Source organism: Poromitra crassiceps (genome assembly GCF_964638095.1).
Source record: "Poromitra crassiceps genome assembly, chromosome: 1".
In the NCBI taxonomy this organism is placed as follows: domain Eukaryota; kingdom Metazoa; phylum Chordata; class Actinopteri; order Beryciformes; family Melamphaidae; genus Poromitra; species Poromitra crassiceps.
The window spans coordinates 32,719,560-32,863,738 of NC_139623.1; the positions used below are offsets into that span (position 1 = coordinate 32,719,560).

The 144,179-nt window shown below is 44.1% G+C and overlaps 4 protein-coding genes across 6 annotated transcripts in view; 3 read left to right on the forward strand and 1 right to left on the reverse strand.

Annotated features, from left to right (window-relative positions):
- The window catches only part of dpagt1 (dolichyl-phosphate (UDP-N-acetylglucosamine) N-acetylglucosaminephosphotransferase 1 (GlcNAc-1-P transferase)), a 6,692-nt gene extending 1,539 nt beyond the window's left edge, over positions 1-5,153 (reverse strand). The window contains exons 1-9 of the mRNA XM_083636525.1: positions 4,732-5,153; positions 4,448-4,568; positions 4,147-4,360; positions 2,889-3,035; positions 2,136-2,220; positions 1,829-2,017; positions 1,618-1,705; positions 533-688; positions 1-439 (exon numbers count right to left, since the gene is read on the reverse strand). The exon at positions 1-439 is cut by the window's left edge and continues 1,539 nt beyond it. Of these exons, the coding sequence (XP_083492651.1) occupies positions 374-439; positions 533-688; positions 1,618-1,705; positions 1,829-2,017; positions 2,136-2,220; positions 2,889-3,035; positions 4,147-4,360; positions 4,448-4,568; positions 4,732-4,898 (1,233 nt within the window). The 5' untranslated portion in view covers positions 4,899-5,153 and the 3' untranslated portion in view covers positions 1-373. The remainder of the gene's footprint in view (positions 440-532; positions 689-1,617; positions 1,706-1,828; positions 2,018-2,135; positions 2,221-2,888; positions 3,036-4,146; positions 4,361-4,447; positions 4,569-4,731) is intronic.
- Positions 5,154-8,088: 2,935 nt separating this feature from the next.
- c2cd2l (c2cd2 like) lies at positions 8,089-87,028 on the forward strand (the record flags this gene model as incomplete). Its single annotated transcript, XM_083642205.1, has 14 exons — positions 8,089-8,433; positions 53,690-53,785; positions 54,768-54,887; positions 61,576-61,686; positions 76,572-76,685; positions 77,219-77,318; positions 77,823-77,955; positions 78,554-78,618; positions 78,917-79,038; positions 82,581-82,752; positions 82,881-82,973; positions 84,510-84,643; positions 85,238-85,451; positions 86,778-87,028. 14 exons carry the CDS (start codon positions 8,089-8,091, stop codon positions 87,026-87,028), a joined length of 2,070 nt encoding a protein of 689 aa, XP_083498331.1.
- A 5,031-nt stretch (positions 87,029-92,059) lies between these two features.
- h2ax (H2A.X variant histone) lies at positions 92,060-92,733 on the forward strand. The gene has a single exon (XM_083636367.1). It carries the CDS (start codon positions 92,132-92,134, stop codon positions 92,558-92,560), a length of 429 nt encoding a protein of 142 aa, XP_083492493.1. The 5' UTR covers positions 92,060-92,131; the 3' UTR covers positions 92,561-92,733.
- Positions 92,734-140,818: 48,085 nt separating this feature from the next.
- The window catches only part of p2rx1 (purinergic receptor P2X, ligand-gated ion channel, 1), a 28,079-nt gene continuing 24,718 nt past the window's right edge, over positions 140,819-144,179 (forward strand). For all 3 annotated transcript variants that reach the window (XM_083647635.1, XM_083647637.1, XM_083647636.1), the window contains exon 1: positions 140,819-141,081. In XM_083647635.1, coding sequence (XP_083503761.1) covers positions 140,891-141,081 — 191 coding nt within the window. In that variant the 5' untranslated portion in view covers positions 140,819-140,890. The remainder of the gene's footprint in view (positions 141,082-144,179) is intronic.

Here is a 144,179-nt window from a genome sequence, read left to right on the forward strand (position 1 = left end):
GTATCAATAAACTTTTTTTTGCAGATGATAGAAGAGAGTCTCCTCGTTCTTTGTGCGTGCTCGGTGTTTACATAGTAATATCACACAATATTCTGTGGGCCTCGAGAAATCACTGAAAACGCTCTGAAACTCTGGCACTGGGAGCTTCCGTTCTCCAAAAGTGGCTGGCACTCAATGAGTTAAAGGTACAATTGTTGTGCCAAAGTGAAACATCGCTTTAAACTTTCCACTGCAGGTTATGTCTGAGGCAGAAAAGTAACGGTGAGGTAATGGTATCTATATCAAAAGGCATATGAACCGTAAACCGGGAAAATAACTCCATAACAACATCTTCATATTCTCCGTCTTCTCTCCGCTGTCCTGCCGATCTTGTCTAGACGTCGTAGAACAGACGCACCAGATGATAGCGGATTCCAAAAGCCACTGCACTGCCCATTACCTGACCGACACAGAGACAAACAAGCATCCGAACATTCATATATGACCCACTGACCAGTGATGTTTATATACTGGATATGTGCTGTTGTTATACCTGTATGATAAGCATGATGATGGTGAGATTCCTCTCATGGATGGGCCCTAGTAATTTCAGCACCAGATTAATTAAGGTCATGTTGTTGCACTCGATAAACTCATCGTCTCCCTCCTGGCCCCTTTGCACCTCTAGCAGCTTCAGTAGCTCCGCCACCTGTTGAGGATGATCAAAGGCGTTATTGTTATCAACCAATCAGCACAGCTTTGTTCATTCAAGGGTTGCAGCCAGCCATCGGCCTGCCTCAGCTGTGTGTGTGTTTACCCTCTGACCAATCCACGTTACATGCACTTGGGTTAGAAACTCATCGGATCTGTGGTGCAAAGTCAAACTACTGCAGTACTGTTGTAAGGTTTTACTGGCTATTTTGCATGCTATGGCAGCGTTCACACAGGACGTGTGTGAATGCTTTGGAAATCATATCGAGAGCGCTTCCATTGTGCACAAAACACAGTGCACGGAGCGTTTTTTGTGTGTGTGCTTTGTTTTGTCTTCCTCTGCAGTCATGTGCAGTACAGTTCTGGACACAGCTGTCACACGGACGGTAGCCAGCTGGTTCCGTCTGTTTGATGTTGTTGACTGTGAACATGAAAGCCAGATTATTGCCAATTCTGGCAGCAGCTGAGGTTGAAGATCCCTCTGGGAGGAGTGAAGATACGAGCAGCGCGCTCCTCCAAATATTCAACTTTTTTCAGCTTAAAACGCCCAGAGTGCTCCGCCAAAAACAAAAGATGCGCTTAAACGCCAGGTGCGTTCCTTGAAAGAGGAGCGTGCTTAGCGTGTTCTTACATAGAGAATGAATTGCAGAAAGGCGCTGGCAGCTGAAATAAGCGCGTTGGGTGTGAACTCCGCCTATGTGTGTCTGGCTGTTTTGCATGCTATGTGTGTCTGGCTGTTCTTATCCACTTGTTGAAATATGCTTTTATGTATTTTATAGACTAGAGCAGGGGTGGCCAAACTACTGCCCGTGGGCCAACTGCGGCCCGCTGCCTGTTTTTAAGTGGCCCGCCATTCAAAAGAAATGTACAAAAATAAATAAATAATACAAATCTTGATGTCAAGCAAGGCAACTGCAACTGCTTTACCTTCAGAATGAGGTGTCCTAATTTAGAAAGGTCCTTCCTTTTGAATTTAGAATAGCTCATTTGCAGTTTGCCTGAATCCGGATTCAGTCTTCAGTCACCAGTCATATTGAGAGACAGAAAAGAAATCGACAATGAGAAAAGGCATATTCAGTCAAATTGAAGTAATGACGGTATGAGAGAGGAAGTTAAGAGTCCGTCTGCAGCCTGTTACCTGGGCAGCCGGTGTCTGGGACAGGGGATGACATGGAAGAGCTGAGGCAGGGAGTAGATGAAGTTGACCACCTGAGGAATGAAGAAGAGCAGCATTGTTTTGCTGAAGTGGCCCAGGATGCCGACTACTGCAAAGGTCATCCCAGCAAAGTAGCAGAAAGTGTCTCCCACAAACACAGATGAGGGGTACCTGTGTCAAAATAGGGTGTATGTTGACCAGATATAATAGCAGAAATGCAAACAAATTATATATATCCCTCTTTCAATTGCGGAGAATATTTTTTGTGAAAATGTCTTCTGTAACTTACCAATTGTGGTAAAGAAGTCCTAACGTGGTGAAGAAGAAGGGTATCATGAAGTAGAGGGAGAAGACGTGGTCATCATGGTAGTCTCCTGGTAAATAAGATAATAACCGAAACACAAGCCAAATGTCAAACAAATACCTGCTCATAATATTGCATTTATTTATTAGTTATAGTTTTATTATTGCATATTGCTTTTGAGTTTCAAAACAGAGATACTCTAAAAAAGAATTGTTCGTCTTAACAAATTCATTTGTCTCATATCCAATCTTAAATCTCTTTCTCTATTTTTTTAAAAAGAAGTAACAAATTCTGCCGAAGATAATCCCCTCCTCGTTTCGAAAGCGGTTTCATGAATTTTCCAGAAACAAGAGTAAACATATTGAAACAAAGCAGAATGAGGCAAATCTCTCCACTAACAGTAGTATAAACAAAATGAGACTTCATCCAAGACAAATCTTTAAACAACTTGATTTGCATTCGAAACAAGTGAAACTAGATGACACTCGGGAGAGCGTAGACCTGTGCCAATACAGTAATTGCTATTATTGCTTGTTAATAGGTTATGGCCCATGCTACACCATTCCACAAAGTTTCAAGAAAATCGGCTAGTTAGTAGTTTTTCTGCCATCTGGCTCACAAATGGCACCGAAAACATAACCTCCTTGGCGGAGCTAAATATGTCAAGCGACTGGCAGATTCTAGCTAAATGGATACTTTGATCTGTAGCTGCTGATCAGAAAGGAGTGGAGCACACACCACTTAGCTCCAGCAGGTTGAAGAGGATGATGGAGCCTGAGATGAACAGGGCTTGACCTGACTCGATGCCATTGATGCCTGCTAGGATGTTGATGGCATTAGTGCAGAATACTGCCAGCATCCCCATGTAGACGTAGTAGAGAATACCTGCAGAAGAACATTTACACAATACTAAGGTTAGGGCTGCATGATATGCGGTAAAGGTAAAGTAAAGGTAAAGTAAAGGGGGGGGGGGGTCATATTGTGATTAACTGAGATATTGCGATATGATTTTAGTGGGAATAGTATTTTTTTTATTTAATTTTCACTGAAAAATATCTTACTACAGTACTATAATTGGAGCGCTGTCTGTCTGGAGTTGCAAGGCACATTGTTGCTCCGATCACCTCCAACATTTACCAAAACACGTTTAAGGGGTCTCGAATGAATCTGGTACAAAAAAAGGAAAAGGAAAAAGGGGAGAGAGAAAACCCACAGGGCATATACTACAGCGATTTTTTTAAACGTTTTTAGGCCTTCACACTCACAGAGCCATTGTGACATCATTAGCAGAGCTGTTTGAGAACCTCAAAGCGGCAGTGAAGCATTTAGGATTAGTGGGACTGACTTGTGAAGAAGTGAGGGAGAACTTCACCAATGAGTCAAGCCAGGAAGACCAATGTCAAAGTTAATTCCCTGCTTCCCACTGATGATGTCACTATTGACATGACTGTCAATTGCGATATTTTACGTTTTTAGGCCTTCACACTCATAGAGCCATTGTGACATCATCAGCATCCCTTCCCTGCTTCGCACTGATGATGCCATACCGATGTTGTACAGAGGAATCACAGGGGAGCACGGGGAGAACATGCAAACTCCACACAGAAAGGCCCTTTTGATGAGATAGCCCACCTGGGCAGTAGGCACTGAAGACATGGGGGGTTGACACAACCTCAGCGCCCACAGCGTCCCAGGCGGGAATCGAACCCAGGACCTTCTAGCTGTGAGGTGACAGCACTACCACTGCACCACCGTGCCCCCGAGCTGCTTAGGAACCTACAAGCAGATCCTGACCATACTCTCAAGAATGGCACCTGGATGGTGGTGGTGCATAATCTGCATGCATATGATGGACAAGGTGGTTGAATATGAGTTTCTGTAAGGACTTGTCGTTTATTGTGATTTTGATTGTGATTCGACCGTGCAGCCCCAACTCAGATAATAGATGTGATAAACACTGTGTCCCCACTCCCAGAATGTCCACTGCACAACTCACCCAAATCCAAGTGCAGCCCCAGCAGGGCTCTGAAGGGCTTCGGCACCACGATGACCGTGTTGCCGAAGTTGGTGAAGTAGACCATGAGCAGAGGCAGAGAGGCTATGGTGGGGAGCAGCAGCTTGTGTCTCCAGCGCAAGTTCAGCACGTCATCAGCAAAGCCCAGGAAGATCATGCAGCAGATGGCCAACAGGGCGGTGATCAGCTGCACAAACTGGGCAAAAAACAACACCGAGAGAGCAAAGTTGGGCTGAAAGCAAGGAGAATCGGCAGCACCACCAGTAGAGAGCGTTCGACCCACCTCATCATGTGGGAAGCCTGTGCACTGATCTCCTACGAAGCAGCTAAGGAAAGGCACTGGGATGAAGAGGAAGAGGATGATGAGGAACATTGTCCCACTGATGACTCCCTGGGACTCTGGACTACAGACCAGGAAGTAAACAAAAGACATCATTAGGGCAGGACCACAGTGTTTGGTTAACCTAGCATTGTCTTATATTGATTGTTCGTCCATCTCCTGTCAAACTTGACATCTCTGCCCACTTTCTTATCCCAATTGGAATTAATCAGACATGAGGGACTCACATTTCCTTTTTGGATATTTTGTTCAGGTCCATTCCGTACAGTCTGGCAGCGAGGAAATGGTCTTTGAAGGCAGGGATGAGTTTCATTGTAGCCAGGCAGCCGAGTGCAGACATGAAGCCGTTGATCACAAGCGGTAGCACGGGAACCGGTGATATGCTCGCAGGCATTCTGGTGGTTTAATTTCTGACAGGTCAAATCACGTCTTTAAAGTAACGTTACCCCTCCAGACGATCGATACACTAGCTTTAGCTAGTTCTGTGTGCTCTCTAGGGTAAAAACATGTCACCCATCATTTCAAAACAAAAGACATACAGAATAGTGTCACGGTTCCGCTGTAAGAGAAATATACGTCCATAACACCCAGCGATAATCCATACCAGCTATCATTAACTCGTCATTATTGCCATTAGATTATAGCTGTCACCCCACGTCTACCTTAGATTTACTGTCAATCGTCGTTTCAGTGGAAGATGACACTTCCTGCCATGCCTTTCAAACTAAAATCCTACATGACAAAAACGTATAGCAATTTTGCAATTGTCTAGTAGCCTAATACAAAATGTCAATGTGAAAATAAAGGGTGTATATCGGTATACCGTGATATACACCGATGACGTCATATATCCGAAAATAGTTCCGAAAGGTGCAACGCAACTGGTAGTGGTAAAACGATTTCAACATTATCCCAGCCTGCCCCTGGGCTATGTCAGAGACGGTCAATATTAAAGGTCTCTGGCTATGTCCCAAATGATTTAGTCTCTTAGCAGGGATCGCGGAACCGCCCGGGCCACCCGGGCCGCGGCCCGGGTACTTTTCATTTCCCCCAAAAAAAAAAAAAATTTTTTTTTTTTTTTTTTAGATTTTTTTTTTTTTTTTTTTTTTTTTACAATTAAACCTCATTTACTTATTACACTCGACTGGTTGTTTTTCAGATGTGATGTGAATCTAAAGTGAACTAAACAAGTCAGATCCACTATAAATGTTTTTCAGTAGATGCTGTGATGTAGCCACAAGAAAGGTGCAATATTAATGTTTTTCAGGAGATGGCGATGTTGCTAGCTATAGGTTCTAAACAAGAAATGTGGTTCAAATGTTTACAGTAGTTTTCCTTTCTTGCTGCACTACAATGTTACAATGCTGTGAGACAGGCCCGGCGTTGGAGGGGGGCCTGACCGGGCCGGGCCCCCCCATTCCCTAAACTGGCCCCCCCATTCAATTTTTTTTTTTTGTGTGTGTGCTAAAAACGTTTTTCCGTTTTTCTGTTTTAAAGTTTAAAACGGAATCTGGCTGTCATTAGGCATTGATTAACTGAATGCTATTGCTAACTGTTACTTTGAACCTCCATTTGCAATGATTCTGGCTGGATATTAATTAACTATTGTAAATTTGTCACAATGAATGCAATTTGTGCACAATGTGTAAATACATTTAATATTAATTGTTTAGGCCTATTTGTAAAGTCACAACACATTAGAGATGTGTGTAGTTCCTCATAGATTTAGCCTCTTCCTTTTGCTCTCAAATGCACCAGTTTGACGAATTTTACTTTAAAATGTACAAAATCTTCTTCCGGGGGAGAATCCCCCCGGACCCCCCTTGGCCCCCCCAAGCTAGGGGCAGGCCCCCTCTGTAATTTGGTTCTGGTGTGAGACGGAGCTAAACACAAAAGATGCAATATTAATAGTTTTTCATGAGATACTCAGTATTTAATATTAATACTAATACTAATAATAGAAAAGGAGAAGATACTGAATAATGACATCACAACAGTATAATCCTAATGTTAATTTAAAATTAAATATTCTTCTAAATATGGATAAAAGTCCAAAAAACATAACATTTTCTTCGGCGCTGCCGAGATTCCATTCCTTACAGCACCCCCTACTTAATAATAGTTCCAGCGCGGCTGCAAAAATATGGTGGCGCATTGTGTCAAGTGTACTGGCTCGGGGAACGGTCCGGCCCCCGGTCCCTTAGGTTTCTGACAATGTGGCCCCCTGAACAATTTAGTTGAATAGCCCTGCTGTAAAACCCAGTCGCCCTCATATTCTGGTTTATTTCAAGAAAAACATTTTGGCTAGTTGAAATTAATTGGCTCGTAACTTTAAAATCTAGCAGCCATATTGGCTGGTGATAAAAAAAAAGTTGAATCTCAAACCCTGCAGTGAGAGCAGGTGGTGACATAGGAGTGAGTGAGAAAAGGAGCAAATATATGATTGTTAAGACTGAATACTGACATCACAACCGTCTAATCCTAATGTTAATTTAAAATGAGATATTCCTATATGAATCTGGCTTCAAACAACCAAAATCTTTATATGATGATAATAATAATAATCAATGATGGTGGTTCACAGACGTGTGTGTGTGTGGGGGGGGGGGGGGGCACGCCCCCCCGACGGGGGGACACGCCCCCCCGACACGCCCCCCGGCCCCCCCAAGTTCAGATGCGTTCCGCTATCCCTGCTCTTAGAACAGACGAGTTGGCTTCCGCAATTTTCAAATGCTTATAGCTGCATTCGCCGGATGTAGATGAGACAGCTGTTTTAAGAGACTACAAAACAAAATAACTTTTATTTTGAAGGCCAACTGTCTTGCTTTTTTTCATCCAGTCGCGTCCTTCCCCTCCGTTTCTATGGACGACCAGCCAAGATAATACCATGTGCGCCATCTGTAGGCCACTGCTGCTGTTCTTTGTCAGAGCAAAGGTACCGTAGAGAGGGATAGGGATAGGTTACGATCAGCGGAGATTTCCAACCTACTGCTGATAATGCATGGAGCGATTGCAGGCTATTTGTCGAATCGATAATGACAGGTGCGCGCAGAGGAATCGATCGGAACATCGCTGATGGCTCTGGGAGATGGAAGAAACACATATGTTTAGTTTGTTGTTGACAGCGCTGCATATCGCCATGAAGCCAGCTTCATGTTACCCATTTATCGCCTTCGATGCTTTCTTCAACATCGCTTGCTGCTCGGACCATTCAAGTTAAAGCGGTAGGTCTGATTGATTAGCAACGTCATGTTTAGTCTGCCAAGTGCCAACCTCCACCTGATCGTCCTCTTCAATAATGCATGATTCATTTTCCAGTTGTAACTTAATTTCTCGGCGCACTGGATTCTACTTCAAGGCAGCACACATGCGCGTGACCTAAAATAGCCTGGGTAAACTAGAGTATAAAGGCAGTCACATGATCCACCATGCCAGTGTTTCTCTGGGTATTCTGGGATATATTCTTCAGTTATAGCCTGCAAGTATGCCATGCACCAAGGTTGTGTTTTCTGCTGCCACTCACAGGCGTACAGGGGCTGAGCTGCTGTGAGATCTCTCCGCCTGGCTGTGATGTGGACACCGTGATGGAGCTGCAGGACTTGGGCTGGCTGTGTCTGGTGGGGCTGTTCCTGGCTTCCCTGCTCATCGTGCTGGCATGGCTGCTCCAGTACTCGCTGAGCGCGCTGCGTCTCTGGCGAGCCAAGACCCAAACGGCCCGGCGCCCCCCCCTGGCCCGGTACCACCAGTATACCCAGGTAGGAGGCGTGTGGGGCTTCCTGCTCAAGCTCCGCTCCTGCCGTGACGGCGGGCCGGTCTCCGAGGCGGGGGTCAAAGGCCTGTTGACCTCTCTCTTCTCCTTCAAGTCCTTCAGGGAACACTGGCAGAGAGCTTGGGTCCGTGCTCTGAATGAGCAAGCTTGCAGGCACGGGGTAAGTTAACTTGACTTCTTTAAGCCGTCTACATGCTAAAAGCACTACATGAGAATGCAGTGATGGAGGTAGCGGCAATGAGAGAGAGAGCTGAATACACAGACATTAGATTAGATAGATACCCACTGTACTCGGATGTTGCCAGACAGTTTAGGTGAGTACACCTCAGGTTACCTTACTATGAAGAAACATAAATAATTTACTGCAGGCTGATAGTCGGTTTGGCCTGTGGCGCCCATGTGCGCTGGAAGCGTGTGTGTGTGTGTGTAGGCAGGTAGGGTGCTGAGTGGAGGTGTGGGAGTTGGAGTGTCACTAATCGGGAAGAGGATGTTGCAGGGCCTTGCGTAACGGCTCTGAATCAATCATGCACATAAGAGCAGAGAGGTAAGACAAATCAGCCCAGCCACAGTGTGAACACCCACACCATGCTCCAGCCTGTGGGGGGAAAAGCATGTGGTTCAGCTGCATCGGGAAATGGCTGTCAGTGTCATTGCTGAAGACAGAATGATTGCATCAAGTGTCTTGCAACGTATGTCCTTCACTTGTGTCAGCAGACTTGTACAGCAGAGTTAATCACAAAATTTGGTATCTTGTTTAGCCTGTGCCAGAATGTTTCACCCATAAACCATCTTTGCTTTCAGTGTGTATCTTCTCTTCCATGACAGTATTCCCGACTGTTGGTAATAATCAGAGTTGAAAGCAAGTAGAAAGCTTTGCAGGGTTTTCCTCTGTTTAAATGCTACTTTTGATCTGTGTGTGTATCAAAGTCAGGCACACCGTCAGATGTTTCCTATGATCACTGGATGAGGGATGGATCCTCTAACCCCCCCTGTGTGTGTGTGTGTGTGTGTGTGTGTGTGTGTGTGTGTGTGTGTGTGTGTGTGTGTGTGTGTGTGTGTGTGTGTGTGTGTGTGTGTGTGTGTGTGTGTGTGTGTGTGTGTGTGTGTGTGTGTGTGTGTGTGTGTGTAACCGAGTTGAATCAGCACGGATTCCTCGTGAGTCCCGAGTGGTAGCGAGTGGATTGGTTAAACTCACTCCCAGGTATAAAGGCATGTTAACCAGCTCCGCCAAGGGAGCTAGCTCTCTTGATGTTGCGGTTAACATGTTGGACTCCCAAGCCGAGGGTCGGCAGTTCGAATCCACCCCTGGACAAGCCCTTAACATGGGTTGCTGCAAGTACCACCTACACAATGCCGTGTGCGTGCGTGCGTGCGACGTGTGAGTTGCTGCGTTCCTGTTGCAGTTGGAACTAGGAATTTCCCAGTTAAATGACATCACACCTGTGTTGACTGCAGTCGAAAACCCAGTCAGGGTTAGCTCTATCCACACTAGTCATTGTTAGCAATACTGGTTGATAGGGGTGTCACGATACACTCAGTTCACGATAAGATACGTATCACGATACTGGGTTCACGATAACGATACGATACGATACGATTTTAACAATATTTTTTTAAACTTGAATAATGACAATATATGACTGGAAAAGTAGTATTTTATTTGAAATGCACAAATACAAAACATGCTGTTGTGGGAAATTGATATTACAATAACAACTAGAAAAAACATGAGATTGGAGATAAGGCTTATCTTGAAATAGAATGAGTTACACCGTCACTTAGATTTACTTTGAACTAAAAGGTTTCTCAGCAGTATAAATTCTCATTATGCATCTTCAGTTTTTCTTCAAACTCAAACAACAAGACTTTTCTTAGTCTATTTTTTATGCATCTTCAGTTTTTCCTGTCAAGTAAACAGTTTTGCCAGAAACTCAATTGAATGGTTTCTCTCCTGTATAACTTCTCATGTGTCTCTTAAAAAAAAAAAAAAAAAAAAAAAAAAAAAAATTGCGATATGAGATTTCATCTCAACGATACATATCGTGACGTTTTACTATCGCGAAATTTCGTGGGACGATATATTGTGACACCCCTGCTGGTTGATAACAGCGCATTACCTGTCCACAGATAGAAGTTATACAGTATTGTGTCTACAACTGATTTAACGAGACACAAATAAGACAGAAGTACTAATAAACGCTATATTACTACAGTTTTCACTATTGTTGATGCAGGATCTTGGATTTTGAGGTCGGGGTTGGTGAGCTTCCCCCGAGTTTCAGAGTAAGAAATCTGAGTTCAGGTGATGTCACAGGGTTGTTCCCTGTGAACTGGGAAATTCCCAGTTCACAGTGCAAATGGAACACTGCGTGTATATCTATGTTGAGTTGGCAGAGAGTTTAAAGGGGTCGGGTCAGATCAAAAGCAGATAAACAGGCAGCGCTTGGTTCTGATTTAAAACCTCACCTGAGGAGTTCAAGTGACAACACTCCACTGGAGATTAGATATTCATTCATTGATGCCGCATCCCAGATGCTGCAAGTAGGTTTAGAAAAGTATGTGCTTGGTGCGTAGGCAAACAATGAATGGTGCGTTTCTGTTCAACAACCTGCTCTTTGCACTGAGGCCCAAATACATTGACCTAACCAGAACACTACTAGACTAGAAGAGACACTGAAGCTGCGGGCTCGCTTTCTGTTTCTTTATCATTTGTTTTCTGACAAGATGGCATGCGAGTGCATTCTTTAGCAGCCGACTTGGAAGAAGCGGATGTCAGACTTTTCCCACCTGCGCAGATCAACAAGATGATCTGTCCAACAAATTCAAGTCAAATTTGTTTGTAACTTTTTGAGATATCTTGCTGCTAGCAAATAGACAGACAGGGACGAAATAGGGATGGGCATTTTGAATAAATTTCCATCATCGAATTTCGGAAAAATTAATAGGGCTGGGTTCAAAAAATCGATTCTCCGATTTTTAATCGATTTTCATTTTAATCCTCGATTATCGATTCATATGTCCAGAGATCGATTTTTTTTTTAACACATTGACTGCCAGCCGTTTTTTTCTTGCTGTAGATAGCTTCTGCCAGGTTTTTTTTTGAGGATTCTAGGCTCATTTTACAAGAGCCGAGGTTTCTCTTCTGTTACGACTTCGTGAACACCAATCATCTAAAAAGAACTAATAGAATGTGTGCTTTCTCTGTCTAAAAGAGTTAGTTTGTAGAGTTAGTAGTTATGTAAGCATTAGCAGTTGAATACAGCATGGTTTCAGCATCAGAAAAAATATTTAGAGATAAACGGCTTTTTGTGAAATTCGATAGAACAGTCACTTTAACCATTCATTTTTGGCATCAGTAAGACCTAAACAATAGTTTTGAACAGTAATTTCCTCCATAACAGCAGTAAACTTCCCTCTGCTCAACTCCTCCCTCCTGTGGGCGTTCTTTTTGGCTGCAGCGCCATGTCACAAGCACTTTTCTACCTTTGCAAATGCACTTTCTCATACTCTCGACCTCTCAAATAAATTTCTGAATAGAAATTAAATTACTCTAAATTATAGCGAAAAAGAAACAAAAAAGAATGGGTTGAAAATCCCATTCTAAAAGCCTTTTAGAATGGGATTTGTTTCCAATTTGGTGTCGGACTAGGGGGCAGTCCCCGCTTGTCACCAGTTTGCTTTGCTGCTGCTGTGCGGGTGTGAGCCTGTCTGTGCGGCCGCTCTTTGAGGAAGTCTGGTTAGACTCGCTCGCTTCTTGGAGTTTTGGTTGAGGGCTTTGATGAAGCTTTTGCGATTCTGGTCATATTTATGCTGCGTGTTTCAAAGTGTGTCCCACCCGCAATCCACTATGCAAATCTGCAATCCCGCACCGCCAGCAATCAGCGCGAAATGAAAGCGCCTTCGCCAATCCACCTTCATGAGAATGGCTTCAGTCACACTGCTTTTTGCTTGCCTTCCTCTAGTCAGGAAAGCACTGTCACCACTTAGTGGGTCGGTGGAATGGGTTGTACACGTTGTACACGTCCAATACCTATATAAGAGATGTAAAAGGGTTCGATGCACATCCCACCGTCAAAAAAAAAAAATCGATTTTTTTTGACGAGTCAACTCGTCGCTGGCAGTGAACAGCTGGATTGTGTTTGACGACTACACTCGTCGCTGGCAATCAAGGTGTTAATTACCGTAAAAAAAAAAAAAAAAAAAAATTTTTTTTTTACTAAACAGGCTAAAATATTGTGCTGTGTGTGGTAGTTGAAACATAGTTTCAAGTTGACGTTTAATTATGTTTGTAGTTGAAACAAAAACATAAATACTGTAGGCTACATGAATGGAAATGTTTGATCATTATTAATATCTACTTTTAGAAATTATATAGGCTGAAATCAAATCACTGTGCATAATTGTGAAAGTGTCTTTATTGACAGATGAAAAGGCTGTTATTTACCCTTTGTCACCACGTGGTGAGTAAATATATGTGTAACTAAAACCATTAAAATTGACAACAGGTCTGCAACTTTTTTCCCCATGTATCTACTTGGCTGGTTGGAAACCCCTGTGTTACATAACTGGACAGCCATGTAATTCAGGGTACAGCTCAAAAACCACGTTTTGGTATCACTAACCAAATCCAATATTGAAAATTGATCGAATCGGAATCGAATCGAATCGAATCGAATCGAATCGAAATTAATCGATTCGCAACCTTGGGAATCGGAATCGAATCGATTCTTGAAATTTGAACCAATACCCAGCTCTAAAAATTAATGATCAATTATTGATTATCGATGATAATAATAATTATACAATTATTATTATAAAAAAAAAATACTAAATTCCTATAGCAGAAAATACCATAGACACCAAAGAACGGTGCTGCGGCTCTACACTACAGGATTGGGGATTCAAAAACAGGTACATAGACGTCTGTTCAGAATGATGTGCGTTTACTGAAGGGGTTAAATCCCCGATCCTGTCTGCCTGGTCTGGTCTAGCAGCTAAATGCTAACTCTGCTGAATGGGGAGAACGGGGGATTTCCCCCATGCTGACCCATTGACCACGCGTCTATGACGAGACACCGCCTGAATGTATGCTTATTTAACTTAGAGCCTCATAAAACAAATAACAGTGACTCACATATTAAGGCAGTGGTGACTAGTGTAGTGTCCACAATAAAGTTAAGTTAACTCCAGCGTCCAGCCTACTGATTCTTGTTTAGGAAGATGAGCACTTAAGGCAGGGTGAGACACGAACGCACGTTAACTAACATTAACCAGCCTTGGATGTATGCTTGCAGTGAGCAAAGTCGTCTTTTAACTCTAAATAATCCAAAACAAAACTCCGCTTTGCTGTCTTCATTTCCGCTTCAGCTTAATTTCCGCTGGCTGCTGAGTGCTGATCTGTCTCCTAAAACTAGTTAGGGTTAGGATTCTGCCCTCACCTGGTTGCGACCATGTAGTGAAATCCATTCTTTCAACGCATCTATTTGATAAAAATAAAATAAGAATAGATAAAGATTCCACACGATCGATGTGATTCCTTAACGATCAATTGTCGATTTTCGATTATTGATGCCATCCCTAGACAAAAACATAACCTTGGTCCAACTCATTTGGTGGAGGTAAATAAAAAACACGTTCTTTACGACCTTCATCAGAGGACAATGGAGTCATATATCCTAAGACAACAAAGTCCAAACTCCAAACAGATGATAGCTAATAGTTGACAGTAATCTGAGGGGGACAAACCAGGATAAGAAGAGCTTTCAGAGCTTTGCAGAGTGTGGGTTTTAAAAAACTTAAATATTGCTAGTCTCCTCAATAAAACAAAACAAAAATTAAAAACTTGTAAAGCTGGAAGCCGTTTGACTGCTCATAGCAAAGACACTCTGTTGGAGATGGTGGTTATTGAACTCTAAACAGCTTTGTGGAAGTAGTAAGTACTAAATGCATGAGGGATGTTAGGAAAGGTGGCTATTCATATTTTGTGCGTTGATCTATCATATCTATCACCCTCGCCCTAGACACCTGTGGAAAAGACTCTCTGGTCGAGGCCGTCACCATAGCGACCCGCTGTGTTTTCGCTCACCATCCGGGAAGAGACGGCTCCCACTATCAGACTATCAGGCTTACAGCACACACAAGGACAATTTCTGGACACTCCTGACCACACATTTTACGCACTCTCAAACATACACGCACACATGCACACCCCCCACCCCATCCTCCCCGTCCAATACCGCCGCCTTGTACCTCCCTACAGCTCTTGCATCCCTTCCCACCACGCCCACCCCCCCCCCCCCCCTCCTTTCCTCGGAAACATCCTATTGGAGCTGCTATTAGCCTGCATAGCCTCTAGTGGTCTGTGGACGAGCTACTCCCTCCACTACCCGCTGCAACCCCCGTCCCCCGCAAACCCACTCCCCCCCCCCCCTCGTTTTTCTTGTTCTTTGTGTCTGTTAACTCCTTACATTTAACAACAAATGTTTATGTATTGTATACTATTCAAGTGTGCCTTTATTCCTATTCAATCTAGTAATAATGTTAAAAATCTTAATTTGAGTATAGAAGGTGATACCCATTCGTGTGTTGTGTTTTGTCCCTTTTATGTTGTTTGTTTAGAGGACCGCAATGGAAACAAGCCTATGCTTTATGCTACGGCTTTATTGTGTTTTTATCCTCGGTGATTGTCTGTATTCCCTGTCTCTGTGTTGACATTCACCAAATAAAGTCAATCAATCAATCAATCAATCAATAACTCTGTTGCCCTTGGACTTATGAAACCCTTTCAAAACCCAATTAGGTAAATTAAAAACTACAAGGGGTCAGTATAAAGACAAGGCTCTATTTGTTTGTTCCTGAAAAGTTGACATTTTTGAGATACAAGGATTTCTTCACCCAACAGTGACAGTAACAGGAAACTGTGATTTTGCAATCGCAATAATAATGCAAAATTGAACCAATCTGCAATATTTGCAATATTCCTGTGATTTCTCAGCAAAAACGCAAAACAGGTTCCTCCACTTGCAATTTTTGCCAGTTCCCGCAATTTTACAGCTCGCTGCGAAATCAAGCATTTTGATCACAACAATCTTAAAAAGACAGAAACAAGCTGTTTATCCATGTAGTGTTTAATTTGTGAACCGGCAGTGTGAGCCACGGCTTGTCGAGCAGCTCCATCACTACAGGATATCTGCGGGTCACTCTGTATCATTAAGTCAGAACATTACACTCACATCTTTTTTAATGTATCCTGTATTTACCCAGGTGTGTCCCATTGAGATCCAAATGTCTTTTTCAAGGGAGCCCTGGGGTAGTTACTTAAACGTCACGATCGTGGTTCATCCAGTAGACCAGTAGAAACACCTACAGTTCATAATGCAAGAGTCACGTCAAAAGTCACATGCTTGATCCCTGCAACCGACCCATTTTACCCTCAGCCAAATGCCTGGCTAAATGTAATGTAAATCAAAACATTGTTACATATTACATAACACCATTATATATAGCATTCGTGTGATACCATAACTTTTAATAACTAATTAATGTGTACTGTCCACACTAGGGATGTTCATTTTGAAAAATTTCCATAATCGAAAATCGGGGAAAATTAACGATCAATTATCGATTATCGATCATATTAATAATAATATTTTTTTAATATATATATATATATTTATTTTTTTTACAAAATGAATGCCTATGGCAGAAAATATGAAAGACAACGTGTTCTCCTCAATTAACTCTTTATTTCAATGTGTCTCCTCTCCAACACTCGCATGCCGGTGTGAATTCCCCATGTTGAAAACTAGAGACTACGGTATATGAAGCTCCACCTCACGTTAGTCGGCTGTGCAATGGAGTGGGGCGAGGAGGAATGAATTCCACCCAAACCTAGATCGCAAAAAATAAAATATTATTTTTATTTTTTTAATAATAACAAAATCGATAAAAATTCCACATGATCGATTCCATTCCTTAACGATCAATTATCGATTTTCGATAACTGATGAACATCCCTAGTCCACACACCTCTATTGTTTAGTATCACAAGCAAAGCAAGTATCACATTCTTTGCCTCTAGCATAAGCACCTGCCACCTGCCAGGCATGTTGCTGCGGCCACCTTAGGAAACGGACACTTTAGCAACAGCCCCAAACTCTGGTCCCCAAGACTCCAATTCTACTCTGCCTTTCTTATCATGATGATTTCATATGATGATTATGTTTCTGCATCAGACCAAACAAGCTGTCCTAGAACACGGCACCATGACGATAAGGCATCGGTGTCTTCATGAAGGGATTAGCACGTGAATCCTTTATCACATGCTGACAGATCTTTTTCAATAAATAAATAAAGACGAGATGAATGAGCCCATGCGCAGCTTGTACAATTCAGTGTTTCCAAAAGGTTATTATTGATTTGTGGTGGCTGGTGGTGGGGGCACTTAATTATTAATTTTTCTTTTCATGTTTTGTGGGCATGTTACTTTACTTTACTTTATTGTTTATTTGGACAGGACAATGCACATTAATAAAACTGTTATACACGTACAGAATCATCCATATGTGACAACGGTAAAAGTGCCGGGGTTAGCCGAAGCTAATTTTCACCCGCAGTCCTCGGAACATAAACCGCTAAAAACTACAGGATAAATACAGAATACGGGAATAAAAAAAACAATATAATAAAAATGCACAAGGGGTAAAAAAAAAACATACACAAGGGATAACTATACATACACAGAATAAAAGCAATACACACAAACAGATAAGATAATAAAATGATAAAAAAATAAAATGTCCAAGAGAAGGCTATTAATTATGGGTGCACTGTTAAATCATAATCTGGATTTAATGTTCCTCACCGAAACCTGGCTCGATATGAACAACAGAGTGGCTGTTCTGTCCGAATCAGCACCGCCCAATTATAGCTTCATTGACACTCCCAGAGCTGATAAGAGGGGGGGGGGGGAGTAGCGATTGTCTTTTCTGATATGTTTCAATGTAAGCAGGTAACATTTGGAGACTTTCCATCGTTTGAATACCTTGCTGCTATTCTGAAATGCTCAACCACTGTGTTACTGCTGAATATCTATAGACCACCAAAATACTCAGCCAGCTTTCTCGTTGAATTTGCTGATCTTCTCTCCTTAATTTTCATTGAACATGACTGTATATCTATTGCTGGGGATTTCAATATTCATATTGATAACCCGACGGATAATTTTGCCAAAGAACTGAATATCTTACTTGATACTTTTGATCTGTCTCAACATGTTTCAGGGCCTACTCACAACCGAGGCCATACCCTGGATTTAGTTATTACTAGGGGCTTCAAGTCCTCTTCTGTGTCAACTATTGATGTTGCGTTGTCTGACCATCTTTGCGTCTTTTTTGAAATGGAAATCTCCCCTGAGATCATTAATAGGTCACAAACCGTTAAAAGACGAGACATTAATGCAGGCACCAGCGCGCTGTTTATGGAGACATTTTCTTTATCTCCTCCCACATCAGCTTCTGTCAATGAGATTCTTGATAACTTCAATTCAACAATTCTGAATACTATTGATAGTGTGGCGCTTGTTAGATTAAAATTGCTGTCTGGCAAAATTAAAGCACCCTGGCGAAATTCTGCATCCGTTAGATGCAAAAAGAAAGATTGCAGGAAAGCTGAGCGTAAATGGCAGAAAACTAATCTTCACATTCACTATGATATTTACAAAGAAAGCCTTCACTCCTACAACCTCGAACTGAAAAGGTCGAGACAATCGTTCTTTTCCGAGATAATTAACAAAAATGTGAACAATGCACGCACTCTATTTGCCACAGTTGATAGACTGACTAATCCGCCTCTCTGTGTAGCACCTGAATTCCTCTCTACTGTCAAATGTAATGAGTTTGCTGCCTTTTTTACGGATAAAATTATTAATATCAGGCAGGCTATTAGTGGCTCCACACCAAGAAATGCTGTGACATCATCCTACCCGCAGATCCCTAGTTCGATAAATTTGTCCCAGTTCAGCGTTATCGACCACGACATCTTAGAGGAAACTGTGCAAGGCCTTAAATCATCTTCGTGCTGTCTCGATACCCTTCCAACAAGCTTTTTTAAAAGCGTTTATAACTGTCTGTCGTCGGACCTATTGCAAATAGATCCCTTGTGACCGGCACTTTTCCTGAGTCCCTGAAAACTGCAGTTATTAAACCCCTACTAAAAAAGCGTAGCCTTGATGCATCGGTAATCAGTAACTACAGACCAATATCTAATCTCCCCTTTATAGCCAAAATAATTGAAAAGGTTGTTTACCTACAACTCAATAGATTCCTAACCTCAAATGATCTCCTAGATCAGTGATTCCCAACCTGTGGGCCGCGGCCCCCTGGTGGGCCGCGAAGGTATTGCAAGTGGGCCGCCAAATCATTTCCAAAAAAGTATGATTTTTGAAAAAAAAAATCTAAAAGAAAAAAAAATTTCATTTTTTTTTTTTTTAAGATTTTGAAAAATCATACTTGAAAAAGTATGATTTTTGTTTCTTTGATGTTATTGCTTTTGCTTGAATTGAAGTTTCATCTTTACATCATCTTTATATTGGGTTTGTGTTTATTTGTAACCCTATCGATTTAATGGGCTTTCTTCTGATATTTGGATTTTGTTTGGATCTGATATTGGATGTCAAATTGTTATGAGAATGCATTTTTCCATTGTTGAAGGATACCGTTATTTATTAATCATTTGTTAATTAGCCTGTTACAGACAGCCCCTTGCTTGTCATTTCTGACATCTGTGTGGTGCTGATGGACAGCTCCTTGAATGATTGGTGTGTGTGTGTGTGTGTGTGTGTGTGTGTGTGTGTGTGTGTGTCTGTGTGTGTGTGTGTGTGTGCGTGTGTGTATGTGTGTGTGTGTGTGTGTGTGGACAGCTCCTTGAAAACTGTAATATTGAAGGTGTTGCAACATGTTACAGGTGCTGTGTTAGTGACTGTGGAGCTTCCAACATGTTTCTCCTGTATTCAGTTCAGTCCTTTATGTTCAATTTTCAATAAAAAAGTGCTCTGAGAACGCATTATATGGCCTTTGTATTTATGGGGTCGGAGGTGGGCCGCGAACATTTTTGAGACATAAAAGTGGGCCCTGAGTTGGAAAAGGTTGGGAACCACTGTCCTAGATAAACTCCAATCAGGCTTTCGCCCCCATCACAGCACTGAAACCGCGCTTACTAAAGTCATAAATGACATCAGAATGAACACAGACTCAGGCAAAAATTCGATTCTAGTGCTACTGGATCTTAGCGCTGCATTTGACACTGTTGACCACTCAATTTTATTGGACAGACTGGAAAACTGGGTTGGGCTATCGGGTACGGTCCTCCAGTGGTTCAAGTCCTATCTTCAAGACAGGAAGTACTTCGTCTCCATTGGCAATTACACATCTGACCTAACTAGGATGACCTGTGGGGTGCCTCAAGGATCCATTATGGGGCCCGTTCTCTTCAACCTTTATATGCTCCCTCTAGGCCTAATTATGCAAAAAAACAAAGTAGCCTATCATAACTATGCAGACGACACTCAGTTGTATATAACTCTTTCCTCAGCTGACTATGCCCCCATAGAATCATTGTGCCAGTGCATTGATCAAATAAATAACTGGATGTGCCAGAATTTCCTACAGCTAAACAAAGACAAAACTGAGGTGATCGTGTTTGGCCCCAAAGAACAAAGGCTTAAAATCACTGCACGCCTTGAGTCTCGATCCCTGAAGCCTAAGGATCAAGTCAAAAATCTTGGAATTATTATTGATTCCGATCTCAACTTTAACTCCCACATTAAGTCAATTAGAAAATCTGCTTTTTATCATCTTAACACATTCACTGCCAGACGTTTTTTTTTTACTGTAGTTAGCTTCTGCCAGAGGGTTTTTTTGAGGATTCTGGCTCATCTTTCAAGACCCGAGGATTCTTTTCTGCTAAGATTTTGTGAACACACAATATCTCAAAAGAACTAATAGAATGTGTGCTTTCTCTGTCTAAAAGAGTTAGTTTGTAGAGTTAGTAGTTATGTAAGCATTAGCAGTTGAATACAGCATGGTTTCAGCGTCAGAAAAATTATTCAGAGATAAACGGCTTTTTGTGAAATTCGATAGAACAGTCACTTTAACCATTCATTTTTGGCATCAGTAAGACGTCAGACATCTAAACAATAGTTTTGAACAGTAATTTCCTCCATAACAGCAGGAAACCCCCCTCTGCTTCCAACTCCTCCCTCCGTGGGCGTTCTTCTTGGCTGCAGCGGCCGTCACAAGCTTGTCACCAGTCTCACTGCTTTGCTGCTGCTGCTGCCTGTCTGCGTTTGAGGACTGTTTGAGGAAGTCTGGATGGACTCGCTCGCTTCTTGGAGTTTTGGTTGAGAGCTTTGATGAAGCTTTTGCGATTCTGGTCATATTTATGCTGCGTGTTTCAAAGTGTGTTCCACCTGTAATCTATTATGCAAATTTGCAATCCCGCATCGCCAGCAATCAGCGCGAAAACGAAAGCGTTTTCCCCCATCCATTTTTATGAGAATGGCTGCTTTTTGCTTGCCTTCCTCTAGTCAGGAGAGCACTGTCGCCACTTAGTGGGTTGGTGGAATGGGTTGTAAACGTTCGGTGGCTCCAATAATTATATAAGAGATGTAAAAGGGTTAGATGCACATCCCACCGTCAAAAAAAAAAAAAACATTTTTTTGACGTATTAACACATTGAATGCCAGCCATGTTTTCATTCCTGTAGGTAAGTTGTGCCAGGGGTGTTTTTGACGATTCTGGCTCATTTTAGCAACAGCCGCGGATTCTTTTCTGTTAAGAATTCATGAACACCAATCATCTAAAAATAACTAATAGAATGTGTGCTTTCTCTGTCTAAAAGAGTTAGTTTGCAGAGTTAGTAGTTATGTAGATATTAGCCGTTGAGTACAGCATGGTTTCAGCGTCTGGAAATTTATTCAGAGATAAATGGCTTTTTGTGAAACAGTCACTTTAACCATTCATTTTTGGCATCAGTAAGACCGTCAGACATTCTAAACAATAGTTTTGAACAGTAATTTCCTCCATAACAACAGGAAACACCCCTCTCATTCAAACTCCCTCCTCCCTCCTCCCTCCTCCCTCCTCCCTCCTCCCTCCGCTGTACAGCGGGCGTGTCAGAAGCGCTTTTGCTGCTGCCTGCCTGTGTGCCTGCCTGCCTGCTTGCGTGCGTGCGGACGCTCCTTGTGCGAGTCAAGATGGGCCGGGGAATGCGTGGGCGATGGGCAGATGTTGATTATGGCCTTTCTGAGGTGTTTCAAAGTGTGTTTCACCTATGATCTATTTTGCAAATCGCTCTCCGCTCTCTGTGTGCTGCTGCCGGTGCGCGGCCGCTCTCAGGCAAGACAAGTCTTGAGTGGATTACTGTAAAATCGCCACGGCATTTCCTTGAACGGCTTGGTCCCGCGGCAGTTTTTTCTTTGATTTCGGTCGTCTGGGGGAGCACTGTCAACACTTAGTGGGTCGGTAAAATAGATTATACACATTATCTTGCTCCAATAGTGATCTCGAAGATGTAAAAGTTGTTGATTGATGTTCCACCGTCAAAAAAAAAAAAATGTTTATCTAAGACGAGTTATTTCGGCTCTGGCACTTAAGCGTTGGATTATGTAAGACGAATTATTTCGGCTATGGCACTTAAGGTGTTAATACGTCATTGGCAGTCAACCGTTGGATTATTTTTGACGGATTAATACGTCATTGGCAGTGAACGTGTTAAAAATATAGCAAGAATTAGGGGATACATGTCCAGACAGGATCTAAAAACTAATTCACGCCTTCATTTATAGTAAATTAGACTACTGCAATAGCCTTTTTTCTGGTCTCTCCAAAAAAGAACGTAGGCAACTTCAACTCATTCAGAATGCTGCTGCTAGAGTTCTAACGAAGACTAAGAAAGCTGATCATATCACTCCAGTTCTTAAGTCCTTACACTGGTTGCCAGTGTGTCAGAGAATAGATTTTAAAATACTGTTATTAGTCTATAAATCACTTAATGGCCTAGGCCCAAAATACATAGCTGAATTGCTCCCACGCTACGAACCGTCTAGAACTCTTAGGTCAACAGGGTCCAGCTTATTAACTGTCCCTAGGATCAAATCAAATCACGGGAAGGCTGCATTTACCCACTATGCTTCTGCTAGCTGGAACAAATTGCCTGAAGACCTCAGATCTGCCCCAACCTTACTTACTTTTAAAAATAGACTAAAGACTTTTATGTTTACCGTCGCTTTTAACTGCTGACAGCTACTATGCAAATCCAATGAGTCCTCTATAAGTTTTAGCTCTTTCTGCAACTGCCGCGGCTGTTGCTTATTGCACTTTTTATACTCTTTTTTTTTTAAAGTTTTGTTGTGATGCTTTTAAATGTCCATTTTATTTCTTCTTTTCATTTATTTTCCTGTGTGCTTAATGAAGTTGCTTAATGCACTTTTTATACTCTTTTTTTAAAGTTTTGTTGTGATGCTTTTAAATGTCCGTTTTACTCTCTTCTTTTCTTTTATTTTCCTGTCAACCATTTTATGTGAAGCACTTTGAATTGCCTCTGTGTATGAAATGTGCTATACAAATAAACTTGACTTGTGTCGTTTTGAGCCATTCCTTGATTTTGACTTTAAAAGTAGGGAAGGTGGGACATTCCCTAACTGTGGCTGGGAGACTGTTCCATATTTTTCCGCCCACAATGGACAGGACGTTCTTCCCAAAAGCGGTGCGTCTGTGGCCCAGCTCGCAGTCTCCTCTTAGGCACGCCCTGGTGGTCATGCCCTCCACGGACCTCCGTTTAAAAAACTCTCCCAGAGGGGGTGGGGCAAGACCATGGAGACACTTAAAAACAAAACAGGCCTGTCTAAAAGTTTTAAAATTGTCAAAATCAAGGAAATCATGCTTCTTTATAATGTTACAAATATGGGCGAAGATTGTTTTTTTATCGAAGATCTTTAGGGCTTTTTTAAATAGAGATTCAATCGGCTTAAGAGCTGTTTTACATGCCACTGACCAGCTCGTTAAGCAGTAGTCAATGTGGGAAAAAATCATAGAGTGTAGGAACATCAGGGCAGCATCGTCCGTCAGGAAATTTCTGATCTGTCTGAAGTTCGCCAGATTGTATTTGACTGAATTGGTCACTTTCTTAATGTGTTTCCGAAAGGTGAGGGTTGAGTCCAAGATGACTCCGAGATATTTGAACTCGCTTACTAGAGCGAGTTCCTCACCGTTCAGGAACACACCCGAGTCAGTGACAGTTTTTTTTGTGTGAACATCATACAGACCGTTTTTTTTTGTATTTAAGAGGAGACAGGAATCTTCGAGCCATTTCTGGACGTGGACCATGGCTGCCGTGAGGGCCTGTGCAGCATCCGCGGCGTTTGCTGCAGCCGTAAAGATCACGGCGTCATCCGCATACAACTGTGCATAGACATTTCTGCATGCATCAAAAAAATAATTAATAAACAAAGAAAACAAGATCGGGCCAAGAATGGATCCTTGGGGGACCCCTACTGGACAGTCTATGCATGGTGATTTGACTCCATTGATCAACACGCACTGCTTTCTATTGGAGATATATGATTTAATCCAATCGAGTGCCTGGGCGGGCCAAGAAATTAAAATGGGTCAGCTTGGTCAGCAGTACATGATGGTCGACTGTATCAAAGTTCCTCTTAAGATTGAGGAACAGAGCACCGACACAGCCATTCTTGTCCAGGAGGCATTTGGTTCTTTCAATTAACATGCTTATGGCCGATTCTGTGGAGTGGTGGGCACGGAAACCGAATTGCATTGGGTGCAGGGCTGTGGGGCCACTGTTGAGATGTTCTAACAATTGTTTAACCACCCATTTTTCTATGATTTTTGAAATAGCTGGGAGAATATTGATTGGTCTGTAATTATTAATATCAGATGTATTTCCGGATTTAAAATTGGGGTAACCATGCCTACCTTCCACCCGGCCCAGACAACAGAGTGTTTTATAGATAGGTTTATCAGGTGTGTAATAGGGCAAATCAAAGAGTCCATATGTTCTTTCAAAAAGTTGGTATCTAAGCCATAGATGTCTTTTGCATGAGATTTATTCAAGGAGCAGATGATTTTAGCTACTTCTGATTCTGATATTTCATTTATGGTCAGGGTAGACTGTGCACCAACGATGGTGTTATTTATATTACAAGATGGTTGAGTACCAGCGATGGTACTAAATAAGGGAGAACCGTTGGTGGTAGACGTGGTTGAGTGAGGAGTAGCGAAAAGTTGTGATATCTCTAGGACAGAGTTGATAAAAAAAGAATTAAATTCTGCTGCTAGGGTAGTCGGGTTGTTTACTAATTGATCCTTGATCCTTATTTCCAGGTCTTTATTATCTCGTTTAGTTGGGCGGCCAGAGAGTTTATTGATTTCTTGACAGACTTTTTTTGTGTTCCCTTTTGCGTTTTCAATTATATTCATAAAAATCTTTGCTTTGGCCTTTCTTAATGCATGTGTAGCTTTATTTCTAGCTGTGGTGAAGTTTTGGCGGTCTATGATCAGGCCAGATTTCAAAGATATTTTCAATAGTTGATCTCTAAGTTTCATTATATCAACTAGTGCAGTGCCCGTTCCCCCATGCACCACCCCGTGGGCGCTTTCCCCCCGCACACACACTGCACTCTGTCAGGTCCCCCTAAGGCTGGTTTCACACCGACGACCCACGCCTTGCCTTGCCTCAACCCACGCCTACGCCGAGCTGGGCGTGAACCTGTTACACGCTTTTGCGATCACACCGCACGCCTTTTGCACGCCGAACCTGGAGCCGAGTCACAAGCGCCTCTCCTCTCTCCCGACTGTATTTTTTCACGTGTTGTCCAGAATTGTCATGGGTAGCCTCTAGGTAAAATAAATCTGATATATTTAATGTTCTATTGATGCTGGATATGTATAACCAGGTCTGACTATAGTCGGACATTTTAGAGAGGTGATCTTGCAAGAATATGTGCTGGCACAACAACATTGTCCATCTTGCTTCTTCGGTCGCTATTCTCTCTCATGAAGATTTGTTTGCCGACAGGGAGAAAGCCCCACGTGACAGCCACCCGTCAATCTCTCTCTCGCTCTCTCTCTCTGCTCAATACTGTTGTAGAAACTCCATTTTATTTTGAAATTCAGTTGACTTTGCCAGTTCCCACGGATATTGTCGCGTTTTTCTTTCATGGCTTGACAGAAAAGCCTGCCTGCACGCGCCTTGTCGGCGTGAAAATAGAACTCTCGCCTATTCGATAAAATCGGCAAGGCACAGGCAAGGCGTGGGTACACGCAGGGTTCACGCTCAGGCGCCCGGTGTACACAGCCTCATTGACTAAAACGGACGCCTATTTAAAAGCGTGGGTAAAGGCAAGGCATAGGCAAGGCTTGGGTCGCCGGTGTGAAACCAGCCTAAGGCTAAGCCAAGTTTGAAGTCGATCCGACAAACGGTTCTCGAGATACGCGAAGGACAGACATACAGACAGTCCTGGAATAAGTCCAAATTGCATGAAATGCGGCACCGCACTCCATCGGGGTCCGAGCAGCGCACTCCCCAAGTTTGAAGTCACAATCGGACAAATGTTTCTCGAGATAAACTGCTTTTTGAACTGCTTATTTCAAATTGCAATAAATTCAGCGCCGCACTACTTCGAGTTCCCAGGAGCACACTCCCCAAGTTTGAAGTCAATCGGATGAACGGTTCTCAAGATAAACCAGTAGGTGGCGCTGTGCCGAATTGCACAAAATTCGGCACTGCTCTATGTCAGGTTCCCAGCAGCACACTTACCAAGTTTGAAGTCGATCAGATGAATGGCTATGGAGATAAACCGCTTTTTGTGTTGTCAGTAGGTGGTGCTATGCCAAATTGCACATAATTCAGCTCCCTGCACCTCCTTGAGTCCCCCCAAGCGCACTGGCATGCAGCAGATGATGCTCATCCATAAGCAGTGGTGGAAATGGCCAGGTTTTACTTTGGGAACCCTACTTACACAGGATGCGGGTTACCGGAAGTGGTGTTGCCCTGGAGCAGTTAGTCTCTTAAAACAGACGAGTTGGCTTCCGCAATTTTCAAATGCTTCCGCCATACCGTCTGTAATTCGTGGGGGAGAAGCATGCGCCAACCGGAATGGGAAGCAGAAAGGCGGGTCTTCCGCTCATTAGTCTAATCAGAATTTTTTTAAGGCGGGTCTTCCGCTCATTAGTCCAATCAGAATTTTTTTCCGTGGACACACGTGTCGTGATTGGTCGGATTCCGTCGAACTTCCTTCCAGTCTGAAGTTTTTTTTCCCAACTTCCTTGTGCATGTTCTGGGGGTGTAACGTACAGACTGTTTAGCTGCATTCGCCGGATGTAGATGAGACAGTCTGTTTTAAGAGACTATGGAGCAGTGGTTCTCAAATGTCCCCCCCCCCCCTCCATTCAATCTCAAGGACTCGATGTTGACTTAGTTAAAGGATGGCTTTTCCGTGGTGAATATGAAGATCTATTAAATGTAATGCACCTATGGAGTTGGAATCTGCTGAAATTTTTTGAATCGATGGTTGCTAGCCAGAGAAATCAAAGAAAATGCACTCTGTGGGGTGGGGTGGGGGTGGAAGGGGAGGGGCGGGTGCGAATGGGGCAGAAATACTCCACTTCCCACAATGCACTGGGCTCGTGGCCTTCTAATAAGTCCACACCTAGCCCGCAGGCAGGCCCTTCCACTATGTAGACATCAAACTCCAGTAGGTGGCGGTAATGCACAAAAAGTTGTTTGCCAATCGCCATAAAACAATAGAAGAAGAAGAAAGCAAGCAGGCCCTGCAGGAGTGCTGGCTAAAACATTCATGCAATCTTGCTATTACTCAACTTTACTTTGTTTGTTCATCAAACGATAATGGCAAGGGTTAAATGTGTAGTTAGCGCGTGCATGGCGAAGAAGAGGAGAGAAGCAGAGGAAACGGGCAAAGCGCTTATTTCGCATTTTTTCCCAAAAGATTGAGCGCTACGGCTAGCCCAACGCTAGGTAGCTAGCATTAGCATAGGCCTCCATTAGTTTGGATCTGCAAGTTTGCAATACCCTAGTCATTTCAAAGAGGACTATCAACGTTCTTTTCTAGCCACGGAGACAGCTCAGAGTCGGAAAAGACTGAGTTGGCTGGTTGCAATAAAACACAATGACAGAATGTGGCTATTTTGGTCATGGGTTTCATACACTTTCTGTAATAAAACATCTAAAGCAAAAATCTTATCAGATGGTGCTCTGGAACATAATATTATCAAATGAGGGTCAGTGGTCTAATTTAGCACAGTTTAGGGGTCCTTGACATGAAAAGTTTGAGAACCATATACTGTCTTAGAAAATGCAGTAGGATTTCTATGACAAACTGATCTGTGATTTCTACTGGCATAAATGAAGACATTTTATAGGTTGGTGTGAAAATCAACAGCTCTGCATCCCATGTGTTTATACTTTGTTTTTACAACAGTAAAAAGTTCACGTTTCTTTGGTTAACACAGTAGTATTGAGGCAGGTGCAGAAATAATAGATGCCAGCAATAACTGCTCAAAGACCTCAAAGAATCTACTGCATCTAATGTAAATATCAACCTATTCGCTAGAGCATTTACAACCCCATACCGGCATGACTGATTATAGTGGCAAATAACCAAAGCAACATATATTTTAAATTTTAATACAGGTTCTGACAATATATAAACACTATGCAAAATATAATAATAAGATGTAGCCTACAGAAAATGAAAAATGTATGTCTAGCTAATTCTAAGATTTCGAAAATGTTCTCTATGCCATGGATTGTTTGCTGGAAGCCACGGTATTGTTTATCAGGTGAAGGGTACATGGATCGCCTGCACAACACGCTGGCAAAACAATACGACGAACAATAGCCCTGAATGTCAGAGTTTATTAGCACACTTTCAAAATCGTCTTCATCCATATCAAACTTTTCAATTTCATCTGAGATATTTCCTTCAGCCATGGTTGAGCTATGGTGAGCTAAGTTAGCTTGCAGGCTATGCGGGCGCAGAAAATATGGCTGACTGAATGTTTTGATTTCAGAGCTGGAGGTGCGTGGAGGCCCCCTAGAGGCAGCACAGTGCACACACACAAAAGAGTTGTAGTTTTAAGGTATAGCTCTTCAGAGTGTGTGGTACACCGCTCTGACGCAGGCGTGACGTAAAACGCGTCAGAGCGGTGTAGTAAAAATGTGAATCATAAGGTACAGATGAGTACAGACAAGAGGGTTTAGTGAGGGGAGGTAAAGGCTGCCCATTTAATCATACTACTGACATTGTAATGATACAAATCTGGTTGAAAATCAGTAAAGCCGTCCTTTAACGACAGGGTCGTTCCTCTGTTTACTCTCTCAGTAGGTGTCAAACAGCCCTACTGTTTACTCTCATTAGTGCGTCAAGCTGGGGCTGCAGCTTAGGGCTTGAAGGAGCAGAACTGAAGGAGCAGAACTGAAGACAAATATTCAAATATCGAACGCGTTTCGCGTCCGAATCGCACGGAAACAGGGCACCGCCCTCCATCGGGTCGCCATCAGCGCAACCCGAGTTTCAAGTCGATCCAACAACGGTTCTCGAGATACACGAAGGACAGAGAGAGAGACAGACAGACAGATGCTCCTCCAATTATTAGATAGATACAGTCGCTGTAATCCAGGGGAGAGAGCCGAGATTTTTTTTCCGAGGGCTCCCTCTTCTGGAGAGTGACTGTAAGACATCTTTAATAGTGTTGAGAAAAGAGGAAGCACAAAGGTTTGGGAAACCTACCGACCCTACCGACTGGGAAATCAAATTATCCCAGTCGAGTCCCCTAATGGCTGATTCGAGCTCGGGTTGTTGGTTCTTTGGGATGAAGGTTGAGTTAGAGTATGTGAATGACGGAGGCGTTGTTTAGTGAGTTTTCTTGTGAGAAGGATTATATCGGTCAGGAGGTTGTATGATTTGGTGATTCAGGTCTATTTTGGTTTTGGTACGGTTTGTGAGTCTAGTGGGATCCTTTATGAGTTGGACTAGGTTAAAACTATCTGTAACTGTTTTAAGATTTTTCCTGTCTTTTTTATTATCCCAGTTTGTGTTCAGGTCACCCAAAAGGATGAGCTCCCTGTTTGTGTCACAGTGTTTTAAAATCCCCTTGAGTTGGTCATAAAAAGCAATTTTCGAGGAGGGTGGGCGATACATGCAGATTAAAGTGAAGTGTTTATTTTCACTTGTTAAGCATGGCTGTAGTTTTGAATGACATGACTCAGAAGTCTGTCTTTCCTAGGGTTGCCAACAGTCCCATATTAGCCGGGACATCCCGTATTTGGGTCAAAAGAGACGTGTCCCGTACGGGACGCCACTTGTCCCGGGTTTAAGGGAAAATAAACACTGTAAAGGAATAAGATAACACATTTTTTAGAGTTGAATGTAAAAAATAATAATATCATGAGCCCGCCCCGGGGGCGGGGGGGGGGGGGGGGTTGGTCCGACCGTCCCGTATTGCTGGGATGGAATGTTGGCAACCCTAGTCTTTCCTGACTAGTCAGTCACTGCAGCAAAGAGTGATGTCATGCAGGGGCATTCCTATAGTAGGCCTATATAAACACAGGCCAAAGGCATTTCTAGCTTACTATCAAACAGCCCATCCCACTAATTGTGAGTCCAGTCAGAACGCTGTGTGGCTGTAGCATAACACTGCCGCCTTGGAGGAAACCTGATCCAGGCCCCACCCCCGCCGCTCAACGAGACAGGACTAACAAGAGGGGTTGAGGGGGCTGAATCCAGGAAGGTTGGAGTGGATGGATGTGCTGTTGACACAGTTTCAGGGCATTGGTGCTGCGTGGGATTTTCAGCCTAGTGCTTGTGTACTTCCCCATGATGGGCGGGTCATGCCTTCGCCATCATGGGGGAAAATATATCACGTACTGGAAGTGACAAGGTGTTAGTGGCAGTACCCCACCCCGCCTCTTCCCAATAGATTTGGTTGTCTGTCTGTGAAATAAACTCACTGGAAATTCTAATTCGATAACTCGCCTGGCGGGTGTAGAATAGATGAAGAGGGACCTGGTCTGGAGTAGAGCTGTCACTTTTTCCAAAAATAAAGTTCGAACTTTAACACATTGACTGCCAGCCCTTTTTTCAATGCTGTAGGTAGGTTCTGCCAGGTTTTTTTTTGATGATTCTGGCTCATTTTACAAGAGCCGAGGATTCTTTTCTGCTAAGATTTTGTGAACACACAATATCTCAAAACAACTAATAGAATGTGTGCTTTCTCTGTCTAAAAGAGTTAGTTTGTAGAGTTAGTAGTTATGTAAGCATTAGCAGTTGAATACAGCATGGTTTCAGCGTGAGAAAAATTATTCAGAGATAAACGGCTTTTTGTGAAATTCGATAGAACAGTCACTTTAACCATTCATTTTTGGCATCAGTAAGACCTAAACAATAGTTTTGAACAGTAATTTCCTCCATAACAGCAGGAAACTCCCCTCTGCTTCCAACTCCTCCCTCCGTGGGCGTTCCTCTTGGCTGCAGCCAGCGGCCGTGTCACAAGCTTGTCACCAGTCTCACTGCTTTGCAGCTGCTGTGCGGCTGTGCCTGTCTGAGCGGCCGCTCTTTGAGGAAGTCTGGTTGGACTCGCTCGCTTCTTGGAGTTTTGGTTGAGAGCTTTGATCAAGCTTTTGCGATTCTGGTCATATTTATGCTGCGTGTTTCAAAGTGTGTTCCATCCGTGATCTATTATGCAAATTTGCAATCCCGCACTGCCAGCAATCAGCGCGAAAACGAAAGCGTTTTCGCCAATCCATTTTCATGAGAATGGCTTCGTCACACTGCTTTTTGCTTGCCTTCCTCCTTCCTTGTCGCCACTTAGTGGGTCGGTGGAATGGGTTGTACACATTGTACACGTCCAATTTTTTTTTTTTTTGACGTATTAATACGTCAGTGGCAGTGAACGTGTTAATTGCCCCTCAATTTGTTCGAATATAGTCGTCTTTTCACTTTGATGTCTTAATGACCAGCTGTTGAGAGCTGATGAGTTGCGTTGAGGCTAGTGTGGTCATGATTGTCTGCACCTGGCTTTGTTGTTGTCGTCTGCATGAAGCTGGCCGCACGGAAATGAGAGACACGGAATCCTGATGAGGTTTGTCTTGTGTCTCTCATCAAACAACTTGTGTCAAGACATGTCAGGTGGTCAGGATAGGTCAAACTGTTAGAGCGGAGGAGCGCCCTCTGCTGGATCATCAATGAATTTTTTTTTTTTTATCCCCCCGCCGCAATTTTTTTTTTTATTATTATTATTTTAATTCGGATGGTAATTACATATCAAACGTCCCCCCCCCTCCCCCACATTCGAAGTTACATTCGAATTTCGATTAAAAAGTGAGTCTAGTCTGGAGTGTCTTGCATTCTTAATAAGAGACTGCTTTGAGGTGGGGAGGTGAGGGGCTGAGCACTGGACTCATGCTGCATCTGTGTTCTTCACCGCAAGGTTGGATAACATGTCCAGTCAAAACAAATCACCTCCATCCACAATGTACAAACAAGCACTTTGTGAATACAGTTAAGCAGGGCATGGCACCATACATTGCTTACTTCTAATACTGAGCTTTCATCGTTATCATGATTCATCTGTGTACTGTAGGGTTCTGCGGTGTTATCTCTGACTGACCTGTGATCCAACTTCTTTCATTACTCAGTTGTTTATCCAGAGGAAATGCCTGTCTGTGCCTGTGGAAGTATTACTGAAACCCTGGATAGAATCTTGGCAAAAGGACTTGATATGGTTGGTGGGAGAGGCATTGTAACATTATAGTCAGGGATCCACAGGCCCAAAAGCTCAAGAAAATGGGTTGAACCTGACATGGCATGCTATACTTTTTGTTTGTGTTTTATCTCTTCATTTGGACATTAAGGTCCACTGAATGAGAGGTCTGCTCTGCCGGAAACCTCGCGAAAAAAAGTTGTGGCCATTTTTGTATATGAAGCCTTTATTTTTTGACCGAAAAATGTGAAAGAGTTTTTTTTCCTCAAAGTCCTCAGTGGGTTGCGTAGGCTGTCAATAAATTCATCCCAGGTACACAGAACATGTGTGTTGACAACACCAAGTTAAGAAATACACTTACAAAACCTTTCCAAATGATTTATAGCCATTTTCTATTACAAAAAAACACTCGTTTTTTGAATTTTCTCCATTATTTTCATCTTTACTTTGTTAGTAAGCAATTATATCCTAAAATATGACATCAGCCAATGTGTCATTCTTTTCAGCCGATATTATAGTCATTCCACACTAAAGATTATTCAAATCAACCCAAAATCAATGGATCTGTGGTGATTTTATTACCTTTATGCTCGAAATTCCTGGAGACATGTTTTTAGTTTTAACAAAACCCTGTACCCCAAAGACAATACTTGTAACACAAGAAATTCAAAACAACAAAATGATTTTAATCACAAAATGTACACTGGATGACAAGCCAAGAAAACAATTATTGTTATACAGCTTTGGATAGATTGTGACCAGTATCTAGAAAACATTAAATTAAACATTAGCTGAACAAAATTATTGAACACAACACATTAAAAAAAGAAAGAAAAAAGACTGGCAACAAGGTCTATAATATAACAAAATTACCTTTGCAATGAACAAAATAACTCAATCACTGTCACTGTCTTCAAGTGTGAGCAGTGCATCCAAATTACCACTGAAGTCACTCCTCTCATACAGTGACACCATGTACCGCCTAGCCGCTGTCACAACATCTTTAACATCCAGGCTTTCCCCAGGGTTACCGTATCTGCACAGGGGCAGAAGGTCTTCCAGGTGATCAACGGCAGTTTTGTAGGCGTGCTTTTTTCCTCTTCTGTAGAGATATCTCACTGTGTCACATCCAGTCAGTAGGTGCTGAGGAGCATGGAGGAAAGATCTGCAGCTTGAACATCATAGTTCACTGCCAGGGCGTTTGCGATTGCATGAGCAGGTAGATATCCATCTTCTTTACCCACAGCTCCTGCAGGCCATCCATGTGTGCAATGTAGTATATGCACATCATGATCACGTCTGTGTCAGTAGCCACCACTACAGCCCGTTTGTGGTGCAGATGTTGTAATGAGTATGCAATGTGGGCAAACATCCTGGTATCTGCCTCCTCATGCTTCTCACAGGATAGTTCTGGAAGCTCAACCAGGATCACGGAAAATTACATGGATGGCCTGCAGGAGCTGTGGGTAAAGAAGATGCAATCGCAGACGCCCTGGCAGTGAACTATGATGTTCAAGCTGCAGATCTTTCCTCCATGCTCCTCAGCACCTAGTGCTCCGTAGTACAAGTATCACGTGTGAAATTCTTGTGCTGTAGGCTCCGTTACAACATAGTGCAAATAACAGTATAACAGTGCAAAAACAGGGCATATAGATGCAGTAAAACAAGAGAACAACAAGCAATAACAGTAAACTTTTCCTTTTCTTTTCTAGCGTAGACACCTTAAAACATAATTAAACATTCTGTTTGCACAGGTGCAAATAATAGGCATAATTATCATATGTAATGGTAGCAGCTGCTACATGATTGTTTATTTGTGTGTGTTAAGGAGTCTCGTGGCCTGCGGGAAGAAACTGTCCCTCAGGCGATTTGTTCGTGCTTTTGGGACCCTGTATCTCCTCCCTGAGGGTAACAGGGAGAACAGGCTGTTGTGGGGATGGTTTGTGTCCTTGATGATCTTCAGGGACCTCCTGAGGCACCGCTGATTGTACAGTTCCTGCAGTTCTGGTAGCTCACATCCTGTTACGTGCTGGGCCACGCGCCTCACTCTTCTTAGCGCCCTGCGGTCCATGGTGGTACAGTTCCCGTACCAGGTGGTGAAGCAGCCAGTCAGCAGGCTTTCAATGGTGCCTCTGTAGAAGTCCCTAAGGATTTCTGGCCTTAGCCCAAATTTCTTCAGGCGTCTGAGTCCGTGTAGTCGCTGTTGGGCCTTTTTGACAACAGTGTCGGTGTGGCTGGCCCATGTCAGGTCCTGGTGGATGTTGACTCCCAGGTACTTGAAGCTGTCCACCTTTTCCACCACTGTGCCATTGATGGTGATTGGGGGGTGTGCGCCCCCCCCCCCTCCTGTAGTTTACAATGAACTCCTTGGTCTTGGAGACATTTAGAGAGAGGTGGTTGTCCTGGCACCATTATCCAGGGCCTCCACCTCCTTTCTGTAGGCCGTCTCGTCGCTCCTGGAGATCAGCCCCACGACTGCTGTGTCGTCTGCAAACTTCACGATGGTGTTCGAGTTTGAGTCGCCACGCAGTCGTGGGTGTAGAGGTCGTACCAGAAGGGGCTGGAGACGCATCCCTGGGGCGCTCCTATGCTGATGGTCAGTGGGGAGGAGGTGAGGTTGCCCACTCTCACCACCTGGCGGCGGTCTGTCAGAACGTCCAGGATCCAGTCACACATTGCTGTGTTTAGTCCCAGATCCTTGAGCTTGTGCTGTGACACAGTGAGCTATCTCTACAGCTAGCTCTACAGAAAAGGGAAAAAAGCACGCCTACAAAACTGCCCTTGATCACCTGGAAGACCTTCTGCCCCTGTGCAGATACGGTAACCCTGGGGAAAGCCTAGATGTTAAAGAAGATGTTGTGACAGCGGCTAGGCGGTACATGGTGTCACTGTATGAGAGGAGTTACTTCAGTGGTAATTTGGATGCACTGCGAGCCCATCTCTTTGGCAATATCAAAGGAGACATGCGTTGCCTTCCACCTACCGAAGATGCCTTCCAGTTACACCTTCGCCGAGCCCTGCATCAGTTGGCTGTATGCAAGCGAGCACATATGTCTCAACCAACCTACCCTGTTGCCACTGACTTCGGCAGAGAGCTTGTCAGTGGTAAGCTGATGGCAACCATGATGCTGAAGGAGGCAAAACCTGCAGAATTCAAATGCATCAAATACTGTCACTGCAAGAAAAGCATGTGTGCCCGAGGATGCTCTTGTGTGAGAGCCAATGTCAAGTGTGTCATCGCATGTCTCTGCACTGGGGACCCCAATAAATGTTCAAGGAATGAACTCACACTTGAAGACAGTGACAGTGATTGAGTTATTTTGTTCATTGCAAAGGTAATTTTATGTTATATTATAGACCTTGTTGCCAGTCTTTTTTCTTTCTTTATTTAATGTGTTGAGTTCAATAATGTTGTTCAGCTAATGTTTAATTTAATGTTTTCTAGATACTGGTCACAATCTATCCAAATTAAGCTGTATAACAATAATTGTTTTGTTGGCTTGTCATCCAGTGTACATTTTGTGATTAAAATCATTTTGTTGTTTTCAATTTCTTGTGTTACAAGTATTGTCTTTGGGGTACAGGGTTTTGTTAAAACTAAAAACATGTCTCCAGGAATTTCGAGCATAAAGGTAATAGAATCACCACAGATCCATTGATTTTGGGTTGATTTGAATAATCTTTAGTGTGGAATGACTATAATATCGGCTGAAAAGAATGACACATTGGCTGATGTCATATTTCAGGATATAATTGCTTACTAACAAAGTAAAGATGAAAATAATGGAGAAAATTCAAAAAACGAGTGCTTTTTTGTAATAGAAAATGGCTATAAATCATTTGGAAAGGTTTTGTAAGTGTATTTCTTAACTTGGTGTTGTCAACACACATGTTCTGTGTACCTGGGATGAATTTATTGACAGCCTACGCAACCCACTGAGGACTTTGAGGAAAAAAAACTCTTTCACATTTTTCGGTCAAAAAATAAAGGCTTCATATACAAAAATGGCCACAACTTTTTTTCGCAAGGTTTCCGGCAGAGCAGACCTCTCATTCAGTGGACCTTAATGTCCAAATGAAGAGATAAAACACAAACAAAAAGTATAGCATGCCATGTCAGGTCCTCTCAAATTTTGGGTGACTGGATCCCTGACTATTAGAAATAGGGATATCAAGTCCTCAGTGGCCAGACATTTCAATACAGTGGGTCATGATGTGTGTTCCCTCAGATTTCAAGGCATTGGACATGTTCATCCTCTGAAGAGAGGTGGTGACAGAGACAGGGCTATTTTACAAAGGGAAGCCTTCTGGATACACACCTTGCAAACGGAGCACCCTAAAGCTTAATTTATACTTATTAGAAAGTAGAAAGTCGCTCAGCACATGGTCGCAGACGAAAAATAAAGTGTCGCTCATGTTGCTGCATTTATGCTTCTCTCCTCGGCTCAACGGTCACGTGACGCTATAGACAGAGGGAGGCAGAGAACTAGTGCAGACAGCCAAGAGAGGGAATGCTGTCAGTGAACCCACGTCGGAGGCAAGATGTAACTGAAGCCGCATATAACGACACACAACCACACAACTCACCTCTCTCTCTGGGAAGTTGGTCACGGTGTTCTTTGTGATTTTCACGAAGTCATACATCAAGAACATGCTGATAAAAAATAGCCGGGGACACGTTCGTACATTCATTTCATTTCAGCGAAAACTAAAACAAGGAAGTCAAGCGCGTGCCGTCTATATAGCCAATCACACTTGCGCGACATTATGTGATGTAGTCATCCACACTACACATTTCACTAGGTAGCAGACACTGCTCGCAGACACTTGAAAGTGTCGACTCAAGTCCTAATTTCTGTCTGCGACCGTTTCAAAAGTGTCGGCAGACGAAGCATAAATTGGGCTTAAGGGTCTCAATGAAGAACTGCTACTGGGTTGTTTTCTCTAGAATGTGATACCGTAAAATACAGGCTTATTTTATTTTTCTATTCTACTGTTCTACTCTAGTACTTCCATATAAATGCTGTGTTCCACCTTGTATTCTCCATGTATATAGGTCTGTTTGTGTGCTTTCCTGACCAATGTGCTACTTGAACCTTGTTGTATCTTACACAATATGATCTATAATTGTTAATCATTGGATACGGTTGTTTCCTTTTCTTGTACCTGTCTACCTTTCGGCGGTTTATATAAAAAATTATATATTTATTTGTAATTGAATGTATTTCCGGTTTTGACTGTATTTAACCGTCATGTCCGCCTACTGTGGCACAACACTGAAGAAGGCCTACGCGCCGAAACTGTTTGTTGCTGTGCTGCTGCCCTACTCAGACTACAGGTATTAAACCTTTGAAATGACTTTTTTTGTGTGCTGGCTTTTTCTGCTATGACTTGATATTATATGTGCCTTGCACCTAAGTTATTTATACATTTCTTGGAGTGTGCTCGCTGTTCACTTTTTTCACTTATCCAGAGGAAATGCCTGTCTGTGCCTGTGGAAGTATTACTGAAACCCTGGATATAATCTTGGCAAAATGACTTGATATGGTTGGTGGGAGAGGCCTTGTGATTTCAGAGTGTGGTCACTGGGTTGAGTGGGTGGTGGGAGAGGCATGGAGATGTCAGAGCATGGTCACTGGGTTGAGTGGTTGGTGGGAGAGGCATTGTGATGTCAGAGCGTGGTCACTGGGTTGAGTGGTTGGTGGGAGAGGCATTGTGATGTCAGAGCGTGGTCACTGGGTTGAGTGGGTGGTGGGAGAGGCATTGTGATGTCAGAGCGTGGTTACTGGGTTGAGTGGGGTTGGTGGGAGAGGCATTGTGATGTCAGAGCGTGGTCACTGGGTTGAGTGGGGTTGGTGGGAGAGGCATTGTGATGTCAGAGCGTGGTCACTGGGTAGAGTCTGTGGTGGGAAAGGCATTGTGATGTCAGAGCTTGGTCACTGGGTAGAGTCTGTGGTGGGAGAGGCATTGTGGAGCACACCAGTGTGCATCTGGAGGGAAGAAGGCACCCTGTCCATCCAAGATCTGCATTTACAAAGAGCCTGGTGATTAGCTCATGGCCACAATTCACTCCTTCCGCCTCTGACTCAGCTGTTGGTAGACGTCAGATAAATGCCCCGCAATTATGCTGGAGTAGATTCCCTCTTGTAACAACGGGAGACATTAACAGTCAGTGCTCATTATCTGTGATGGAGCAGGAAACAAAGCTTTCCCTCCATCACTCACAGTGGCGGATGGATAGAAATTCACAAGCCGCGTACTTTGGCTTACCAAGCAGTCTGATTTTTACAATGGAATAACAGAATGGAATAACAGAATGGGGACATAGTCACGTCCAACATACTCAAATGTTTTCCTTTTCCACCACCAAAACGTGGATGCTGGGTGCTGTATTCACCGTATTATTTGCACGTATAATGACGCTTCCGCATAACGTCATTTTGTAACCGTCTTTCCGTTTTAGACCCGGAAGTCTACCGTAATAATTTTTTGAGTTTTCAAGCAAAAAAAACAAACTGTGTTAAAGTTTTAATATTTTTTCAGATGAGAACGTAACATTCCAAATATGTGACCAGTTTATCAGAATAACGCCTATTTGGAAATATTTAACGAGCAGCGAGGACTGAGCTGGCTGGCTGAATGGCTTTGTGACCAGTCGGACTAGCTAGTATCTGTCAACCCAGCTACTACTGGCAGTGAGAAAACACTGTCAATGTGCTTTTGTAACTAACGTTAAATGCCGGCCGGGTACAGCCATCAGCTCCTCGCAGTAGTAACGCTATGAACATGTAACTGAAGTTGGCCAAATAATAATAATAATAGTGAGGTCTCCAGACCATAGTTCAAGCAGAAGGCCACTCACGCATAATCCGATCATCCCCTGACGACAGTCAAGTTCTAGCATAACGTGGTCAGTCAAAAGTCCTAGCATGACGTCTGCTATGACGTCAAACATGACGTCAGTTAATCCTCATATATATAGCAAGGGTTCTACGTCACCTCTCTCTCTCTGGCCGATCATAGCAGCAGCAGCTCACGGCAGCCCATCTCCCTTGAAGCCGGCCTCCGAAGCGTTGTTTTGCACCAGATCCGCAGACCGAATCAGCACCCACAAGCCTTCTCTACCCGTGGATATTCCCATTCCTGGCATGTCGAGTTCCGAGCCAGAGCAGCCCACGGGCAGCTTAGACATCGGTCCCCTGTCCCGGACCGGCCACGGAGCGTACTTGCCTTCCGAGGTGTCTGACGAAGACGTTGGCGAAGCGACCGGACCACAGGCTGCCAGCATAGCCCCGACGAGAAGGCCCAGCGCGCGTTCCCGTGGCACGGGGCGCGCCACTGCGACGGCCCGTGTAACAGAAGACGAAGTGCCGCGCCGTGGACGCCCAAAAACGCGTGCGAGCGTGCCGGAGGGAGAGGCCGCTCGGCGCGGACGGGCGAGAGGCCGCGGGCGAAGACCAGTAGAGGCAGCTGCCCCGAGAGCCGGGAGCCGCCGGGGAAATGCAGGCCGCGGGGCCGCCGCGAGACGCCACGTACTTCCTGGTCGGGAACCGGCTTGGAGAAGCGCTGAAGCTGGAGTTGCCGTAGCATCTCGGGCACTCCGGGCAGACCGAAAGGTCCATGGGGCGAACGGTTCATTCTGGCGGCAACAGCTGAAATGTAGTGCAATCTGCTTTCCCTTCCAAATCCAGCGACGTAAAATAATCCATTCACGAAAAGAATAAGCACTCCCAGGAATACATGGACGATAAAGGTTTAACGTTACATGCAGTTAAGCAGAAAGTCGCACTCGGCAGTAAAACCCGCATCCATGTAACGTTAATCCATCGGGTGTCCTGTTCTTTCTGTCACGAAGACTATAATCCACCAGATCACATGACGTTTTGTCATAAAGTCTTTAATCCACCGTCACACTTCAGGACATCCTCTTAATCCAAAACAGAGCGTGAAAAGTAGTTGTCCCTCTCCTTGTTGTTGTGTTTGTGAAACGGAGGTTTACGGTAACCAGAGACCTTTTATTGTAAAGATGCGACAGCACACAGCCAATCCGCCATTTTGGAGACTAAGCTTCTGCCCCAGCAAGGAGCCGTATTCCAGGCCAAAATGGCCGCAGCGCTGTTTTCAAAAAGGCACTATATACTCTTGCCTTCTCATTCTCAATTATCTTTGCTGTTACACGCAGCTGAGTTTGTTTATTTTCTACCTCTGGGTCCCCAGTGACCCCACGTGACTGATGGTGACTGATAAATTAAATTAGGAAGCTTCTGTGATGATGACAATGATAATTTCTTAACTTTAGCCGATCTGAGGGGGTTCATTTGAACAACAATCTTAAAAAAAAAAAAAAAAACTGGGGGCTGGGACCTGGGCCGGTGTAAACTCTACCACGACGGCAAGAACCACGCGGGCAGAACCTACCCCGCCTTCCTGGAGCCCGACGACACCTTCATAATACCAGACTCAGCTGTAAGTCGCCAAAAGTCGAGTGCCTGCCGCAAAGAGCTGTAAGTCGCCAAAAGGTCGAGAGTGCCTGCCGCAAAGAGCTGTAAGTCGCCAAAAGTCGAGAGTGCCTGCCGCAAAGAGCTGTAAGTCGCCAAAAGGTCGAGAGTGCCTGCCGCAAAGAGCTGTAAGTCGCCAAAAGTCGAGAGTGCCTGCCGCAAAGAGCTGTAAGCCGCCAAAAGGTCGAAGGCCGGAAGGGGGACACTGCGAAATACGAATCCGGTACATAAACGGACTCGATCCGGATCCCCTCCCTCTGATGGACCCGTGCAGGCGCTCTGTGCGGGCGGCTCTAGGAAGGGACCGCCTGAGCGGAATCCACGGACTGCCCCTGCCCGCCTCTCTCAAGAGCTACCTGCTCTACCAAGGACGGGGTTGACGACCACAGCACACCGAGCATACCCCGGAGGACCAGTCACCCGTGGACGCGAAAGGACCCATGAGGAAAGTATCAGTACTTCAGCATTTAAACGGGCAATCTACCAGTCCAGAAAAATCAATTAAAAAAAAAAAAAAAAAAAAAAAAAACTTTATTAGTCCCGCAAAGGGCAATTTAAGGCATGAATACTGCAAACAAGCTGTACTCTGTACACATCCAAAAACAATACAAAAAACAAGACAATAAATACAATAAATGACACTGATAAAGCAAGATCCCTGATTACAGTGTATCCAACACCACAAAGGAATATAGGTGTCAGATCAATACAAATTAATTTCAGTCAATACAATCCAAGTGCATATTAGACTTGTTCAAGGGTTCAAATCAAAAGGTCAAGGTACAGACCTAGTCTAGATAAACTGGGATAGAGTCGGAGAAAGTCAGGGTAGTTGCGCCAAGGCAGCCAAGTAGGCCAAGCCGGGAAGCGCCAAGCTAAACTTTAATGTACCAAGATCGAAGGCCCGACCGAGTTGGGAACGCCAGCCGCAAATAGCTGTAAGTCGCTAAAAAGGTCGAAGGCCGGAAAAGTACAATCGCGAAGCGCCAAGGCGGCCAGGCTGGGAAGCGCTATCGCGAGGTGCCCGACCGAGTTGGGAGCGCCAGCCGTAAATAGCTGTAAGTCGCTAAAAAAGGTCGAAGGCAGGAAAAGCACGTACCAAGGCCCGACCGAGTTGGGAGCGCCAGCTGCAAATAGCTGTAAGTCGCAAAAAAGGTCGAAGGCCGGAAAAGTACAATCGCGAAGCGCCAAGGCGGCCAGGTAGGCCAAGCTGGGAAGCGCTATCGCGAGGTGCCCGACCGAGTTGGGAGCGCCAGCCGCAAATAGCTGTAAGTCGCTAAAAAGGTCGAAGGCCGGAAAAGTGCAATCAACTACTGGCGCCTGCAGATCTCAATTAACCTCCGGTAATCAGATCTTCCTTTTGGGGGATCTCCTAGCCTATGCAGGTGCCCTCCTCTGCCTCAAGAGCAGCGCCACTGGCCAATGGAGTCAAGCGCCAAAGCATTTGCCATGCATGCCGATTGCTAAATAAAGTTTGTCTAATCCTACCAACTGGCCTCTCCTGATTGAAGTGAGGTCTCCAGACCATAGTTCAAGCAGAAGGCCACTCACGCATAATCCGATCATCCCCTGACGACAGTCAAGTTCTAGCATAACGTGGTCAGTCAAAAGTCCTAGCATGACGTCTGCTATGACGTCAAACATGACGTCAGTTAATCCTCATATATATAGCAAGGGTTCTACGTCACCTCTCTCTCTCTGGCCGATCATAGCAGCAGCAGCTCACGGCAGCCCATCTCCCTTGAAGCCGGCCTCCGAAGCGTTGTTTTGCCCCACCCACCTCCCCAGTCCGCCACCAACGAGTCTTGACTCCTGATCCCCCACGGGGGGGGGATCTCCTAGCCTATGCAGGTGCCCTCCTCTGCCTCAAGAGCAGCGCCACTGGCCAATGGAGTCAGGTGCCCTCCTCTTGCCTCAAGAGCAGCGCCACTGGCCAATGGAGTCAAGCGCCAAAGTAATTGCCATCCACGCCGATTGCTAAATAAAGTTTGTCTAATCCTACCAACTGGCCTCTCATGATTGAAGTGAGGTCTCCAGACCATAGTTCAAGCTGAAGGCCACTCATGCATAATCCGATCATCCCCTGACGACAGTCAAGTCCTAGCATAACGTGGTCAGTCAAAGTCCTAGTATGACGTCTGCTATGACGTCAAATATGACGTCAGTTAATCCTCATATATATAGCAAGGGTTCTACGTCACCTCTCTCTCTCTGGCCGATCATAGCAGCAGCAGCTTCACGGCAGTCCATCTCCCTCGAAGCCGTCCGAAGCGTTGTTTTGCCCCACCCACCTCCCCAGTCCGCCACCAACGAGTCTTGACTCCTGATCCCCCACGGGGGGGGGATCTCCTAGCCCATGCAGGTCTATGCAGGTGCCCTCCTCTGCCTCAAGAGCAGCGCCACTGGCCAATGGAGTCAAGCGCCAAAGCATTTGCCATGCATGCCGATTGCTAAATAAAGTTTGTCTAATCCTACCAACTGGCCTCTCCTGATTGAAGTGAGGTCTCCAGACCATAGTTCAAGCAGAAGGCCACTCACGCATAATCCGATCATCCCCTGACGACAGTCAAGTTCTAGCATAACGTGGTCAGTCAAAAGTCCTAGCATGACGTCTGCTATGACGTCAAACATGACGTCAGTTAATCCTCATATATATAGCAAGGGTTCTACGTCACCTCTCTCTCTCTGGCCGATCATAGCAGCAGCAGCTCACGGCAGCCCATCTCCCTTGAAGCCGGCCTCCGAAGCGTTGTTTTGCCCCACCCACCTCCCCAGTCCGCCACCAACGAGTCTTGACTCCTGATCCCCCACGGGGGGGGGATCTCCTAGCCTATGCCTCAAGAGCAGCGCCACTGGCCAATGGAGTCAAGCGCCAAAGCATTTGCCATGCATGCCGATTGCTAAATAAAGTTTGTCTAATCCTACCAACTGGCCTCTCCTGATTGAAATAATAATACATTTATTTTATAAGGCGCCTTTCACGGCACTCAAGGTCGCCGTACAACAAGAAAAAAAACAGTTACAAAATACAATCAAAACAGTTAGGGGTGCACCGATCGATCGGCACGCAATCTGTATCGGCCGATTTGGACCTCAAATATGTGATCTGCTGTTTCCGATATTCCTTTAATGTTGCCGATCGCATAGCCGATCATGCTGCACGTGAGAAACATGAGGCAGCCCATTTTCATGTCTTCAATGTCTATCGTTTAACTTTCATATTTGTGCTCTAACGTTTATATCATTGTGTTGCAAAGCACACGCTTTGCTTTCGTCAGTGTACTCACCTCCATGCACACACCGCACCAGACTGTCAACACACCCCTTGCGTCTTTGAATCACACAAATCAGCTGGTGATTAGAGCAGACTCAGCAGAGAGAAGTTACCTCCAGTCCTCCCGCCTACCGAGGCATTTGCATGCTGTTAAGTCCGTGTGTATTAAAGTCCCAGATTGACACGGTGGTACTGTGGTAGTCGGGGTAGTGCACGCGCACACACAGACAATTTCCACGCAAGCATTGATGTTCCCGCGGGCACTTTGAAGGAAGCGAAAGTGTGCGGCTGAGTATGTGGATGTGCGCTCCGTTCAGACGGACTTTCTTCCTTTCTTTGGACAGTTGAACATGTTCTAATCCCCTTCTTCCATGTGTGCGTATATGACCAACCAGTAAGTCATTATTATGTTAATATTCCTGTATTGCATTCCCTTTTGGTTTTAGATCGATCTACCTGCAATCATTGCAATAACGTTTGTTTAGGCGTGCACTTGCGGTTTGATTGTCTGTTGCCCTAATTAATGCCACTACTCAGATGGAGTTTAGCTCGTGTGTAGCTTGTGATTCTGTTGTTTCTCCCGTCATGTAACCCTGTCACCATTATGTAGATCGCACTCATAGTGCTGCTAATTATAACACTGTAACTCGGCCTCGATGGGCGGGTCGTTTTGATGTTCGTTCGATGCGGATCCCAATGTATGACGGTTATTGTGCATAACCCCGGTTCTATGAGTGGGAGCTCTTTGGCTTTAGTCATGGTTCAAGACTGGTGTTTAAGAGTAACTGACTTACAGTTTACCTAATTATCATTTATATATTATTAGTTGTTAATTATCACTATAATTGGCCTATATAACAGCAAGCTTGGTTACTGACCTGTTTGTATATTTTATTGCCTCCTTTTTCCAGACCACACACAATCCTACTATTCCTGTCATAATGCTGTAAAGAGCCTATACTGCTGTACTGTACTGAAGAGAACTGACAACTAAACGGTTGAACTCCCATCTGTCTCCTGCCTCGTGTTTTTACGGACACCCCAGGGCGTATATATATATATATCGGTGATCGGTAATCGGTAATCGGTGATCGGTCGATGATCGGTTGGGCAGATATTTCTCATAGGTGATCGGCAATCGGTGATCGGTGGCAAAAAACGTGATCGGTGCACCCCTAAAAACAGTTAAATTACATCACAAAAGCATAGAGCTTGCAGCAGAGCAACCAGTGGGAAAATTGTCTCAGACATATGCTTGCCTAAACAGGTGTGTTTTGAGGTTAGCCTTGAACGAGTCGATGTTGATGGCGTCAATGTTCCTGATGTCGGGGGGGAGGGAGTTCCAGAGGCGAGGGGCAGAGCGGCTGAATGCTCTTGCCCCCATGGTGGACAGACGGGCAGGGGGGACAGTGAGGTTGATGGAGGAGGCAGACCTGAGGGACCGGGTGGGAATGTTAAGGTGGAGGAGGTCGGACAGGTATGGGGGGGCGAGGTTGTGGATGGCCTTGAAAGTATGGAGGAGGATTTTATAGTGAATGCGTAGTTTGGCTCAAATAGTTGAGAACTTCCCAAGTGAGTTCGCCCTCATATACCTGAGTCTCTCCATGCGCACAACTGAAACCATGTCCATCAGCCACAACTGAAAAGATGGTGGAGAGTGGGACCTCCACTCCTTTAGAATGAGTCTCTTGGCGACAGTCATCCCATAGGGAGGAGTAGAGAAGATTCAGAACAGCCGAAGATGGCAAGTTTCGCCTCTGGTTGAAGGGTTATTTTATAGGCCTTAGAGTACCAGTCAAATATTTTGGCCCAGAATCCGGATAGTGAAGAACAAAACCAGAAAGCGTGTGACAGTGTACCCTCTAACACCTGACACCTATCACATAGTGGTGAGACAGAAGGGTAGATCCTGTGCAATCTAGACTTGGAATAGTGAAGTCGATGAGTGACTTTAAATTGAATCAGCTGGTGTCTGCTGTTAATTGAGCAAAGTTGGACCACAGACAGACTCCTTTCCCAAATAATTTCAGACAACTCAACACCAAGTTCCTCCTGCCATGCCTCTCTAATCCTCTCAGTGGAGGCCCTGATACAACCATCAAACAGGTACACAAATCTAGAAATAATATGCTTGGAGTAAGGGGGGCTCAGCAAAACATTAAGAAAGCATGTTCATTTGGGAGAACTTCAAAACCACGAATCTTGGATTGAACATAATTTCTAACTTGTAGGTATCTGAACCAATGCGTGTTGGGCAACTCAAATTTCCCCTTCAGAAGTTCAAAGGATGTGAAATGACCATCTATGTATAGGTCTCTGACGGAGACCAGCCCCTTTTCACTCCAGACATGGTAGTCTCTGTTCAACCATGGAGCTATAAAAGAGTTATTAAAACAAATTGGTGTGTGGACAGAAACATCTGGTATACTCAAAACTCTCCTAGAATGTTGCCAAACTTAATTCATAGTTACGTTTTGTTTTGAAATTGGCCGCCAACTACCGCTGAAACAAATACAATTGCATCTAACACGGAAGAGAGAGAAATTGGGCGTGGTGAATAGTGTTCTCAAAATTGCAGAAGCTCACTTGTATGTTGGTGCCTCTTATTTTTTTTCTTTTTATGCCTCCGCCGGCGATAGCCAGGCCGGAGGCATTATGGATCCGGGTTGTCCGTCCGTACGTCCGTCCGATGTTTGTTAACGCGATATCTGAGGAACGTTTTGACAGAATTTCATCAAATTTGCCTCAAACATCGACTTAGACTCAAGGATGATTTGATTAGATTTTGGTGGTCAAAGGTCAAGGTCACTGTGACCTCTCGGAATGCCATTTTCAAGCTTGTTAACGCGATATCTCAGGAATGCCTTGACGAATTTTCATCAAATTTGCCTCAAACATCGACTTGGACTCAAGGATGAACTGATTCGATTTTCGTGGTCAAAGGCCAAGGTCACTGTGACCTTTCAAACACCATTTCCAAGCTTGTTAAAGGAGAATTTCGGTTTTTTTGAACCTGGACGCATCTCCTGGCATTAATTATGATTTGGCCACTCACCATGTGATCTCCGCGGCGTTTCTGGCCGTCCTAGCGTTGTTTTGACATCAATAGCGTCCAAGTCAGTTGTAAAATGGAGCTGACTTGGGGCCAAGTGTGAGCCTGTCTTTCCTGCATCTAAATAGCTATTTTTATTCCCGTTTTCGCCAAATATCGTCATAATCTGATCCCTCAAGAACCACCAGAGTGATATTTCGCCAAAGGCTGTTTCCTGGAGTCACACAGGGATCAAATTACCTCAAACGTGATCTCGGTCACCAAGTCTCGTGAAGTCCCGCGATACTTTCCTGCCGACTGGCCAAGTACAGGAGGACGCTTTGCGGTGGTGGTTTTAGCGCAACCTATGTGGGGTTTGGCATAACCTTCGTTATTTCGAATCCCACATAGGTTACGCCAAACCCCACATAGGTTGCGCTAAAACCACCACCGCAAAGCGTCCTCCTGTACTTGGCCAGTCGGCAGGAAAGTATCGCGGGACTTCACGAGACTTGGTGACCGAGATCACGTTTGAGGTAATTTGATCCCTGTGTGACTCCAGGAAACAGCCTTTGGCGAAATATCACTCTGGTGGTTCTTGAGGGATCAGATTATGACGATATTTGGCGTAAACGGGAATAAAAATAGCTATTTAGATGCAGGAAAGACAGGCTCACACTTGACCCCAAGTCAGCTCCATTTTACAACTGACTTGGACGCTATTGATGTCAAAACAACGCTAGGACGGCCAGAAACGCCGCGGAGATCGCCTGGTGAGTGGCCAAATCATAATGAATGCCAGGAGATGCGTCCAGGTTCAAAAAAACCGAAATTGTCCTTTAACGTGATATCTCAGGAATGCCTTGACGGAATTTCATCAAATTTGCCTCAAACATCAACTTGGACTCAAGGATGAACTGATTCGATTTTCGTGGTCAAAGGTCAAGATCACTGTGACCTCACGAATGCCATTCCCAAGTTCGTTAAAGCGATATCTCAAGAACGGCTTGATGGAATTTCTTCCAATTTGGCTCAAACATCGACTTGGGCGCAAGGATGAACGGATTACGTTTTGGTGATCAAAGGTCAAGGTCACTGTGACCTCTCCAATGCCATTTTCAAGCTTGTTAACGCCATATCTCAGGAATGCCTTGACGGAATTTCATCAAATTTGTCTCAAACATTAACTTGGCCTCAAGGATGAACTGATTACATTTTGGTGGTCAAAGTTCAAGGTCACTGTGACCTCACGAACACCATTCCCAAGTTCGTTAACGCGATACCTCAAGAACGGCTTGATGGAATTTCTTCTGATTTGGCTCAAACTTTGACTTGGACGCAAGGATGAAGTGATTCCATTTTGGTTATCAAAGGTCAAGGTCACTGTGACCTCTCAAATGCCATTTTCAAGCTTGTTAACGCAATATCTCAGGAATGTCTTGACGGAATTTCTTTTGCCTCAAATGGTGATTTGGACTCAAGAATGAATGGCGGAGGCATAAATCCGCGGTGCGGTCATTCTAGTTTTTTACACCGTTACACCTGAACCTCCGAGTTGACATGCTGCTAAGAAAGGGTAGCAAAGCAGGATGAGGGTCAATAAAAGCTAGAGGCGAGGCGTATTTCTGGTTGACCCACATCGCCCTTCAGAGCCTTTCAGCCAGCCGGACCCAAAGGGGTGGTGCTGACAAACCTGAAGTGACACCATGGATGTCCTCAGGACCCGTCTCTCTCCAGATATACCCCCTGCATACAGTTTACAGTACACTCACTTGAATAGCGGTTATTCACAAGGACAAGTCCGTGGTCAGATTGTAGTGTTGCCCTCTCCATGACAGAATGAGCCATAGCCTATACGAGGGATCAGCCGAGCAGCATTTTGGTAAACAAACCGCATCACTGGGTGGCAACGGCAATGGAACCCTATGGAGCCCAAGTGGTGCGAGGCTTGAGTGGCTGACTCTAGCCGGTTAGAACTGCGACAGTTCACACAACTTTAACACGACATGCATATATTATACATCAAACTCTTGAGCTACTTCTGCTCTCACTCAGAATGTCAAAATATAAGCAATGTAATGTATAGTTTTTGAGATATTAACGTTTGTTTGGCACAACTCATACTATTAACTGCTGCGGGGTTCCGCATTTCTGGGTGTCAAGTGACGTCACGCTGATTCGTCCTATAGCCTGGGCTATTGGCTCAAGCCAATGGATGCAATGTATTATGTAGGGGTGTCACGATACACTCAGTTCACGATTCGAATGATACGTATCACGATACTGGGTTCACGATAACGATACGATACGATACAATTTTAACAATATTTTTTTAAACTTGAATAATGACAATATATGACTGGAAAAGTAGTATTTTATTTGAAATGCACAAATACAAAACATGCTGTTGTGGGAAATTGTTATTACAATAACTAGAAAAAACATGAGATTGGAGATAAGGCTTATCTTGAAATAGAATGAGTTACACCGTCACTTAGATTTACTTTGAACTAAAAGGTTTCTCAGCAGTATAAATTCTCATTATGCATCTTCAGTTTTTCTTCAAACTCAAACAACAAGACTTTTCTTAGTCTATTTTTTATGCATCTTCAGTTTTTCCTGTCAAGTAAACAGTTTTGCCAGAAACTCAATTGAATGGTTTCTCTCCTGTATAACTTCTCATGTGTCTCTTCAGAGACTTGTTCAACTGAACTACTTTCCACACATTGAACTTCAACAAACAAAGACGTTTCTTTGTCTATTTTTGGAGAAAAAAAAAAAAAAAGTTTTATGAGATTTCATCTCAACGATACATATCGTGACGTTTTACTATCGCGAAATTTCGTGGGACGATATATTGTGACACCCCTAGTATTATGTCATAAGTTTAACTTATTGGAAGGAATTGTAAAACCATAAACATGCAACCAGTTTTATTAATGCAGACAGATGAACAGGTTGAGCTTATGCCGTAAGGTCACTATTTACTGTATTTAGTAAAAATATGATTTCATGTTTTCCAAGGATAACTTATTTCAGGGACATGATACAGACCTAAAAATGTAGAAAACAAGGTCACACATCCAAGCATGCATGCTCCAACACTGGAAAAACTGGCAGGGCATTGAGGACAATCTGACCCAGCCCAAAAACTGATGCTAACAGAAAATTACATTAGCAAGCTCCTGCCTGTGAAAAACAACAACGGCTCAAGTGTTTTGATTACGGTACTTAACCTTCTCTCGGGCATGTCCAATTCTGATTGACGCATCCTGCCAAGCCTGTGCTACTGTGTTAGAGGCTGTTTTGCTGGAGAAACATGTCAATAATTAAAGTTCTGTCAGTGTGTTAATCACAGATTAGCAACACACAAATTGGTGCTGTAATTGGTCATTTAGTCTAAAGTGACATACTGTCATGAGTAGAGCTCTGATCCCTGTTGGGGGGGGCTTATGAGTGTCTTTGCAAAATGCAGATTGTAGTGTTTTTCCAGAATGTTGGGAACCCAAGAAAATTGACATTCAGCCAGGGATTTGGTCACAAAATAAGACGTGAAATATGTTACTACAAATCTGCAAGTCATGCACAATTATAGCCCTATGAATAACGGGTTCTGCTAAAATCTCACAATCTGAAATGCATGGCATCATACTGTATGTTCCTGCACTGTGGCAGTGATGGCTGGTTGGGTGACTGAGCAGTTCGAGAAGGCCATCTAAAACCAAGTCAACACAGTGGGTTGTACGGTGTGCTCATGTGACTGCAGTGTTGGTCCAGGGATCCTGCGCAAGCTTGCGGCATTGTGCTTGGCTTCCTGCCCTTCTGGCTGGAACCCTCTCTACGTGCTCCACACACACACACACACACACACACACACACACACACACACAGACAAGACACACACTTTGTTATGTCAACCTACCACCTCAGCTCCGCCCCCACAGTTCTGTTAGATAGAGATTGGACTTAGACCTAGAGGAACATATGTCCGGGCGATGGGGGATTTGCTTTCTCTCGCTCGCATTTCCCGACCCAGTTAAAGCTGTCCAGTGAAACAGATCTACTAATTCTCTGGCACAGGTACAGAGCGCTGTTTCCACTGTTCCAGCAAAGCTCGCCTGACAGGTACTATGTCCCGGTGTCTTTCAAGTTGGACACATGTCCAGAAGCTGCTGCAGCCCTCCTGTTAGTGTGCCTAAGCATTCTGCCTCGACTGATACGGCCTGGATGAAGGTGCTGCAGCCCTCCTGTTAGTGTGCCCCCTTCTGCCTCGACTGATACGGCCTGGATGAAGCTGCTGCAGCCCTCCTGTTAGTGTGCCCCCTTCTGCCTCGACTGATACGGCCTGGATGAAGCTGCTGCAGCCCTCCTGTTAGTGTGTCCCCTTCTGCCTCGACTGATACGGCCTGGATGAAGGTGCTGCAGCCCTCCTGTTAGTGTGCGCCCTTCTGCCTCGATTGATACGGCCTGGATGAAGGTGCTGCAGCCCTCCTGTTAGTGTGCCCCCTTCTGCCTCGATTGATACGGCCTGGATGAAGGTACTGCAGCCCTCCTGTTAGTGTGCCCCCTTCTGCCTCGACTGATACGGCCTGGATGAAGCTGCTGCAGCCCTCCTGTTAGTGTGCCCCCTTCTGCCTCGACTGATACGGCCTGGATGAAGGTGCTGCAGCCCTCCTGTTAGTGTGTCCCCTTCTGCCTCGACTGATACGGCCTGGATGACGGTGCTGCAGCCCTCCTGTTAGTGTGTCCCCTTCTGCCTCGACTGATACGGCCTGGATGAAGGTGCTGCAGCCCTCCTGTTAGTGTGTCCCCTTCTGCCTCGACTGATACGGCCTGGATGACGGTGCTGCAGCCCTCCTGTTAGTGTGCCCCCTTCTGCCTCGACTGATACGGCCTGGATGACGGTGCTGCAGCCCTCCTGTTAGTGTGTCCCCTTCTGCCTCGACTGATACGGCCTGGATGACGGTGCTGCAGCCCTCCTGTTAGTGTGTCCCCTTCTGCCTCGACTGATATGGCCTGGATGAAGCTGCTGCTCTCCTGTTAGTGTGCCCCCTTCTGCCTCGACTGATACGGCCTGGATGAAGGTGCTGCAGCCCTCCTGTTAGTGTGCCCCCTTCTGCCTCGACTGATACGGCCTGGATGACGGTGCTGCAGCCCTCCTGTTAGTGTGCCTCCTTCTGCCTCGACTGATACGGCCTGGATGACGGTGCTGCAGCCCTCCTGTTAGTGTGCCCCCTTCTGCCTCGACTGATACGGCCTGGATGACGGTGCTGCAGCCCTCCTGTTAGTGTGCCCCCTTCTGCCTCGACTGATACGGCCTGGATGACGGTGCTGCAGCCCTCCTGTTAGTGTGCCCCCTTCTGCCTCGACTGATACGGCCTGGATGAAGCTGCTGCAGCCCTCCTGTTAGTGTGCCCCCTTCAGCCTCGACTGATACGGCCTGGATGAAGGTGCTGCAGCCCTCCTGTTAGTGTGCCTAAGCATTCTGCCTCGACTGATACGGCCTGGATGAAGGTGCTGCAGCCCTCCTGTTAGTGTGCCCCCTTCTGCCTCGACTGATACGGCCTGGATGAAGCTGCTGCAGCCCTCCTGTTAGTGTGCCCCCTTCTGCCTCGACTGATACGGCCTGGATGAAGGTGCTGCAGCCCTCCTGTTAGTGTGCCTAAGCATTCTGCCTCGAATGATACGGCCTGGATGAAGGTGCTGCAGCCCTCCTGTTAGTGTGCCCCCTTCTGCCTCGACTGATACGGCCTGGATGAAGGTGCTGCAGCCCTCCTGTTAGTGTGCCTAAGCATTCTGCCTCGACTGATACGGCCTGGATGACGGATGCTGCCTGCTGCCGGAGTAGCAGTAAAATCGATGATGTGAATCCACAGCTTCTACACTCATTGCAAGGACCCATTTTAACTTGAATATACTCGATATTGCCTTTTGGATGAGCATACGTTTGATGTTTTTGCTAAATCCCCCACGCATTTGTCCTGAGGTATGTGTCCAGGACACATACCCTTAATCCGGCTTCCCACCTGCAGACATGGCCAATTAGCCTATTTCACATCCCACCTAAATCAGCAATTTTGTGTCTAAAAGGCAGGAACTAAAGCAGGTGCAAGCAATACAATAATTAGAGCCCTGGGACTGGACCCGGTGTTCCAGTCCCGCTCTTGTCTTCCTTGCACCTGTTTTACTTCCTGCATTTTAGACACAAAATGGCTAATTTGGGTGGGATGTGAAATAGGCGGATTGTACCTGTATGGATGCCCGACCAAGCCGGAGCTCGAACCTGCGACTCACCCTCGTGTTGGCTGGCTGCACTACCCGGACGCCCACACAACCACAATTCTGTCTGTGCTAAAGTCACCGTTTTTCTTTGTCATGTCATAGACTAGTAAATTCAATATGTGCGGGTTGTGGGCCACCATCCCTTCCCTTCACATCCCTACAGACTTCAGTGGCAGCTTCTGGGCCTCTCTTTATCAGTCTAGTTGAGGTTGCTGTGACAGGGAAGTGGGTTTATGTGCAAAAGAATCACTCCAAGCCATAACAAAGAGTTGTTAGACTTCTAAGTATCATAGTCTCCTGAAGAAATATGCTTAAAATTCACCAAACTCCCCGGTTAATTTCCATTTTAGCGAAGGAGACAGCGGCAGGTTTCATCAGCTAATTGGCTAGACATCCTTAAGGAATATGACAAACTGCTTGGCCAGTTCTACTAATATCATATCACCACAGTGCAGTTCAACATATTTTATGTCATTCCCAAATGTCTCTCCCCTTTCAGTTTATGTTGGGCATTTGTTCTCTTCTGTGTCCCTCAGAGCTCCATCCAGATCACTTTTGACAGCAGTCTCCAGCTAACTGCTTCTTCTGCAATACATAGTGTGACCTGCACTGACCAATCAGCACATTGTATGGTAAGTAAAGGCACTAAATGGATAGATATAAATATCTGTTGGAGCCACTTTATTTTATTTGTATTTTTGGCTGTAATTGAATGGCTGAAAGTGAGTCACCAGCTGATGACATGTTATACGTGCAACAGCGGTGAGACGAGAGACGTTAATTGAACCAGGTGTGCGACACAGCAAACAGACGCCAGAGAGAAACAGTTTCCAACCGCACCGCGCACTGCACACTCTTTAAGTTGATTATCGTTACATTTCTTTTGATAATTGAATCCATATTGAGCCTTTGAACCTACGTTATGTTATTTTGATTTGAAATTAACGAGGGCGCTGTACACATGCTCTATACATCAAACAAACATTCACCTCTTCATCTGCACGAGCTCGAGCTCGAGAGAGCTGCAAGCAAGTACCAACTCACGGTAAGAAGACAGCCAGTACTGTGCGAGTTGGAAGTCTATGGCGTCTGACGGCTTAAATTGAAAAGAAAGCCAGGACAATATCTGTTGTAAACCCTCAAGCATGGCCCCTTCTTCATTTTTGCCCACTTTATCATACCTGTAAATAAAAACATATTAAACTTATAAAGCAAGCATCTTCAACACCCAGCAATAAACTTGCTACAGCAGTGATCATGTCCAAACTATGATGATTTCAACAGTGTTGACCATTGCAGACTCTACTTTTATCTTGGTGAAGGTCTTTGTTGCTCTCTGTACTCTTTTTCATGCTAAAAAATGTGCAGTCCAAGAGATAATTGTGCAAAAAAACAAATGGTATCAGGTCAAGCAAAAGACTAGTGCTATACTAGCAATGAATATAAAAGATAATAATTTCTGACTGTGATATGATGGCGATGAAATGATCAAGGCTTGATACCGTGCGCGTGTGTGTGCGTGCAATGGTGCACTCCCCATGGTGCATTTTTTTACCCCTTTTAGTAATGGGTAAATTTGGCTTCATTCTTCGACAACCTTTTCTCATTTTCCAGGTTTTACACTGTGAATGTTGGGTGGACACGGTGACATTTCCAGTGACAGTCACCCAGCAGTCGCCAGCTGCCGTTTCCATGGACACCTACCAGGCCACTATAGAACCTATGGTGATACAGGTACAACAACACACCATCAGGTCACTATTGGTACAGGTACAATAACACACCTACCAGATCACTATAGAGCCTATGGTAATTAGGGATGCACGGTATACCGGTACCAGAATAGAACCGCGATATCCTTCTATTAAAAACGGTACTATACCATGTTAATTTAGTACCGATACTTAAAGAAATGTCATGGTTGCGTCAGTGTGTGACCGTGGTGTATGTAGCGGAGGAGACTGCAGCTCCCCATCTGCTCTCTGACTGTCTGTGTGTGAGCCTCAGCCTGCAGAGTTCGCCCCTCCCCTCTCTCTCTGGTCACACAGCTCAAATTTCACTCCTCAGCAGCGGAGTGTACAAGCAGTCTTGCAAGCCGTCTTGTAGAGAAAGCAGATGCACGAAGCGAAATATGGAAGTATTTTCCTTACATTGCCGACAGCGAAGGCAAGCCCGTGGACACACACATCAAAGCCAGTCTGTAAAAAGTGCTTCAACGCGACGCAGGTGAACGGATTCAACATCGAACAGGCTATTTCTCTCCGACAGGCATCCTGACTTGTTTCAGTTCAAAGACTGGTTAACGAATGGAAGGATACATACATGCCCTCTCAAGTCAAACGAGTGTGATTTATTGTGTGACAAGCGAACTTGTTTCACCATCAGAGTTTTGACGAGGCAATTAAGGCAATGGGTATGCGCTGCCTAGTAGGTTACGAGCACAGACAGAATGAACAGTCACGACGGTGGATATAACGTAACTATCAAAGAGATAACTCAATGCAAAAGCCCCAATACCACCATGGACCTGACTCAAATATGTACTAAATAATTAAATCAAGGCCATAGAGTGTCATTAAAGCCCTTACATGGCATGCAGCAATCTGATGTCCCCCATACTAATATTTACAATAATCCAACCGTTAATGTTACAGTAATTCATTGTCAAAAACACACCTACATGTGTTACACCACACAATAAACCACTGCCATATAGCCTATATTTCAATAGCCTATTTATTGTGCATGCAAATAATAAACATCAATGACATTACCGTAAATTCCGGACTATAAGACGCACCGGTCTATAAGCCGCGGGACCAAAATTGACTATTTTTTTCTTCTATAAGCCGCACCGGTCTATAAGCCGCGGGTGTTTTGATGTTTAATTACCATATGAAAGGGTTCGTGCACAGAGAGGAATGTCGGGAAAGCGATGGCTGTTTGGGGAAGCTCCCATTTATTAACATTTCAACAAAACAAAACAAAAGTCAGGTCACTAATCCCCAGACAAAATCACACAACAATAGGCTATATGTGCAGCAAACCTGTAACCAGAGAAGTCAAGTCACTAATCCTCGTCTTCCTCTTCTTCCTGCGTACTGAAACCACCAAAGTCCTCATCTTCAGTGTCGGAAACGAACAGGTTCAGGGTGGCTTCGTCAACCACTCTCCTCTCTCCTTCATTGTCACTCAAAACCAACGAACTCCTCTTCATCACTGTCGGCATCGAACAGCCTCTGAAGCCTCTGACGGCCCTCAGCGCCAGCTGTGGCGGCGTCATCCTCTTCATCCCGCAGCAGTCCAGCGTTTTGGAACCCGTTGGTGATTGTGGATGTTTTCACACTCCTATAATATTCCGTGCTGAGACAGTTCCTCCTGCTGCACCGTCCAACGCCTCACCATTGACTCATCGATGCCCAGGTTACGCGCGGCTGCTCTGTTTCCCTCTTTTAATGCGAGATTGACTGCTTTCAACTTGAAAGCTGCGTCGTGTGAATTTCTGCGTACCTTCCCCATGGTAAGTGAGAGTGTTGCTTCTACTGCTCGTTCTCATGCTGTCGAGAACGAGCAAAGCTTTTTTTTGGTGAAAGAATCCTCCAGGGCGCTTCTTGTTAACAGTCCGAGTGAGTGGCAGGTCGAACGTCAAAGGCACTTCATCCATATTTATGATCTGCTCCGGTTCGATGGAATATTCCTTGATCTTCCTTTGTGTGAATTCGCCGAAGTTTGTGATTTTCTCCTGGTAGTCGGGGGAGGGAGTTGATGGCCGAGTGGCCGTTTGCTTACCGTAATTACCATATGTAAGTGGTCACGCACAGAGGGGATTGTCGGGAAAGAGATGGCTGTTTGAGGAAGCTCCCATTTACCGTATTACCGTAACATTTCAACAAAACAACATAACACAACACCACCGTTGTTTATTTTTACAGTGCACACAGTGTCCGCGGTGTGGTGAAAAGAGGGCAAGAGAGGAAATTAAAACAGAAGTGGATTTATAGTTAGAAAGAGTGCTAAAAAAGAGAGATTTTATTTGTATTTTTTTTTTTTTTCTGAAAAAATCCATAGATAAGACGCACCGTTATATAAGCCGCAGGGGCCAAAAAACGGGAAAAAAGCCGCGGCTTATAGTCCGGAATTTACGGTAACTCTAAATCTGGCACTTAATGTTGATGAAGCTCAAGCCCAGGATGATTAGCCCACATACAGCACTGAGCACACTACAGTTGATGTGCACTAAAGTAGACCGAACACAAAATGAAATGAATCAATACACCTTGGCAGAGTTCTGCACTCTACTGAGCACATTTCTCCTTTTCTATTTAGTCAAATTTAAAATTTAGTCAATTAGATTTAAAAATGACAATGATATCAAACTGAAAAATTTAATATGTTATGATTATTATTACATTCCACAATTTTTCCTGATGTTTTAAGTTTTTGCCGTGGTATCGTTTCAGTATCGGTATCGAGATACTTAGGCAGGTATCTGTATCGAACTCATAATTTTGGTATCGTGGCATCCCTAAATTGGTAATACAGGTACAATAACACACCATCAGGTCACTATAGAGCCTATGGTACAGGTACAATAACACACCTACCAGATCACTATAGAGCCTATGGTACAGGTACAATAACACACCTACCAGGCCACTATAGAGCCTATGGTGATACAGGTACAATAACACACCTACCAGGTCAATATAGAGCCTATGGTGGTACAGGTACAATAACACACCTACCAGGCCACTATAGAGCCTATGGTGATACAGGTACAATAACACACCATGAGGTCACTATAGAGCCTATGGTGGTACAGGTACAACAACACACCATCAGGTCATTATAGAGCCTATGGTGATACAGGTACAATAATACACCATCAGGTCACTATAGAGCCTATGGTGATACAGGTACAATAACACACCATCAGGTCATTATAGAGCCTATGGTACAGGTACAATAACACACCATCAGGTCATTATAGAGCCTATGGTACAGGTACAATAACACACCATCAGGTCACTATAGAGCCTGTGGTGATACAGGTACAACAACACACCATCAGGTCACTATAGAGCCTGTGGTGATACAGGTACAACAACACACCATCAGGTCACTATAGAGCCTGTGGTGATACAGGTACAATAACACACCATCAGGTCACTATAGAGCCTATGGTGATACAGGTACAACAACACACCATCAGGTCATTATAGAGCCTGTGGTGATACAGGTACAACAACACACCATCAGGTCACTATAGAGCCTATGGTGATACAGGTACAACAACACACCATCAGGTCATTATAGAGCCTGTGGTGATACAGGTACAATAATACACCATCAGGTCACTATAGAGCCTATGGTAATACAGGTACAACAACACACCATCAGGTCACTATAGAGCCTATGGTGATACAGGTACAATAATACACCATCAGGTCACTATAGAGCCTATGGTGATACAGGTACAACAACACACCATCAGGTCACTATAGAGCATATGGTGATACAGGTACAATAATACACCATCAGGTCACTATAAAGCCTATGGTGATACAGGTACAACAACACACCATCAGGTTACTATAGAGCCTATGGTGATACAGGTACAACAACACACCATCAGGTTACTATAGAGCCTATGGTGATACAGGTACAATAACACACCATCTGGATTTTGCAATTTGCACATTTGATGGCATGCGTCCAAACCAGCGAGAATGTCAGCGGCGCTTCATTTGCATTGTTATTCAAACATGTAAATGTACATGTAAAGTGCATGAAATGGTTCTGCCATTACATCACATGAAGGAACATTGATGCCAATTTCATGTAGATCAAACCATAATCTGCTACATGTCACATTTTTAAATGTTGTAAATAGAACTATGGATGCACAATATATCGTCAATCATATCGGTATCGGCCGATGTTAGTCATTTTTTTTAATATATTGGGATCGGTACGATGAGTAAAATAATAATAATGTATATCAGTATCAGCCAAAAGTTTCATATTGAGAGGAAACAATGCGGTAATCTGTGGTATGCAACCTTGCCCTACTCAGGAGCCACATTGACCAAAGAAAATCATTGCAAGAGCCGCAATCCACAAAAAGTCCCTTTCAGAATCAGAATCACTTTTATTGCCACAGTATGCAAGTTACATACGAGGAATTTGTCTTAGTGTCTGTATGCAGCGTAGCGGTCACATCAATATACAGAGATAAGAAGTAGGAAGATAACTAAAGACAATCGCAAAGTGGTCCTCATGTGTGAAGATTATCCGACTGAACTCTGGTTCGCGTTTGATTAATCTTGCGTTGCCCAGAGACCGTATTTGAAGCATCGCGGCAAAAACACATTCAAAAATCCCATAGACAGAAACAGTGAAGAACTAGGAAGTCCGGGACTTCCGCGTTCTGACTACAAAAATACGTCATCCCTGCGGCTCTCTATTGGCTCTTGTGCTCTCTCGTAGCCGTTCTTAGCTCAAATATGTGGCTGTGGATACATTTTGTAAAAATCCCCTTCTTTTTCCCCAGCTTTATTGCTTGAAAAGTCCTTGAAAAGTATCATTACACAAAACAGTGGCAACCCTGAAGTTGCTAAAGTGTAGTGTGAACAACAGTGCTGTTTGTGTGTGTGTTCTTCGTCTTCTTCTGGCAACCCGCATGCAGTTGCTGAGCGTGTGTCAGAGATGGAAATGGAAATGTTATTAACTGAATGAAAATAAAATGATCCAAATCTTGGGGTCAACTTGTGCCCCTGGATCATGGTTTTTAGGGGCATTCTGAGATTTTTTGGGCATTTTTGCCCTTGCCCCTGGCTAGTTTCCTACACTGCCTCATTCCAAGTTTATTTGAAAATACGTCATTTACATCCTGTTTTAGCTGAAATCATGACTGTAGCAGGCTACAGTATCCGCTGCCTACCATCATGCAGCACATCGCTACAGTATCTGCCACCTACCATCATGCAGCACATGGCTACAATATCCGCCGCCTACCATCGTGCAGCACATGGCTACAGTATCCGCCGCCTACCATCATGCAGCACATGGCTACAATATCCGCCGCCTACCATCGCGCAGCACATGGCTACAATATCTGCCGCCTACCATCGTGCAGCACATGGCTACAATATCCGCCCCCTACCATCGTGCAGCACATGGCTACAATATCCGCCGCCTACGATCGTGCAGCACATGGCTACAATATCTGCCGCCTACCATCGTGCAGCACATGGCTACATGGCCAGCTGAGCAGTATGGAGGCCTTTTTTTCCTTTCTTTTTATGCCTCTGCCGGCGATCGCCAGGCCGGAGGCATTATGATCCGGGTTGTCCGTCCGTACGTACGTATGTCCGTCCGTCCAATGTTCGTTAACGCGATATCTGAGGAACGCCTTGACGGAATTTCATCAAATTTGCTTTAAACATCCACTTAGACTCAAGGATGATCTGATTAGATTTTGGTGGTCAAAGGTCAAGGTCACTGTGACCTCTTGAACGCCATTTTCAAGCTTGTTAACGCGATATCTCAGGAATGCCTTGGCGGAATTTCATCAAATTTGCCTCAAACATCGACTTGGCCTCAAGGATGAACTGATTAGATTTTGGTGGTCAAAGGTCAAGGTCACTATGACCTCTCGAACGCCATTTTCAAGCTTGTTAACATGATATCTCAGGAATGCCTTGACGGAATTTAATCAAATTTGCCTCAAATATCGACTTGGACTCAATCATGAACTGATTAGATTTTGGTGGTCAAAGGGCAAGGTCACTGTGACCTCTCGAACGCCATTTCCAAGCTTGTTAACGCGATATCTCAGGAATGCCTTGGCAGAGTTTCATCCAATTTTCCTCAAACATCGACTTGGACTCAAGGATGAACTGATTAGATTTCCAAGCTCTGTAACGCAACATCTCAGCAGTGCCTTGACGGAATTTCTTCCAATTTGCCTCAAATGGCGATTTGGACTCAAGAATGAACTAATGGCGGAGGCATAAATCCGCGGTGCGGTCGTTCTAGTTTACATTTGAAAGTTGCTCACCATTCACGTCAATTGTTTAGGACAATTCTGACACGGTGTTTTGCTGTGAAATGTTTTGTGGACTAAACAGGGATGCAAACTGGGTGACAGTCACCTTTTTCATCCCAAAATAGGAAGGTTTCTGAGTGGTTTTGTGTCTGCCCTGGTATCTGTCACCTGTTTATCTCTCCATGACTTTGCATCCCTGACTAAAAAATTTCACCCACCCTTCCATCGGCATGGGTGTGAGACTGCGAGTAGATAATTACAAAATTTACTTTTTTGGGCGAACTTATCCTTCTCCTTGCTGCACATGTGTTTTGACCAACTTTCCATCTCTGTGTCTAATGTGCTTTGCTGCTGCCTGTCTGCCTCCAACAGCTGGTGGTGTGTCTGGAGGAGGTGGAGGACGAGGGACTGCTGGTGTCCTGGACGCTGTCCAAGCAGCCGTCATTCAGTCTGAACGTGTCGCCACGCCGGCTGCAGAGACAGGTGTCTGCTACTGTTACCTCTAATATCATATGACCACCTCATGTAGTCACCAGGAGACTAATTTGTGACACTGTGCGTAGTTACCTGATGAGAATGTTCTTATTTAAAAAAAAATATATCACCTCTGTGCTATTGTTATGTAGTTACGTTTGTATACATAATTAGGGCACCATAAAGCACATCATTCATTTTATTAAAAAAAAAATTGCTTGGTAGGCCGTTCCAGTCTAAATGCTGGTATTCAGTGAAAAAGTCACTATAAATTAATTTATCTGGCTCTACCTCGCCGTTTCCTATACAAGGAGAGGTCACCAACCCAGAGAGCAGGTGAGAAATTATTTTTTTTCAATATTTTTTTTTCAATGCTCAATGCTTCAATGCAAAACAAACAAAATTGAACAGTCTCAGCCAGGAAAAAGGAAAACATATACACTACATAATCACGTGTTATCAGCCACTTAAAGTGCTTATGTGCTTGCCAGAGATGTTTTACATAGTATCCCACACAAAGGGTCCACTGGGAGCCAGCCGGGCAAGTCACCCGTCACTCCTAGCCTCGTCAAGGTAGGCCAGACATGGGCCCCAAACAGCCAAAAATCTCCCAGGTGAGTTAAGGCCTAAACATGGTCGTCCGTCAGAGCCACGCCCCGCCCTCCCCGTATGACGGCGGGTGGAGCGCCGTCCTACGGAGAGGGGGCGCCGTCAGCTGACGGGGGCTGCTCGAAAATGTGACTCAGCGCCGACGATACGTGCGTGACGTCAGCTGAAGGAGAGTTGTGACTGGCCGTTGCCTTGGCTCATCCTCGTAAAGTCGCCTTTCAAAGCATGATGTTAGATTATAACGAACTAGTTGTGTGGCTTAGCCTTCCCAAATGTTGAGGGTCGTTTTTTAGAATTTAATACATAGAATTGGGAACGTTACATTAAATTTCATTCAGACTGCCTGGCACACAATCTCCGCCATTTTCACACGGAGCTTCCACAGGAGGAGGGAGGGTGGGAGGAGGGAGGGCGTAGTGGCGTCCGAGCATGTAGGGCTCGCTGGCGCCGCCAGACTGCGAGATGGCTCCAATTCGAGGCGGACGGACGACCATGTTTAGGCCTTTAGTCCTCAGGAACCTGAGTCTCTCTATCCGTACAACCGAGGTCATGTCCACCAACCACAGCTGAAAGGAGGGTGGAGAGAGGGACTTCCACTCCTGCAGTATGAGTTTCTTGGCGACGATCATCCCCTGTGTCAGAGACTGCTGCACAGCCATAGGAAGGAGCAGCCGAAGATGGCGAGTTCCGCCTCCGGTTGAAGGGTTATTTTATAGGCCTTAAGCCCATGGCACACCAAACGAACATTCTCAAACAAACACGAACAAACACGAACAAAGACAAATGTTCGTTTGGTGTGCCATAGCTGTCTGTCCTTGTCTGTTCGTGTTCGACGATGTTCGGTGATGTTCGCCCGGATTCAACATGTTCAATCCGTGCTTGTTCGGTGTTCACTGTTCGCGGTCGTCTGGTCAGAGCCTCCTCTAAACTAACGTTACACGCGACGCAGCAAACACATGTTTCTCTGCCATGTGCCATCACACTGGGCATCAACACTAACTAGCGGGAGACTTATCCCATGCACTCCCGCAAATAAGTAATGTTATGCACAGCACGGTTACGTCATTATATCTTACCGAGAGGCAGAGGGAGAACATCCATGATCGCTAACAGCGAGCTATGCTAATAACTAGCTAGCCGTTCAGAAACGCATGTAAACAGTCGTGTGATTAGTGAACGTCAGTAAAATAAGGAGAGAGCTGCAGGTGCTTATGCAGAACTAGTGCACGATTAAGTGCACAGTGGGTAATGACCCGCTGTGATGAAGAATATAGCGAGATTAACAAGGTTGATAGCAAAACACTGTCGGCTGCCATCAGCAGCACCTCCAGGCTTCAACTAGCGTTAGCCTGTCACATGACGCCTTCATGGTCCCTCGACAAAGTCTACAGAAAGAAGTACGTTACCTCACCACTCTCTCAAGAAGCGTCACGTGAGTGTGGCGTTTAAGGCCATCTGTCGCTACAAAATAAATAAACTGGGTATAGCATTGTATTACTCGACAGACATGTAACTAACTTTGCCAGTCTGAGCCATCTTCTATGTGCTGCCTGTAACACAGTGCAGTTTATATTTTTCTGGTGTTTCTTTTTTACATGTTTGGGACAGGCAAATGTCTCAAAATGTTTTATTTTTTTGTAAAGATAATTTTATTTCAAATTGTTTTATTTATTTAGTTTTAATATATTTTAAATTGTAACATATTTCATGTATTTTAGTCTGTGATACGTGAAACCGTGGCATTTTTGTCCAATCATACCGTCAAAAAACTCATGCCGGCACATCCCTAGATACCTCTTGTTTATTATATCGCAATCACAATCGCAAATCGCAATATTGTCCACCATAATCGCTAATCGCATTTGGTCAGCTTCTTCTTCTTTGGTGTTTTACGGCAGTTGGCATAGTTATTGTTGCATTACCGCCACCATTTGGCTGAAATTAGAACAACTGTTGTGCTGAATATGTTTGGTCGGTGTGCCATGCTTTCAAACAATCTCCAACATCTGCCAACATTCACAGACAATTGTCTGTTCGTGTTTGTTGGAGAATGTTTGATTGGTGTGCCATGGCCTTTAGACTTAGAGTACCAGTCAAATATTTTTGGCCCAGAATCCAGACAATGAAGGGCAAAACCAGAAAGCATGGGACAGTGTGCCCTCCGACACCCAACACCTATCACATAGTGGTGAGACAGAAGGATAAATCTTATGTAACTTGTGCTTGGAATAATGGAGATGGTGAACGACTTTAAATTGTATTAGCTGGTGTCTGCTATTAATTGAGCAGAGTTGAACCATAGACAGAATCCTGTCCCATACAAATTCAGGTAGGTCGACACCAAGTTCCTACTGCCACGCCTCTATAATCCTCCCAGTGGGGGCCCTGATGCAGCCGTCAAACAGACACACAAACCTAGAGATGAGGTGCTTGGATTGAGGAGGGCTCAACAAAACATAAAAAAAAGCATGTTCATCTGGGAGAACCCCGAAGTTATGAATCTTCATGTCATAAAACATAATGTCTAATTTGTATGTATCTGTAAAGATGTGTTTGGGGCAACTCAAATTTCCTCTTCAGGAGATCAAAGGATGCAAATTTGCCATCAATATACAGGTCTCTGATGGAAATCAGGCCCTTCTCACTCCAGGTACGGCAAATTACGTCTAATCTTGAGGGTAAAAAAGAGTGATTAAAACAAATTGGTGTGTAAACAGAAACATCTGGTATATTCAAAACACTCCTAACCTATTTCAGAATTCTGATAGAGTTTCTCATAACAAAACTAAATGTTTTAAAGGTCTCAGGCTCCTCAGGTTTAGAAAATAACATGGCTGGCAGGGAGGATTTTGCAATAGAGCCGGCCTCCATTTTTAGCCACAGGGGGGAGCCAGGAGTTATATTGCCAGGAGTCCCTTGTCGGCAAAACATCAGAGCCCTAACATTAGCAGCCCAGTAATAATGTCTGAACACTGGCAAGGCCAGCCCTCCTTCTGATTTGGGTGTTTGCAAGTGAAATTTCGCAATTCTATGGTTCTTATAATTCCAGATGTAGGACAAAATTATTGAGTCCAGTTCTTTAAAGAAAGCTATGTGAGAAAGATTGGAATGTTTTGACAAAGATAAAGGAACCTGGGAAGTGAGACCATCTTAATTGAGTTTATACGGCCAACCATAGACAAAGGGAGAATTTTCCAATTTTCAATACATTGCTTAAGTCTTGAAACAAATTCACCAAAATTCAACTTGAATATTAACTTAGGATTTCTGGGTATGGTCAAGCCAAGATAGGTAAGGCGGTCCTTTGCCAGTTTGAATGGGAGACTTGCCAGGAAACCGGGAGTGAAAACATCAGAGAGAGGCATAAAGTCACTCTTTGTCCAGTTAATAGTGTATCCGGACAGCTTGCCAAAGGAGGTGATTAGTTCTAGTAGAGGAGGAATCGATTTTTCTGAATTCTGCATGTATAATATTACATCGTCAGCATACAAACTGATACGTGTCTCGATACCCGCGACCTCTAGGCCCGCAAAACTTGGGTGACTACGTATTTTTAAGGCAAGGGGCTCGAGCGCGACGACGAAGAGGGCCGGCGAGAGAGGGCAACCCTGCTGGACCGAGCGAAGCAATGGAAACCTGGTTGACTTGTCACCAAGTCAAGTCAAGTCAAATTTTATTTATATAGCACTTTTCATACACAAGGCAATTCAAGGTGCTTTACAAAAAAATAATCGAAAAAACAAGCAGCAAAGCAATGCACATATAAAAAAAACACACATAAAAAACACAGCCGACAGTTTTAGTTAAAATATATACTCAAATTAACAAACATGAAACATTATTTCTGTTTTAAATAAGTTACAAGGCACTCTTCAGTATTATTATTACATGTACAGTCCATTTGTTGGAAATGTACAGGAATCTTTTTTTTTTAAATTACAGGCCGAGAGAGGCAGTAGTTTAGTAGCAGTTAAAAGCAAGAGTAAACATAAAGGTCTTTAGCTTGGATTTAAAAATAGGCAGAGTAGGGGCAGATCTAATGTGTTCAGGGAGTTTGTTCCAGTTATGAGAGGCATAGTGGGAGAACGCGGCTTCACCATGTTTTGATTTGGTCCTCGGGACAATTAGTAGACCAGTGCCTGAAGATCTCAGGGATCTGGATGGTTCATAGTGTAGAAGCATTTCAGAGATGTAGTGTGGGCCTGACCCGTTGAGAGATTTGTAAACTATTAGCAGAATTTTAAAGTCTATTCTAAGATTTACTGGCAGCCAATGCAGGGATTTGAGAACTGGTGTAATGTGTTCAGCTTTCTTGGTTCTTGTTAGAACTCTAGCAGCCGCATTCTGAATGAGCTGTAGTTGTTTAATAGCTTTTTTGGGAAGACCATTGAAAAGACTGTTGCAGTAGTCTAGCCTGCTAGAAATGAAAGCATGAATTAGTTTTTCAATATAAACACCATTGGTTATAACTGAACATGAGGGACTAGCATGTATCTATCTAATAATTGCACTATCGTCTGTCTTTTGTCTTTGTCTTTATTTAAGATCCCCATTAGCTACAGCAGAGCTGCAGCTATTCTTCCTGGGGTCAAACAACTTGCATAGTTTCAAGACATCAAACAATTTGCATAGTTTCAATCACATACAAAATGTACATTCTGTGTAAAAAATACATTCTGTACAAACGGTACAGTTTTGGATATTACATACATACATACTGTACCTTTCAAGGTATTGCATACATCAGAAATACTTACATATCATTACAGATGTGTAGAATATACATAAACTACATCACATATTATGTGTATATACCATTACCATATCTTATATATATAATTATACATATAACTATTACCATCACCATATATATTATATATTATCACAGTAGTAAGTGCTGTTTTACCAATAATTTAAAATGTTTTTTGCTTTTCTTTTGTGTAATATATGTGGGAAGGGTGTTCCATTCCTGCATACCTCTAAACATGACAGTTCTTTTCATCGCATTTGTTCTAACTACTGGAAGTGTAAAACCTCCTGCAGTAGCATGTCTAGTTGAGTATGTGTGCCTGTTATGACTTAAGCCCTTTTCCCACATGCGCTTTGTACCGCAAAATGACCGGAACGTGGTGTAATGCCTGCATGTGAGAAAGGCGCCGTGCCGGTATAAGCGCGACCCCGTCGTCCCCGACATTTCACCACTTTCGACCTAGTCAGAAGAGCGGTATGCTCTTAAGGGGACGCAAGTGGAAACGGTTCCAGTCATTTTCCGCGACAGCGGTCCTTCAATCATGGGCCAGGAGTAGCCTACACACGTTGCTTAATGTTCCAGCGGGCATAATCTAATCATTCGCGCACATTAAAGCAAACTGGCGAAATGATGTGATAGCCTAATAAGAGCAGTAGCCTATGTCAGCTTGCTGATTTCCGAAGGCAACCCCGGACACATCAAACGAAGCCAGTCTGCTTTCTCTACATACATACAAGCGTTGAGCAGCTTGCAAGCCTTTCTCGCTGTGTCTGTCCTGTGTGGCTGCTGCTCTCGAGCAGAGAGGGGAGGGGGAAATCGGCTGTGTTGATTACGCTGGCGGCTTGACGCTGCTCTTAAGTCAAACGAGTGTGATTTATTGTGTGACAACTGACAAGCGAACTTATTTCGAGTTTTGCCGACCCCCCAAATAAGCTCCCCCCTCCCCCCGCCCCCCCCAACATACAGGAAAATTCGCTGATAGATTCCCACATGCGCGAGCAGAAGTGTGAAGGGAAATGTCCGATATTGACTTACAGGTAATTTTCCGGTACGCATGTGGGAAAACGGCTTTAGAGTTACATTTTCATACAGAGATAAGGGGTCTTTAGTATCAAGAATATTCCACATAAACATAAGAAGTGAATAGAGTAGTCTATGTTTTACAAATGACCAATCCAAGGAGCTGTGCATGGCTGACACATTTGTTTTATGATCACAACGAAGTGCAATCCTAGCTGCTTTATTTTGTACCATCTGCAGTCTCCTTAGATTGGTCACTGCAGCATTAGACCACACCACTGGACAATAATCAAGATACGACAAAATTATAGCTTGAATAACCTGCTTTAGAATCACAGGCGACAGAAATTTTGCACATCTTTTAACAACAAAAATCCCATTACCCATTTTAACTACCGTACAAGTTTATCAATGTGTTTTGACCAAGTTAATTTATTGTCTAATATAATTCCAAGGAGTTTTGTCTCCTGGACTTGATTGATTGTCACATTGTCTATTGAGAGTTTCAAGACCGGGTTTGAACTAAGGGCATGACTTGAACCAAATACAATGCTATTTGTTTTTGATGTATTTAATACAAGTTTATTATTTTTTATCCATTCAACTACTGATTTCAGTTCTGCGTCAAGGACAGTATTTAATTCATTTTCTGTGAACGCCGATGTGTATATAGTTGAATCATCTGCGTACATGGAGATGGAGGAGTTATTCAGTACAAGAGGCAGATCATTAGTGAAAATGGTGTAGAGCAAAGGTCCCAGGCAACTTCCTTGGGGCACTCCGCATCTTCCTGATTTAGCTTGTGAATAACTACCACTACCATCTGTCTCTCTCTCTCTCTGTCCTTCGCGTATCTCGAGAACCGTTGGTCGGACTTGAAACTCGGGGTGCGCTGATGGCGACCCGATGGAGTGCAGTGCCCTGTTTCCGTGCGATTCGGACGCGAAACACATTCGATATTTGAATATTTGTCTTCCGTTCTGCTCCTTCAAGCCCTAAGCCCCAGCTTTAAGTAGGGTCATTGACGGGTCATTGACAGTAGTGAGAAAAGTAAACGTAGCGTCGTTGATAGTGAATGGCCCCCATTCACTCTCAAGACCCTCTGTTTACTTTGATGTGAGTAAATGAGGGGGGCCGGCCAGTATCCCTCCTCAGGTTCCAATTTAACAAGGCCAGGTCGAAACCTGGCATACGGCCGCTGCATGGGATCATCACCCATGTATACCCATACACATTTTAACAATCAACAGAACACATATAAGCCGTCGTCTGATTTTCCACCTTTTTTCCCTGTTTGTGTTTAGGGATGCAGGATATTATGGAGTTTTTTAAACAATACGATAACCCATAAATATCTGCTTCGATACTCGATACAGATACGATACTCGATACCTAATGGATAAGAAACAGAATGTCCACAAGGTTGATCACATTCACAAATTCAAGGTTTAGTAACACCCTTAACAGTCACTGTGGGATTGAAGGACACCTTTTGAAATGTGTCTCTCTGGTGTTAGAAGACCACCATATTAACTGAATGTTTCTGTGTTAGAAGAATAATGCCATATTAACTGAATGTCTCTCTGTGATAGAACAACGCCATAATGTAGGCCAGTGGTTCCCAAATGGTGTGCCAATGGGATTTTGCATTATTGCAATTGCAAATATAGCCTAAAACTATACAACAAGTGGGTGTGTTGCTGCTTTGATGTAGTAATTTTGCAAAGTTTCAAATTAATTCCTAGAGTAATATATTTTGTCAAATTGTATTTGACATTAGTAAATCAAAAAGCATTTAGAGTGATAAGAGTAATAGAGGCTATTTTGCACTGATAGACTTAGGCTATATAGGTGTGCCTTGAGATTTTGTCGTGCCATTTGGTGTGCCATGGGCACAAAAAGTTTGGAAACCACTGATGTAGGCTATCTCTATGTATCTCTTAATACAATATTTTTCTTTACACTCTTTACAAATGATATAGCCATGTACATTGCACTCTTCAGGCTTCACAACAACCGGTGATATCAGTCAATGTTTGAGACAGGTCCTTTGCCTGTCTCATTGAAAACAGGATAGAAAAATATAAACTGCAGCACTGGCACAGCACACTATAGACTATGTAAAATGGCTCAGACTGAAAAGTTATTAGTGTGTCTGTCAGTAACACACGATAACATAGGGTAACCCAGGTTATTTATTTTGTTGTGACACATTACAGATGTCACGCTTTCCCGACGGTTCCTGAACGCGTCATGTGCAGGAGGGAGGCGATACTTTTTTTGGGATGATGGCGAAGGCTATGCGAAGGCATAACCCGCCCCTCTCTGCCTCTGATTGGCCTAGCGTCAAACTTCCATCCAAACATGATCGAAACATTCGCTTGGCTATCCTGCATTACATCTCTTTCTACACTGTGGTCAGACCGTCAGACAGACAGCAGTTATGCTTGCTAGTTCCCTGTAAATAACCGTTTTATATCACCCTTGATCAATTCTCTGTCTATAGGCTACATACGTGCACTGCCAAGAGTAGCGGCAGCGTTATAAACCATAGATATATGACTATATTAAAAACATAAACACACTGGCGTGTTTCATGCAGGCGAGCAAACGTAACTGCTGTCTGTCTGAGTCTGACCACAGACTGTAGAAAGAGATGTAATGCAGGACATAGCCAAGCGAATGTGTTTGGATCATTGTTTGGATGGAAGTTTGATGCTAGGCCAATCAGAGACAGAGAGGGGCGGGTTATGCCTTCGCCATCATCCAAAAGAAAATATCGCAGGAGGGAGAGAGGATGCAAATGCGATTTTGTCTGTCTGCTCTCAACTCCGTGAATATCGCTTTAATCTTCATAACAGCGGCTCGATCATTACCCGCTGTACACAACATGCACTAGTTCTGCACAAGCACCCGCGGGTCTCTCCTCCTTTCACCGACACTCTCACTAATCTCACCGCTGTTTACATGCTTTTCAGATCGGCTAACACTAGTTAGCCTACTTAGCTTAGCTGTTAGCTACTTAGCTTAGCTCTCTGCCTCTCGGTAAGATGTTCATGTTCCTTACACATAACATTCATGTATATTTGCTGGAAGGGGAGACGTCTCCCGCTACTGTTGATGTCCAGTGTGATGGCAGAGACACTGGGAAATGTGTGTTTGTTTATTTGTTGCGTCGCGTGTAACGTTAATAAGACGAGGAATCCCGCAACTTAATTTCAAAAGCACGACCAGTTAGTGATGGTACCGAACTTTGGGAACTTCCAATACCGAACCGTTTATACAGTACACAGTAAACCAATTTCGATATTTTTACACAATCGATATTTCGAGCCCAATTGGCCGGAAAACCAGGATAGCCTCGATTTCAATTTTTCTGCGTGGATCATGGGCGCAGACCCCCTGCGTCCGTGAACGACTCTGTCATGCTGAACAAGATCAGATCAGGGCAGACAGGAAGTCCGAAACCGGACATTCGTCAAATAAAACAAATTTCAAAGTAAAAGCCCATCTTGATGAAAGGGTGCCAGGAGTCGTGTATGCAGCGATTGGGACACACGTGCTCCCATAGGCCAGTGCAAGCACCGGCCTAAAAATTTCTTGCAAAGAGGGCAGCATGAAATGAATGGTGTATTTGTAAGCTGAATAAGCAGCATTAATATTCATGTGAAGGGGAAATAATCAGTAGAGCTCAGTGATCTTAGTTACGTGAGATTTCTAAGAGATTTTTATGTGGCTATAAATGTAGGCTATAATGAGTCACGCATTCGGAAATAATATCCTCGAGTCTAGGGCCACGCCACTTCCGGGAACCCCCATCCTGTGTAAGTAGGGTTCCCAGAGTAAAACCTGGCTATTTCCACAACTGCTTATTGATGGGCATCATCTGCTGCATGCCATCGAGAACCGTTGGTCGGATTGACTTCAAACTTTGGGAGTGTGCCCTATTCTGCAGTGCAGTGCCCTGTTTTCGTGCAATTCGGCATATCGCCACCTACTGGCAACATAAAAAATGCTGTTTATCTCAAGAACCATTCGTCCGATCGACTTCCACTTTGGGGAGTGCGCTTAGGGGGACTCAAGGGAGTGCAGGGAGCTGAATTCCGTGCAATTTGGCATAGCGCCACCTACTGGCAACACAAAAAGAGCTTTATCTCATTGATTCATCTGATCGACTTAAAACTTAAAACTCGGGGAGTGCGCTTAGGGGGACTCAACGGAGTGCAGGGAGCTGAATTCCATGCAATTTGGCATAGCCCCACCTACTGGCAACACAAAAAGCGGTTTATCTCGATAGCCATTCATCTGATCGATTTCAAACTTGTTAAGTGTGCTGCTGGGAACCTGACAGAGCAGTGCAGAATTTTGTGCAATTCGGCACAGCGCCACCTACTGGCAACACAAAAAGTGGTTTATCTTGAGAACCGTTCATCTGATTGACTTCAAACTTGGGGAGTGTGCTCCTGGGAACTCGAAGTAGTGCGGCGCTGAATTTCTTGCAATTTGACATAGTGCCACCTACTGGCAACACAAAAAGCAGTTTATCTCGAGAAACATTTGTCAGATTGTGACTTCAAACTTGGGGAGTGCGCTGCTCGGACCCCGATGGAGTGCGGTGCCGCATTTCATGCAATTTGGACTTATTCCAGGACTGTCTATATGTCTGTCCTTCGCGTATCTCGAGAACCGTTTGTCGGATCGACTTCAAACTTGCGCTTAGGAGGACCTGACAGAGTGCAGTGTGTGTGGGGGGGGGGGAAGCGCCTACGGGGTGGTGCATGGGGGAACGGGCATTGCACTAGTTCTATAAATTTCGCTTCAGCAAGTAAAGAGGGGTTGAAACACCAAGAATACGTTTGTTTGGGAAGAGAAAGACTTAAGGTCATTGTCAAGGGGCCATGATCAGAAATCACTATGTTATGGTATTTAGTATTGGTGACATGGGAGATTAATTGAGAATCTATTAGAAAGTAATCTATTCTGCTATAAGATTTATGGACATGCATCTAGAATGAATATTCTCTGTCGGTTGGGTGTTGAATCCTCCAAATATCTACTAAATTCCTAGATTTAATCAAATTGTTTATGACCTGCACTGATGATATATTTGGGGGCGGGCGTGTGGATAATCTATGGAAATGTGGATCTAAGTAACAGTTGAGGTTGCCGCCAATTATTATATTTGAAATACTAGTGTCAGGGAGCAAGTCAAAAACTTTTTGGAAGAAATTTTGATCATCTATATTTGGACCGTAAATATTAAGTGGGGTTATTGGAAATGAATTGATCGTACCTGAAACTAAAATATACCTGCCAAAAGGGTCAGCAGTAGAGGTGAGTTGAAATGGAATGTTTTTCCTAAAAAGAATGGCCACACCCATGGCATGAGATGAAAATGTTCATTGAAAAACATGCGAAATCCAGTTGCGTTTTAGGCTACACTGTTGAGTTGATTTAACATAGGTATCCCTCAAAAACATGATTTGCGCTGACAGTGATCGAAGATGTCTGAAAACTTTTTCCCTCTTGACAGCCTAACCCTTTAACATTCCAGAAAGCAAAAGTGACGTCCTTACCCCCTAGCTGAATCCTAGCCTGAGATCCTAGCATAAACAAACAGAAAATAGATTTGTATAGGCAAGCACAGATTTATATAGTAGAATAAAGCGACTGGTAGTGTTGTCAAAACAAGAGATAAAAACAACAAAATGAAACAGACCTGGCTGAGATTAGAACAAAACAATACAACATATAGAACCCAACCCCCCTCCCCCCTGCACGTGTCACGTTATGTCCCGTTTAATCTAAATTAAGGAGTCCTCCTGAGAGTGATATGAGCTAGAACACTAATGCTCACAATAAAGCAACCGTGCCACTCGGTCAGAAAACGTTCAAAATGCACACTGTGCGTTGCACACCGATTTTGTTTTATTTTTTACACATAACGTTAGAGAGAGTCAATTAGCATGGATGAGAGATCAACCACGGCTGTTGCGAAACTAATCATACATAAAGAAAAGACAACCTGTATTCAAGCCGTGCCCCGGCATGTTATCATCCAGACAGGGAGTTTATGAAGTCGCGTGCCTGCTCCGGGGTAGAGAATGTCTTTTTGGAGGACTCCGTGGGTCACCTGTAGAATAAACGGGAAAAGCATGGCGTAAGGTATTCCCTTCTCCCGCAGCCGTTGTTTCACCACGTTGTGTGCTTTGCACTTCTTCACCAGCGCCGAGGAGAAGTCGCTGTAGAATGAGAGCCTGGACCCGTTGTACATCAAAGCACCGTCTTGACTGGCACGGCGAGCCGCGTCCATCAGCCTGTGCTTATCTTTGAATGTGTGAAGCCTCAGCAACACCGATCTGGGGCTTTTACCTGGGTCTGGTCTCGGCGCAAGCGAGCGGTGCGCTCTTTCCAACTTTATACGCCCGGCCTTGGTAGTCATCTTGAAGACAGTGGGCAGCCATGCTTCAAAGAAATCCACCGGCTGACCCGTCTCTGTACCCTCTGCCAAGCCAACCACTCTGTTAAGGCGCCTGCTGTAGTTTTCAGCCATATCCAGATTCTCCGTTAAGGCAGTGACCTGCTTTTCGAGCTCGACAATCCTTGACTCCTGTGCAGTGGTGGAAGTTTCAACGACCAGGATTCTTGCCTCTGCTTCGTCTAGCCGCCTGCCAGCAGTCTGGAGCTCGGCAGTATGTTTCTGAATAGCCTCGGACAGGGGGCTAAGTTTGTCGTCGATCACCTTTACAATATTAGCAGTCATCAACTCAAAGGCTTTAGCGAGAGCTGGGTTAAGCTGGTCGGAGATATCAGATTCAGCCTGGTGGTCGCCATCTTCTGAGCTCTGGTTAGGCTCTGCCGGGGCTCCTTTCTTGTCGGGTTTCTTTTTGTCTTTAGTCATCGTTAAAAGATTGTGGCCAAAAGTCTTCCAATGACATAGCCCGAAGTGTTGCCAAAAGTGGCCTCCAAAGCACGTTCATTTTCAGGATAATCAAATAATTAGAACCGAGTGGCACGGAGCTCCAGTCGAGACAATACGCTCAGCTCGCCACCATCACGTGACTCCAGCTGAGACATTTTTAACAAAGTCCATTTTCAGTCTGGAGTCAAGCTCTACAGCAATCGTTCTCAACTGGTCTAGCCTCAGGACCCACATTTTTCCTTTGTCATTAAGTCACAACCCAAATTTCGGATTTTTATATCTCACATTTATTTCACAAAAAATAGTGCAGTAATACACAATGCCTTCATGCACTGTTAAAACCGTGAAATAAACTAACTTTGGGGGCACAGTTTCCCTCAACTTAGAAAAACTACATAATGGGGCTTTAGGGTTAGGGTAAAATACCAGGGTAAGCCAATCAGAGGCAGAATACGGCAGGCCATGCCTTTGCCATACTAGGACGTGCGCTGTATCATGGTATGTCCTCCAAAGTATAAGTGCAGGATCAGATTTTTATTTTTTCCCCACGGGTGTCTGCGACCCACTCAAAGCGGCCCTGCAACCCACGTTTGGGTCCCAACCCACCAGTTGAGAAACCCTGCTCTACAGTAGCCTAGGTAAACCCAGCCACCACGTGACCTGCTCTCTCAGTTCCCAGTCACTATAGTGACTGAGAACAGGTCTGAGAGCAGGTCACGTGGGGGATGGGTTTACCCAGGCTAGCTCTACAGCACCCAAACCCCCGTATTCTTTACTTTTATACAACAGCATACGTTTTGTAACTTCCCTGGTTGTACCCCAGATTAAGTTAAGACAATGTTTATTTATTTTACGTATCATATTGTCTGTCTGCTGGAGGGAAGATATTTGCTATTTTTTTAATCAAAAATTGTTATTGATTAAATTTGTTAACATAAAGGAAGAAAAACACCACAAACACACACACAAAAAAATAGATACAACAGGGAAGGGAAGAGGGAAGATGTTTGCTAAGAAAAGCAGTTTGGATAGCATGAAAGTAGGATGAAATTATATTTACCGTAAATTCCGGACTATAAGCCGCACCGGTGTATAAGCCGCACCTGCAAAGTTTTTTTCTTATATAAGCCGCACCGGACTATAAGCCGCGGGTGTTTTAATGGTATTTTTTTTTTTTTTTTTTTTTTTTTTTTTTTTATTGTGTTTTAATGTTTAATTACCATATGTAAGAGATGGCTGTTTGAGGAAGCTCCCATTTATTAACATTTCAACAAAACAACATAACACAACACCACCTGTGTTGTTTTTTACAGTGCACACAGTGTCATACAGTGTCATACAGTGTGGTGAAAAGAGGGCAAGAGAGGAAATTAAAACTTATTATAGTTATATAGGATTTATAGTTAGAAAGAGTGCTAAAAAAGAGAGATTCTTTTTTTTTTTTTTTTTTTTTTTTGAAAAAATCCATAGATAAGCCGCACCGTTATATAAGCCGCAGGGGACAAAAAAGCCCAAAAAACGGGAAAAAAGGTGCGGCTTATAGTCCGGAATTTACGGTATTCTTAATTTATAATGAGTACTTGTCATTCCCAGGGCGGCGAGGGCGAGGCAGACCTGGGCATGATTAAGGGACTGATAGAGGACACACTGTTCAGCACTCAACCAGCCATGGTCCTCAACCTGAAGACCTGTGTATCCAGTCCTGCGGTGAGAAACCTTTTGCTCTGCGGTGATTTTCTACTTAATGGTGCAGTCCGGGCCCTCTGCACCCGGCCGGATCTCCCCAACACTGACGCTGGCAAATGGTTTGTTTTCACATAACCATTTGGGAACGAGTCACTTGGGAAATGGGTTTGCGGGCAGGCACTTAAAAAAAAATATCTAGCAGGTGATTGGATGAACCATCTGTCTATCATGGGGTCGCTTCTCGCTGTCATCACACCTAAAGCCCGCCTGTAGCTGCCTCATAGGACGGCGATTGGTGCGAACCACTGGTGGTTCGGATTCAAACCAATAGATTGGAAATTGGCAAGATGGATTTGTTGTGTGATCGTGATCTCATGATCTTGCGCAAATCCAACTCCCTCCCAAGGTTATTTTCTACTAACTTTCAGCGATAATTGCATAACTAGTTTCTAAAAAGAATGCATCGCTGTGACTGGATGCTGGATGATATATAGAGCCTATCGGAAAGTGATTTGGCATTTGAGCTCTGTGTCCTCTCCTCTTCATGCTCCCAGGTTCCCATGGACTATCTGTCAGCGGGGTTGAACCCTGTGTCCCAGAGTGTCCTTGTACGACGACTACTGCTTCGGCAGCTCAGGGCAACCTGCAATAAAGGTCAGCTTTTCCACCTCGGCTTCAGATCATATCCGCTGGCGTTCCACTGATTGCAGTGTGGTGTCACCGTGTGATTGCAGTGTGGCGTCACCGTGTCACTGCGTGTGATTGCAGTGTGGCGTCACCGTGTCACTGCGTGTGATTGCAGTGTGGCGTCACCGTGTCACTCCGTGTGATTGCAGTGTGGCGTCACCGTGTCACTGCGTGTGATTGCAGTGTGGCGTCACCGTGTCACTGCGTGTGATTGCAGTGTGGCGTCACCGTGTCACTGCGTGTGATTGCAGTGTGGCGTCACCGTGTCACTCCGTGTGATTGCAGTGTGGCGTCACTGCGTGTGATTGCAGTGTGGCGTCACCGTGTCACTGCGTGTGATTGCAGTGTGGCGTCAGTGCGTGTGATTGCAGTGTGGCGTCACCGTGTCACTGCGTGTGATTGCAGTGTGGCGTCACCGTGTCACTGCGTGTGATTGCAGTGTGGCGTCACCGTGTCACTGCATGTGTGCAGGTCAATGGTCCAGACCAGGGGAGCTGTGCTGCGTCCTGAGCCTGGACCAGCCCTTCACAGAGAGGAGAACCCGCTTCCTGTCTGTGCCCAGCAGCCCTGCCGCCTCGCTGGAATGGAATGAAGACGTCACTCTGTAAGGCCACATCTGCGCTAGCAAATTGCATTTGATGTGTCACGATTGTTTAGACTCGCCACGCCTACAGTAGAGGAGAAAGCTGCACTAAAACAAATTTTGCATGTGTTACTCACTTACTCCTATGATCTTGGATAGTTTAATCAATATTCATGACCATGAACACCTATGCCAACAAATCAAATTTCATATTCCATAATATCATCAAACAACACTCTCTGGAGCTGCTGCACCTACTATAACGATGAGTGTGACTTAACAGTTTTGATTTGAGCTTTTACATGCAGGATAGGCTTATTTTACAGCAGCTATGAACAAGAAGATTTGCCTTTACTCCTGGGAAATCACCAATAATAATAAAATAGTGTCCGAATTTTCAGTCTTGTATCCATTTTACTTCTAAGGAATCATTTAGATTAGAACAATTAGATCGATTTAACATTTTATTTATTTATTTTATTTCATTTGAACTTTGTTTATACAGGGGTGGCCCTTGAGAGCAAGCTCTCATTTGCAACAAAACATAACTTAGTATTCAGCAATTTGTTGTTCTGTACGTATTTAGTGTCTTAACCCAGCTTTCTCACCTGTATTGTAGGGATCTGGGTCCAGAAACCAAAGAGCTGAGAATAAGACTTCTGGAGCGGAACTGCAAGAGGGAACGTAAGGCACCGCTCAATAGTAATTTACCACTGGCTGCTGCTCAGAATCCTGATCAGCAGTATCTTTTAGGCTAGTGAAGCAAAATCAAATATGCCCAAAATACAGTTAGTATGCTCACTTTACTGGCCTTTGTTAGCTAGTGTTTTTGGATGTGTAAACTGTCAAAAGATGTTCACATTATGGGCAATTACTATAATTTATTAAATGAACAAAACATGTATGAGAAATATGTTGTCTGTAAATGTGTTGGTGTGCTCTTTCATCATGACTGAGGTCAAACTTTTTGTTTTTCTGGTAGAACTCTTGCCTGGCCACGCCTCCATAACCTTGGACCGCCAAAATAAAGTTCCTACCGGACAACACATACTGTCAATCACTCCAGGCCATGGCGTGGCACCAAATGCTACTGTCACCCTCGAGGTGAGTGACAGTTCAGATGTAGAAACAGATTTTGATGTCATTATCATACTTTCAAGTTACATGTTTTGCTTATTTTACATTTCAGTGTTATTGTTTTTAATCCAGCATTAATGGAGCTAGTGACACAAACATGCACAACAAAGAGAGAGGGAGGATTGAGAAATGGTCGATACATATCCATTATCATACAAGATTGAAAAGACTATAGCCAAGCATGATGGCATGATGTCAATACTAGCCTTTTCAGCTGCCAGTGTGTTGCCTTATTTCCTTCTTGCAAGCTACACATTTATTTTGTTTGATTTCCAAAAACAGCTGAAACATCTGTATCTTAAAAACAGCTGAAACATGGGGGGCAGAGTGGCGCAGTGGTAAATGCTGTCGCCTCACAGCTAGAAGGTCCTGGGTTCGATTCCCACCTGGGACGCTGTGAGCGCTGAAGGAGTGCGTGCCCGTCCGCATGTCCTCGAGTCCACACCAGCCGGGTGGGGTCGCCAAAAAGGGCCTTTCTGTGTGGAGTTTGCATGTTCTCCCCGTGCCCCCTGGGGGTTTCCTTCATATAGGAACCCCACACCAAAACATGCAATATCCTGGTTGCTGAAGTGGTGTCTCCTCTGGTTGTTCGGAAGGAGGGGAACTCGTTGGAATAGCGTGATCCTCCCACGTGCTATGTCCTACCGGTGAAGCTTCCCCTGTCAGGTGAAAAGAAGTGGCTGGTTACTGCCCATGTCTCGGAGCCAGCCTGTCATGGAGCCAGTTTCGGCTCTCCCCAGATCGGCAGAGGGTGGAGCAGCAACCAGGATAAATAAAATAAAGAATTAGCACTAATGGGGGATAAAAACGGAATAAAAAAATCTGGAACTATAAAACAGCTGAAACACCTCCTGTATCTTGGTGCTATAAAACAGCTGAAACACCTCCTGTATCTTGGCACTATAAAACAGCTGAAACATCTCCTGTATCTTGGTGCTATAAAACAGCTGAAACACCTCCTGTATCTTGGCACTATAAAACAGCTGAAACACCTCCTGTATCTTGGCACTATAAAACAGCTGAAACACCTCCTGTATATTGGTGCTATAAAACAGCTGAAACACCTCCTGTATATTGGTGCTATAAAACAGCTGAAACATCTCCTGTATATTGGTGCTATAAAACAGCTGAAACATCTCCTGTATCTTGGCGCTATAAAACAGCTGAAACACCTCCTGTATCTTGGCGCTATAAAACAGCTGAAACACCTCCTGTATCTTGGCGCTATAAAACAGCTGAAACACCTCCTGTATCTTGGCACTATAAAACAGCTGAAACACCTCCTGTATCTTGGCGCTATAAAACAGCTGAAACACCTCCTGTATCTTGGCACTATAAAACAGCTGAAACACCTCCTGTATCTTGGCACTATAAAACAGCTGAAACACCTCCTGTATCTTGGCACTATAAAACAGCTGAAACACCTCCTGTATATTGGTGCTATAAAACAGCTGAAACACCTCCTGTATCTTGGTGTTATAAAACAGCTGAAACACCTCCTGTATCTTGGTGTTATAAAACAGCTGAAACACCTCCTGTATCTTGGCACTATAAAACAGCTGAAACACCTCCTGTATCTTGGCACTATAAAACAGCTGAAACACCTCCTGTATCTTGGCGCTATAAAACAGCTGAAACACCTCCTGTATCTTGGCACTATAAAACAGCTGAAACACCTCCTGTATCTTGGCACTATAAAACAGCTGAAACACCTCCTGTATCTTGGCACTATAAAACAGCTGAAACACCTCCTGTATATTGGTGCTATAAAACAGCTGAAACACCTCCTGTATATTGGTGCTATAAAACAGCTGAAACATCTCCTGTATATTGGTGCTATAAAACAGCTGAAACATCTCCTGTATCTTGGCGCTATAAAACAGCTGAAACACCTCCTGTATCTTGGCGCTATAAAACAGCTGAAACATCTCCTGTATCTTGGCGCTATAAAACAGCTGAAACACCTCCTGTATCTTGGCGCTATAAAACAGCTGAAACACCTCCTGTATCTTGGCGCTATAAAACAGCTGAAACACCTCCTGTATCTTGGCGCTATAAAACAGCTGAAACACCTCCTGTATCTTGGCACTATAAAACAGCTGAAACACCTCCTGTATCTTGGCACTATAAAACAGCTGAAACACCTCCTGTATCTTGGCACTATAAAACAGCTGAAACACCTCCTGTATATTGGTGCTATAAAACAGCTGAAACACCTCCTGTATCTTGGTGTTATAAAACAGCTGAAACACCTCCTGTATCTTGGTGTTATAAAACAGCTGAAACACCTCCTGTATCTTGGCACTATAAAACAGCTGAAACACCTCCTGTATCTTGGCACTATAAAACAGCTGAAACACCTCCTGTATCTTGGCGCTATAAAACAGCTGAAACACCTCCTGTATCTTGGCACTATAAAACAGCTGAAACACCTCCTGTATCTTGGCACTATAAAACAGCTGAAACACCTCCTGTATCTTGGCACTATAAAACAGCTGAAACACCTCCTGTATATTGGTGCTATAAAACAGCTGAAACACCTCCTGTATCTTGGTGTTATAAAACAGCTGAAACACCTCCTGTATCTTGGTGTTATAAAACAGCTGAAACACCTCCTGTATCTTGGCACTATAAAACAGCTGAAACACCTCCTGTATCTTGGCACTATAAAACAGCTGAAACACCTCCTGTATATTGGTGCTATAAAACAGCTGAAACACCTCCTGTATCTTGGCACTATAAAACAGCTGAAACACCTCCTGTATATTTATTGCTATAAAACAGCTGAAACACCTCCTGTATCTTGGCGCTATAAAACAGCTGAAACACCTCCTGTATCTTGGCACTATAAAACAGCTGAAACACCTCCTGTATCTTGGCACTATAAAACAGCTGAAACACCTCCTGTATATTGGTGCTATAAAACAGCTGAAACATCTCCTGTATCTTGGTGTTATAAAACAGCTGAAACACCTCCTGTATCTTGGTGCTATAAAACAGCTGAAACATCTCCTGTATCTCCACAATGTTGATTGAGGCTATGTCCATTTGGATGAATCATTTGCAGTATATAGTGACATTATATGACATTACACTGTTTGGATCTCACCTCCAATTACCACCCACTGCCATAGGTGTCACCCAAGAGTACAAAACTGAAATCTTAGAGATTATCACTTTAAACTAAAAAAAAAAAAAATTTGCAAGTGACCCTAATAATCTTCGGTTCATTAAAATGTGTGTGGTGTAAAGAAAAAGCCAAAAAAGTCCCCCCCTCCTCTCCCACTGGGAACCACTGGATTAGTCATTTAAAATGGAATGTCCCAGCAGGTACAATCTCTGTTTAAAAATGTTTTGCCCACCCCCAAAATACACTTTGTCAGTTGTCAAATGAAAAGCATGGGTTATTGTGAGAGCATCTGACTTACAGTACTGCCTCACTTATGCCCAATGTACAGTAATAGGACGTGCACAGAGCAGTATGAACAGTGTTTTTTTTACTCTTCCAGTTGCGTTACGTGGAATCAGAGGAGCCTGGCAGCAGCCACCACGCTGTGCCACTTCCTTCTTCACTCACACCCACCAAGAAGGTCGACGTGGACCGAACCATCATGCCAGACGGAACCATCGTCACTACTGTCACTACCATCCATTCCCGACCCAAGCTACACCGCAATCCAGGTGAGTTTGTGGTTTGCATGATTGCATTGCCACAGGGCAAGTCTGCAATAAATAAAAGATAAGAGAATGTTGCAGCGTTAACAGTAACAATGACATGAAATTACACTGATAGTGATGGTGACTTTCAGGTGATTCCCCCATGCGTTCCCCGTCCAAAGTGGAGGTGACTGAGAAGAAACCCACCATCCTGTTTGATGGCAGCACCAGCCCCAATCCTAGCAGTGAGTTATGGACTGAACATGCAGTTTCCACGGCCAACCCTACTATTTTGCATAACAGATGCAAAATAGGACAAGCACCAAGCAGCTGTGTAAGACGAGATGAGAGGAATGCACTTCAGGGTGCACTCTGAGTGCGGGTTCTCTGTCCAATGAGCTCATTGACTTCCATAACAGGATTATACAAGGAAACTGTAATTAAGTCCAAGCGGTAACACTTTCTTTGAAGGGGTGTTCATAATGCTGTCATGACACTGTCATAACCATGACATAACACCTGTCATGAACATTAAGGAGGCTTTATGAATGTTTATGACTGTTGTCATTAAGTGTCATTCGGTAAATTGTGTCACTGTTAGTGCAAAGTTGATATTGTTTGAGATGTCTTCATTATGACAACTTGACATTAACCAAGACATCATAACCTGTCAATGTCTTTGTCATGATAACTTGACATTAACCTAATTACACTTAATGACAGCTTAATGACAAGTTAAAAAAAATGTCTACTGTATTGTGGTCACAGAAAACCCTCATGACATGACTCATTTGACAGTGTAATTACACTTAATGACAAGTTGTCAATATCAATTAAGGTTATGTTGTCAGGTTAATGTCAAGTTGTCATGGCAAATACATTGACAGGTTATGATGTCTTGGTTAATGTCAAGTTGTCATAATGAAGACATCTCAAACAATGTCAACTTTGCATTAACAGTGACATAATTTACCGAATGACACTTAATGACAACAGTCATAAACATTCATAAAGCCTCCTTAACTCATTCCCTGCCATAGACGCAACATTGCGTTATTTCAGAATCAACTCTTTCCCGCCATTGACGCAAATCTGTGTCAATGGGTCTTTTCACTGCCATACGATAGATAGCGCTCTTGGCCACCTTTTGAAGTGATTACCATTTTACATTACCATACCACTTATTATTTTCAACTCTGGCGGCGAATGAGTTAATGTTCATGGCAGGTGTTATGTCATGGTTATGACAGTGTCATGACAGCATTATGAACACCTCTTCAAAGAAAGTGTTACCATACAGGCTACCTACAAGCTGTATTTTGGACATATAGTTGTGGGAGGGTGATCATTCATTTTTCTTGTAAAATTCAGGAACTGGACTCTAATGCTATCACTAATTAGTTGATTAGGGTCCATTGGAAATCTTAAAATCCCACTGAGAAGTATTGTCGGAAGCTCATATCAGCTAAACTAAAAACTATTTTGAATTGAAAATATTATTGAAATCTCGTTACTCAAACCTACAATATGACACTCTTTAGTGCCATAATGAAAACAAAGTGTGTATACTTTCATTTATTTGACTTTGATTATATACCTTCACATACATTTCTACAATCTTTTCAGAATGGAGTAATTTTTGTACGTTCAGACAAAATGAGTGCACTTTCAAATTGCTTTGTCGTGCAACAAAAGGAGGTGAAGGCTGTGTCAAGTTTTGAGACTGTATTGCAGTTTGCCAGTATAATGCTTATTTACATGTTTGTATTTGTGTTGTCCAGAGGATGGCCCCCTCTCTAACGGCTTGGACCCTGTTGCAGAAACTGCCATTCGGCAGCTGACAGAGTCAGCCTGCAAAGTAGCGAGGAAGACGCCTACGAAAAGGAGCACACTCATCATCTCGGGGGTGTCAAAGGTCAGAGCATACATGTGGTGTCAAATGCAGTGCGCTTCAGAATGACTGACATCATTGGTAAAACAAAAATAACATGAGTAACGAGCGGTTCTCCCTTCGCCACTGGCTTTTTCTGAGCATAGAATATCCTGTTATTACCCAGTAGCTCTCTGCCATCAGTCTGCCTCTGATAAAATATTCCTCTGTTACTGTTGCTAATCATTCTGACTCAGACATGACTTAATCAGAATCCGCTTTATTGGCCAAGTATGTATACATACAAGGAATTTGACTCCGGTTTGCTTTGCTCTCAAAGTACTTGCATACAGAAAAGAAGAGAAAGGTATGCACAAGTTAAAACAGGAAAGGCAAAAGGGTACATTTAGACATTAGGTAACTACAATAAGTGGTATAAACTGTCTATTTTAAGTATATATGAAAGAATGTACATGTACAGTAAATGTATAAATACGCCACACACAGGATTGGAAACAAAGGCTTATACAGCTGTTTCCAGATATTGCACGGTTATATGCCGTTCAACGTGGAAAAAGTGGACGTGGTAGACAAAGGCTTAAATACAGATTTGATGATGTCCAGTATCCCGCTCATCAGGTTCCACTCTCAGAGGATGACTGTGCGTTATCGATGGGCTATGCTGCATCCATGGATGCAGCCATGCATGGCAACCACTGCAGGGCGGGGCCTCACCAGGACCCGGAAGAGACCACACCCTCCGATGTGTCCGAGCGCCCCTCTGTGGACGACGTGGAATCAGACACCGGCTCCACCGGTGCCTTGGAAACCCGGAGCCTCAAGGACCACAAAGGTACCACAGCCTTCGGCCTGCGAGAACTCACTTCTGCCCCAGTTACAGTGGTGATGTCAGCTTTAATACTGGTCCCAAACCAAGGAAAGAGCCACAGCATCTTTTCTATTTCACCAAATATATTTGGTGAATATCTTGATTTGATAACCAATGGCAAAAATAGTACGCCATGTGCTCTAGTGTGAAGAACACAGCACTAAAACTAGGGATGGTCCGATCCAATATCGGTATCTGGTGCCGATACTGACATAATTCACGGATCTGAATCGGGGGGGGGGGGGGGGGGTATACATTGCCCATGTATAATAGTATCCTTCTTTGCCTTGTATATTTTCTTAATTTTGTCTGCTTTTTGCAAGGTATATTTAAAAAAAAATCTTTAATTGGCTAAATCTTTGCCTATACTATATTCACCTGTACTATACGACATTCACCCATTCACACACACATTCATACACCGATGGCGGCAGGGTGATGGCACCAGTGGTGCCGGCAAGATCCTATTTCATAGTACACACAAGCACCATATTGCCCAAACCACCGACCTGATTAGTGGATGACCCACTCTACCTCCTGAGCCACAGCTGCCCCAGAGCATCGATTTCCACTGTGGCCAGCAAAGCTAAACTTGTAATGCTCTGGCAGTAGAAGATTTTCTTACTGTTTGCAAAACGTATATTTAGCAGTAATATACTGTCAGTCCATGTAACAAAAAGTTCAGTCAGTTGATTTGATAAGGGAACTATCCCATGGAATTGATTTTAAAAAGTAGTAGTGGGGTGAAAGTGTTTCCACGGGGTTTGCTGTACTGCAATCATGGATTGGCGCTGAAACATAATGGGCCGTTCCATTTAAACTGGGAAACGGGAATGTGATGGTTCAAAGGTCATGAGCTCCGATGGTGATGTCACCTCTGCTCCGATTCGTTCTGCCAAACTCTGAGGAGCCTCAGCAGCCCCGACCTCAAAAATCCAAGATGGCTGCTCCGCGCATCAACAGTAGTTAAAATCGTAGTAAATACTGTTTATTAGCACTCCAGTGTTTTTTGTCTCATTAAATCACCTGTATTCACAGCACTGTCTAACTTATATCTGTGTGGACATGTTGCTGCAGTATTTGTATGCGCAAAATACCGCGAAATGCATCGTTATCAACTGTTATTGCTAACAATGGCTAGCCTGGCTAGAGCTAACCCTGGCTGGTATCCCGACTGTTTAAATGGAACGTCGACAACTCGGGTTTGACGTCACTCAACCGTGAAATCCTTCGCTCCCAGTTGAAATGGAATGCACGATAATAATATTGTAACTTCTCTGCTTCCTCCAGTGGGCTTTCTGCAGAGCGGGACAAAGCTGTTATTCCGCAGACGGCATCGAGAGAAAGAGCCCAGCTTCAGCCAATCCCACGAAGACATCTCCAACCTGGGGAATAACTGTGTCGCTGCCACAGCCAGCAGCCGCAAGAAGTCTGGCAGCTTCTCCCGCCGTCTCATCAAGCGCTTCTCCTTCCGATCGTCCGGCAAGTCCAAAGGCAAAGCCACCGCTACCAATGGAGGAGCGAGCACGCTGGACCACTGACTGTGATAGCGAGGGTTGGAGAGGGGTCACCCTACTCGATAAGGCTCATTTCTATTATTATTGTCAGAAGAACAGCTTAACCTTGGCAAGAATCCAGTTGGTGACGGGCTGTCCACCCCAGGTGGGTGGTCATGTGTGTCTCATAAAGGAAACCTCTGGGAGGGCCTTCTTCTGGATAGAAAGAGTTGCACCTTCAGTTGGTGACGGGCTGTCCACCCCAGGTGGGTGGTCATCTGTCTTGTAAAGGAAACCTCTGGGAGGGCCTTCCTCTGGGTAGAAAGAGTTGCACCTTCAGGAGAGGTGAAGAGGAAATGTGCTTATCAAACCTGTTTGTTTTCGAGGAGAAATGTGCTGCTTGGTAGAGCGGAAAATACAGTGAAATGTTGTGTTCCGTCTGAACACAAGAGGTCAGTAGAGAGGCGATGTGTGATGGTGACCCTTTCCAATGGAATTACTCTTAAATTCTTTAATGATATAAAATGCCAGTATGATACTATTGGTTGCACTTTGGACTTTGAAGGTTTTTTTTACAGCACATGTAAACTTCTTGTGTTGCATAGAGGTAATTTATTATTTATTGCTCTTAAAGAAAGTCCTATTTTACACAGAAAATATGTTGTGGTAATTGCATTATATAGTAGAGACATTAGTGTGTGTTGTTTCCCTGCAACAGTCATTTTAAACAAATCGTAGGTGAACAAAAATCAACCGGTCTTAATTTAGTTGTAATGTTTATTCAAATGTTCATTGAGATTTGCTTATGCATTGGTTTTATAATGTGTTCATAAATGTAACGTGTATAAGAAGCAGAAACGGGCAAAAAATGCCTGTTTTTATTTTATTTTTCATATCATGAAGGGACCGTCATTGGAATATTAGGCTACTGTAATTTTAGCTAATAAATGCAATTAATTCTCAAATTGCCTCTGCTAAAACCTCAGCCTTTTCATCAGAGCCCCCTATAAGGACATGGCTGGGCAGATTTGTAAATAAATAAATGAAAGCAGACTGTAAAAGAGAATGCATTACATACTATACGTGAGCTCTAGTAGACTCTTCAAGCAGGGCAGTGAGTTAAAGCCTTTCAGAATTTGACAGTATACTCTGTGAAAACAACAAACATCTGTGAACTTTGTGCGATTTAATTTTTATTACCAGGTCTTGCTTTCCTTGTGGGCTCCTGTAGACTGCAGATAATGCAGAAGTGCATTTAAAACACACCATAGACATAGAGTCTTTAGTTAATGCACGCATTCATATTTCATCATATCAAAAACTGTTGTCATTATTGTACAGCATGTTTTGCATATTGTGCTTACAGAAGAACTGGCTTGCATGGGTCGGAGACAAGGTTACACAGACATCACGTATATGATGAGAAAAGCAAAACCCATCCTATGTCAACATTTTGGGGCATTTTCACATTTGTCAAATTTGTATTCCAGAAACAAAATAACAGTGACAACATTGTTCCATTACAATGTTACTTTATAGACAGGACAAATTAAGTCTGGCACGTGTTTTTAGATGCTCTTGGGAGGCATTGAGGAGCTACAGGATTGATTTTGATTCACGTTTACGCCAAGCTGGAGGTGAGGAGCTGAAGTTCTCAGGGCTCACCTTTTAGGGGGTTAAACAGAAGCCACTCGCAGTTGACTTCAATGTAGAATAGCAGTACAAAAAAAATCATAGAAAAATAACACTTATTTATTAATGACACAAAGGCACCATGACGTGACAATATATTACAACTCGTCTGGCCAAAGAATGCGCAAGATACACCGGAAATATTACTTTGGCCCATCTAAAAACATGGGACTCATGTCACATGTTACGGCAGTCTAGCCTGAGCCAAGTAGCCTACAACGATGCTGGGCTTCACTACAACAGCATTTCATGTTGGAAGGCTAAATTAGAAACAGGTGGACACCGGAACTAGGTCACAAACAGGTCATGAGTCACATGATTTTACATGGCTCAAAGTCATATAAATGACCATGTATCTTGCGTGTTCTGTGGCCAGCCGAGTTGTAAGTATATTGTCATGCCATGGTCTCTTTGTGTCATTCATAATCTCTTTTTGTGTGTTCCTGTTATTTTACATTGACGTCAACGGCGAGTGGCGTGTGTTTTCCAATCAATCAATATCCTTTATTCAACCAGGTAAAAAAAAACTCATTGAGATTAAAACCTCTTTTCCAAGAGCGACCTGGCCAAAACCGCAGCATAAAGACAGTTACATCAATACACACAAACACAGATAAAATACAGTCACACACTCGGGGAAACAATAGTGAGGTTACACCGCAGGGCAGTCACAAGAGCCAAGATAACTCATTTCTCTGTCTTTTAAGATTGACTTGAATTCCCTCACAGTTATGAGATTTGATAGTTTCAAGTCGTCCTGCACATCATTCCAGGTAGAGGGGGCAGAAAATTTAAAAGCCTTTTTACCCAGTTCAGTTGTGACTCGGGACCTGCATCTGAATGATATCCTGAGAGTGCAGGCCATAATGGCTGAGGTTTCTACACATATGTAAACACATGTAGGAAGAAGCCCAAGAATATAGTTATAGATAAAAGTCAGCCAGTGACAGAGTCTACGGACAGATAGAGATGGACAATTTGCAACAGCATTCAAAGTGCAATGATATACATGATAGCTGCAGATAGTAATAAAAAGCAAAGCGCAGTGGTACACCGTGTCCAGTTGTGTCCAGTTTCTTTAAGTACTGGTCAGGAACATTCATAAAAAGTAGATCTCTATAATCCAACACAGGTAGAAAAGTTGTAGTGATCAAGTGTTTCCTGACTTGAGATGAGAAACACGATTTATTTCTAAAAAAGAAACCTAATTTAAGTTTCAGCTTAGAAACAAGTTTAACAATATGAGATTTAAAAGACAAGTTCTCAATTAAAATGCCGAAGTTATTTATAATTCAAGATTCAAGATTTTTATTGTCACTCCATGGTACAAGTATCACGTGTGAAATTCTTGTGCTGTGGACTCCGTTTACAACATAGTACAAGTATAACAGGGCATATGAGTGCGAAAACAACAAGAGACACAACAAGCAATAAGGCAGTATAGTGATAAGACAAGTCAGAGACAGTGGCATATTCACTGCACATAGGTGCGCGTGTCGTGTGCATACTTTAGACGTGAAAGATGTGACCATTTCAATTTCAATTTCAACCCCCCACAGTTGACAGCCTAGGAAGGTGAGATGGAACCTGCTTGCCATTTGAAAATAGCATGGTCTTTGATTTATCTGCATTTAATACCAGCTTAAGCTGAGTCAGACGGGACTGAACAGTGTCAAAGGCAGACTGCAAGAATTCAAGCCAAGAATTCAAGTTTAGGCTTAGGCTATAAATGTCAGGATATATAACAAAGACTGTTTCCTGTGAATGCTCTATGTTTATGTATCTGTCCCTATAGAAATAAACTTTTCAATCAATCAATTTCCCCCTAAAGGGGGCAAGACCATGGCATGTGTCGCCTACAAAATGACGTATTGCCAATCTATCGTATGTCAGTATGGTCCTTTTGATATGACACTGAAACTAAGATTATATGGGTGTCCTTCAAAGGCAAATATTTATGTGCGCTACATGTGCTCGATTCCAAGGGTCACCCGCTGCGTGGGCTCGCTAGCTCGGCCGCTGCCCTGCAGCTCGCACGCTGCGCTGGCTCGTATAGCGTGGCCTCGCCTGCTCTATTGGCATGTGCAGCGTACAATTGATCAACTTCGCATCACAATTGCTCAAGTGACCATCACTGATCACATCATGGAGTGTTCGAGTGATGTCACTCAGCGCACAATTGCTTAACTTTGGCCTCGCCCGCAACTCTGCTGCTGCGTGGCCTCGCCTGCTCTAATTGGCATGGGCAGCACAGAATTGCTCAACTTTGCATCGAGTGCTCGATGACATCACTGATGATGTCATAGACATTGTGACATCTTCAGTGACATCACTGATAGACATTGAGACATCATCAGTGACATCACCGATGATGTCATCAGTGGGACAAAAATTCAAACAAACAAGAGCCCACTTACTCCCTTTTATGCTATTATGTAAAAATTTACATATTAAGAGTCTGGCATCTGTGTTTTGTAAGAGAAAAGTGAAAGATATGTCACTGTCTACGAAGTATATTTCAAATCAAGAAAATTTAATGATTTGGATTTCATTTTAATATTGAGTTTGTATCATAATAAAATATAGTTATTAAAATGGATGGGCTGGTAAAGGGAAAGGTTTTCCCCAGGACTTGTGCTTTACTTGACAAAATTGTAATTAAAATGTTGGAGAAATGAACAAAGTCACTCCATTGTTGAGAGAGGCGCATAGAATATGGCCTGAATGTGAAACAGCAACATAGTTTATGTATGGTTTAAATTATTGTAATATTTAAAATGTTTAATTTATTGCAAATAAATTATTTTTGAAGCCTCGCTCAGTCTGGACTCGACTGCATTGTGGTTATTTTGGATACTTTTTTTTTAAGGTAACATCATTCTGAGGTGTGTGTGTGACCACTCAGTGAGCAGCAGTTTACCCTTACACTGATCAGCCAGGTAGGAATATGACCTATAAATCACATATCTGCCTGTGAGTGAGCAGCACATTACTAAATTGAATCATGAATGAAGGACAAAGATACTAGGCAAGCAGCAACAAAAGTATGTCTTATTGTTAAACTGAACATATGGTATGTAGTAAATGTACAAAATTACATGATTGACTTATTTGAAGCATTTGGGAAGGCCCAAAAAACTGGAGGGAAATTAATCGATTGGCCTCATATCTCCGCCCATGATTGATGGACGTCCATGTGATCCACTCACAACAAGCAGGAAAAGCACAAACCAATCGATTTCTTCTCATCTAGAAAACCGTCACTAGACTTCCTGTTCACTTTGACCTTTCAAAGCCAATCCCTGAGCTGCTTTGATTTGAACAGCCAATTACATTTTAGGGCGGGGCAACACGCGGTGTTTATATGCAGCGGTTGTCGCTGGCGCTCAGCATCTGTTGCAAAGCTGTCTACACGCTGCAGTGTTTGTTGTGGAAAAAATCTAGATACGACCAATCATGTCTGGAAGAGGCAAAACCGGAGGAAAGGCCCGCGCGAAGGCGAAGACCCGCAGCTCCCGAGCCGGTCTGCAGTTCCCCGTGGGCCGTGTGCACCGTCTGCTGCGGAAGGGTAACTATGCCGAGCGGGTTGGCGCCGGGGCTCCCGTCTACCTGGCCGCCGTGCTGGAGTATCTTACCGCCGAGATCCTGGAGTTGGCCGGTAACGCCGCCAGGGACAACAAGAAGACCCGCATCATCCCCCGTCACCTCCAACTGGCCGTGCGCAACGACGAGGAGCTCAATAAACTGCTCGGCGGGGTGACCATCGCCCAGGGCGGCGTCCTGCCCAACATCCAGGCCGTGCTGCTGCCCAAGAAGACCGGGCAGGCTGCACCGAGCTCCGGCAAGGCGGGAAAGAAGGCCTCGTCCCAGTCGCAGGAATATTAGCCGGCTGGCTAATGAACTCCACCCCCCAACGGCCCTTTTAAGGGCCACCAAACATTCATTGAAAGAGCAACTTTACCTTTTCATCCCTGTTCCTGTACATTATCTTTTGGTTTTTGCTGTACATCACTTTTGCCCTTGACTTTTATGAATAAAGCTTTGCGTTTTGTACAATGGTCATTCTCATTCGCCGTACTTGCTAATTTGCTAACGTTAGTCAGCCGTGTTGTGAGGGTAACGTTAGTATTCAGTGTGGTTTTACTCTTTATTGGTCAAACTTTGCTGCTGTACCTGTGAGAGACCACGTTGTCTGAACGGAAGGTCTAGGAGTGTATAATGTCAGTCATTCGTCAATTGACGTTACTTTCAGGCCTTTCTCTGAGATGCTCTGTCCCGCTAGCAACAATAATACGAGCAACAATAAGCATTTCCGGTGGCCGTTTTTCAAAGTAAAAGGACATTTTTGCGCAAGCCTGGAGCACACAGATCATTGAAAAATGATAGATTTGCACAGTAAAACTAAATTAAGCATTTAAACGAAGCTATACAATACAAATCATGTTTCTCTGACAATAACTGTTTTCATAACATTGAGAACATTCTTCTCAGTATGATCTGAATGGATATATGCGGTTCACTGTAGTGCATAGCCTTTACAAATCTTTACAAACACTGGACAGGTTCAAAGTGGCAGCTTGCCAAACATGCACACGCTCAGAAAGACATCATCTGATCGCTGTCATAGTAACTGAAAATCTAAATAGCGTTGTGTCAGCTGCTTAGATATAACTAGGAATTCAGGTTATTGTTATGGGCTGTTTTGTGGAAAGAGATGGTATGTTATGTTCTCCTGATTAATACCGTTTCATTGCCTTAAATATTGCCTTAAATAGAGTTTTTTTTTAAATGTCTTAGTTTCCCTTGGTTTATATTACGGTAACAGAGAAATAAATGCACTAGGCCTACTGTTGAGCTGAATTAATATTTTGTGTCCTTCAATTAAGGACCTAATTCTGTGTCCTTCAATTAATGACATAATTAGGCCAGATATATTTAGAAACAGGAGAGACCTCAACATTTCACTCAGACCAAAATGTTAAAAAAATTGCGGATTCAAAGAAAATATTTTTTCAATGTATTTTTGGTCTGAGTGAAATGTTCTATGGTCTCTCCCGATTCTAAAGATAGCTGAACCGTTTGGTTTGACGAAGTAAAACTATTTTTATAAGCATTTTATGAAATGTCTATGGGAAAATAAATGGCGGATAAAAATATCTGGTACAGTGCTGAAGCAGGAAGTAGGCGGTCACTTTGCCTCTATATAGTGCATGATTTGAGTGGTTTTGTGTCTCTCAGCTCTGGTACTGTATGTCACCTTTTTCACTCCATGAGTTTTGCATACCTGGGGTAGTGTTTCAGTGGTTCCCAAACTTTTTCACATCAATGGCCACCTAAATTGACAAATTGGACCACAGACCCCCATTTGATAAGACTTTGCCCTATGGTTCCCCATCTTAAGTAGGAAAACTGACCTAAATTGTCATCGTTGTTAGTTATGGTACGGATGAAATTATAGTGAAAATAAAATGGTTCCACCCCGGACCCAATGTTGAGTTGGTTTACTATTTAGTGCCAGCCCTGGTCTCCAGGGGAGAATCTGCCCATTGCATCCAGACACTGATGCTGTTCAAGGCGGGATTAAAGTAGCCATGGGCACGGGGCTACGACTTTTTCAAAGGCCCCCCTTACGACTTTTTCAACCCCCCGTCCCCTCCCACCATCACAACTCAACTATTGCTCCGCCAAACATCAGCCACGCTTAATTTGCATACATGCCATAGTGCTTTTTCCCTATTCACCTTATGTTCATACGCGGGGGTGGGCCAAATTCTTCCGGGTTGTGTTAACACTTCCGGGGGTCACCTCGCGAAATACAAAAGAACGTCAGAAGAAGAAAGTTGTTTTTAGAGCAGGAATGCGTTGAACATCGCCCGCAGCTGCGGTCTGAGTGATACAAATCAAGTCGAAGAGGAAAAAGATGAGATCAACAAAAAGAAAACAAAGAAATGGGCAGTTAACAGCAACACACTGAGAGATGTCCTTGGACAAAACATACCTGGACTCCAACATAGAAAACTTCAGATGGTTTTCAGTCTCCTCCGAGCACAGCGCGAGCCACTTACGTCTATAAGACCTGCAGATGTTAACGTAATTCCCTTTAATGCGAGAATTAACGAGCTACATGGCGTTGCATTCTTAGACATTGCCATTTGCTTTTATTTTGTATGTTACATACAATTGGCTAAATTATTAGTTAATTCAGAGTTAGATGATATTGGGTCAGCCGGCCTTTTTTTTATTTTTTTTATTTGCTGGAAGTCCAGCCACACACAACTGGGTCAAATGGGCGTGGCTACATAAGGTGAATAGGTTTGTGGAGGACAGGTGCATGTATTTGGGTTCTCCCCCATGAAAATGTAATGTTTTTCAATTAAAAAAACAAACATGCAATTTCACATAATTTTGGAACATTATTATTACCATATCGGTGTACAAAAAGTTGGAAAAGCTAAAGCAGATAAATAAACAACACCCAAAAAGCTTAAAGACAAATCTTGCTAAAGAAGACCACTTGGAATGGCAACCAACTACAAACATCAGTAACACTTTATAATAATGTTCAGTCATAAGTCATTTATAAGCCTTTAGTTAATGATGAACTAACCATTTATTATTAGCTAGACATATTTTAGCTAGACATATTTTCTGTGAAGCCCTCTGGGACATGCTTGTGAATTAGGACTATACAAATAAACTTGACTTGACTTGACTTGACATTTACAAAACATGAATACACATTTGTAGATGATTAATGTTATGTTAACATATACAAATGTGTCAAAATTGAAGCCAATGCGGAAGTGTCCTCTTTGCCTGCAGGGGGCGACCATTGGTTTGTGGACTTCTGTTTCGAAGCCTCAAGTATGGCCTCAGTAAACACTTTCCTAATGCGTTTATGGTCTCAATCGCTAGTTTCAGACTATGTTGTAGTTGCAGACTATGTTTTGGGACGTGATTCACAGGTCGCTTGTCCACTGATCACACAGCTCGCCGATCACGGACCAATAGCAGGCCGTGCAAAAAACAGAAGTCCACAGACCAATGGGTCGCCCCCATCAGGCCATTCGAAAGAATGCAGGTTTAAGTGCACTTCCGCATTGGCTTCAATTTTGACAGAGCTACCCCCTTGTATATAACACATTTATGTGTGATGAGGTTTGTGATTTACACTTTAGATTAGGGGATGCAGAAAGCCTTGTAAATGAATTGTAAATGATTTACACATTATTTATAACAGGTGAGGAACCCTTAATTTACTAAAAGTTTATAGATGACTTACAACGCATTTGTGATTATGTTAACATAGCATTTATTAATCATCTACAAATCTATATTCATGTTTTGTAAGTGATTAGTTCATCATTAACTAAAGGCTTATAAATGACTTACGAGTGAATGTTATTATAAAGTGTTACCCAAACATCACATCCCGGGAAAATACATTAGTTTGTTTTGATGCTCTCCACATTGATTGGACATTCAGTACAGGCTCACTGTAGGCCAATATCCATCTCTCACACATAATGCGTGCATATGTGAGTGTGCGCACACACACACGCAACGAGGCATATCTTTTCCCCTGATTTTTTTTCTTTTTTCCTCTCTGAGCCGTGGGCCCCTTCACGTCCTGGGCCCCGGGGCTTAGCCCCTGTAAGCCCGTGCATTAAATCAGGGCTGATGCTGTTTTGTTACTTTTTACTCTTATTTTTTTTTTTATGATTAAGCAGAAATAAAAGATGGTTAATATAAGGGAGAGGTGTGTGTGAAAATAATATCCACATGTAGGCCTAATGCAGAGAAAATGGGCCTGACTGGTTTTCCTTGTATCCATACTGTAGCTACAGTGCAGTCAGACTATTCGGTACAACCTGCCATCATCTATTGTGATGTATGCATTTTATTTAATTTTTCCATAGTGGGTAGTTTGTTTGACCCTACTAATGGTATGTTGTTTTCCCCACATCTCCTCAGTCAAGCAGCAGCAGCTTGAGAACCATTGCTGTAGAAAAAGACAAACTTTTCAAAAATAGATAGTACTAGCTTAGCTTCTTCAGTATCAGTAGCTACTACACAACATGTGGCACGTGTTCCACACTGTCTTGCAATTTAATCTGTTGATCAGTAAATAATGCATGTGTTATATCCTGCACTGCACTGTAACGGTTTCTGTTGAACAGGTGTTTCCTCCTGTCACATAACGATAGAAATGACTGCAGCTGGTTTATCAGCATGAGCAGTGAAACATATCTGCTCAAATACAGCTCTACTGCAGCAGGTATGCCACTATGAGTGGAAGATAACCCACTTAATCAAGACACATTGGTAAATGCATCCTTCACATGCACTGAATGTCTGCTAGAAATGATTGATGATTGATTTCACTTTATTGTCGGACAAGTCTGAAATTTGTCTTGCATCCCAAGACACTGTTTCTCATAAATAAATAAATAAAACATTTAAACAGACACAGTACAACAAAAAGTGCTGCAACATACATTACAAGAATGGGAAAAACAAAAACAAAAGTGGCTGCAGTGCCTCAGAGTATAGTCCCTACAGAGTATAGTTGTCCAAATAGTCAGTGACTAGAAGTCACGACTGGTGAGCACTCTCAAAAGTTTCAAAAAGTTACGGTGCACGGCTCAAAAAATAATAAGAGAGGGGCAAAAAACCAGCACTCAAAATAATTCCTTTTGGGTTGTTTTATTTACCTTCAAGCAAGTTGACAATGACAATGAACGTTTCGGCGTGGAGCCTTCCTCAGCATGAATGCTGAGGAAGGCTCCACGCCGAAACGTTCATTGTCATTGTCAACTTGCTTGAAGGTAAATAAAACAACCCAAAAGGAATTATTTTGAGTGCTGGTTTTTTGCCCCTCTCTTCCTACAGAGTATAGTCCCTGCAGTGCCTCAGAGTATAGTCCCTACCTAGACTGATTTAGCAGCTTGACAGACTGGGGAACAAAAGAGTTCAGTGTGTTCAGCCGAGCCTGTGGGGCTCTAAATCTTCTGTTTGATGGCAGAAGCTGATATTCTTCAAATACAATATGAGCTGGGTCAGACGTAATATTGCCTGCCAAAGACAATTCTTTTAATGTGTTGAAAATTTGGCTTAAGCTAGGGGTGTCCAAACTTTTATTAATGGGAGCCAGATTAGACAATCTGAAATTACCGGGGGGCCGTCCGGCTGCTTCTCGCATCATATGGGTTATAAAAATAAAAATCACATACAATACAATTGTACTCTAAAGATTTTGTTTACCATCTGAAAACATTGGTTCTGCCTGTGCTGTTGCTACTTGGTGCTTGTCTACAAACTGTATGGTAGTGCTGTCATCATTACGTGAACAGAAAAAATGTGAATTGAACTTGCTTGATTAACCAATATTGTGCGGAGACAGGGCCACATATAGTATATTTTGAGAGACAAGCCTAGGGCCACTTAAGATCGGTCAAAGGGCCGCATCTGGCCCCCGGGCCGGACTTTATACATGCCTGGCTTAAGCATTTGACCCACGATTTTTTAGCAAATACATATTAATGATGAGATAAAGCATATAAGCTAGCCTTCAGTGTTTGGATGAAGCATCATGTGGAGTAATATTCCTTGGAGACAGCGAGATGATTAAAACTGTTCAGTTAAATTATACCAGTAGCCCCTGAATTGTCAAAGATGTAGCAACAGAATTCTCACTCAAGTATTGCTGCTGCAGAGGTATTTGTCCAGTCTGAAAACGCTTGTAGGTGGCTCCTTATACTGTCGATGCAGAGTGTGGGATATTCTAAAATGTCTAATTTGCCCACCATAAGGCATACATGCCAAATGCACACCACTTAGTTTAAAAAATGCTTTCTGACAACCTTAATCGGCCTTACTGGAGATCCGAGTTGTTTATGAAATTGAAAAATGAGATCAATGATCCAGTCTGATACTATACTGGAGGAATGGACACAATCCAGACTTCAATCAGCTTTTAAGTTTCTGCAAAATCCTTCCTATCCCCCACATAGCTTCATCTTGTTCAATAGAAGAAGAACCCCCCCCCCCTTAAATCAGACAACACAACAGTTTTGTGAATAAACTTTATTGTTTTACATCCTTTATAAAATGAACACAGCTTATGCTCAAGTGGATGTTAGTTATTCACACACCAAGTATACAGACAGACAAAATGTGTTCAGATTTGTAAATATGGCTAGATCTATGTAGCCTGAAAAAGCAAACAAAAAATATGCAGCCTGGTTAAAAACCCGTCACCGGCAATAAAGGCAAACACAATTTTAACATTAACATTTTCTTTTCTTATGACCACACCTTAACAAAGTTATTTTACTTGCCTAACCATAACTGTAACAACATCCTTGAAACTAAAACTAAAAATACAATGAAATGTGGCAAAGATTTTATTGGTGTTTCTCTGACCCCCCCCTCCCCCCCATATATCTGGGGATGGCACTGCTGCAAATTCAATCGCATTTACCGCATTTATCGCATTTACTACTGTTATTTTATGCTATGTGTGTTCTGTGAGCGAGCTACTGTAACTTGTCCCAATTTCCCCCTGGGGATCATTAAAGTCTTTCTGATTCTGATTCTGATTCTGATTCTGAGTGGTCTCACTAGCTCACTTCCCTCGTGAAGAGGAGGGGTCGGGTGCAGAGGGGGTCGGCAGATGGAGAGAGGAGAGGTAATTTTCCCGATCTGAGAGAAAGAGGGAGAGAGAATAATTAAAAGATAAAGCATTCCTGCATTCATCCTCCCATTTCTGTAACCTTTGACAACTAATGTGACCCAACAGGCAAAACGAGGCACCACAGGTCGAGCAATACTGCCCTCTAGTGGACGCAGAGTTAATGTCTGGTGTTGTACCTCAAGGCAGTTGCTTCTGCCCACAACAATCTTCAGTTAAAATTCACCCTCTTTTACACAGAAACAGTAGTGATCTGACACCACTTTAAACACAGTATTAATCAAAGCCCTTAAGAATGACCTGTCCTCTCAATAAATTAATGTTGATGATATGAAATGCAACAAACTTAAATTGAGATCTTTCTCAAACCAATATCACTGTTTTCACTTCCAAACAGTTTGCCAACTAGTCAGTGTCAAGTTGTGTGAACATCAACACGCCAAGTGAGCATTTTCAAAAAGACAAAATCAACAAGTTATTTGAAAGAACTCTTCATAGTGTACCATTGTATACAAATACTAGCGTAACGGTTAGCTGTGCAATGAGAACTAAAGAAATGCACTTGCCAATATGGCATCTAGTTTAGAGGGTATAAAACACAAAATAAGTTACAACAGCACTCAACAACTGGCACAAATTTTCAGGCCAATTTACTATATTGTAGCGATTCGGGGTTTTAGTGTGCAATGGGAGTGTCTCAGTTGCAGCTAGGAACTGATGTGTGGGAGTGTTCCTGGGGGGAACACTATGCTTGGGGGAAACTTCCTGTCTGACAGAGCATGCGTGAGTCAGTCTCCATGAGCAGCATAACAAGGAAGCAGCTAGCTAGCTATGGGCGTAGCAACCGCCAAGAGTTGTAAGATAATAACTGTGAATAAAGAACCCTGTACCAACAAGAAGCCTCATGATTCCATAAATACCAGGAACGCTACATTGGTGTCGGAAGTTAAGCGGTGAATATTGCCTCCGTGTCGGCAAGATGGTGAAGAAGTTTCTGAGGAAAGAGCGGAGAGGAATCAGACGGGAGGCGGGAAGAGAGAGAGCCCGGGCGAATAGCCGGGCGGCCGAAGAGGAGCATGACCAGGCAGACATAGCCGCTCCTGCAGAGATCCAAGCGGAGCAGGCAGTGGAAAGCCGAGTGCTGGTGGAGGTGAAGCCCGAGCCAGACGACATTGCCGCCGTAGCCATGGAAGCTATTCCGCGGCCCAGCGAGGCTAGCCCGCGGGCCAGTGAAGCGGAGCAGGCAGTGGAAAGCCGGGTGACGGTGAGGGTGAAGCCCGAGACAGACAACATTGCCACCGTAGCCATGGGAGCTATTCCGCGGCCCAGCGAGGCTAGCCCGCGGGCCAGTGACGGAGCTATGGCGCAGGCCGAGGCGACGCGGGACGGCCTTCCAAGAAGGAAATGGTTCCCCCGAAATGCAACGGTAAAGGCGAGTGGGAATCATACTGCACAATGTTTAACGTGGCGGCGGACATGAATGGCTGGTCGAGAGAGGAAAGAGCCAGCCATCTTGTGATGTCCCTCGAGGGCGAGGCTATAACGTGCGTGGCGGCGATGGCCGATACAAAAGACTTAGATGTGGTGATAGCGGCCCTGCGGAGGCGCTTCGGCCGATGCGAAGAGAAAGGCATCGTGGTTGCGGAACTGTGTAACAGGCTTAGACAACCAGGAGAGTCGCTGCGGGCACTGGCAACAGACATTGAGATCCTCAGCCGGCGCGTATACAGCCAGCTGCAGCCAGAGTCGCTGGATGAGTTGGCCAGAAACTACTTTATCCAGGCAATCGTGCCGCGAAGTCTAAGTGAGCAGGTAATGCTGAAACGGCCAAAGACACTGGGGGAAGCGCTGGAGTTGGCGCTTGAAAGAGAGACAGTGGAGGGTTGGGCCGTGAGCGGCGACACGAGGGGGGCCACCCCCGTGGTGGCGGTGGAGAGCCCGCTGCAAGAAGAGCCAGCGTGGAAGAGTGCGTTGGCGGAGCAAGGCAACATGGTGAGAGAACTGTCCGAGTCGGTGCAGCAGTTAAAAGAGCAACTGCTCCGAAGCGCGACTCTGCAGCCCACCCCCGCTCTGCAGCCCACCCCGCGGAACAATAACCGGACCAGAGGGGTTGGGAGCATGATCTGTTGGGGCTGTGGGCGCCCCGGACATCGGGAAGCAGAGTGCCGCCGGAGAACGTGGAACCAGGGAAACGGCACGGGGCCCGTCTAGAAGGGGCGAGACGGGTCTCCGATGTCATATCCCCCGTAGCCACGTCATCGCGGGAGGGAGCCCATCGACATCGACGGGGAGGTGGAGCTCCGCCTTCCCCCGAAGTAGACAACATCGCCGGAGCTGTCAGCATGCAGAACGGGCACCATGTTCCAGTCTGCCTGCAGGGGAGGTACTGTGTCGCCCTGGTGGACACGGGGGTGTACGGCAACGCTGGTGAACTCCAACATGATGCCAGAGGGAGCGCTCCTGGAGCAGCCAGCGGCACAGCTGCTGAGGACAGTATCCGATGAGTAGCTGATGAGGGGAAGGGGGTCCGTGATGATAACTGTGGGGGGACAGACAGTGAACTTTCCAGTATGGGTAGTGGAGATGGCGGGGCCCTGTATCTTGGGGGAGGACTACTTGACGCTAAACCAATGCACAGTAGACCTAGGGAAGAGGACACTTACGTTCGCAGGGGGGCCAGTAGTCCAGATGGGCCACCCTCCCACCGCTCCAGGGGAGCAACCAAACGTCAATAGCATCACTGTATACCGCGTCACGGTTGAGCACGAGCCCCACCCAGCGACCCGAGCCCCCCACCCAAACCGAGCCCCTACCCCGCACCGAACCCCTCCCCCAACCCAGACCCCTGCCCCGCACCAAACCCCTCCCCAAAACCATGCCCCTCGTCCACCTCCGAACACTTCCCCTCCGCCACCGCTACATGCGGAGGGGGAGACCGAGAGGTTAGCGGTGCTGAGAAGATTGCATCAACGCCAGAGTGAGGGTTTAGAACCCCAACAGAGCGAAGAACTGTGGCGAGTAATAGAGGAATATAAAGACATTTTCGCGATGTCCGGTGATGAGCTAGGCTGTACCCACCTGGTGCAGCATCAAATAGACACTGAGGGGGCGCGGCCCATCAGGTCGCATCCCCGTCGAGTCCCAGCAGCGCGGAGGGAAATAGCGAACGAAGCCGTAGAGAACATGCTGCGTGCGGGGATCATTGAGCCGTCCGAGAGCCCGTGGGCGTCGGGGGTGGTGTTGGTAAAGAAGAAAAATAGCTCGAAGATGCGATTCTGCGTAGATTACAGGGGGCTGAACAGCGTGACTAAGAAAGACGCGTACCCGCTGCCCATCATCGAGGAGCTGTTAGATGCGGTGGGGGAGTCATCCTGGTTCTCATCCCTAGACCTCCGCAGCAGGTACTGGCAGGTGCCCCTCTGCGACGATGCCAAGCCAAAGACCGCCTTCCGCACCGAGAGGGGGCTGTGGCAGTTTCGAGTACTCAGTTTCGGACTGTGCAATGCACCAGCAACGTTCGAGAGACTAATGGAGAAGTTGCTGGCGGACATTCCCCAAAACGAATGCGTCGTGTACTTAGATGACATCTTGACACACGGGGGCTCGTTTCAGGCAGCAGTGGGGGCGTTACGAAAGGTCCTGAAGAAGATAGCCGAGGCGGGTCTGAAGTTACACCCCGATAAGTGCCACTTCATGAAGAGGGAAGTGGAGTTCTTAGGGCATAGCATCGGCGCGGGGGGCATCTGCACCCTGGAAGAGAAGACACGGGCGCTCGTGGAGTGGCCCACCCCCAGGGACAAGGGGGAGCTCGAGAGCTTCGTCGGGCTAGCCTCATACTATAGGAAATTCGTAAGGGGGTTTTCTAAAATCGCAGAGCCACTGTTCCGGCTGAAGGAAAAGAACACAGACTTCCACTGGACGACAGAATGCCACCTAGCGTTCAAATCCCTCAAGAAAGCGCTGACAGAGTCTCCGGTGCTTAGAGCACCAGACCCCACACTGCCGTTTCTACTGGACACTGATGCCAGCAATGGGGGTATGGGGGCCGTGCTGTCCCAGACGGGGCCGGACGGGGAGCGGGTGGTGGCGTACTTCAGCAAAACGTTTGACAAAACAGAAAGAAACTACTGCGTCACCCGCCGGGAGCTCCTCGCCGTCGTAGAAGCATTACGGCACTTCAGATACTACCTCCTGGGACAGCCTCGGTTCACCATCCGGACCGATCACTCAGCGTTGCAGTGGCTGTGGTCCTTCCGGGAGCCAGAGGGGCAGGTGTGCCGCTGGTTAGAAAGGATGGCGGACTACAACTTCACCATAGAGCACAGGGCAGGAGCGCGCCATGTCAACGCAGACGCCCTGTCACGACGGCCCTGCGCAGAGAGGGGGTGTGTGTACTGCGAGAAGAGAGAAGGAAGGGAGAGAGAGCTCCAAGAGGAAGCGAGGATATGCCCTAACCATACTGGGGACGGACCAGTGTGCAAGGCGCTGCAGGTGGCAGAAGCGGCAGATTGGAGGGCCCATCAAGAGAACGACATGGAGTTGTGGCCAGTCCTGCAGTGGGTAGAAGAGGGCCAGAAGCCGCCATGGGAAGAGGTGGCCGGGGCCACCGACGCAACCAAGGGACTGTGGTCAGAGTTTGAAACCCTGAGCTTGAGCAACGGGGTGCTGCTGAAGTCCTGGAAAGAGCCAGCGACGGGAGAGAGCAAGTGGTGGAAAGTAGTGCCGACGACGTTGAGAGAGGCGGTGTGCAGGAGCTGCCATGGAACTACAGGGGCCGGACATTTTGGGGTAAATAAAACCCTCCGTCGCCTTAGGCAGGGTTTTTATTGGGGGAGGATGAGGAGAGACGTCCAAGACTTTTGCCGCCGTTGAGACCTCTGCGCAGCGTACAAGGGTCTGTTAGACCAGTCTTGCGCCCCGCTCCAACAGCTAGCAGCGGGGGCTCCCATGGAGAGGGTGGCGGTGGACGTAATGGGACCGTTTCCGCGCACGGAGAATGGAAATCGATATGTCCTGGCCGCCATGGACTATTTCACAAAATGGCCAGAGGCATACGCGCTGCCCGACCAGGAGGCGGGAACGGTGGTCGACGCACTGGTGGCGGGCATGTTCAGTAGGTTCGGAGCACCGGAGACCCTCCACAGTGACCAAGGGAGGAACTTTGAGTCACGGGTGTTCGCCACCATGTGCGAGAGACTGAACATAAAAAAGACGCGGACCACGGCACTGCACCCCCAGAGCAATGGCCTTGTGGAGAGATTCAATCGGACACTGGGGAAGCAGTTGGCCATCCTCACCGAGGAACACCAGAGAGACTGAGTATGTAACGATTCGGGGTTTTGGTGTGCAATGGGAGTGTCTCAGTTGCAGCTAGGAACTGATGTGTGGGAGTGTTCCTGGGGGGGAACACTATGCTTGGGGGAAACTTCCTGTCTGACAGAGCATGCGTGAGTCAGTCTCCATGAGCAGCATAACAAGGAAGCAGCTAGCTAGCTATGGGCGTAGCAACCGCCAAGAGTTGTAAGATAATAACTGTGAATAAAGAACCCTGTACCAACAAGAAGCCTCATGATTCCATAAATACCAGGAACGCTACAATATTAATGCAATCAATAGATATGAAGGAAGTAATGTTCTGATATTACTAAGTAGACGGCACCCTAGTGATAGCTTTTTTTTAAAGCACCTTGTCATACAGTATGCATCCGTTCAAACAAACTGGCAATCAGCCAGTAGCGAGCAAACTCACCGGTGTTTTTAAAGTTTCGGTGCACGGCACAGGAGAATACTTAGTAGGAGAAGGAGAGCCAGCACACAAAATGTCCTTTCGTTAGATTTATTCCAGTTTTCACCAGGTACAACACAGACATTTCAGCCTACGGCCTTCTTCAGCGTGTTGCTGTGTCAGGCGGAAATGACGTTTAAATACACTGAGACCGGAAGTCCATTCAATAAACGAAATATCAAAATTCAGTTACAGTATATAAAGAATTCAAGAACCAAGTAATGCACAACACACAAGTTCCATTATCAAAGAAAAACAAAATGTCTACATACAACAATGTATGCATTTATAAATAACACTAGTTTGGTCAGCCCCACTGTGTGGGAGAGCAGAACCAGGCCTAGGTAGAGGCCCTGCTGTGTTCAAAGTGACAGGTAGGGGGGAGTAAGCCAGGTCTGGACTACAGATAGATACAAAACAAAATACAAAATACAATAGAAATGTTTAAAAAGAAAAAGGGAAAAAATTATGCTTAAATAATTGCACGTTTCCACTATAATGGCCTAGAAAGAGGTCCTGCTGTGTTGTGGTAACAGACGGGAGAGATTAAGCTAGGGCTGGAATGCATATTATTAAGTACATTAAAAATAGACAATACAAATATATACAGAATTGTACATTCAAAGAAAGCAGCCTAATAACAGTTCCTCATTAAGTCCTTTCGGATGCTCTGTCTGAAGAGTGTGAATCCAAAAGGCCTCTCTTTGTAGCATGGCCCTATCTCTATCCCCACCCCTTTTCAATGGACTGACAGTTTCTATGCCCTGGAACCTCAGGGTGCAAACATCATGTCCCATAGCGTTGAAATGTCTCGCTACAGAAGATTTTTCATCCTTATTACGAATTTTACTTTTGTGCTCGGAGATGCGGGTTTTGAGTTCTCTACGAGTTTTCCCCACATAAACATTTGAACAAGGACACTTTAACAAGTACACGACAAATTTAGATCTACAAGAAATTCTACTTTTAATGTTGTACTTCTTGCCAGAGTGTGGGTGAGTGAAGGATTCACCTCTGATCATCGCATTACACTGCAGACAGCTCGAACACGGGGGAACGGTGGCTCAGTGGTAGAGCTGTCGCCTCGCAGTCAGAAGGTCCTGAGTTCGATTCTCGCCTGGGACACTATGGGCGCTGTGGTTGTGTTCCCCCCCATATCTTCAGTGCCTACTGCCCAGGTGGGGTATCTCGTCGTAAGGGCCTTTCTGTCTGTGTGGAGTTTGCATGTTCTCCCCGTGCTCCCCCAGGGGGGTTCCTCCGTATATAACCCCCCCCCCCCCACTAAAAACATGCAGAAGATCAGATCGTCATCGTCATCCGACCAGTGACGACAACATCCGAAGTCGGTCCCCGGGCGCTGTACGAGAAAGCGACCACTGCTCCTGGCCTGCCCCAGGAGGAAAGGACAAAGCCAGGATGGGTTAAATGCAGAGGACAAATTTCACCGGCCACCGTCAGCATGTGTGTGTTGTGGCCCTCCGTGCATGTGTTGTAGTGTGTTGTGTGACAATAAAGACGGGCTGCCGTCTGAAAATCGTTTTTTTTTTTTTTTTTAACAAGGAAAATTACCATTAGGCAAATTGGATAAAAAATGTGTAGGGCGTGTATAACAATCTGCCCTGACTAACATGTCTCTCAGGTTTCGAGCCCGCTTCTGAGCAAAAATGAGGGAATTTGTAAAAGCGTGTCCCACCAGGGGGTCACTGCACAAAATATGCCAGTGGCTGAGAACAGCGTTTTTTATTTCATGCGACACCGGAGAAAAAGTTGTGCCACATACAATTTTAGTGCCGTGGCCCGAGGGAGATTTGGGAGTGAGCAGGTCATTTCTGTTGAGATCCCTGACCTTCTGAAGGCTCACATCCAGGTCCTGGCTGTTGTAGCCTTTGGCCCGGAAACGGTCACACAGGTCGGAAGCTTGTTGCTCAAAAAGTGTGTCATTACTGCAGATTCTTTTAACTCGAAGGAGCAGGCTGCTTTTGAAACTGGGGGAGTGAAAGATGGAAAAATGTAAAAAGCTATTTCTATCCGTCTGTTTTCTAAACAGATTGGTAGTCAGTGGTACAGTGTTGTGGACCAAAACATCCAAAAAAGAAACTGATTCATGAAGAAAATGTAATAGATGGCAGTCTCGAGTTAATGTAATTCTTGAATCCCTCGAGTTCACTGAGAGAGCCCGTGAAAATGAAGAAGATGTCGTCTATAAATCTAAACCAACAAAGTAATGATTCTGAAAAGGGGTTATTATGATATACAAAGTCTTCTTCAAATTTACCCATGAACAAGTTGGCATAGTTGGGAGAACAAGGACTTCCCATGCTAACACCCTGACACTGCAAGTAAAATGCATTTTCAAACCTAAAGTAATAAGATCTCTAATACCAATCTAGCCAGATCAGTCAAGAAACCAGTAGGGGGCTCCCTCGGGCCACGACACTAAAATTGTATGTGCCACAACTTTTTCTCCGGTGTCGCATGAAATAAAAAACGCTGTTCTCAGCCACTGGCATATTTTGTGCAGTGACCCCCTGGTGGGACACGCTTTTACAAATTCCCTCATTTTTGCTCAGAAGTGGGCTCGAAACCTGAGAGACATGTTAGTCAGGGCAGATTGTTATACACGCCCTACACATTTTCTTATCCCATTTCCCTAATGGTAATTTTCCTTGTTCGAGCTGTCTGCAGTGTAATGCGATGATCAGAGGTGAATCCTTCACTCACCCACACTCTGGCAAGAAGTACAACATTAAAAGTAGAATTTCTTGTAGATCTAAATTTGTCGTGTACTTGTTAAAGTGTCCTTGTTCAAAAGTTTACGTGGGGAAAACTCGTAGAGAACTCAAAACCCGCATCTCCGAGCACAAAAGTAAAATTCGTAATAAGGATGAAAAATCTTCTGTAGCGAGACATTTCAACGCTATGGGACATGATGTTTGCACCCTGAGGTTCCAGGGCATAGAAACTGTCAGTCCATTGAAAAGGGGTGGGGAGATAGGGCCTTGCTACAAAGAGAGGCCTTTTGGATTCTCTTCAGACAGAGCATCCGAAAGGACTTAATGAGGAACTGTTAGGCTGCTTTCTTTGAATGTACAATTCTGTATATATTTGTATTGTCTATTTTTAATGTACTTAGTAATATGCATTCCAGCCCTAGCTTAATCTCTCCTGTCTGTTACCACAACACAGCAGGACCTCTTTCTAGGCCATTATAGTGGAAACGTGCAATTATTTAAGCATAATTCTTTTTTTTCTTTTTTTTTAAACATTTCTATTGTATTTTGTTTTGTGTCTATCTGTAGTCCAGACCTGGCTTACTCCCCCCTACCTGTCACTTTGAACACAGCAGGGCCTCTACCTAGGCCTGGTTCTGCTCTCCCACACAGTGGGGCTGACCAAACTAGTGTTATTTATAAATGCATACATTGTTGTATGTAGACATTTTGTTTTTCTTTGATAATGGAACTTGTGTGTTGTGCATTACTTGGTTCTTGAATTCTTTATATACTTGTAGTGGGTGGGACTTAGGATTGGGTGCACTGGGAAGATAATGAGGAAGTAGGAACAGGTGTGTCAGTGGGAGGTGCTTGGAGTATAAAAGGCCAAGCTTGGAGTGTGTCTGGCCTTTGCCTTGCACCTCTTGTCAAAACACATGTGGAGAAACATCCTGAGACCTATAGGGTAAGCCATGCAGTTTGGTGAAGTTTCTCTCTCACACCAGACACGTACACACACATGTAGAAGGTGATTTATGTCTATGTCCTTCTTTTAGGACAGCTGCTTTAACACAGCCCTCCCCACTCACATACAGTTGAGGTAATACTTTACTGTTAGTGGGTAAGTCATTGTTTTGTCTACTAAGCATCCAGGACTATGCATGTATTTTCCCCTATGCTGTGTTTGAATTGTTTGTTTGTTTGTAGAGTGACTGGTCATCTGGTGCTGTGCCTGGAGCCTGGAGAACACATCCCTATAGCTGCCTGGGTTGTGTCAACTTATACCTTTGGTAGTTATGGAAAATTATGAATGTCTACAAGGCAACAATTGTCACATTTATTGTTGATTGGTTATATGAATGTGCTCCGGCTAACTTGTCTCTTTGTTCTTTTAATTCCAGTCAAGCGCCGATTATTATCCACTTGTTTTAATTGTTTGTTTATTGATGCTGCCCGATTTTAGTATTTTAAATAGACTTAACACTGGTCCTCTGTTCTTCTGTAGGGTTTCCTGGTGGCAGTCAGGGTGCACTGGGGGACGTGTGGTGTGGTAACCAATTGGAGTGGTGTGTTGATAGTTGGGCGTGGTCACTCTTAATTTGTGAGTGTACTGTTTGTAGTGATCTAATCTCTTCCTAATGGTTGTAGTGATTATTCTCTTCCTATTGGTTGTAGTGATCCATTCCCTTTCTATTGTTTGTAGTGAGTTATTCTATTCTCCATCATTGGTGTAACACTGTGCTGCCGCCTCCTCACCTATCTTCTATCTCTTCAGTCTTTCCCAGCAGGACCAGCAAATAGTCATTTTATTCCTTTAATAAAACTGCTTTGTAACAGCGCTTGAACTGGTGACTTTGACTGCTGTCTGTTTATTTAGAACTAGATGTAGCTGTATTCATTGTATTTTACATGCAGGAGCCCCTGGCTACAATTGGCGTTGTCGACAGGACAGACAAGCAGTCTTACCAGTTCAAGTTGCATGTTATTTTGCTGATGTGTATTTTGATGTAATTTGGAGGATTTTTTTTTTCTTTTTCTTTTTCTTCCATAGTTACGGCAGCTAGGTAGTGTAGTGGATAATAATCGGTGCATCAACGGAGGATTGTCGTCAGCAGAGGTGGTCGTCGTACTGATCAAGCCTGAAGTTTCAAGCCAAGTCTCCACTTAATCTCCAATTCCAACAAAATGGAGGATGAGATTTTGCGTTTAAAGGACTTGTTAAAAAAAGCTCAGGATGATAATGAACTTCTCCGTGCAAGGAGAAATAGTTCTGAGGTCACTGAGCAGAATAACCCCTCCTCCCCCATACCAGGCACGTCACACTCTCACTTGAGAGCAGTTGACAGGGTAGTGTATATACCCCGTGACAGGAAGTGCCCAAGGTTTTATGGTAGAGATCAGTCCATTAATGAGTTGAATGTGGAGGAGTGGATAGAAGAAGCCAAGGCTTGTATCGAGGACCAACATTCTTCAAACAGAGAAAAATCAAGGTTTTTGCTCGACCACCTAGGTGGACAGGCCCTCCGTGAGGTGAAATTTAGGCTGCGGGGGACGTCGCAAGAGCCTAACTTGATATTTGACATGCTTCAGCAGACATATGGTGACTGCCAGCCCTTCGTCACCCTCCAACAGCGCTTCTATGAACGGAAGCAGAGTGACGGTGAGTCCCTCACAGAATATTCTCATGCTTTGATGCAATTAATGGAGTCTATTCTGGCCAGCGATCCAGGTGGTGTCGCTAATCATGAGCGTGTTTTAAGAGACCAGTTCATACACCATGTCAGAGATGTGTCCTTGCGCAGAGAGCTTAAAAGGCTTGCCAGGGAGCGCCCTCGGATGACCCTGTGGGAGATCAGGGAAGAGGCGATCCGGTGGGTGCAAGAAGGAGATGCTGGACTGGAGGTGAACTCCCCCTCCCCATGGTGCCATCAAACAGAGGTTGAGGTAACAGAATGTAATGCTGTGTCTTTCAGACCTGGAAATCTGAGAATGAAATCAACATCTGAGCTCTCTGAAATGAAGGAGTTGTTCATGCAACAGCAGCTTCAGATCAAGGACATGTTTAAACAGCAGCAAGATCAGATGACTGCATTAACCCAGTGTCTTCAATCTTTGACAGTTGCCGCAAATGTTCTGCAGCCCAGCCCTGAAGAGGGAAAGTCTCATTCTCCCTTGTCTCAAATGACTAACAAATCTACCCCCTCCGCGCCACGACAGTGTCTACGCTGCGATAAGTTTGGCCATACAGCAAGGTATTGTCGAACAGCAATGCCGAATGATTTCAGAAGTAAAAGGAAGCAATCTTCCCACTCTGAGTCGGAAAACTAATTCCCGCTGGGGTCAAGAGCCAGACTTCAGTAGGGGAAAAAGAAGGCTCACCTACTCCTGTACAAATGTGCCCAACAGTCCTGAAAAGACTGGTGGGCCGATGTCCAACAGTAAAGGTAGAAATGGGAGGAGTAAACATCTCATGTCTCCTGGACACTGGCTCCATGGTAAGCACTATAACTGAAACCTACTTCTTTAAAAAGTTTATGCCCCATGGAGAACAGAAGTTAAAGAATTGCCATTGGTTGAAACTGAGCGCTGCCAACGGCTTAAGTATCCCGTATTTGGGCTACTTTGAGGTAGATGTGACGGTTCTTGGTAGAACCATTCAAGATTGTGGGATATTGGTGGTGGAAGATCCACCACTAACAGCCTTTAAAAAACACAAAGAACTGACACCTGGGCTAATTGGAATGAATATCATTGACAGATACTATCAAGAGCTACATGAAAACTATGGTCCGGAGCTGCTTTCTGCCCCTGCTTTAACCCAGGCTGAACCAGGTTGGAGAGAAGTCTTCCTTTGCTGTCAGCAGATGGCGCAGCAACCTCCTGAAAAGAGCATTGGCAAAGTACATGTCAAGTCTAAGAACCCAGTCAAGATTCCAGCAGGCTCTATGGTGATGGTTCCAGTAACTGCACCAAAGGGCAACCCCTCTGGACGGTTCGAGGCACTGCTGGAACCAACAGCTGAGGACGAGACTCACCTACCTTCAGGTGTGTTGCTGTCACCCTCTCTCCTTACCATAGAGAATGGTCTGGCATATGTACCAGTGGTTAATGTAAGCTCTACAGTAGCTTATTTGCCATGCAAAGCCCCATTAGGAGAGTTATATGGTGGTGTACACACTGTTTCTCAAAATGAAACATTTATGGATTTTTGTGAAGAAGGTTCAGAACAATGCAAAGTGGCATCTATTGAGGTTCATTCTGATATAGAAGATGATTTTGATAAACATTTTGCGACCAGAGACATGTCAAATCTCACAATGGCCCAAAGCGCTGAAGTTAAGACCTTATTGAAGGAATATATCAATGTCTTTGCAAAACATGATAATGACTTGGGATGCACTGACTTAATAGAACATCATATTCCCTTGTTGGATGAGACGCCGGTGAGGCAACGCTATCGCCGTATTCCTCCATCACAGTATGAGGAAGTTAAAAACCACATTAAACAGCTAGTGGAAGCACAAGTGGTCAGAGAAAGCTGCAGCCCATATGCATCACCCATTGTTTTGGTTCGGAAAAAAGATGGAACCCTCAGAATGTGTGTGGACTACCGTCTGCTCAACTCCAAAACTAGGCGAGATGCATATCCATTACCACGCATAGATGAATCACTAGATGCACTTTCTGGAGCCCAGTGGTTCTCAACACTTGATTTGGCAAGCGGATACAATCAAGTGCCGGTGACTGAAGCTGACCGCCACAAAACTGCTTTTTGTACTCCCTTTGGTCTTTTTGAATTCAACCGTATGCCATTCGGCCTTTGTAATGCTCCAAGCACCTTCCAAAGGCTAATGGAGAGAATTTTTGCTGACCAAAGCTGTCAGTCACTACTTTTGTATCTTGATGATATAATTGTTTTCTCATCCTCTTTTGAACAGCATTTACAAAGGTTGGAGACTGTACTACAGCGCCTCCAGAGGGAGAACTTGAAGGTGAAGCTAAACAAATGCTGCATGTTCCAGAAGCAAGTCAAATATTTGGGTCATGTAGTATCATCGGAGGGAGTGTCAACCGACCCCGATAAGATTGCAGCTGTTGCAAAGTGGAGAGCCCCTACCAACGTCAAAGAGCTCAAATCCTTTTTAGGCTTTGCAAGCTACTACCGTAGGTTTGTTGCAGGCTTTTCAAAAATCGCAGCACCACTAAATGACCTAGCCGCATCTCTGCTTCGTCACTCAAATAAAAAAGGAGGCACCCTGACCCTTATAGATCACTGGACAGATGCATGCGAATTGGCTTTTCAAACTCTGAAAGAGAGGTTAACAACAGCCCCTATTTTGGCCTATGCCGATTTTTCGAAGTCCTTTATAGTAGAGGTTGATGCCAGTCACCACGGGTTGGGCGCAGTCATTTCTCAAGAACACAGTGGGAGGGTTAGGCCAATTGCTTATGCTAGCAGGGGCTTGCGGAAAACTGAGCGTAATATGGACAACTATAGCTCCATGAAATTGGAACTTGTCGCACTGAAGTGGGCAGTAACTGAAAAGTTCCGCGATTACTTATTGGGCCAAAAGTGTATTGTCTATACAGACAACAATCCTCTGAGTCATTTACAAACGGCTAAACTCGGAGCATGGGAGCAGCAGTGGGCTTCACAGCTTGCCATGTTTGACCTAGATATTAGGTATAAACCAGGAAAATCAAACGGCAATGCTGATGCATTGTCTAGGCAATATGTTATAGCCACACAGACTGTCAGAGCACTGGCCCCTTCTATTACCTTACCCCCTGCCCTAAGACAGAGTATCTATGACAGTAGGGAGGAGCAAGTCGAGGCAGCACAGCAGGCTGTGACCACCTTTCCAGTGCATCCCAAAGAAAGCATGGTAGCCCTTCAGGCAGCAGACCCTGTAATTGGCCCCTTCCTGGTGTTCTGGAAAAGAAAATATGGCCCAAATAAAATGGAACGTAACAACCTCTCCGCACAAGTTGTGGAAATGATAAGACAGTGGAACAGACTAGTGGAAGAAGATGGCGTTTTGTATAGGAAAATACTCCCACCTGATGGCGGACAACAAATGTGTCAGCTACTTCTCCCAGAGTCTCTGAAGGGAGAGGTCCTTGAAGGCCTGCATGACAACCATGGCCACCAGGGGATTGAAAGAACCACCGGCTTGGTGAGGAGACGCTGCTACTGGCCAGGTATGGCACACGACATTGAACAATATTGTAAGAATTGTGAAAGATGCACCCTGGCCAAAGCAGTACAGCCAAAAGTACGTAGCTTCATGGGACATCTGTTGGCCGCCAAGCCTTTGGACATCTTGGCTATTGACTTTACAGTACTGGAACCATCCAGAGATGGAAAGGAAAATGTACTAATCATGACTGATGTCTTCTCTAAATTTACACAAGCCATCCCCACCAAAGATCAATCTGCTAGCTCTGTCGCTAAAGCGCTGGTAAATCACTGGTTCTACATATTTGGAGTACCACATCAGATTCACTCAGATCAAGGGCGCTGCTTTGAAAGCCGGTTAATTCAAGAGCTGTGTCATACCTATGGCATTTCCAAAACCCGCACAACACCTTATAGGCCTCAGGGAAATGGCCAATGTGAACGTTTCAACAGAACACTTCATGACCTGTTACGTACATTGCCAAAGAATCAGAAGTGCAACTGGCCACAACACCTTCCACAAGTGTTATTTGCTTATAACACAACTGCACACCAGTCTACTGGTTACTCACCTTTTGTTTTGATGTTTGGCCAGGAACCCCAGCTTCCTCTGGATGTCACACTGGGACTACAGGAGCCAAAGCAGGGGACAGTGACTGACTGGATGGCAAGTCATCAGGAGAAACTGACGGAGGTCTACCAGAAAGCTCGAAGTCAGCTTCAACGGACTGCAGATCAGAGGGCCCAGAAAAATGATGGGAAGGTAAACGACACAGGCCTTAAACTAGGTCAAATTGTCTTTCGGCGGGACCACAGCAAGAGAGGACGGCAGAAAATTCAAGATTTCTGGGACCCCAGATTATATCAAGTAGTTAAATGCCCACAAGACCAGAGCCCAGTCTACACCATCATGCCAGTGAATGGGGATGGGAGAACAAAGCAGATACACAGAGCTGAACTGCGTAGCGCCGAAGGACATATGACTGGGATGGCAGGAGACAAAGGGATTCCACAGAACATCTTGGACAGTGGGAATGATGAATCTAATGCCACCTTGATGGTTTCCAGGAGGGGGATATGCCAACCCACAGGGCAACAACCCATTGAAGCAGCTATGCCATCAGCCGGTCCTCCACCTCCTGGTGAGTGTATACACGATGACATTCCACCAGGAGGCATTACACCTGCAGTAACAGAGGTGCCATCAACGGCCCCCTATACATGCAGTCAACCGATGAGAAGAACCACCCGCACAACTGCAGGCCACCACTCGAATCCTCACAATCTCCCACGGTCTATCCAAGCAGAATCAGTGGAGGGTAATGTTGAGAGACAAGCTGTAGGTGTCCCCGTGTCACAACAATCCCTTGCACTCAGAGAACACATCTTTAGACCCTGGTGTTAGAGAGCCGACGGGACGTCGACTCCACTTGGGGGGGTTGTGTGTAGTGGGTGGGACTTAGGATTGGGTGCACTGGGAAGATAATGAGGAAGTAGGAACAGGTGTGTCAGTGGGAGGTGCTTGGAGTATAAAAGGCCAAGCTTGGAGTGTGTCTGGCCTTTGCCTTGCACCTCTTGTCAAAACACATGTGGAGAAACATCCTGAGACCTATAGGGTAAGCCATGCAGTTTGGTGAAGTTTCTCTATCACACCAGACACGTACACACACATGTAGAAGGTGATTTATGTCTATGTCCTTCTTTTAGGACAGCTGCTTTAACACAGCCCTCCCCACTCACATACAGTTGAGGTAATACTTTACTGTTAGTGGGTAAGTCATTGTTTTGTCTACTAAGCATCCAGGACTATGCATGTATTTTCCCCTATGCTGTGTTTGAATTGTTTGTTTGTTTGTAGAGTGACTGGTCATCTGGTGCTGTGCCTGGAGCCTGGAGAACACATCCCTATAGCTGCCTGGGTTGTGTCAACTTATACCTTTGGTAGTTATGGAAAATTATGAATGTCTACAAGGCAACAATTGTCACATTTATTGTTGATTGGTTATATGAATGTGCTCCGGCTAACTTGTCTCTTTGTTCTTTTAATTCCAGTCAAGCGCCGATTATTATCCACTTGTTTTAATTGTTTGTTTATTGATGCTGCCCGATTTTAGTATTTTAAATAGACTTAACACTGGTCCTCTGTTCTTCTGTAGGGTTTCCTGGTGGCAGTCAGGGTGCACTGGGGGACGTGTGGTGTGGTAACCAATTGGAGTGGTGTGTTGATAGTTGGGCGTGGTCACTCTTAATTTGTGAGTGTACTGTTTGTAGTGATCTAATCTCTTCCTAATGGTTGTAGTGATTATTCTCTTCCTATTGGTTGTAGTGATCCATTCCCTTTCTATTGTTTGTAGTGAGTTATTCTATTCTCCATCATTGGTGTAACACTGTGCTGCCGCCTCCTCACCTATCTTCTATCTCTTCAGTCTTTCCCAGCAGGACCAGCAAATAGTCATTTTATTCCTTTAATAAAACTGCTTTGTAACAGCGCTTGAACTGGTGACTTTGACTGCTGTCTGTTTATTTAGAACTAGATGTAGCTGTATTCATTGTATTTTACATGCAGGAGCCCCTGGCTACATACTGTAACTGAATTTTGATATTTCGTTTATTGAATGGACTTCCGGTCTCAGCGTATTTAAACGTCATTTCCGCCTGACACAGCAACACACTGAAGAAGGCCGTTAGGCTGAAACGTCTGTGTTGTACCTGGTGAAAACTGGAATAAATCTAATGAAAGGACATTTTGTGTGCTGGCTCTTCTTCTCCTACACAGTATGCATCCAATGAAAGAAAAGACACCCACACACCTGCTGTGTTCCCTAGCTCCTGTGTGACTTTCTGGACGAAGGAGCGGAAGCAGTCTGAAGACGGGGAGAGACTGTCCCACAGCGACTCAAGTGCCCACACATTCCTCTGTAAGACACAACATTTAGCAGGTTACACATTTTCTCTTCAGTGACGTTGAAAATCAGATACATCCTGTGAACGATCAACAGGTTTACTTCAGCTGCTCTCGCTCCTTACTGTTACAGCATGTGCTCTCCTCTTTTTTGAGCAAGTTTTTTTCCCCTTTGGATTGTAATTCCATTTACTCTCCACATGTACTTGGCCAATTCCCCCTGCTGTCCCAGTTGTTGCTCCACCCCCTCTGCCAATCTGGGGAGAGTTGTAGACTAGCACATGCTTCCTTCGATGCATGTGCAGTTGCCAGCCGCTTCTTTCACCTGACGCCGACGGTGAGGAGTTTCACCTCTGCGTCACCTCTGAGTGCCTTTACCTCTACTCTACCCAGTCTACTCTACCAAGACACTCCAAGACTCCTGTCCTCTTCTTTCATACAGCTCAACAATCAGAGGTTCTTCTGATCTCGTCCAATTTGTTTAATAATTAGTATGAGAGCCGAGAAAATATTACAAGAGGAGTATTTACATTCAGCCACAATGTCTGACTGAGCCCATTTCCATAGACAGGACGTAACACCTGACAGGGAGAAGGAAGGAGAGGCTACTGTACCTTAAAGGTGTCAAGCACAGGGAGCACTGGGCTTAGGGCGGCATCAAGGATACGCAAGGCTAGAGCCTCTGTTACCAACAGCAACGAGGCCTGGTCTGGGTACTCCTGTAAACAAAACACACACACACTTGAACCGTTACCTTACAGACAAATGAAATCCACACATTTGTGAGTGTCTGTGTACATCTATTCTACGTATGCATACTGTGTGATTCTTTAAGAAAGGTAGCGGTGGGTTGTGGTACAGCAGTGGATGAACCCTGAGGTGTGTTGACCACAGTGAGGAAGTGGGTCCAACACTGAGACTGGATCAGCAAGACATGGTTAAGTACGGTCAGTTATTAGAACCTGCAAAACCCAATGGCGATGAGTGTTGTAGATTTACGTCGCTGTAAACCGCAGGACAGCATCTCTGAACCTCACCAGCTCGGCACGCTTCAGTGGCACGGGATCTAGGGAGACCATATGCTTATTATGATATGATTGAATAGGTGATATGGGGTTCACTAATCGATACAATCATGATACCATTTAATTAATTAATTAATTAAATTAGAACAAAGTATGACTACAGAATTATTGTATGTTTATTTTAGAGCCACGAATCATTCTAGCAATGGCATTCGCTTGCTAGAATATAAACAATTAAAGAATTTCAATATAAAGTGTGAATAATATAATTTGAATGGAGAGCTTGTCAATCTGTGCTGGGCAAGTCGTCACATTATGCTACAGCAGAATAAAATGGAGCTGATATTGCAATTATTTTTTTCTGCCCCACAATATGTACTGATTTCCGTTCCATTCCTAATATACATAATACACAAGTTAACTGTGACTGACCTTTAATTGGTTCCCATGTCGCATCAGGAAAGAAGGGCTGTGTTGACCGACCAGTGATTATCATGAGTGCGGTTCCTGTGTCAAAGATGTGGAGGCAGAGGAGGAACCGGGACAGGGACAGATGGGAGTCAAGTGAGGACAAGAAAATGTCCACAGCGGAGGTGAAGTCCCCCGCCTTGCACAGGAAGAGAGGGATGAGGTCTCGCAACTCCCGGAAACTGGACACATGAACCAGATGCAGCAAGTCAAGTCAAGTCTGTCAATAATAAGGCATATGTGCTAACTAAGATAGGTATGTATCCCAATACACAGTGTGTATCCCAATGTACATACATACATACATACATACATACATACATACACATATATATATATATATATATATATATATATACACACACACATATATATATGTGTGTGACATATATATATGTGTGTGTGTGTGTGTGTGTGTGTGTGTGTGTGTGTGTGTGTGTGTGTGTGTGTGTGTGTATATACAGTATATATACTGTATACTGTATATATTCAATTCAATTCAGTTTTATTTATAGTGTAAAAAAAAAGTCCTGAAACACTTTACAGTTAACCATTTGACTTCCTGTGTAATGCCTCATCACTACTGTATACAAGGTGACCATTAAGACACAGTCAGACACAGTTCCTGTGTTTATTTGTCTTACTGCCTGGTTGTGTGCCAGGGTGAGACCTAGCCAACTGAAACTATGATAGGGAGAGTCTTGAGACTGAGTGTGTGTGTGTGTGTGTGTGTGTGTGTGTGTGTGTGTGTGTGTGTGTGTGTGTGTGTGTGTGTCCATGTGCTATCTGTGCGTGCAGGCAGGCAGTGTGTGTCGTAATATCCTGAGGATGATGAGAAGCAGATAGAGGAATAGTCCAGGCAAAATAAGGTTTGACCTTAAACTAATTGCAACAGAATTTATCTTCACATTATATGTTTATATTGATGCCCTAAACACTATAGTGAAAATCCCAGAAAATCCCATTAGTGGAAGTATGTTTTTTCAAAATTTTGGCCATATCTTGACTCCAACTAGACCTAGAATGACAAATGTGGTGTCTATTTCCACATTTTTGGGGGCAAGGAATCCATAGGGAGGCCGCCCAGGCTGTCTGGCTCTTTAAAGCGTTTGGTTGGTTGTGTGCAAACATGGAAAGCGCTAGGCCGGAGGCCGCCCAGTCTGTCTGGCTCTTTAAAGTGTTTGGTTGGTTGTGTGCAAACATGGAAAGCGCCAGGCCGGGCAGGAGTCCGCCCAGTCTGTCTGGCTCTTTAAAGTGTTTGGTTGGTTGTGTGCAAACATGGAAAGCGCCAGGCCGGGCAGGAGTCCGCCCAGTCTGTGTGGCTCTTTAAAGCGTTTGGTTGGTTGTGCCAGACCGGCTCTTTAAATGGTAAATGGTAAATGGACTGTATTTATAGAGCGCATTTTATGTAGTCTATCGACTACCCAAAGCGCTTTTACATGAATACCTCACATTCACCCATTCACACACCGACGGCGTCTGCAGCCATGCAGGGCGCTAACTGCTCGTCGGGAGCAGTTAGGGGTTCAGTGTCTTGCTCAAGGACACTTCGGCACACTGCCGGGAGGAGCCAGCCTCGAACCGGGAACCTTCCGATTCCCAGGCGACAGCTCTACCTCCTGAGCTAATGCCGGCCCCTTTATTATTATTATTATTATTTTTTTTTATTGTTTTTTTTTTATTGTAAAATATTCAGGTCCATACATATCAGAAATGTACTCATTGTATCAGTCACTCATCATACACAATCATACAGATGTAATATCAGGTAATGATGTTGCATTATTGTAACATATAAGCTGTTACGGACCATCAATCCACAATGCAATAGCCTGTGTTAGTAACATACAGCAATAAACAACAATTTTAATAGTACTCGAACCCGAGTAATGAGGTGTGCCTTCATACTACTCAAACCCCTTTTCGTACGGGAGGGGGAAGAAAAGATGGGGGGAAAAACAACAAACAAACAAACAAACAAACAAACAAACCAAAAAACACTATTACAGTTTACACAAATGATGGTCCAATAGTTATTATGTACATTATCCAGCTTTCCCATATTTTCAAGAACTTGTCCTGTTGCAGTCTAATTGAAAAAGTGATTCTCTCCATTTTATATATTTCATAAATGATGTCAATCCAATCATCCACTGTTGGTATGTCCGGTTTTAGCCACCTTCTAGTAATTGCTTTCCTGCCCGCCGCACTCAGAATCCTAAATAAATAACCATCTGGAAAAGAAGCATTTTCTGATGACAGGGCACCCAAATACATGGTTTCCATTTTAAATGGAATGTCCTTGTGGTGGCTTCTTAACAAAAATTAGTTCAATAGCCACTTGCCTTTGATGGGGTTGTGGGTTCTGACTTGCATCCAATCAATTAGGTACAGAGGTCCTTGTTAAAGTTCAAATCATATTTATTTGCAGTCCAGGCGTGCAGCAAAACATTCATAATGTACTATTTCCAAACAAAAAATTATCACCAAGAACTTGCTATTCTGTGGTCAAAAAACTGTACCGCTCCCCATTTCACCATCAGCACACACCTGTCTGTCAAACACACCTGCAATCACTTCACATAACATTATATTGGCTTAGCTCTCTGCAATACATTTTAAAGGACAGCAGGGGGAGATCCTTTTATGGCTCCCCAATAGACCCTTCTCACGGGGGCCATTTTGTGTCGAGAAGGCAGGGTAAACACAGGTGCAAGCAAAACACTAATGAGGGTTTCCAACTTCCATGATTGGAAGTTGGAAACCCTCATTAGTGTTTTGCTTGCACCTGTGTTTACCCTGGCTTCTCGACACAAAATGGCCCCCGTGAGAAGGGTCTATTCATTGGCCATTAGACCCAATAGTAAATCAAGCAAATCAGACATTAGACTTTAGACAAATAATTCAAACCCAATAGAACAATTAATCATAATCATCAAACAACAATAATATAATAATTAGAATAATTAAATAGAGAAATTGGAAACTGGCTCTAACAGTCCTCATGATATACCTTTTCCATCACCCCATGGAGCTCCTCCCAGAATCGGACCAATACCGGACAAGACCAAAATATATGATAATGGTTCGCTTCTGATGACCCACACTGTCTCCAGCACATGGAAGAGTTGGTATAATGTCTCGATTGTGCTGGTGTAATGAAGAACCTCATAAGGCCCTTCCAACAAAATTCTCTCCATGAAGCTGAACTTGAAGTCCTCCACTGTAACGTACATAAATTCTCCCATTCTTCATCAGTTATATATATGTCTCCATCCCTTTCCCATTTATGTCTTACATACCCTGTACCTTCCTTTGTTTGTTGTAAACCCCTGTAAAGTCTTGAGATGGTTTTTTGACTTGAGCAAGAAACGTATGTATACCTCTGTAAAAACTTATAAAAAAATATAGTCCTTTAATTTTTCTTTATTTTCCCTCAATAGCTGCTCTATGATGCCGTTTTTGAAAAAACCTAAAAAAAAATCCTCATCAATCAAGTCATGCTGCATCTTCAGATTTCGAAAACTTTTCATGGACCCTTGGTCAATAAAGGTACAGTAAGCTGTTAAGCCCTTATCCACCCAACCAGGCCACCAGCTCAGTGGCCTTGTGGTCTGAGTGTCCGCCCTGAGACTGGGAGGTCGTGAGTTCGATCCCTGGCCGAGTCATACCAAAGACTATAAAAATGGGACCCATTTGCCTCCCTGCTTGGCACTCAGCATCAAAGGGTTGGAATTGGGGGGTTAAATCACCATGGGATTCTGCAGCTCACCGCTCCCCCAGGGGATGGGTCAAATGCGGAGAACAAATTTCACACATTGTGTGACATTCAGTGGGACTTTACCAACCCTTAAATCTTGCATCCACTCTACTGGGAGTGAAATCTCGATCAAACGCCCCCCATCTCAAAACTTTAACAGTTTCATTCAATTGGCTTTGTGCTATTGCCTTGTTCCACAGTTTGAGTGATAGACCAATCCAGGGATTCCCCAAATCCTCTTAAAAAGCCACCTATTTCTGAAGAAAATGGTGAAAACGACATACCCAAACTAAAATGCTTACTGTTGCTGAACCGCTAGGGTTACAGACAACTGCCTGACCATTTCTGAAAGGTAAGACTTTGAAGTTTATGTTCCAGTGGCAGAATGACTCTATGTGTTACTGATCCTGAGTAACACCAGCTCAAACACAGTGGTTGATTCTCGCCTAGAATAAAAAACACTTTTAGAGTGTAAACAGTTACCTGTGGTTTTTGTATTTATGGCTAGAAACCCAATGGAGACATAGCCACATCCCAACTCAAAGGAGATGAAAAAATACCAAAACATGAGTATTTGGCAGTGGTTTTTGTAGGGAGATACCTAGGCGGATTTCCAAAAAGGCATTTGGAGACTCCAAATGGACATCTGGTAACCAAATTACTTTAGAGGTACAGTATATGATATATATATATATGATTTCTTTAGAGTGCCAGGTAGTATAAAGAGCTTAGTTAAAGCCTACTTCTTAGATATTCAACTCTGCTTTACCACAGCAGAGTACACTACAGCTTGGCTGGAGATAGGTATTATGGCAGGGTGTACAATTTCCCTATTAGCTTTTACCATGGCAATGGAGATCATTATTAGAGCTTCAAAATGGGTAGTGGGTGGAGAAAGGCTGCAGGGAGGGCTGCGGCTCCTGCCAATTAGGGCATCATGGATGATATGACGACTGACGTCAACTGCTCCATGTACTAGTAGATTGTTGGATAAGTTAAATAGTAATCTGCAGTGGGCTAGAATGAAAGTGAAGCCAAGTAAGTCCAGGAGTATTTCAATCATTAAAGGGAGGGTAGTAGGTAAGAAGTTTGTTATAAATGATGAGGTGGTGCCTACAGTGTTAGAGAAACCAGTCAAGAGTATGGGAAGATGGTATGATGCAAGTCTCAGTGATAAGGGACAGTTTGAAGAGGTGAGGCAGGAAATGATTCAAGGTATTTCAAGTATAGACAAGTCAGGGCTCCCAGGAAAGTTAAAGTTGTGGTGTTTGCAGTTTGGATTGTTGCCTCGGTTGATGTGGCCACTAACAGTGTATGAGGTTCCCCTTTCAAAGGTAGAAAGGCTAGAAAGGATGATTGTATAAACTTTATTCCAGACTCAGGTCCATATAAAATACATACAAAAACACAGACAGTACAATAAAAACAACACAACAAATATGTTTAAAACACATACAGGCAGCTATTCCAGTGCTTCCAGAAGTGTGACATATATTTTGTGTCACTTTGTGCAGGCACCGCTAGGGCCATAATAACTCCATTCTTTGACTGGCTTGTCGACACATAAAACTGTAAATAAACTTTCTCAGAACAGCATGGAAAGTGGGCACATTACTGCTTACAAACATATGGCTTGCACTTGTCCATCTTGGATGCCTGAGTAAAATCCTAAATGCATCATGCCACCTGGAGTTCTTTCATTTTTGCAACACTGTACCCGCACCACAGTTGTGCTGTATATAATGAAGTACAGTATGACCTAAACAAAGCAATCTTGACATCATCAGTACACTTATTCAATTTTCGTGCAAGCATGTTGGCTTGTGCATAGAGTTTGCAGCACTGACGCTGAATGTCATCATCATCACATAAATCAATTCTGATTATGTGGCCAAGATATCTGAATTTGTTCACAACACCAAGCACTTGGCCTGCTAGCACAAAAGAAGGAAAGTTTGACTTCTTATCCTCCTTGGTTTTCACAATTAAAGTAACACTCTTTTTCAAATTAAACATGATATCATACTGCACACCGTAGCAGGAACAGATTCTAAGCAATTGCTGCAAACCAACACTAGAGGGAGACATAATGACCAGATCGTCCGCATATACCAGGTGATTAATTAGCCTCTCTCCCACCATGCATCCAGTTCTACACTGGTTTAACTGTTGAGACAGATCATCCATATACAGATTAAAAAGTACAGGTGATCAAATTCCTCCTTGCTTCACCACATTGGTCACTAGAAAAGATGCAGAAGTACTTGTACCCCATCGAACATGCATTGTTTGGTGTGTATACCAGTAGGCCTACTGTAATATTCTTATCATATAAGGTGGGACCCCTCGCTCTCTTGACAAATAGCTTCCCATGATTGACTCCCATGATTGCTCTCTCCTCCCCCACATCCCACCGCTCTCCCCCCTCCCTTCTCCTGCTCTCTCCTCTTTCTCCCCTCCCTTGCTCCTTCCCCTCCTCCCCTCCTCCCCAATTTTCCCCATTCCCTGCCACTTCCTGCTCTCTCCTCTCTCACATTCCCCCTGCTTTCCCTCCCCTGCACCCTCCCACCTCTCCTTCTCCGTTCTCTCCTCCCCCACATTTCCCATTCTCTCCCCATCTCCTCCCTCTCCCTGCTCTCTCCTCCCCCACATCCCCCTGCTCTCCCTCCCTCCTCTCCTCTCCTGCTCTCTCCTCTTTCCCCCTTCCCCCACTATTCTAAAGCATAGTACCCGTTCTACTCCAAAGCATGGCACCCATTCTATCCCCTCTCACTATTCCGCCACTATTTTAAAGCATGGCACCCATTCTACCCTAAAGCAAGGCACCCATAAGCTCTATATGTGAACATGTGTTTATTTGGCAAAGGGATTCACTACTAAAGGCCTGCAGCAAATTAAGTTAAGCATAGTTTGGTTGCTAAGAAATCGACATATGTCCGTTTGCAAAATGTGTGTCTATATTTCTCTATCATATGATTGTTCGATATGTTATTATTACTACTGTAATTTGTTACTGTTGTGTCAGCTAGCCCTCCTTTCCCTGTTCTCTCCATATATAGTCTCTCATACTTTCCCTGCCCCCCCCCTCCACTTTTCTCAAGCATGGCATCCATTCCATTTTAAAGCATGGCACCCATTCTCTTTCTTTCCCCCCCTGCTACTTTCCCCACCTCCCCTTCTCAGTTCTCTCCTCCCCCACATTTCCCACTCTGCCCACCTCCTCCCTCTCCCTGCTCTCTTCTCCCCCACATCCCCCCCGCTCTGCCTCCCCCCTCCCCTCTCCTGCTCTCTCCTCTTTCCCCCTTCCCCTGCTCGTTCCCCACCTCCTATACCCTCCAACATTTTCCATTCCCTCCCCACCCCATCACTCTCTCACATTCCCCCTGCTCTCCTCCCTTCTCCTGCTCTCTCCTCTGCTCTATCCTATATTTCTATATTTTCTATATTTCTCTATCATTTGTTCAATGTGTTATCATTATTCTGTAATTTGCTACTGTTGTGTCAGCTAGAATTAGCTAGACATATTCTCTGTGAAGCCCTCTGGGACATGCTTGTGAATTAGGGCTATACAAATAAACTTGACTTGACTCTGTCAAACGCTTTGGATGCATCCAAGAAACATATTTTTTTTTTACTATTTTTCCTTCTATACATACTAACCATCTCTTTCAATGCATAAATACACAAATCTGTCCCGTGCTTACTTTTAAAACCAAACTGGTTGTCAGTGGAAATTATATATTGTTGGAGTCTATCCAAAAGACTCATTCATTAGAAAATGGCTCGGAGTCCCACACTGCCTAAGCAGTGCAGCCTTATATGGGAAAGGCATATTGGAATTGCCATTATCTAGCCTGACAGAGGAGTTCAAGTGTGCTAAGGTTAGACTGGAAATGACTCTGACTCAGTCAAAGGATCCAGTGGTTAGGAGTGTAGCCCCCACAGTTAAAACAGGGAGGAAGTGGAGCCCAAAGGAGGCAGTACAGCAAGCACAGTCAGCTCTTAGACACAGGGATATCATAGGCCAGGTGCAGCATGGGCGTGGAGGCTTAGGGTTGTGCATAGGGAAACCTGTGTGGAACAAGGCATCAGTAATAGAAAAGAGGAAGATGGTAGTTGAAGAAGCACATAGGCAAGAGGAGCCGGCCCTAGTCATATTGGTGCCCCAGGCGAGATTTGATTTGGCGCCCCCTGCCCCCCACACACACACACACACACACACACGTCCGTGAACCACCATCATTGATTATTATTATTATCATCATATAAAGATTTTGGTCGTTTGAAGCCAGATTCGTATAGGAATAGGCTATCTAATTTTAAATTAACATTAGGATTAAACGGTTGTGATGTCAGTATTCAGTCTTAACACGTTCACTGCCGTCGACGAGTTATCTCGTCAAAAACAATCCAACGGTTGACTGCCGTGGACGAGTTATCTCTCTTTTTTTTTTTTTTTTTGACGGTGGGACGTGGATCAAACCCTTTTACATCTCCTATAAAAATATGGGAGCTATTGAATGTGTATAACCTATTTTACCGACCCACTAAGTGGCGACAGTGCTCTCCAGACTAGAGAAAGCCAAGCAAAAACAGCAGCGTGAGGAAGCCATTCTCATGAAAATGGATTGGCGAAAACGCTTTCGCTTTCGCGCTGGGAGCTGGCGGTGGGGCATTCCAAAAATAGATTCTGGGTGCAACACACTTTGAAACACCAGCAGAAAGCCCAGAATCGCACGCAGCTTCATGCCAGCTGAGCTCACAACCGAAAACCCAGAAACGAACGAGCCCCATCCAGACTCGCCCGACGAGCGGCCGCCAGCAGCCAGGCAGCACAGACAGGCAGAGACTCGCCTGTGACAAACGCAGCGCTGCAAAGCCACCAGAGACACACCCACGGAGGGAGGAGTTTGAAGGAGAGGGGGGTGGGGGTGCTGTTATGGAGGAAATTACTGTTCAGAACTATATTGTTTAGATGTCTGATGTCCAGAGATGGGAAAAGTACTGACATTCTGTACTTGAGTAGAAGTACAGTTACTTGTGTAAAAAACTACTCCGGTAAAAGTAGAAGTACTGATTAAATTATTTTACTCAAGTAAAAGTAAAAAGGTACAGGCTCTGAAATGTACCCAACGAGTAAAAGTAAAAGTATTTTTACCGTATCTTTCTGAATGACTGAACCTCACATCATAGAATATAATTTGAGGATAAAAGATCCCCTACAAATGTTTTACATATCTTAAAACTCTACTTTAAATAGTGTGCTATGGTTTTTCCACACAAAAACCCCCATTAAAATCATATCTAGTCCTCCCTCATTAATATTTCCATGATATATGAATGTGCAAATAGTTAGACAAGTTTAACTGCTGGATAGGCCTACATGGTGTCCCTTACAAAGTGCAGAATCACAATACTCGAGACTGATATGATACTGATACCTAATGGATAAGGAACTGAATGTCCACAGGTTGATCACATTCACAAATGCAATGTTTATTATTAAGACAGAACTGTCTCTGGTGTTAGAACACCACCATATTCCATATTAGCTGAATGTTGACAGTGCACAAACTGAATGTATGTGTTAGAACAACACCATAAGGGGCCATGCGGTTATTTAAAAAAGAACGCTTGGAAAAGCCAGATTATTGGCAACTCTGGAAGCAGCGAGATGAAAATCCTCCTCTCCTGGGAGAAGACTCGAGGTGGGAGGAGTGAAGAGGAGCAGGGCGCTTTTCCTGTTAAACTTTCCTCAGCTTTCAGCGCCCAGAGCGCTGCGCTAAAAAAAACACCACCAGCTTTTAAACGCGATGAAATGCTTCTTGAAAGAGTTGCGCGCTAAGCGCGTACTTATAGAGAATGAATTGCAAAAAGAGGAGCGCTAATAAGTGCTGGCTGTCTGCACGGCTCCTAATGTCTGCGTGTGTCTCCCCTCAGAGAAAATCCGTGTTTCTCTTCTTTGTGCTTCTTTGTCCACGCCCCGGAGGAGTGCCAAGTCATACTATTGGCGGAGCTGGAATGAGCTTTTATCAGCAGCGCTGGGAAACTCGTCTATTACTGCTCCGTTCTCCCGTTTCTACTCGTTTTTAAATTACATTCTCTGCATTTAAACAAAAGTAACGAACCTGTTTTGAAAATGTACACAAGTAAAAGTACAGATACTTGTGTTAAAATGTAACGAGTAAAAGTAAAAAGTCGTCAGAAAATTAAATACTCAAGTAAAGTACAGATACTCGAAAAATCTACTTAAGTACAGTAACGAAGTATTTGTACTTCGTTACTTCCCATCTCTGCTGATGTCTCACTGATGCCAAAAATAAATAGTTAAAGGGACTGTTCTATCGAATTTCACAAAAATGCATTTTTCTCAGCTTTCCTTCTCAGACGCTGAAACCATGCTGTATTCAACTGCTAATGCCTACATAACAGAACATGATAAAAACTAACTCTTTTAGACAGAGAAAGCACACATTCTATTAGTTCTTTTGAGATATTTTGTGTTCACAAAGTCCTAGCAGAAAATAATCCTCGGCTCTTGAAAGATGAGCCAGAATCCTCAAAAAAACCCTTGGCAGAAGCTACCTACAGTATTGAAAAAACGGTTGGCAGTGAATGTGTTAACAATCATATATTTGCTCCTTTTCTCACTCACTCCTATGTCACCACCTGCTCTCCCTGCAGGGTTTGAGATTAAACTTTTTTTTATCACCAGCCAATATGGCTGCTAGATTTTAAAGTTACGAGCCAATTAATTTCCACTAGCCAAAATGTTTTTCTTGAAATAAACCAGAATATGAGTGCCACTGGGTTAATATAAGCATACGTATCAGTACAAATAAGTTATAGCATAATGAATCTATAAATTACAGTATTTCACTGATCAATTGTGTGATTTCAAATTGTGTGGGGAAAAAAAGAGATTATTATTTATATGTAAATTGATAGCAGGGGAGCACTTCAAGTGTGTCACTGGTATCCGGGTATGTCACTTTATTTTTTATAAATAATTATGAGGGGGTGCCCCTTTTTCACACTTATGCACCTGGCCCCTAAACTGTCTGTGCACATCTCTGGATCGCAGGCAGGCTCGTTACTTGCACGTTTGAACGCCCACCATCTGCTCTGCTATTTCACTCGCGTCTTTCCCTTCTCCCTCCCTCCCTCTCTCTCTCTCTCCCTCTGTCAATAGTCACAGCTCACAGATGTATAGGTTCGCACAGTAAAAATTGTCTGGGTGTTTTGTCAATGAAAGTCCACCTTATATGAATCAGCAGTCATCAGGAAATGTTTAAACAAGGCTCCAGACGACTGAAAGTGATCAGTATTAAACGCTAGTCTAGCAGATGTCAAACAGAAACAAAACTAAAAAAGAGGAAAACTAAAGCAGCCTAGCCTATACAGCCTTTTAAAAATGTAAGTTCCTGGTTCACTTTTGACGGGGAGAAGAAGGCAGGTGAAGTGATTGTGAAACTCAGACACTCACCACCCACAACGTAGGCTACTCACCTGCTGCAGCTGTAGGCTACTGACGCTGCGCCTGGATGCTGTCTGTGACAAACGGCTTGTCCAACATCATATGTCGCGTTCTGCACCATGGCCTAATTGCTAATAATAGACATCGGTTCGCGCGCACAGATGCGGGATTCCCGCAATCCTGCAGCCAATTTCAGACACTGATTGTGCAGAAAAGGAGGGGGCGCCTACCAGCGATTTGTTTGTTTGTTTGTTTGTTGTTGTTTTGTGAGGGGCTACAGCGCCCTAGCCGAACTGGCGCCCCAGGCAGGATACTGTTTCGCCTGTAGGGTGAGCCGGCGGCCCCCGAGGCAGTAAGATGTACTTAGGCAGTGTCGCAGGCAAAGCAAGGACAGTGGGTGAACTGGGAGTGTCGAGAAGAGAAAGTTGAAGTGGAGAGAGTTGTGGAGCATGGAGGCCAGCAGAATTAGATTTATTATAGGGGCTACTTATGATGTGTGCTGCCATCTCCCCAGAACCTAAATCAGTGGTTGGGCGAGGATGGTGCCTGCCCGTTGTGTTCTAGTGTATGTACACTGAGGCATATACTGTCAGGGTGTAAGGTCAGTCTCTCCCAGGGGCGATACACCTGGCGTCACAACCAGGTGTGGAAATGTTTGGCAGCTGTAGTTGAGGAAAAGCGGCTAGAAGTACATTCTCTACTTGCTAGCAAAGAGACTAGACAGATCAAATTTGTACGAGAGGGAGAAAAGATTAGACCAATTAAGATCAGGCACAAGTTAGGGCAGCTAAGTGTAGGTGGAGCCTGGGAAATGAAGGTTGACTTGAATGAACAGCTAGTCATCCCAGCATATATAGTTAGCACCCGGCTATGTCCGGACTTGTTACTGTGGTCTGAGGTAGAGAAGATCGTTTATTTTATCGAACTCACAGTCCGGGAAGATCGAGTTGAGGAGGCTTATGAGTGCAAGAAAGCTAGGTATGCTGAAATGGCAGCAGAGGCAGAGCAGCGAGGTTGGAGGGCTCGAGTGCGGCCTGTAGAGGCGGGCTGCCGTGGTTTTGTGGCAAAGTCCATTATTGCCCTACTAACTGAGTTGGGCATTCGGGGACGGAGCCTGAAGCTTGCGGTTAGCAACATGACTCAGGCAGCAGAACGAGCAAGTGAATGGCTGTGGCTAAGGAGGAAACATGCTAGCTGGGGAGCTCGCTAAGGTAAGATTGATTGATTGCTTTGTTGTTGGTCATGATTGACAGTCCGCATCAACAGGGCTGAATCATTGACAGTGGTACTGGTGGTGTAGTTAAGAATATCATACCGAACCGACCTGGATAGCTAGGCTTAGATGGTGAGGTAATATGCAGTTGTGCGGTGGTAGCATGGAGGGGGGTGTTTCCAGGACGCTGGATTACACCGTTAAGCCTTCTTGAGGTTCTTGAGGTGTCGTGGGCCTAATTTAACGAAACAATGGTGAAGGAAGGTGCCCACTTGAAAACCCCAATGACATGCTTCATACTGCTGTTGGCTAAGGTAGGTAACTGGCGATTTGTGTCTTGTTTATTCGTTTGTTAGCCTGTTAGCTTGTTTTAATCTGGATTGGGCTTCTAAATGTGTTTTTCCTCGGATTTTGGCACAAGGGATAGTAACATCTTGTCCTGTGTATTAATGAATATATTTTTTTTTCAACAATATCACATAAATTACTCATAAAAACAACTTTGTTGTATTTTAGATTTTTTCCCCCCCAAATCTCTTAGTTACCCAAAACCTCTCTAAAAGTGGCCAAAAGCAATTGTGATGTCATCAGTGATGTCATACATCCTTCCTGGCTGAGGCTATAGAAGTAGAAGAATAGAGTCAAACCAAATAACTTGAGTACAAATAGTTGTATTTACTCTTTGCAGGGATGTAAAGTCACGGAAAGTGAAAAAGGTTACAGATACCAGGGCAGACATAAAACCACTCAAAAATAATCCTATGTTGGTATGAAAAAGGTGACTGTCACCTAGTGACTAGTTTGCATCCCTGTCTTTCAAAAAAGCACAATTGCACATAGGAACTGTCAATTGACCAATGTGCACACTATAAACTTGTACAATATAATAAAACACGTGTGCAGTATAATAAAAAAAGTATTGCACCAAGCCCCCTCTCTCTATGGCTCTGGCCACTATAATTCTGTGTCTGGGTGCACTCGATTTCTGCACAGAATGCAGTGTGGAGGCAGACAGGAAGAGCTGAAACAGCTGCAGTACACGTATTGTGCAGTGGTGGTAAACCTGTGGTCCAGGTGTTCTGATGGCCTGAACTGTAGCTGTGGTGGCTCAACATCTGCCTCATCTACATCATGCCATCCGCAGTAGGAGCAGCGGGGGTGGTGGGGACAGTAGGAGCAGCAGAGGAGGTAGAGGCCAGTGGGGGCCAATGCTTCCTCTGTGGTGAGATGGTCTCTGGCACCCAGTCAACGTCTGGTGTTTCGGGTCTCTCAACATCATACACCCTCGCCCAGTAGACCCAGCCGAGGCCGATTAAGACCCCGACCCGCGTCCCAGAAGCAGCCGCGTTATTTTGAATCGCACATAGCTTACGCAAAAACCACGCCCTGTGCCCGCCTACGCAGCAGTCAAGCGCCGGGATTGGCCAGGGGCTCATGCTCATGTTGGGCTCTCTGTTATAGGTAGTCTGGGCACCTTTGACCCCGCTTTTTGTCATGGGGGCGTAAACCAAGGAACTGGAAGGAACACCGGAAATAAGTGCCCCAAAAAACGTCTTTGTTGCCGTTAGCTTGACGCGGCGAGGTTACGTTAGCTAGAGCCTGAAAAGAATAACAACACAAGTTGTATAGTAGCGTTAGCACATTTCTAGTAACTGCCGAGGAAGGTTTCTGGAGAGCCAAAGACAATAGAGTACTCGCCATGTGAAATCTTATGATCAATGTCCATGTCTTTCCCAGCACAGGCAGCAGAGATGCTTCAACTGTTGTACTCGATCCTCCATTATCGATAACAGCGGACAGACAACTAGCGTTATAGCTAGCTAGGCCTACATGTACAGTATGTGCTGTAGCCTATTGTATTTTTTATTTTATATTTTTTATATTTTTCATTTGCAGGTTAAACTGTCAGCTGAGCTCTGTTATTGAAGCTTTGGCTAAAGGCCTGCATTTTACAATGATGTTTTGAAATAAATGTTTAAAAATCGATTGTGTGTTAAAAGCTTGTTGGCGTTATTACAGTAATTTATTTTCAATGTCCGCTGTCAAGAGCAATTTGGTTAATAAAATCGCTGGGCTGGGCACAGTGTTTGTGGTGTGTGGGAAATGTTTGTTTGAAAAGCTTGTGTGTTACGTTTTCATTAGCGTTAATACACTAATAATTCATTTCAATGTCCGCTATCAAGAGCAATTCAGTTGGTTCATGAAATTGCTGGTCTGCGAGCCTTGCAGTGTTTGTGGTGTGGGAGATTCCAGCTGTCAAAAGAAGACAAAAGACTTGCTCCTGGCCAATCCCGGTGCTTGACTGCTGCGTAGGCGGGCACAGGGCGTGGTTTTTGCATAACCTATGTGCGATTCGAAATAACACGCCGCTCACGGATCAGCCTTCCTACTGTGTCTGCAACGTTGCCCGCGGAAGGGTTGATCACGCCCAATCCGCTGTAATAGAGTTAGCACTACACCACAGTATTGTAAGACCCGGTGCATGGAGGGTCTAAGGCCCTGTGCTGTGTGGGTGACTCCAGGCCGGGCTCCTACGTCTCACCAGACCCTCCCGGGGTAAAGGCAATCCTACCATATTTATTCATTTATTTATTTGTTTGTTTGTTTGTTTGTTTATTTGTTTAGTGTTATAAATCAGGGTAATGAAAATAAGTACCATCAATGTGAATGTGTGGGATATATATATCTCACATGCCATTTTCATTATGGAAAAGCAAGGAGAACATTACTCCTTATTCATATTGAATAATATCATAAAACATTTTGAAAATGCATGTATATACATTCAAAGGCTCCTTAATATAATGACTCATGCTCAAACGGGGGGAGAGGAAGCCATGCTTCTCTCCTTAGATGCACAGAAAGCGTTTGATCGCATATCCTGGCAATTCTTATTTCAGACATTATCACGATTAAATTTTGGACCTATAGCTTTCTCAAATGGATTAAAACACTATACTCAAACCCACAAGCGTCAGTTAGATTTAATGGGTGTAGATCAGAGGCTTTCAATTTGGAACAAGGTTGCAGACAAGGCTGCGTGCTCTCGCCTCTACTGTTTGCAATTTGCATTGAACCCCTTGCCCAGCTAATCAGAGATGATATAAATATAAAGGGTATCACGATCGGAGACGAGGAGCATAAACTCTCGCTATATGCAGACGATGTTTTACTATACTTGTCTCATCCCACAACAACTATACCTTACCTAAAAAAGATTATAGATACATTTGTACTTTATTCAGGCTATACAATAAATGTGGAAAAAACTGAAGCCATGGACATAGGACATAGAATCCCTCACCTCGTTAAATCCCAGAGTGGGTTTAAATGGCCCACAGGAGGGATCAAATATCTTGGAATCCATGTTCCTCACTCCCTGCAGCAATTATACAGAGCCAACTATGACAAAATAATTAAAGGTATTAAGAATGACTTGGAACGCTGGACGCCCCTCCCTATAACTCTCATAGGACGGATAGAGAGTGTACGTATGAATGTTTTACCTAGATTGCTCTATTTATTTCAAATGTTACCTATCAAGATTCCAATAACTACATTTAATTTACTAGATCGGCTGATATCAAGATTTATTTGGCAGGGGAAAAGACCACGCATTAGATTTAAAATATTACAACTCCCTAAATCTGATGGCGGACTTTCCCTGCCAAATCTAAGGTACAATTTTGGGCAGCTCAGTTGAAACCAATGACAGCATGGGTCAGTGAACGAACAGAGACACGATGGCTGAACATTGAGAAACATCTATGCCAAGAGACTCTCTCAAATCTACCATTTTTAGATGTCGCAGTCAAAGAAATTAGGATGAGTGAATGGACTAAAATGACTATGAATATATGGGGGGAAATACAGAGATTATTTAATTTGCCCAAGTCAGTCTCACCTTTATCAAGCATAGGTCTGATTAAGAACTTTATCCCTAACCGATTAGATACGGGACTTAAAAAGTGGACAGATTATGGTCTGCTTTATATACATCAGCTATTTTGTGAAGACAACCTGAAATCTTTCGAACAAATACAAACAGAATTGAATCTACCAAGGACTGATTTTTACTTTTACTTACAGCTGAGAAGCTTCTTAACTAAACATAAATATCTGAGTAAAATGAAAAATCTCACTGAAATAGATAGATTCTGGATAAAGGTGCAGACTGAGAATGTGTTATACAAAATTATCTCTAGACTGCATCAGGTGTTTCTGAGCATGGATCCAAATAACTCTATCGATCGGTATAAAAGAAAATTGGGAGACTGAATTAGAACAGGAAATACCGGCAGATATATGGAAGAATGTATGCTCGGAGGCACACCTAGTCACATGCTCAAACTCTTGGAGAGAATTCCGGTGGAAGACTATAACCAGGTTCTTTAGGACACCACATATAACAGCTAAGATAAATCCTGCCATATCTAGTAACTGCTGGAGAAACTGTGGGGCACAGGTGGGCAATTATATACACACATTTTGGTCATGCTCAAAATTGAAAAATTACTAGAATGACATATTTCAATCTGTTGGAGAAATAATGCATCTTGACATCCCACAAGACCTAAGACTCGCTCTGTTAGGGATGACACCAAATGGGATAGAAGGAAGGAATCAGAACTATCTTCTTCAAATCTTACTCACAGTAGCAGTGAAATGTATCACTCTGAACTGGTTAAAGCCTGACCCTCCGATTTATAATTCCTGGTTACAAAAATTAGGGGATGTGTATAAAATGGAGCAAATAACATACTCACTGAGACTTCAAAACCATACATTTACTAAAAGGTGGCGTCCTGTGATGACGCTGTTAAGGTAATAAGATAATCTCCTACCTCACTTCGGCCAGGGTTTTGTTTTTGTTTTTTTGTATTTATTTATTTTAATTTTATTTTTTGTCTGTTTTGGTGTTTTATTATTGTTTTTTTTTCCCCTTTTTCTTTTATTGTATGAGATGGACATCATTGTTTAATCCATGTATGTACTATGAATGGGAATGGGTGATTGTGTGTGCATATGTGTGTGCACTATGAATGTAAATGGGTGATTGTGTGTGTGTGTGTGTGTGTGTGTGTGTGTGTGTGTGTGTGTGTGTGTGGGTATGTGTGCAGGTATGAATGTCTGGATATAGAACAACGTAGATTGTCACCTAGGGGTGGTCGAATTGTTGTACTACCTGAGTGCTTGAATGTGCATAGGTGAGATGAACGTAATACATCATCCTCAAATTGTTATGAAGCTAAAGTGGATGATCAATGCTCTCATCACGTTTAATTTGTTTGTTGTCCATGTTACTGTGTTTGAATTGCTGTAATAAAAAGAAAGTAAAAAAAGAAAAGAAAATGCATGTATACTCACCGATCGAGCATAGGATCAAACCATCTTCTTCCTCTGAGTCAATACTATCCTGATTCTGATTCAGAAAAATCGACATCACTGTGCAGGCTACTGCAAAATTCTGCAGCCTCCAATGTAAAATGAGACTTTGTCCCAAGAAAATGAGTCTTCTTCTTTGCTTTCGGCATTGTAAATAAAATAAAACAAATCAGAAAAACCAAAATAATTGTCTTTTACTTTGCTGTTGTTGTTGCCCCGTGCACTATTCAAAACTCCATGCGTAAAGTGAAAACTTTCTTTCCTAGACGCAGAGCTCTCAATCGCCCCCCCCCTCACCCAAACAAAGAGTTCCACCACTCGTTGGAAAGGAAATTTCATTCCCTACAAGACTGGTCAGTCAAATTTTAACGATCTGCCATTGGGCTCGATGTCTATGACGTTTACAACAGACGCCCACATTTGTCAACATCCAAGCACAGCACGACTTGACTGACACACTGGGTAGCCAATAGAGCTCACAGCAACTTGTGGAAGGACTCATTTTGTTCCAGAGAGACTCGTCATTCGTCATTCGGCCTTTGCCTTCACGGAAACCGGAACAAAAACTATGGAAGTGACATCAGTGGGTAGTGGTGTATTGCTAAGTAGGTGGGAGGACCCTGTCAGTCACCAAAGTGATAGACGTGACATCATCAGTGAGGTGGGTAGCGGTGTAAGTCACGTTTTGTGTCACGAAAGTGACAGAAGTGAGTGACATCATCACTTCCTGGGCAAAAGTTGGCGCGTGGCACAATTGCCCAACTGTGATGTCACTCACGCAGTTGTGATGTCATCAGTGATGTCACTCGAGCAACTGTGATGTAGTATGAGCCGATGGCACACCGCTGCACAGTTGCATGATTGTGCACAGTTGCACGGGGACGCATTTGCTTAACTGTAAATTGCGCAACTGTGATGTCACTCGAGTAGTTGTGATGTGTCATGATTGATGTCATTCGAGCAACTCTATACTATTGGAGAGCCGATGGCACACAGTTGCATGATGGTGTTCAGACACACAGTTGCTCATCTGTGATGTCAATTGGAGAGCTCGCACAGTTGCTCATGGCGCACAGTTGCCCAACTGTGATGTCACTTGCGCAGTTGTGATGTCATCAGTGAAGTCACTCTGGTAGTCGCTGTTCCTTGTCCTGTTGTTTTGATGATTTTACTGGGTTGAATTTATCCTTGGGGCAGCGGTGTTGGCTGCCTTACTGCCGCCAAAAAAGGTAGCACAGAGATGGAAAGCTCTTCACACTTAAGTTTTGAGCAATGGGCATCTTCAGCTGTGGACTTGGCTGTCGAGATGTCAGTGGCCCGTATGCATGGCGCTAAAGTAGAAAATATTACGGCATGGACTACTTACTGCATTTATTGAAGCCATGCATGAGCCATGATAGCTAGTTTGCATTTATCTCTTCTTTACTTGTGGTAGGGACTGCTCGCTTGTTAATTCTGCCCATGTCAATATGATCTGTTCAAAATAAGTTCTGTGATGATTGAGTTTTGTACATGTTGAAAAACACATAATGCTGCGAACTGATATCTTTGGGGGTTTGTGGGTGAGGGGGTCCTGCGGGGAGGGGGGATATGTTCTGAATGAATCTATATGTGTATGTATATGTTTTTTGTAGAGGCTTTGTGGTTTATGTATTTTTCTTTGTTTGTTAGAAAATCTAAATAAATAAAAAAGTGATTAAAAAAATCTGTGATGTCACTCGAGCAACTGTGATTGAATGGCGCACAATTGCTCAATGCACAATTGCCCAACTGTGATGTCACTCGGGCAGTTGTGATGTCATCAGTGATGTCACTCAAGCAACTGTGATTGAAGGGCCGATGGTGCACTATTGCTCAAATGTGATGTCATGGGCACTCTCCAGAGTCTCCACCCTAGAAATCGAGCACGCGTAGTGCACAAGATTTTTAGTTTATCAAAAATCTCATTCTGTAAATATTTTGTAATAGTAATAGTCATCCCTACAATATTGTTGCAATATCGATATAGAGGTATTTGGTCAAAAATATTGTGATATTTGATTTTTCACATCGCCCAGCCCTATTTGAATGTCCATGCAGTCAGCAGACAGAAAACACATTTCTGATGCATGACTGCAAACTTGCACATGAATAATGTAAGGCGTTAGTAAATTGTGAATTAAATGTGAGCCTATTCAATAATCGAAACATTTCAGACTGTTCAGCTCTACGAGGAAAATGAGAATAACTGTGATGATGGACTAATAATTCTGATAATAATTAGACATATTAGTCGCACCCTCTCACGCCGCTTTTCATCATGTCAACAGGTCCGATTTGGGGCAACACCATGTTCTTCCAGAGCTAGCGGGAAGAAGTATCCTGGATGTGTCTGTGCCGGCTGCTGCAGGCAGTGGCCTTCATGTCTGCATAACATCACATGGCTGCGGCACGCCTGCTGAAACTACACTTTTTAAATCTCTATCCAGGTGCTCTCCTGTTTGTATTTGCCATTATTACAATTCCAACAGTCGGTGCACCGACATACATACTCTTGGCATGAGGATGTATCAGGATGTATGTATTTAGGATCAACTGTCCCATGCTGTTTAACTAGGGTGAGTGCCTACATAGATAGGGGTTGACTTTAGAAGAAAGGGTGATTGTTGATTGGAGTTACTACTCTTGACAGGTGACGCGTTCGACTTGCTCTCACTTGCCTCTGTCAGGCACTTCAACACTTCTTTGCTTTTATTTGGAAAATACTAACTTTGCGTCCTAAACTGGATGTGTTTAAGTGTCGCTGTGCCTGAACTAGGGCTGTCACAATATGACATTTTCTATACACGATTATCGTGGCCAAAATAATTCACGATAATGATATCAGGATATGTATCGAAAATTTCAATAATAATAATAATGCTATGCAGTCAAATTAAATTAAATAGCTAGTTACTGCTTGGGGGGACGTTAGGTGAGGGAGAAAAAAGCGAGAACAGAAAGAAAACGGTTAATGATTTAAGAGGAGCTGGATTATTTTACATGATATGTGTATTATTAACACAATATAAAAAGGGTTCGGGTTTTTTTCTCCCCCCAATATCACGATTATCGTCATATCACAATTATCGTGACACCCCCTAGCCTGAACACAGAGGATACTGTATGGTATGTCTTCATTTGTGGTTTTGCATTGATAATGGCATATTATAGGCTCCTTCAATCACAAATAATCATAAATGCTTCCACATTTCAAAATATGGCCACTTAAACTTCTTCTTTACATTTTCTCAGTTCAACCCTTCAACCGCTGTTCCTGATTGGTGAACAAACAGCTTTCACAGATCCTGAGGCTTCTTTGATGTACTGTTTTCGCACCACTGCCAGCTTCCTCTTTTCTAATGGTGTTGCTTTGTTCCTTTCAGGGTTGCTTGCACTGACCACAAGGCCTCCATCACCCCAGGGCACCCCCCCTTCCCCACAGTGCCCCTGCGCCGACAGCCTCTATCACCCCAGGGCACCCGCCCCCTCGTGCCCCTGTGTTGATGGGCCAGCTGTGCTTGCTGCTTCTTTAGGGGTCCATTCCCTCCCAGTTTCTCCACTTCTTACTGCTGTGTCCTCAGACTCCACCAGCATCACCTCCAGCATTGCTAAATAAAGGTATTTCAAAGGCAACTTGCCCATTAAAATGCTACACTGCTAAGACATTTAGATTTTCAACATGATTCCAAAATGAGAAGCACCATTTAAGTGAGAAACACATTTCTCCATTCTGATGGGAACCTTTATGTGATAAAGGATTCAGGCACCGTGCAGCTCTTGACATGATTTGTAACTTCGGAAATTAAATTATTCACTTTTTTTGTGAATTGTACATTTGGAACTTCTGTTCCCCAAAGAATGAAGAGCAGAAATAGCAAAGCACACCAAAGTAAATTGAGGGTCTGTATAAGAGTTGATGGAATGAGAAAAACAGTCTTCTGTTTCTCTATTTGTGCCACCACACAAACCGAGGATAAACCATAAGAAGGCTTAATGTCTGCTTTGGGTGACAGTCGATTAGGCAAAGAAACTGAACTGTGTCATATGTATATTTATATGTATATTTGTGTCAAGCTTATGTGGTGTTTATCTCTGTGCAGCATGCAGGAAGAGAGTGTCACAGGAAATGATAATGTCGGTTTGCCTGGAGAGAGGAGGAGGTTCATTACTGCCGTGACAGTTGTTGAGTATGTTGAATTAGCAGCAAAGTCACTATCTTTCTCAAGACTGAGTTCAAAGATATCTTTTCACCAATTGAATATATAAGACTTGGGGGAGAGAGAGAGAGAGAGAGAGAGAGAGCGAGAGCGAGAGCGAGAGAGAGAGAGAGAGAGAGAGAGATGTGAGAGAGAGAGAGATGTGAGAGAGAGAGAGAGAGAGAGAGAGAGAGAGAGAGAGAGAGAGAGAGAGAGAGATGTGAGAGAAACAGGCACTGTGGGAGGGCGGAAAAGAGGGAGGCAGAAGTCAGTCCCACACTTCAGGACTTGTAGTGAAGCGTGTCAGCTGTTACTTATGGGAGGAGGCAGAGGACCTCTGGCATCAGCGAGGAGTGAGGTGGGAGAAGTAGTGTAGAGGAGAAAAGGCGCCCGGGTGGATGTATGAAAGTGGGGTGGAGAGACCCTCCTCTTCCTGGGTCAGCCGACAGAAGATGAAGAGCCAAATCTCCAACGCCCTCTCCGATTTCTTCTTCGAGTACGAGACCCCGCGCCAGGTGCTGGTGAGGAACAGGAGGGTGGGAGTGGTGTGTCGACTCATCCAGCTGGGGGTCCTGGCTTACATCATCGGGTGAGAGAACTCCTCTGTTACAGCAGGCTAACTTAAAGAGCAGGAGGGCCAGCAGTGGCTTTAGCATGCTTCAACTTGCCCGGGTTGACTCATTTTGATGCCAAATTCCAACAGCTGACTCATTCCAAGCACGTGTTGTTATGCTTATTTCTTGGCTGGCTGAGCTGTAGCGAATGACATAACGGCAATTTGTTATTTTTGCATTGCAGGACATAATATAAGAACATAATAGACACAATTTAGTAGTTATTTTATTAAGAAAGACATCTCATGAATTAATGTTAGGTGCAGCTCGACATAATTGAAACTGGAGGTATCCTGCCAGGAACTGTTGACACGGCAAAGCTATCTGCTGTAAAAGAGAGTGATACACCTGCTGGCTGTGATGGGGGCAGAGCAGGAGCATGAGATTGGAGGAGACATATCTCTTATCACCAGTCTTGACTAATGCCCTATAGCACCTACATTCAAGTTGAGACAACAGAAGTGCGTGAAAGTGAACTTACGCTTGTTGCCTGACTCACAAAAACACGCTTGCTACTACATGTTTTATCGCCAACACATTCGGAAGAGAAATTCTTTGGAAGGGTGAACTTGGTATCACAACACACACAGGTTCCCTTCATTTTTTCTCTCTGACTGTGTGTGTGTGTGTGTGTGTGTGTGTGTGTGTGTGTGTGTGTGTGTGTGTGTGTGTGTGTGTGTGTGTGTGTGTGTGTGTGTGTGTGTGTGTGTGTGTGTGTGTGTGTGTGTGTGTGTGTGTGTGTGCGTGCGTGCGTGTGTAAGAATGAATTGTATTCTTGTTTTTGTGTCTAGTCATTTACATGACCCATCCCTCATGGGATTATTTAGACACATTATTATAATAAATGCAAAACATTTGCACGTTAACACACCATCATCTAACAACGCAATAGACATCAACCACACAGCATAAACATCATCCAAACATAAGGAAACAGCAAATATACCAATATACAGGCACGGCCCCCGAAGCCAACCATTCACAAACCTGTGGGCCACGCAGGCACTGCAAGTGGATCGGGGGGGATGGGGGGGGGGGATTAATTATATATGCCTATGAATAGGGCTGGGTTAAAAAAAATCGATTCTCTGATTTTTAATCGATTTTTATTTTAATCCTTTGATATCGATTCTTATTAAGAGATTGATTTTTTCATTTTTTTTATTTCCATCCATGAACACACCACCAGCCGCCTCTCATTCTTCGTGCCTAGTACAATTTACAGCTTTTGTTCTGAGAATCTTTTTCATATCCAAGCAAAATTTGTATTTTAACTTAAAGAGTAACTAAACACTCATTTTGAAGTTATTTCTGCCCACAGCATATTTTTGAAAGATGTAATACTGTCAACATTCTGGGAGGGGTCTTGGTCCTTGCTATTTTCAACAGTTTCAGCCATTAAGTACTGATATTTCATATTCATTTGCTGTCAAATATTAATACCAGTATTGATGTGTTACATAACTGGACAGTCATGTAATTCAGGTTACAGCTTAAAAAAACATGTTTTAGTATCACTAACCAAATCGATATTGAAATTATTCGAATCGAATCGGGATTAATCAATTCGGAACCTTGTGAATCGGAATCGAATCGATTCTTGAAATTTGAACCGATACCCAGCCCTACCTATGAGAATGATCCATTATTGAATGATAGTTATTTAATTTGGATCATTTAATTATTATCCTATTGCAGACAGCCCCTCACTTTTAGTGGTGCTGATGGACAGTTCCTCTTACAATCCGAACACACCACCCGAAGCTACACTGAAGCAACGCTAAAGCTATGCAGCATGAAGGCAGTTTCATTTCAGCATCCTTGTTAACAGGCGAGACCGATCACACCAGCCACACGCCATGCCACGCTGAAGCCACACTGAAGCTACGGTACATGTGTGCTGCAGTGATAGTTTCAGCTTCTGTTCTATTTTTCAAGTGTGCAGCGCACTGCACCTTAGCTGCCAAGCATGAAGTCAATGCAAGTTGTGAGCGGGGGGAGGGCAGCGCCGAGCGAGGCACTGAGGAAAAGAGAGTGCTTCTGGTGTGAATGGCAAGGCTCCTACTTGAAGCTTCCGTGAAGCACTGCTTCAGTGCTGCTTCTGAGATGCCTTTCGTGTGAACCAGGGCTTATGGTTAAAATAACAAGTGCTCTGAGAATGCATTATTTGCCCTCCATACATACTGTTTACGATCGGCTGTGGGCATTATTTGGCCTCCGTACTGTTTACGATCGGCTGTGGCTTGGGAGCTACTGTCCTAGTCACAAGAAAAGTACACAAATCTAGATCAAAGGCACAAGAAACAATACACAAATCTTGACCGAACAAAACTGTGTGTGTGTGTGTGTGTGTGTGTGTGTGTGTGTGTGTGTGTGTGTGTGTGTGTTGACTTTGATGTATGTAAGTGTACATAATGTGAGCAGCAGAACTTGAGGAGCTGTGTGTGATGAACAAGCAGAGGCATATGCTCATACAGATAACAATCAAATATTGCCCATTTCACTGGCAGAGCACAGTGATGTTACCTCTGGTGATGTTGAGAGGTGACCGGCCGACTGTTGTGTTGATGTTAGAGTATCTTTCCCTCGCTAACAGCAAGGTGGAAAAAAAAAAAAGCGCCAGCTGATCCAAACGGATCCGGTGTGGTCTGACTTGTCACCGTCTTCGATCGAGGCCATTTCCCCAGTGTGCTGCTGCTCCTCACAGAATGACCAGCACTCACTGAAATATGCAGCCGCACAACATCAGAGGTGGCAATCATCAAATAGTCATCGGCGTCACCACCACCCCTCCATCACGCGTGATTTCTTTAATCTGAAACTTCGACAAAGCTCACCTGGGGGTAAATGTGAAATGTCAATATATGTAGGGATTTTGTGTGCAAAAAAGTAATTAAGAGTGACTCTCAGAGGTGTCAGTCCGGTCCCTCTTAGCTGGGATGGGGGGGTCGGGGGGGGGGGGGGGGGTCACTGTGCACGAGAGTATTCCCACCCTTTTCCCTCCTCCTTTGCTTCCTTCCTTCGTTCCTTCCCTCCTCGTCACCTATTTTCCCCAGAGATCTATTATATATAT

Bases quoted from the DNA above. Each gene is read 5' to 3' on its own strand.
- h2ax (XM_083636367.1), top strand. From the start codon at position 92,132: ATGTCTGGAAGAGGCAAAACCGGAGGAAAGGCCCGCGCGAAGGCGAAG.